General features: G+C 37.8%; 2 protein-coding genes across 2 annotated transcripts; both read left to right on the top strand.

Annotated features, from left to right (window-relative positions):
- The first annotated feature begins 51436 nt into the window (after window positions 1-51436).
- On the top strand, window positions 51437-91406 carry LOC149065858 (uncharacterized). The gene is made up of 3 exons (XM_089253315.1): window positions 51437-52534; window positions 91016-91213; window positions 91350-91406. Exons 1-3 carry the CDS (start codon window positions 51437-51439, stop codon window positions 91404-91406), a joined length of 1353 nt encoding a protein of 450 aa, XP_089109441.1.
- Window positions 91407-112200: 20794 nt separating this feature from the next.
- LOC149065857 (uncharacterized) lies at window positions 112201-114345 on the top strand. Its single transcript, XM_089253314.1, has one exon. The coding sequence runs from the start codon at window positions 112201-112203 to the stop codon at window positions 114343-114345; it is 2145 nt and encodes a 714-aa protein (XP_089109440.1).
- The last annotated feature ends 29834 nt before the right edge of the window (window positions 114346-144179 follow it).

Below are 144179 nucleotides of genomic sequence, written 5' to 3'. Positions count from 1 at the left end.
TCATGTGATGATCTTGACAGCCTTAAGAATCATATTAACCACGATCTAATATTAATTCAAAAATGGTTCTATGCTAATGATTTAAAATTAAATTTACAGAAGACAAAATACGTTAATTTCAATCTTATGCAATCTGATTTACATCTTAATCTAAAATTTCATACCCTCGCTTGTGATTTTCAACCTCATTGTCATTGCGATGTAATTCTAGAGGAAAAGAGTATTAAATACTTGGGTTTAAATGTAGACAGCAATTTAAAATGGAAATCCCATGTTCATGAACTACTTAAAAAACTTCGTTTTGTTTTATATAATTTTTATTATATAAGTAAGAAAGTTTCCGCTAATTTCTTAAAAAACCTTTACTATGCTTGGTTTTATTCACTTATAAATTATGGTGTAATTATATGTTGTGGTGATTATAAAACTAATTTATTGCCTTTATTTTCAATACAAAAGAGAGTTTTCAAAATTTTGAATCGGGGTCAGCCTCATTCTTCTACAATTTTTAGAAATCTTTATCTACTTCCTTTACGCCATAATGCTCTTTATCGTATTATTCTGTTCTTAAACCGTAATAAAGGCTTATGCAGTTTAAAAGATAATGTTTCTGAGCGAAGACCTCATATGATTTACCGTATTCCTACTTTTACGAAAGAAATTTTTCGTAAACATTTTTATTACTTAGCTCCGAAATTATATAATTCACTACCACTTGAAATACAAAATATACCCACACACACGCGGCATTTAAAAAATCATTATTCAAATTATTAATTTCAATAGACGATGTAGACTCTTATTTTGACCTTTAGGAGGAGCAATAAAATTTATTCAATTTAGCTTTGCCACTTTAATTATGTGTATTTTTTCAATTAAAAAAAATTGCTTTGTCTGTGTTTGTCTATGTATGTGCGAGTTTCATTTTTTTTCTTCATATAATTTTTATCTATAATGTTTTGTTTTATTTTACATTTCTCGCCATGCATTAAGAACTTTGTCTTTTTGTGTTGTGTATGTTTTTCCGTTCTTGATTTTTTTTCTATCTTTACGTATTTTTTTATTTGACTGATAATTTTGTCTCTTTTATGTTGTATATCTGTCTCTTTTTTTGTTTTATGTTTCTGTTCATGTCGTATGTTTTATATATTTTATTCATTAATTATCATGTAAATTTTTAATCATCCGTACAGGCATCACAGCCTCTGGATGATAAATATGGTTTGTTTTGTTTAAACTAATCTAAATCTCTGTATGTTGTAAATGAATAAATTGATTTGATTTGATTTGAAATTTATACATGTATAGTATCATTTTATCAGGGTACGATCATAAAATTTGTTATCATTATATCGAGGTCCGAGTATATTCACCACATATATTAGATTCATTTTAAATTTTTTTCATATTTATCAAATTTACCAACGACGCTTGGGTATTATGCATATTTGCCAGTAAAAGTGATAAATTTGTCAAATTGTCAAGGGGGAAATGATTCCCCCTTGTAACATTTATACCCCCTTAGCGGTTAGATTTTTAGAAATCCCGTCATAGTGATTCTCTGTATCATAAAATATAAACAGACCAAATTTCATGAATACAGCTTCAGTGGTTTCCGCTCGGTGTGATTTTTCTATGTAAACTTTGGACCCCCGTATCAAGGGGTCAAATTTTGAAAAACCCCTTCATAGCTGGTCTTCAGTTTGCGACAAATTATCAAGACGATTGGTAAGTATGCATAAGAACCAGTTATTATGTATAATAGCCATATATATCACATTTATAGATATCATATATGTTATTATATTATTATTATTTATGATATTATATATAGTTTATTAGATATATCACATTTACTGTAACATATGAGCTCTGTGAAGAAAAACGCACAGATGTGCTATTTGCGAGTAAGGGATTTTATGATAGACGTTGCATTGAATTTTCTTCACCAACATTTTGACCCTTCAGTGCATGTATTACATATATAATGTTAAATTTGAAAATCATATTGAAATTATATTGTTATTAATATTTGGTTTTTAATTTATGTAAAACAATAGTTTTGCTGAAAACAGAGTGTACGTCTGTATCGATCTGTTATACTGATTAAGAATAAACATATCAATTTTTATTTCTGAGTTGTTTCGTTTCATCCTTTCTTTTATTTCTTATTTCAGCTGCTTCTAATTATTTTTGTTTAATTTCCATTCCGCTCCATTCTTTGTATTCTATTTTCTTTTACCCTTCATTCTTATCCGTTATTTTAATCCTTCTTTCACTTTATCTACTTTTTTACTCTTGTTTTATTATTTCTTGCTTTCTTTTATCTTTGCTTTCATTTGTTTTCAAATTTTTTGCTATTTGTTCATTCTATTTCATTCCCATTTTATCTTTATTTAACTCTTTTTTACTTTCTTTTTATCTTTATTTAATTCTTTTTCACTTCCTTTTTTTTTATTTAATTCTTTTTCACTTCATTGTATATTTTTTTAACCCTTCTCTTTGGTCCTTCCCCATTTCAGTTTATTCTTCCTTGCTTTATTTATTATTCTTTCATTTCTTCCGTTTTTTCTCTTTTTCCCAATTTCTTTTGTTCTTATTTCATCATTTTATTCCCTGAACCCTTGCGTCTATTTTACGTTCACTCTTTCTCTCTCTCTCTGTCTCTTGCTCTTCCTTCTCTTCCATTTTTAATTCTATTTCATTCTTCTCTTTCTTTTTTAGTTTTTTCTCTTCCCCATTCCTTTTTATTTTCATTCCATCATCCCATTTCACTCTTTCTTTTTTTATCTTTCATTTTCCACCATTTCCCTCTGTTTTATTTTATCATAGTTTCCTTTCTTCATTATTTTTCCTCTTTCTGTTTCTTTTTCCTAATTTTTTTTCTAATTTGTGACCCATTGTTCTTAGTGACCCATTTGTTTCAAATTTACCGTAGTTCTCTTGTAAAACAAACAAGAAAAACTCTAATGAAATGATTAAATGAGGTAAGTCAAGCCATTAACTTCTAGTTACAGTTAAAAGTCTAATTTAAGAGTCCTGTTTGCAGCGACACATGTCGCCAGCGTTTCCATCTTCATTATTTCCTGCGGTGACATCTTAATGTGTCTCCTAACACATGAACTTTTGAAACGTTGAGCAATGGTTGTTAAACACCCCTATTAACAATGGAGATTACCAGTAACAGAATCGACTATCTCGCTCTTATTTTCTGTGGATTACACCCGTGATAATGATCGCGAAGGTATATCTTAGAGCTAATGAGCAGCAATAATTCTCCAGAAATATCTTACTGTTAGCGTCAAGTAGAAGAACCGAGGTCTAAATATAGGGTTGATGTTGAAGAATGTCAGAGTCACTATGCGATAATGTATTTTTTTTTATAAGACCGCAATTGTAATCAATTAAAGAAAAAAAACAAAAATTAATGAAAAAATACCTATTTTTGCTTATACCGACTGCTTTAAATACAGCTTTTTTCTTTATCCATTGGTGAATGGAACAAACTCCCCGGATCTATTTTCAACTCCCCCCACTACTACTAGACTTTTGTTCAATATCAAACAATATCTTTGTCACTTTCAATCGCACCATCTTGTATAATAGGCCTCATGGCCAACAATATTGTATAAATAAATCTGAGATTACGCATTTCTTCAATATAAAAATCATTTGAGATCTAGTAATTTTTCTGTAGGGGGGGGGGGAGATTTTCCTTATCCTTATACAAATACAAATAAAAATGTAACACCACAACAGACAAAATGCCCAACGAGGTGGCTGATAAAAAGATGCCCATAAAAATATGGATGTCATATATTTAAAAAATACAGCAACCCAATTAAAAATGCAATTAGCACAAATTATAAACAATATATACACAATATATATACTCGTATATTCGTTACAGTAAATGAGATAAATGCAGTTATTATATGTAATAACCGGTTATTATGTATACTTATGAAGCATTTTGGTACGTTTTATAAATTTCCCAAAATTAATCACTTTTACCGGTGGTTATGCATAGTATCCATGAATGAATGAACGCCAGAACTTTGCCACTGGACTTATCCCGTTGCCGAGATCTCTTCCAGCCCAGCTTCGTGGCAGAGTCTGGAACACTTTATTTAGTGTCAAAAAAAAACATACAAACTTTTTTACAACATATTTTCCCCGGACAATTGGGTACTGTCGCGATTAACAAATTTTTTGGTGATTACAGTCGAGATGGGTCGTCATAGTTAAGATGAATGTACAGCGGATTAGGATGGAGGTATGTTTTAAAAGCAATTGATCGCCCCCCCCCCCCTCATGCTATCTCATCTGTTATCATGCACTTGCCATATTATATGCACAGGATACAAAAAGAAAAAGAAATGAGAATCTTATTGTGAAATAATATATATATCGGAGCGAGTCATCTCGCTTAACACCTTATTGGTGAGCAAATGGGTTTGATAACTTGCGACTAGAAGCCAGCATCAGCTTTATTGGGTTGAGTTCACTCGCTCCGGCGTGCATAGTACGCAAGCGTCGTTGGTAAATTTAATAAATACTAAAAAATTATCACTTTTACCGGTGATTATGCATAATATCTAACGTCGCGTCGTCTGGTAAACATGATAAATCTTACTATATGATATCCTATACATTATAATTCATACATGTATTGTATCGTATCATTATATCGGGGGTACACTCGGCTAAATTTATTATCATTATATCGGGGTCCGACTATATTCAACACACATATTAGACACATCTATAATTTTTTCATATTTATCAAATTCACCAAATTACACTAGGGTATTATGCATAATCACAGATAAAGGTGATAAATTTCAAGTACTTATAAAATTTATCAATCAGACAATTGATTATTATGCATAATAACCAATTTATCACATTTACCGTAACATATTCATATGACTGCATAATTTTAATTTGCGCTGCTGACCTATACTTTTCTTTGAAATCGAAATAATACCCTTTGTCATTTCCAATCTATAAATAGACTCCACATAAAGTTTTTTGAGATGAAAGACATTCTCAAAGGACAAAACCGAACGTGTACGAGTATAAATAGCATGCGTATGCGTGCATTAATCCTTTTCTTCTCCATTTAAAAATTCTTTCGGGATTTTATTTATTTTCAGATGAGACATTAGAGATTCCAATAAAATAAAAGTATACTGTATACAGAAAATGCAGATACATACAAATCGAGAAGGTTTTTTCCATTTCGTACGCTATTTATATAGTGGAATGTATCTGTTCTTAAGCCTTGTCTTTTGATTGTCAGGGGATTTGAACTTTCTTTGTGATTGATCTTTCCTGCTGATAAATCGGATTTGCAAAAAAGCATTAGTATTTAGCGTATAATCGTATGATTTTAAATTTCAAATAAAACCCCTTTCAAGCGTTTCTAAAAGCTGTTTTATTAGATATTTTATGTATTTTTAGGCCTTCATAAAATACAATCGCAAGAAAGCTATTTCTATTCTTGAGTTTTTTGTGAAATCATCGGAATTTCACGTTTTGATCTTGGACAGAGTTTTTTCACATCTTTTTAGGTCCTCAAATTTATCTGGATGTGAACCCACACCGAATTGGGGTACGGCATCCTCTGCCAGGTCATTTTTCGGGATAATTTTATAACTTACCTTATTTATTTGGGCATCTTTTTATGGGAATCTTTTTCTCAGCCACCTCGTTGGGCATTTTGCCTGTTGTGGCGTTGTATTTGTATTTGTATTTATTGATGAATAGTTGAGCGTTGAGCGTATTCTTTGGATAGTATGCGAAAAAATTTCAGTACCGAACCGACTAGTGGTAATAACTGTAAAATACTTTGAACTGCTCAATTTATGTTGTGCTGACGACGAGAAATTTAATGTTTGAGGACTAGGATAAATTCAATTAAGAAAATAGAAAGTAAGAACAAAAAAGCCTAAGGACTCATAGATCAGCAGTTTCCAAATACTCTTAGTCGTGGACTCCTCCAGAAATCCCGATATTTGATACGGACCCCCCTCCCACCCCTGAAAATCCTGATGTCAGCCATGGACCCCTATTTATAACAGCAGAAACAACATCCATCTTTCAACAACGAGAATGTTCTCGAATAATGGAGGGCATTCTATTCAGTACTAGTAAATGTGATGCGATACCAATGCCATCTACTGGACTAGAAAAAAATTAAACAACGCTTCTATCGAGAGATGTTAACAGAAGTAATTTTTTTTTTAATCATAATATAACTGCTGCATTCTACCAACGTTGCAGTGATCCTGTTGCGTGTTGATTTAACCAAAACTTTCCTTTTTCTCAGTATTTTTTTTTTAATATTGCATTAATTTGCTTATAATTCTACAATTGAGCCGTGGACCCCTGGGGGTCCAAGGCACTCCCATTTGACAACCGCTGACGTGGTGACATGTGCGTGAAATGTAGAGGTTTTAATATTGTTCAAACGAAGAAATACTGTTTAGTTACGACATGTGCAAAATAAAATATTACATCTTATATTTTCAGTCAACAAAGAATAATAATAATAACTTCGACGGGTGAAATGCAAATTCTCTCCGATTCTGCAAAGTTTCATGCAAGGCGCAGTAATCAACATGAAATCTCAAGAAATATTCCCTCCAACGCGTTATTTTATTCACTTCTTTTCCTTGGGGATAAAAGTTTAATCTCAAAGGAAGGGGAGAAAAAGAATTTTCGAGAAAGTTCTTTTATCACAACATGCAAAGCTGACATAACCTTGTACCATGTCCAATCTCCCATTTTACGAGTTTATTCAAAGAGCTACCTCTTTCCCCATGTGTATTTTATTTTTTCCTGAAAAAGGAGTTACTATGTACGCGCATATTCAAACCATCGTAAGTACTAGCAGCCGCGTGTTCAGATGTTCGGATTTCTTTTGAGTGGGTGGGTGCGGGAGACCTTTTATATATATATTTCCATAATGTATAATCAAATGCATCACACGGGAAGAGATAGAATATGTATGCATGAGCAATGATAGAAAGAGACGAAGTCAAGTGTATTTCACTTGATTCTGTTATACCCGCGTGGAAAATATGGCTATAAATATTCTGCGCGTAGATACTGTTAATGAAGTTGGTATCCTGCTTATATGCGGTAGAACCCGTCATAAAGGGAAGCATCAACGAGAAGAGGCATCATGATATTTCATTCTACAGAAATATGATACAAGGTACCATCATTTTTTTGATTCGCAAAGCTCGAGTATGGAAACCTCTGCCCGGTGAGATTGTGAGGATGCATCAGTTCAATGCCGCTTTGCAAAATTATGATCTGTCTCCACACCTTTGACGCTATGCTTTTTTCAACTTTATTTCATGAAGAATTATTTTCGAACAAGCCTTTATGCTGTTGTAATTTTAACTTCCCATTGTATTGTTTAACGTAATTTTAGTTTTATGTACCTCTTTTTAATAGTTTTAAAAGAGATGTTTTTGTTTTGTTTTTTTATTGATATTATTTTATTTTACTTGTGTAGTTTTTACATTTTTTTATCATTATCTTCTTTTTATATGGGAAATGTGCAATACAGGTATCTTGGAAGTTTGATTTTTCGGGAATCTATGAATGATTTTATAAGGGGCCGTTTAAATATTACTTCATCATCGATGGGAGGGAGTAACATTTCCCTCCCACCCATTCATAAGTTCCCTACAGAGCCACTTTAGTGATCTCTAAACGTTTCGCGGATCCAAGTGATCTGGAAATGTGTCCGGGCCGCTTAAGTGCTCTGGCACTGTGCCACGCATCACTCAAGTGATCCGCAATTATATGCCGCGGATCACAATAATCTGAGAATGTGCCGCGGGTAACCTGAGTGATGTAGAACCACACTGGGGGCCACTTTAGTGCTCTAAAACTAAGTCTCACGTTACTCAAGGGATCTCTAAATGTGTCACGGATCGCTTAAGTGTTCTGTAACTGTGTCCCGGGTCATTTAAGTGATCTGAAAATGTGCAACGGGTTGCTTAAATGGTCTGGAATTGTACCACGGAACACTTAAGCGATCTGTAAATGTGCCGCTTAGTTCATTTTTGCAAAATTAGGTTTGAGGAGGGCAGGCCGCATAAGATAACCCCCAGGGCCATATTTGGTCCGCGGGCCAAAGGTTTTTATGCGATTTATCATTAAATGGCTTAGAGGGTGGGTCGCAATGAATTTATGAAAGATAAATTTTGAGTTCACAGAAATTGATTATAACATAAAGGTATTGTTTTCCGAAATTTCAAATTTATGTACAAAAAAAAATATTTTTTGGCATTAAAAAAATAAATTTTTGATCGTGGAAAGGGGGCTCGAGCCCCCTTATGTACGTCTCTGATCCCACCAATATGCGTTAGGATTCAGAGGGCAGAGCTGATGAAGAAATTTTGCTGACAAGGGGGGAGGGGGTCAAAAATCGCAAAAGATTTGCTTACGTAATACTTGAACGGCCCCTAAGAGCGAGTCTAACTGTATCTCCTATCAAAAATTCATCTCTGTGTTTAATATTTTTCGAAATGAAATCTATTTTTTCTATACATTGAATGGGTGTACATGAATGCGTGTACAAATTCAATATATTGAATTTTCAGGTTTCTTATTGGATTACTATCAATCGTTCTAAAAATTAAAGAGATTTGTGTGCGTAAATAAATATTCCCCCGGAGTTGTACTCTCTACAGCGCGTGAATAAATTGTAGTTAGTTAATGGATGAAGATTAATTTCATCCTCGAAGACCCAAACCTCTGATAGCACCAAAATCTGAATATATTTCAATGGTCGATTCAATAAAACAAAGAGTTGGACAAAATTCGCCCTAACACTTGGTATGTTAAAATGAACTACATTTATTGTGAAAATTTTGTGATTGAAATCATTATGTATGAGCAAAAACTTCCTAACTGACTACCTCCTAAACTACCTCCAGGTAGCTGAGATTATGATAATTAAAATTAGGGCGCATTCCCCCCCAAAAAAAGGGGAAATTAAATTTATAAAAATAACTATCCAACAGCACCCGGAAGAAAATTTGGTATATATAAGATTCTAATTTAAATTAAATATAGATGTAGCCAAATTTGTAAATATAACAGAAGTGGAAGGACGATTTCGGAAACAGACTAATATATATTAATTGTGTTATATTTAAAATGTAAACATGAATTATTTGTGTTATTTACATCAACGATGTATAGAACAAAGAAACATACACAAAGTCGGAGTGTACATTCTATTACTAGGGTGTTTATTGATGAGTGTCATTTAGATCATCAAGATGACTGATTTTGCGCACCCAAGAGTCCTCCAATTCTTTAAATATACTTTTCCATTTCTCGTCCAACAAAATTTAAAACCTTTTTCAGTTTCAGCTTTTTTAGCAAAATAAAATAATTGTTTAACAAACGGTGCCAGGTGCTCGTTGAAGTAAATTGTGTGGGGTCTCGGTCGATCATTTATTTGAGATGCAGAAGTTCCAGATTTACGGGCGATGATATATATATATATCGCATATATCACGGGATTTTTGTGTCTTGAACTGCATGATGTGATACTCTTGATATTATCTTTTCTTGATGTTGGTACACGGTGAATTATGTTAACGTCAGATTCGAAGACAAAAACATCAAGTGTTTGCGGGATTGTTGTCTTAATTTCATCCAAATTTTCATTTCCAGTTTCTGGAAGACGAATAATTATAATGTTTGATCGTCTCAAGTATTGTTGGAGATCGACGATATATCAATTTGAAGGTTTTTCATTCGAGGTTTTAGAGCAGCGTTCTTCACTTCTAATGACGGCTGATTGTTGCTGTAATCTTGTATTTTTGATATCGTTGATTTTAAATAATTATTTTCAGTGAGGTTACTTCCAGGGATTGAGTTGAAAATTTTTGTGTCATGAGACTAATGAGTGCCTAAATGTGCTTTTTAATAGATGGAAGAGATACATGAAATGAGTTTGGTAGATTTATGTGACAGAGGACCCATCGTTTTACTCACAGTATCGCAGGTGTTCAGCTTACAGGTAGGAATCGGTTCCATGACAGTTTCTTGATCGAAAAGGTTAACGATAGATGATTCATTTAGCGTTTCGACATCACTGATATCACCCTCTGGCATACTGGTTAAAATGTTCCTTTTTTCACTAGATACACATTTAACACATACCCAGTTGGCTTTACGAATTTAGGCAATTTTTCGGAAAGTTTTCTCATTATAACCAGCGCAATAAAAGTGACAGCACGCTCCACATTTAGCACAGACAATTTTTCATCCTCAGTTAAGATGTTCTCTCCGAATTTAACACATTGACCTGAATTTGAATTCATGTTTTCTGTACACAAACAATTAAAGCACTTGTTACATTTATTAAATTTAATTCACTTTATACTTAAAAGGTTTCGTTAAAATTGCGAAAAAAAGATACCAACTTAAAAAATATGTTTAGGTAAACAAGATGTCATAGAGCGAGGAAGCTCGGCAGCCTCCTTCTCCCGTTGCCACCGATCGAATGAGAAAATTATATCATAACTTCTAATAATGTGTTACAATCCTATCTGAGAGACTCAACGCCCTTCAGGAAAGAGAAGCAGTCATCGAAAGGAATCATTGTCGTAATTGATAATTCCGGTATAATTTTATCCAAAATGTCTCATGATATCCTAAAATACCACGGCCGCGCATTCGAAAACTGCTGTGATAGGAGCTTATTGGCTGTAATTGGAAAAAAAAAAGATATATATTTTTTTTTTGCTTCTATGAATAGTGATGAGAGAAGGCATGACATTTGTAACAGACAATTCCAATTGTCGTGAAACGAAAATCGCAAAGCAAGTTGGTTTTTCTCACGATATTTTGATCAATCGCTTATTTGATTTATCGTCGACTTAATTAAAATTTACAGCTTGATGTCGGTGTAGCTTAGGTGAAGGTCTTTGAAACGAGATTCTTTTTTTAACAAGCTGCTATTAGTTGAGCTCAAACAACAGTTTCATCTTCGAAGGAGAAGCCATTAATTGCTCGACAACAATTCAATCGTTACACACAGGCATTCTTTTGATTTATTTTTGCTATTACCAAGAAATAATCACTTTGTAAAGCGTTTGATGCTCCGTTCTGGACGACGCTTTTCTCCTTCTTCTACTTCAGCCATAAAAATAAATTGAGTCAGTAATAGCTTTCCCTAGCTATTGCTACACAATGTGAGCATTTGAAAAATGCACATCAAGAAATGATTGTCAGTACTTCTGTTTCATTTTATAGGATGACATATGTTGATTCTGGCCACTAGCAAGTCACAACAGATACTTTTTGACACTCTTCACGAAAATTTGTACTTCTTTTTTTTCATTTACAGTATCCATTTAGGTTAGTAAGTATTAGAAAATCAGTGAGTCCAACTGTGTGTTTCTTTGGCATTTCAATACGTCTTTGTGCTGTCGTATGAATATCGTGATAGCTACACATAGTGAAAGCTTGATGTTCAAACTCACGGCTACGCAGTAGTGGTCAGCTGAAGTTTGTTTGCTGTGGAGGCACAAATGTGACCATGGCAGACCTATAAAACAATTATACATTTATTCAATGTAGTGCTTACTTCAGCCACCTCGTTGGGCATTTTACCTGTTGTATTTGTATAATTTGTCCCTTTTACACTTTCAATTTGACGCTTATTTGCTACTTTTAATTTGATATCAATTGGTTACTTTCAATTTGACATCAATTTTTCATTTTCAATTCGACATCAATTTTTCATTTCAATTTGACATCAATTTTTCATTTTCAATTCGACATCAATTTTTCATTTCAATTTGACATCAATTTTTCATTTTCAATTTGACATCAATTTTTCATTTTCAATTTGACGGCGATTGGAGACTCAATTTAACACCAATTCGTCACCTTCAATTGGATGGCGCCAATACGCCTCTTTCAATTTGACACCGATTTGACACATTCAATTTAAAGTTAATTTGCCATCCCGATTGTCTTAATTACAGAAGATGAAGGAATCGTCGAGAAAGAATCCAGTCCTTATTTTTTCGCGATGCAGCTCACAAGGAACCGTGCACTAGGTGAGTTGAGATTGTGAGTGTCATTGAGAGAGCAGAGTTATGAAGCAACGCCCGTCACACGAGTCCGGGGCTTTACCTTTTGTTGGTACATCGAAGAATTTTGTTTCGAGCCACCCAAAAAATGGAATGGTTCGATTTTTATTCGTCTCTGTTTTCACTCCATTTGCACGCTAATAACTTTGACAGCTGTCGATCTTAACATGTCGGTTGATGACCCTATCCTGGACACCTATGAATTAAACAGAGCTCTGGAAAAGATCAAGGTCGATAAAGCAGCAGGATCGGATTTGATCATCAAGGAATTTCTCCATAATTTGAGTGACTTTTCCAGAAATAAAATCGTGCAAGCATTCTACAAAATGTTTTAATCGAGATTTCCGAAGCCTGACAGAAATACGACAAAATTATTCAACCAATATTTAAAAAGGGTGACGGATCTATTTCGGAAAATATTATGCCGATCTCTTTAGTTTCATCAGCCCTCAAATTATTTACATCATTATATACTTATTTATCTACTTTCGTTTAATAAAATGGCTTGATTTATACAGTATTATCTCGGAAAAACAGACAGGCTTCCGTACAAGTTATTCTTTCCAAAATCAAATCATGGTGAGGATACCAAACCTCGTGAGAGATTCTATGTCCTTCCTACGTTTATTTTAAAAAGCCTTTTCTCTCCCATAAAACGATAGCATCCTCTGGTCCATCCTTAAGAAAAAAGGTTCAAGGTTAAATTTGAACACCTTGTACTGAAAAGCTAAGATTAAAATCCGTGAATGACTAACTGAGAGTTTACCAATTAAAACAGTCTCTTTTTTCTATTTATTTGTAAGACCTCACACTAAAACTTAATGAATCCCCAATTTCTTCTATTCAGATAGGAAATGATATTTTTGCTACTGTTTTTTTTACGCGGATAACACAGCAATAATTGGGGATACACCTGTAAATCAACAGTCAAAAATAGACACCTTACACCAATTTTTCCTAATGAATAGATCTGAATGAAGTAAAAGCCGGATTATGGTATTCAGGCGGTCGGGTAAGTTGAAACGCTTTGAAAAAGTTTACTTCGGTCACACGACATTTTATACGTTGTATAATAGAATTTGCCTTATTCTTTGACGACTTTTTACGTATTATACGTTATCTCGAACTATACTTACGTATTTGGGAGTCCCTTTTAGCTGTTCCATTGAAAAATCCACCTGGTGAAAAATTATTTCCTTGCTAAAACACTAATATCGCACTCAACTCTGCCTTCTCTGTTTTAATTAAAGCGAAAATTATTTTGTCCATACCAATAGCGCTGAAGCTTTTTAATTGTCTAAGTTTTTCGAAATTTGCATATGCTGCTCCAATTTGAGCGGTGAGCCATTTTGATAGCCAAGAGGTGATTTTTTCTCTTTTACGATAGGAAACTTCTCGCTTTATCTGCACGTATATCAACCTGTTTAGTTAGGATCGAACTTAGTCAGACTCGCTTATAGGTTTTATTGAAGGAATTGTTACTAAAATCTTGGCTCCAAATTTTTTAAATGAATGAAAATCGGTACCCTAAGCAACGCTACATGAGATGCCTCCAAAAAGCTTTCGTTTCCCAAGACTGAAATTTTGACTGACTTCCCCCCCCCCCCCTGAAAACGGCATGATCTCAGTGGTATGGAAGATTTTCGCGGATACGAGGATACTGGTTTTAATTATTTGAAATATTCTATACATTCGAGAGCAATAAAACAACAGATCCCGTTCATCGTCAGAACCCTCATTGACTGAAACTACCAGTTTGATGAGTCGAAATTAGCAAGCTCAACTTCTCGATGCGCTTATTATATCTAAAAAACATATCTCTGCACGCAGACCTACCTTATTTGCAACTACTGCTATACCGCTTTCGATTTTATTTGATTTTGAGGACTTGAAGGAATCCAGTGCTTATATTTTCGCAGTGCAGCTCACAAGGAAAGGTGCACCAGATGAGTTAAGATAGTGAGTGTTTTATTGAAAACAGAGCTATGAAGCAACGTTCGTCACACGAGTCCGTGGCTTTACCTATTGTTGGTACATCGAAGAAGTTTGTTTCAAGCCACACAAATTTTGCAAACTACACATTCTATGACACCAACCGCAATAATGCCAGAAATCAAAATACGTGTGTTTGTGTGAAGATGCCAAAAATCAATACTGTAATGCTCGCATTTGATAAAATAGCGCTAAATGATAGATATTTACTTAAAAAAAACTATCCCCCGTATATTCAACAAGAAAAAGTCCGGAACTTTGTTTAATTTTTTCAATCACTCAATGTATTTAATTTTTTCAAGAAAACAATTTTATACAAGAAACGAGGGTGGGGGGGAAATTGCCAAGAAGTCGACTTGGCTCATACTGACAACCACAGCATTATAGAGTAGATATTTACAGAACATTCAGTATAATTATAACAAATAATAATGAAATGTATAATAAATGAAAGGAGAGGGGAAGAACAGAAAATACTGCGCATATAGTTAACGGTGGCAGTTGTTGTGGGAACAATATCTCAATATGTTATATGAATTCTTAATATACATTTTTACAAGAATAGAAAAAAAAGTATTTTGTTGATACTTTCTTCTCGAAACCTACTTTATTCATATCAGAGACTTTTAAAATCGCAAAAAGTAGAAAAAACACAATTGTTTAACTTATGAAGAAAATAAGCAAAAAATTCGTGTCTTGTCATTTGCAGGAAGAGCCGGAAACAATTCTTATTTCTTAATTTTTTTTTTTTGTCTCTAAAGTTTGTTTATTTTGAAAACAAAAACGAAAAAATGACTGGAAGAAAGAATTTTCTTGTATTCGAATAGAAAATAACGCTCTGAGTCATTTTGTGTCATACCTTTTTTTTTTTTGTTTCTGCTCTTCTATAAACATATATTTATTCTGTAAAAAAATTGTTATTATTAAAACATTACCCTTCAAAAAAAACCAAGACGGAATTTTCGCCGCCTGAGATGTTCTTGCTTGGGTTTATGACTTATTTTCTCCTAAAATCCTTCATATAAGAAAAGCAAAGTAGTTGAAGACATCTGAGTGTTATTCGGCCATTGGCGATACCCCGAGATCGTCTATTTCTCATGGAAGACGAAAGAATATTTCTTTTGTTTCAAAGGAATGGAGGACAATTGCTCTTTTGCTAGGGCAAAAAGGTTTTCGAAAGGTGGTCCCTAGATCCCAGGGTCCGGCAGAGGTTGCAATGCGATCCTCGGAATGTATTTCAGAACAAAGTAGAAACCATAAGAAAACTCCTTAAAATGTATTCACCCATCTCTGGAGCAACAGTGACAGCTCAGGTGGCCCTTGGTACTCTCTGTCATACACCAACGGAAATCATCGGAAGAGTGCTTATGGAAAATAACTGTATTGCATTTACAATTGCATCGACACCCGTCAAACTTGTACTTTTAGGATGCGGAAGAGGAACTTGAGACTCCGGGTACTTATCTTACTTGTTTTTTTTTTTTTTTCTTTTGTAGTATTTGATCCATTTGACACGCATGACGCCATGTCCAGATTTGGTTTACTGCTCTGTTTCAAACTGGACCTGTCTGTACATCGTTCAAATATGCTGAGTGTGTTTAGTAATTGGAAAGCTTCTCATATATTGAGTTATTTAAAATATCTCGATAAAGTTATGATGGATGTCTCGTTCCATTATGTTAAAATATCATTGGTTTCTTTACAGTGCCGCATGCACTTATGGCAAGGTATATCTTTAAGAAAAATTCCATGCTCAGAAATTAGTCGAGTACTGACAGGTTTCTCACTCAGTTCTGGCAAATACCTCGTTCCATTATGGAAAATGTCTCATAGAGTTATGGTAAGTGTCTCGTTTAGTTGTAGCAAATATCTCGTTCCGACAAGTGTATCATTCAGTTATAACGAGATATATTGTTCGGTCATGGCAAATTTCAAAGTTCGTTAGTAGAAAAAGTCTCGTTTAATTTTGACAAGTGTCTTATTCAGTTATGGCAAGTACACTCGGACCCGCTTAATTGGATATCAACGCTTCCAAAACAAAATATCCGATTAAGCGGGGAACAATTCAATTGTTATATCACAACGTTAGTATAGTTTGCATATTGAAAACTGATGGATGATAAATATTAATAAAGTTTCTCGAATATAAATCAGACATCAAAACTGAAATGAAATTTATATTTAATTATAATGATCACGATGCCTACGATTTTTACTTTAGGAATTAGGAACTTTACATTAGGAAAGTTGGCGCCCTCTATTGGTTCGGCAGCAAACAAAAATAATATAATTAAATCTTTTCGTATTGAAGCGGGGCCTTCGTAATGTTCGTATTTTTCCTCTTAAGCCAGGTTTTCCTAGGAGCAGGCTTTCTGCTGCGCGTCCAGCGTGAAAACTGTGATTGGTCAAAAAAACCTGAATTTCAGGTTTTTAACCAATCAGCATTTTCACGCTGCACACTGCGCAGAAATTTCACTCCTAGGAAAATCCGGCTTTAGGAAAAAAATCACGAAGGTCCCGATTGAAGACAACTTGAATACGTGTAAGCCAGTACCTTTACATAAAAGTGTGCGTACGTGCGTGCGTGCGTGCGTGTGTATTTTAATAAATATTAACTTAGTAACACATTTTGATTAGCACATACAATCAAGAAGGAGTATGAAAAATTTGAAATAAATCAATGGTTAAATAGTATATTAATTATATTTCTATTAGAACATATAGTTTTTCACCATATTAAAGGTATCATCTTCCCATAAGCGGGAAAAAGTTGAAATTACCATATAAAGCCGGAAACGTCAACACTGTCTCTTATCGGAGAAAAATTAGTGCCGGTGGATTTTATCCATTTCAGCGGGATATCAGTTTATCCGTCATCCGATTAAGCGGGGCCGACTGTATCTCGTTCATTTCTGATAAGTGTTTCGTTTAGTAGTTAAAGCAAGAAATCTCATTCAGTTATTAGAAAAGTAGTAGAGTTATGATGTCTCATTTTAGTTTTCGCTATAATAAATGCATCGTTCCTCTATGACAGGCATCTTGTTTGGTTATAGTAAGTGTCACGTTTATTTTATGCAACAATGCCTACACATATAGTCTATTCGTCGGTGATAAAAAAAAATGACTATCACAATACGCAGTAGTTAATGAAAACTTTTACATAACCTTTGAAAGTGTTATAGGCGCTACTACTGCTAAACCTCACATGCAACTCGTCCAGATTCCTCGGCGGAATTTCTAACAAATTAGCACATGTTGTGAACTTAACGTGAAGTTTGTTACTAAGCTTGTTATGTGTAGTGCTCTGCGTGCTGTCATCAATTTTTCTAACTATGAGTGCAGTGCAATGATCGAATAATTGTACCGTTGTAGAGATCAACAGGCGAGACATTTTAAAGGGGAGATCTGCTTTCATTCGCTCCTCAAAGTTGGAGACCGCAGAAAACCAACTTCAGCCGACCACCACTGTGGCGATGGTGGGGGTAGTGTTATAGACAGAACCCTCTAGTACAATGGTTCTCAACCTTTAGAAGCCCGCGGTCCGGTAAATTTCTTTTGTGTAAGTGAAAGGCCCAGTCATACACAAAACTAACGAGAAATTAATGGGAAAAATTAAACTGCGAATTACTCACGGCCCGGTGTGCTTAATGCTAGTGCCCGGCGGAACACTGATCTAGCAGTATTTCTCTAAGAGAACGAAATATGTCGATGACGATTCCAAAATCGATCCTATGTTTTTCGGATTCTTCTTAAAAGATGTCAAAAAATCCTCCCTATGAAAATGTTTTCACGTAAAATGAAACTTTAGCTTGCATATAGGGTAACGAAGAAACTCGCGAAGGAAATTTTCCATATTTTGACATTTTTTTTTTCTGTGAAATTTCCATTTCGTTTCACTTTTGTTTCGGGAAGTACCGGAACCAAAATTTGTTTTACTCCCTTGGAGATTTCATACTTTTTCTATAATTCAAACGGGAAAAGTCCAAAGAGTATGAAAAGAAGCTTCTTGAGAAAAACAATCAACGATAAAATCCCCTTGAATTAATACGAACCGTTCAAGTTTAAGAAAACTTCTTCGGAACATCGTGGCTGTTTGGGTTGACATTAAAATCCAAGTGTCATTCAAATTCCTTCACTAAATCTCGCGAGAGTATTTAACGACGCGTTTGTGACCATTCAATTCTTCGATACACATTCGGTTAGGCATGTATCAAGGATTATTAGGATGGTGATGGGCAAACTACGGTCCTCTTAGAGGTTATATCCGAGTCATCGCAGATTTCAAATTAATAGTATAGAAATTTTCAATTCCAGTATTTTGAAAGACTCCATTTAACGGAGTCTTCTATTTTTGAATATGGAATATACGCAGAAAACACAACCATTCGTAGTAGAGGTATAGTTCCAATTTAAAAAAATGCTCAAAATGTGCTCTGGAATCACTCTGTGTCAGATTAAGAGTGAAAATGCAGTGTGTCAAAAAATTCGAACCCCACCGTCACCATAGTGGTTGGCGGCTGAAGTTGGTTTTCTGTGGTTCTCAACTTCAAGGCGCGAATGCGAGCCGATCTCTCCACAGAGAGCAACAGATCTACAAACAGTACAAATGTAATTCAATCATAACACATCACTCACTTCACTTCTGAAATATAGATGGCAACACTGAAAAATCAAACACGACACTACATACGCACTCAAAGACTGTTAGGTATACACACACACAGTTACACATCCGGCACAACTCACTAGATAGTAAATCACTCATACATGGTGATAGGCATGAGTTGTACTCGGTGTGAAAGAAAGAAAGAAAGTGTGTCAAAAACGAAAATCTAAATTTTTAGACACTCTACCTCCCCCCCCCCCCCGTTCTCTAATATACAATCAGAAAGTTCACATCATCTGCGAATTTGCTAGTAATCCCATCGATACCCCGATCGAGTTTATCGATAAAAAGTGAAAAAGTATGGGGCCAAGGACACTTCCCTGAGGAACTCCACTTGTGACGACTGTCCAACCAGAGAATTCCCCGTTCACCATAACTCTTTGCGACCTATCTCTTAACCACAATTCTATCCAATTCAGCAAGTTGCCCCCAATTCCAATCTCGTGTAAACGCTTCAAGAGTTTTCCATGTTGGACCCGATCGAATGCCTTCTGGAAATCAAGGTAAACAACATCTGCATTTTTGCTCTTACCCAAAACCATAGTCACGTGATCATAGAAGCAAAGGAAGTTAGTTACACATGACTTCCCCTTCCTGAACCCATGCTGATTATCCGACAGTACATTATTCTCGGCCATCCACTTCACAAACTGCCTTTTGATGATAATTTCCAAAATTTTTGAAAGGGAGCTCGTGAAACTCACTGGACGATAATTTGACACCGCTTCTCTACTACCCTTCTTAAATATCGGAACAACGTTAGCAAGTTTCCAATCTCTTGGGACGATAGCCTCAGCAACACTACTGTTGTATATTTGTGCGACTGGCCCCAACAATTCATTAGCACATTCCCTGAGAACCCTGGGATAGATATCATCTGGTCCTGGTGCTTTGCTTGCACATACATTTCTTAGAAGATTTAGGACCTCCACGTCTTCTACTTGAATATCGTTGAGGGTTTTATTATCCCATGCAACACCCGTATATCGAATATCACTATCTCCATAAAAAACCGACGCGAAAAAGTCGTTGAAAGCACTACACATGCCTACATTGCTCTCTACCTTAGAGCCTTCTATCGAGAGGGGGCCAACTGTCCCCTTACATCCATTATTGACGTATCGAAAAAGTGATTTTGGGTCAGAGCCAATGTTATCTGCCAACCTAGATTCAACTTCCTTTTTACTATCCCTTATCGCTTTCTTCAACAGTCTTCTTTTATCAGTAAACAATGATAGGTCACCTCGTCCACTTTTATACTCTCTGAATGCTCTTTTCTGTTCAAGATAAAGGTTCCGCACGCTATCCGTGTGTCAGCCCGTTCGGGTTTTGAGACCATTCTCGTAAGTACGTAAGCGAATACCGTTCCCTGATTTCAATTGCGTTGTGTTTATAAAGTATAACCCAGGCAAAGTTTACACAAAGTAGTCATACACGAGATGCTGGAAGTTAATTAGTTTATTTACACTGTAGTTAATTGAATCAATGCAAATTGTATTTCTCATATTACCATCCTTATTAAAAGAAATTAATACAACTTAATTCAAAAATACTTAACAAAATCTTCGGTTGGGCCCCCAAAACAATTAAGCTCTTGGGCCTGAACATTATATGACCAGTGATTTTCCATTACACCTCAGTTCACCCCCAAAACAAATAATTAAAAGTACCTACACTATATGTCACATATGAGAGAGAGAATATAATCCATGCATCACTCATCAAGTTGCAGAGAGACCCTTCTCCAGTCTTTAGCTCCTTAGCACTCATCGCAGCCAGGAAACCGATTCCTGTGATTACAACTCTCGTCTTCACAAGTCATCTATTTTTCGGTCTAGTTCGTTACTGCATTTCTCTCTAACTCCAACTCCAATTCCCCCGTATCCAGATTTTCTCATCCCTTTAAGATTTAATTTGGACGTCCCAGTCCCTTGGAAAACTCCACCCATTTAATTTGATTTGATATTTTACCCCTCATCTCTAAATTTCTATTCGTTTCTTGAAGGTTTATTCATAAGATTGGCCATTGCCGATCCATCCCTAATTTCTTTGTCCAAGCGACTCTCTCTTCAGGACCCCGAGAACCCCAACGGCCATGGCCTAACCTTTAACTTACATTGAAGTTTCCCATGACTAACATTCGGCATTTTAGATCCTCCGTTATACTTTAATTGCACCCCCTAAATAAAAGGGATTCTACTTTTACTTAAATGGCCGTCATCTATTCTCAATCTTGAAATTTGTCTATTCATTCGTTGGTCCCCTTCATTTTCTACGATTCCCCGCTTTTTCTCCACTCCTCGGACGATCCCTTTTGCCTAGGGCACCCCTGAAGTACAACCGACCAGATGCTTTGTGACGGTAACTAAAAGATTCCCTAATGAATGGCGATTGCCCCATCTACTTACATCGGCCTGTGATTGTATTTCTTTTAATTGGGACTATGTTCTCGCCGCTTGGACAAAGCTTCTTCCATCGACATGACGCCACTTACTTTAAACCCTCAAGAAACATGTCTACTATCCATAGACAACCATTCTTATTTACGTTCCTATTATTCAATTATTTGTTTGCTGTACTATAGTAGATCGGTTACTGTCGCCTGCTATCGGTGCCTGACCTACAGCTCAATATAGTTAAATCCAAAAACAAATTTAAATACTCCAAACTATCAATTTTAAATATATCTGAAAATAATAATTTTAAATATTCCCTCTATTCTCTATTTCTATTTTAACTAGCACAAGCTAGTTAACACGTGTACCATAGAGGGTGCGATGTACAAACACGCTTTTTTTCGAACAAAGGGTATGACGTCGTGCAAAACAAAGGACAGCTTCGTACTAAATTCTTCCCATTGACTTACCATCCCTACTGATTCCAACCGGTCTTTGAAAACTTCCGCTAACCTTCCTCTCAAAACATCAAAGTTAGTTCTCCGAAAACAAGGAACCAGTCTTTTGTTATCAACCTTACCCGAGGAAAAGTTACAGTGAAATCTGACGATACGATGATCACTGGAAGAAAACTTTTCCCCCACCGAAACATGTTCAACTAGATCCTCAGAACTAGTAAGAATTAACTCCAAAATAGCAGTACAACTAGTGGCTTCTGATACATGCTGATACAAAACATTTTCATGCACCAACTTAAGAAAGTCTCTTTCATACTGATTTCCAGAAGAAAGGTTCTCCCAATCAATACCTGGGTAATAGAAATCCCCTAGCATGAGAACCCTCTCCCGCTTACAAATGTAAGAAATTTCATCATGCAATTTGGCGATGTAGTTTTGATCCCTATTCGGTGGATTGTAACAAACCCCAATAATAAGTTCAACCCATATGGTTTCAATATCACTTCTCTGCACGTTACACTCTCAAACGATTCAAACAGGCATAACTCGTTGCGACCTATCTCTTAACCACGATTCTATCCAATTCAGCAAGTTGCCCCCAATTCCAATCTCGTGTAAACGCTTCAAGAGTTTACCATGTTGGACACGATCGAATGCCTTCTGGAAGTCAAGGTAAACAACATCTACATTTTTGCCCTTACCCAAAGCCTTCGTCACGTGATCATAGAAGCAAAGAAGGTTAGTTACACATGACTTCCCCTTCCTGAACCCATGCTGATTATCCAACAATACATTATTCTCGTCTATCCACTTCACAAACTGATCTGATCGATAATTTGATACTCAGCATGCCTAGGCGTTGTACGGACTGTATTTCATCGCATGGGAGACATACAATGTATTAACCATCATACCAACCATGTAATAGTAAGTTTTTGTAAAGGACATATTTTTTACAATTGCTCCAGGGAGCAAAAATCGTAGTTTTTATGAATGGTATCATACATACACCATCGTTTTTGTTCTTTATCTTTTGTTTAATAAATGGACTTTATGAATAAGTAACGTTTGTTTTGTTTCTGAACCTTTATTTGCCGGAGCTGGCATTATCCTCAATTTATGGACATGAGTGTAGAATTTGTATAGGGTGTATCGAAGTTTTGATTGCATGTGTTTTCCATTTTAGGTTGTTATCTATATGTACACCAAGATACTTTAATGGAGATACTTGTTCTAAAGTTGAGCATGTGCACGAAAAGTTACATGGGCAGTTTTGGCTATGAAAAATAATATTGAATCTAATTTCTGTATTGTTATGCTAAGAAATAGCTCATAAATTTTGTTTTCGATACATTAATTTCAAGATTATTTGCAGAAAACCAATTGCGAACTTTAATTAAGTCATGATTTATAGTGTTCGTTAAAGATTGATGATCTACTGCTGAATAAAGTAATGCAGTATCATCAGCGAATGTTATAATTTTAGCAAATAAATCAAGGTTACAGAAATCATTGATAAATATAGTAAAAAGTAGTGGCCCTAATGTAGATCCTTGAGAAATTCCTTTCTTCATGGACATCGGAGTACTAATTATATACTTATTTATTTTTTGCAAAGTTGTAAAGGATTGTCCCTCATTTGAAATGAAACCATGGCAGTTAAACTATATACAACATATTCCACCACTTCATTGCTAATCATAAAAATTCCAAGATATACGGAAGACTGGATGTTGTGAAGATATTTATTATTTGAGATGTTAATTTTTTAAGGAAGGAAAAAAACTCATCTCTGCCTCTATCGGGAGTCGAACCCGGGTCCCTCGATTGCCGGACGAGTGCTCTGACCTTTAAGCTACAGAGGAGATAGAGATTTTCCTTCGCTAGAGCGTATATGTGCCGAACGGAACCGTGCAATAGACGGTTAACCGATCAGCTAATAGCTCACGGACGACGAGCCACCAGATGGCTATATATATGACATCATGTCATATTATGTCATTTTATGACATATCATGTCATAAAAATTCCAATTGTGAATACGACTGTCTGGTCCACCAATTTTTTTTTTTTGTTTTTGTTTTTGCCCGCACCTAAAAAGTTTGCTTCTCACTGTATTAAGACGTATTGATCGACGTGTACCCAATAAATTTGATATCTATATCGGAAAAATATACTTCTAGTGAATATTTGGAGTCAAAGATATTGAGCTGAAGGGGCATAAGATTCAAGAATTAAATTGTCTAACGTGATCATATCCAAGAGATCCGTATGATTTCTCCAGGGACTTTGTTAATGAAAGTAGACATCCATGCCCGAACCCAGATCTTCACAGCGAAAGGTTAACCCCCTAACCACTCGACTGTAAGGTGGCAATGATGTTAGTACTGTGTAAAAACGTTTCTCTCACATCTAGCAGCTGCAGCCTTGAGTTGGGACGCAAAGTAATTCAAAATTATCTCTATTATTCAGAGTTGTCAGAGTCAGCCGAGAATATCAAATCAGTCTCTGGACAGCCCTGCATCATTTGATTGCAAGTGGTTTTATCTGTCTATCTGGGCAGCTCAGACAAATTTCTGCTCAGCCTTGAAGATCAGACAAAATTCTGTGCATCCGATAACATTACATCAATCACTAAACAGCATAAAACATCTTGACAATCTCTGAACAGCTACAGGATCACATCGATGTTGTCACACCAGGAAAAGAAGTTGCATCAGTATTTCAACAGCCGAGTAGATTATGTCAATCTTTAGACAACGGAGAAAATCAAATTGATTTTTGGAATCCATCAAGACCCACATAACCAAAGCGTAAAGTTTCTCAGATATTAATAATTGTGGTAGCTTTGAATTTGAAGGCACAATCTGACATCACAGAGGCGTACGCAGGGTCAAATTTTTTTGTGCGGGGGGGTTTGCAAGAAATTTTTCAGAGCAGTTTTGAGGGTTACTGAACGTCAAAAGCATTTTAAACTAACATAAATTGATTGAGATTGTATATAACGATACTTTCTTTCGATATTTTAACCTTTTTACTAAAAATTTAATCCTTGACGTAGGGGGAAGGCACGAGTATGTTATCCCCCACCTCCCCGACCTTATGCCCCTGCCTAGCATCCCAAACATTACCTAATGACTAATATGATATTTAGCGCAGTGCATTTATAAAAGCGAGCTTATCTCTCGTTCGTTCTCTTTCATATTATCCCAACCACACAACCATCAGAATAATAGAGATAACAGCTCGGAGGCGGAAGAGAAAGCCAAAGGTCTCGCTTGTGCATGCACATGCGCAGTATATTTCATGGTTAACTTATTGATAACGAACCGATGCTATATATCTAAAATGAATGGTACCCGAAAATGCAGCACCGCTAAAATCTATGGGTTTTGAATTACATTAATCATGTAAAGAGCACCTATTGGGGACAAGTTCCATTAGTAACAATGGGTTGGGTGTATTTATGAGCATCCGCAGATACCCCAGTGTTACTGAGTGGGTGTTGCTTATTCCTTGTTTATTCGAAAGAACCAATCGTTTTTATTATAGTTTCTTTAACAAAAATCCTTGGCAGTGTTGAGGAATCAAGAATCACACAGGAGAGGGAGAAAACGAATTCAAATCTTTCCTCTATGAAAATGCCGAATTAATGATAGGAAAGGTAATACAGTACAGTCGACGCCGCTTAATGTGATCACATCAGAACTCGCGAGGTTTCTTATAACAATAACCCATTGCAAACGGTATCTGAAATACATCCCGCTCGCAAATACGATGGCAATACGTCCCGTCTCGGCGAACGGGACGTATCGTCATCCTACTTGAGGTGAAAATGGGGCGAACTCGTTGCAAAATTATCAACCATTCCGCTTATTTTCCCCCTTCAAGCCAAGAAATCCTGCATCTTTTTATTCAGTCACACTGTGAGGAGTTAGAATGGAACCGTCTAGTGTGTATCACGAATTACTATACCTTCTTCAATGTACAGTACGTTCAATACACTCGAGAAAGTGTTTCGGACAAAAATTGTGAATCTGAACAGCTGAAGGAACTGACCAAGAACTGAAGAGAAAAGTACATTTTTTCTTTTTAAATCATACATTTGCTTCACTATAGGAAGGCCATTGCAAAAGCAGTTTTACGCGTATATGAATCACATCGAATACTACAGCCCGATTACGACATGCATACGAAGTACGGAAATGTTTATAAACAAGGGAGAGCAGAGAACACTTTATAGTTTATTGCATTGTTTTGCAGGCTGATAATGAGAACTTACCAGAAAAAAAAATAAGTTTGATTATAAAGTTGTTTGATTAAATTCCTTTCAGCGTCAAAATGCGCAAAAAGTTTTTTCGACGAAAAAAAATGATAGCATATACCGAAGTCCGATGACTTGAAACGAATATTTTCCCATGTTATGGTATTTGTTCGTTCCGTTCTTTGCGAAAGTGATAACATATCCCGAATTATACCATTATCCGCGTTATAACAGTAAGCGGCGTCGACTGTAATTACTTTTATATCTTAAATTAATCATTAATAAGCTCTAATTTCTTCAGAATCAGTTGCCTAGTACGATCCTTCACAAAAAACGTGTGAGACAATACAAATAGCGATCTTTTTTTATTGATATTATTATCATAATTTTTCTATTACCGTATATCCTCTTCGATCCAGTGATACACATATGTATACCTAACGCAAAGGGTCCAAAAGATATCGACCCTAATTAATTAATTTTAATCTGAAACCACTTTAAATATGATTCTTTAATTATTATTGAGAATTGAATCTTCATGTTATTATGCTTTTCCGTATGTATTTCTCAGTATCGTATTTTTAATCATTGTTTCACTCGTTTTTGTTTATTTTGTACTTTGTTGTATTCACCTTTTTTGTTTTGAATTTCTCTTCTCTTGTCCATCTCTGTAATTGGGCAATCCTTGCCTGTTGAGATGTGAATAAATAAATACATTTATTTCAATAATTCTGAAATTACTTTCTCAATATATCTTCAAATCATTCCTTTTAATAATTATGCAATTATCCATTTATTAATTGTGAAATAATTCTTTATTGATTTATAAGTTGTTTTTTTCACTAGTTCTAAAATTACTTCCCTCGAAAATTCTTAATTTTCATAAATTTATTCTGGAATTATTTCGTTCATAAATTCCTGAAAATTATTTCGTTCATTAATTCCTGAATAATTTCAAAAACAAATACAAATACAACGCCACAACAGGCAAAACGCCCAACGAGGTGGCTGATAAAAAGATGCCCATAAAAATATGGATGTCATATATTTCAAAAATACAGCAACCCAATTAAAAATGCAATTAACAAAAATTATAAACAAATATATACACATGACAAAATATTATACAATACCCATAAAGAATACTTATGGTTTTCATATTCTAAGCATGAATAGCTTCTCGATTTACCCCAACATGTTTATCGTATTTCTTTTAAAACGCGTCAATTGTGTTACAATTTACTACCTATGGGGGTAAGCTATTCCATTTATTGACAACTCTATTAGAGAAAAATTCCCTGCGACACCATAACCTTGCATTGTCCCTCACCAATCGATACTGATGTCCCCTTGTAAAAGCAGTCGATTGGCGGTATACTAAAACTTCATGGTCCATCCTATCCATCCCATTGAAAATGTTGAACACTTCGATCTCCTTGACACCTGCGTTCATCAAATGTGAACATATTGAAAAAATGAAGTCTCTCTTCATAACTCAAGTCCTGTGTGACAATAAGGACACGCGTAGCTCTTCTCTGCACCCCTTCAACCAAGTCTAAGTCCCTCTGTAGGTATGGTCTCCAAAACCTTACAGCATACTCCAGTCCAGGACGAACTAAGCCTCGAAAAAGCGGAAGAATGACTTTAGGAGAACGCGAAGAGACTTTTTTTGAAAATAAGACCAAGCATTCTATTTGCTTTTTTGACCACCGCTGAACAATGTTCAGAAAACCTAAGCCGCTCGTCAATGAGAATTCCCAAATCGGTGACCCTATTTGCATCCGGGATAGTGACACCATTCAACTCGTAAGAGAACCGTGGGTTGTTCGAACCAAAATGAGCGACCATGCACTTATCTACACTAAACGTCATGCTCCATGCATTTGCCCATGCTGCAATCCTGTTTAAGTTGGTCTGGAGCAACTCCCTATCGCTTTCATTCCAGATTATCCCCATTAGCTTCACATCATCTGCGAATTTGCTAGTAATCCCATCGATACCCTGATCGAGTTTATCGATAAAAAGTGAAAAAGTGCGGGCCAAGGACACTTCCTTGAGGAACTCCACTTGTGACGTCTGTCCAACCAGAGAATTCCTCGTTCACCATAACTCGTTGCGACCTATGTCTTAACCACGATTCTATCCAATTCAGCAAGTTGCCCCCCATTCCAATCTCGTGTAAACGCTTCAAGAGTTTGCCATGTTGGACCCGATCGAATGCCTTCTGGAAATCAAGGTAAACAACATCTACATTTTTGCTCTTACCCAAAGCCTTAGTCACATGATCATAGAAGCAAAGGAGGTTAGTTACACATGACTTCCCCTTCCTGAATCCATGCTGATTATCCGACAATAAATTCGTTCATTATTATTTATTGTCCTAAATTATTTCCAAAATTATTTCATTATTTCCACAATTATTTCATTATTTTCCTCGTCAATCCTGGAATTATTTCTTTTATTAATTCTAGAATTATTTCCTTCATAAATGCTAGAATTATTCGTTTTTCAATGTTTTCAACTATTTTCTAAAACTGGTCGGGGGGCCATGCAAACAGCTCCGAGGGCCCAATGTGGCCCACGGGCCATACGTTAAAGACCCCTGCCCTAAAGCTTTAGTCACCTGACCGAAAAAAGCAAAGCACAGGTTGTTATACACGACATTCCTTTTCTTGAAACCCAAGCTTGTTTTCTGCCAATTCATTATCACCCTCCATCTACTTCACTAGTTGCCGTTTAATGAAAATTTCCCGTATTTTCGACAGGAATCTCGTTAAACTTACGGGACGATAATTAGAGACTGTTTGTCCACTACCCTTTTAGAAAATCGGGACCGCTATAATAACTAAAATCAGCATCCATTATGTATAGAACACACACACACACACACATATGCAAACGAGTTTCCAAGACTAATTATAAATCTTTTTGATATAAGATTTTCAATTGAGAAGCTTCTAAAAATAAACCCAAAACTCATTAATTATTTCGTTGGAAACAAAAAATAGATCACTTTATCATGTCCCCTTTCAATGAGAATTTTTGTATTGAATATCACTAAACACATTTATTACCAAAATGTGTCACATTTTTTTCGATGAATTTTTTATCAAAGAAAAATTAAAAACTAATCATTTGTCTTTATTTTATTGCCCGAATGTCATTGAATTTTCTTTTATTTTTTCATTCTCATCATTTTTATCTCGCTAATGATATCTTTGAGTTCATTAGAACCATTTAAAACTCCATTACATGCATTCACGATAAACACTTATTTGTGAAGATGGCATTTGTGCCCATTTGGGATCTTCTAAATTATTTTCGGTATACGTAATAGCTATAATAGAAGAAATGGTATGGGAGATTGTGTAGTGAAAAAGAATCATTACTCACTTAATATAATTCATGATAAAATGCCATAAAACTTGGATGCGTTTTAACGTTTATCATTAGACGGGGCTCCTATCTATCTCATAAATGGCATCGTATGAATAGGGTGAGCATAAACTTAGTTGGCTTGTACGGAGCATTAGATTCAGAAGCAAGAGAATTGGTTCATGAATTGAAAAAACAAAACTTGACGTTGTGCTTGGGATGAACGACACATTTGTTATAATTGAACGAAATATTTGTCACAATTGAACGAGATACTTGCCGTAACTGATTTAGAAACCAAACCTTTTCATAACTGAATGACTGCTAAATCTCCCCCAAAAAAAAGATTCGTTAAAATCAGATCCATTCAGTTGCGATTCATCATATTTACTAATTCTGCTAGTGATGATTGTGTATATATTGTCTACAACTTTTGTTAATTGCATTTTTAATTGGGTTGCTATATTTTTGAAATATATGACATCCATATTTTTATGGGCATCTTTTTCTCAGCCACCTCGTTGGGCATTTTGCCTGTTGTGGCATTGTATTTGTATTTGTATCATCAGCAGAACAAGAAACAAGTTCAACTCTAACGACATAAATGTGTCAGGGGATACACTTCACTCACAACACACATCCGTCATGTACCGATTCGTTAGAAATCAAACCAAGTAAATATGTACGAGATACATGTACGGTTAAGTAGTAATTTATAAAGGTCATTATTTGATTTTTACGGGTCTCTCTGAACTTTTATTCACATTTTATGGCTCTTCTTTCATTTTTCCTTTCGTTCCCTGTGACCCTTTAATCATCGCCCATGGCTTTCCTAATAGGATTTTTTCCACCTGATTTTTCACCCGAAGCACCCCTCCCCTCCTAGAATATCCCATGGCTTCAAGGAGGGCCATTGGACACTATCAAGACGTAGATATAAGATTAACTACACTGCGCATGCTATTGTCTCTGGTCCCCTTTTTACCAACTACCGGATTTGTCATTTGTTGCGGACTATCACTGTGACATATACGCTTCTTGTCAGAGATTCAACTGTTGATGACAGATGCATAAAGGTCAACACCTGCCGACTTTTTTTATGTGCACTCTGTACAAATGCCTTTTGCCAACTTTAATTAGCGATCTCAAACCTTAGGTGACGAATAATATCCGTAGTCAACAGACAAATTAACGAGATATCGGGCCAATTTCATTGCATTCGTTCGATGACGAACTCTTAGTCATCTCTCACTACTGCACAGGAAGAGAAGCTTTATACCATTTCCCAGAATTTTTCCGGGACCAAATACCGATTTTTCCGGTCGGCATATGACCTTAGAGGAGAGAAAGAGGTTTTTATTATTATATATATTTTATATCTCTCTTTTATTCCTCCTCTAAGCTTACGGCCGACGAATGAACGCACTAATGGGCCATAAACAGAAACTCAGCCTCACCTGTCACCAAGTAAAACTCCGTTCCACTAGTTTTCTTCCAGTTGCGTGGTTATGAACAACTTTTATTATTTATCCGATTTTTCCTCCCTTGCGGAAAAATATATATCGCTTACACCCTTCTCTCTGACAATTTATGTGGAAGTTCTTCGTCGGAAAACGAGAAAACATTTTTCTTGTCCATACATTCATCAACGAGCTTGTCGAGAAATAATCACGTGTGAACGTCTTACAGTAAAAATACGTGGTCGAAATATGTTATACAAGTATAAGTGACCGAAAGTCATTGTTTCTTGCAAAAACATCCATTAATTGGATGAAAAGCGTCCACCATTTTATTAAATTCCCCAGATACACCCGTATTTTGAAATATTCAAACGAAATAACCAATGTTCTTATAGGAAATTAGATCCACGTAGATCACTCAAAATACAAAAACTCGAAACACCAAACAGCCGTTTCAAGGTTTATGTAACCCCTTCTACAGTGGAAAATGGATGTGATACATCGCAGCCTTTCACTGGAATAAAAGCACGTGGTCGGGTAGAAAGCCGACGCGTGAACTGTGATGCTGATCGCAGATAATAGTATTCATGATTGATACGATTACGATAGAAACGATTTTGTGAGTGATCTATGTTCGATCTAATTCTATACACTCTGTTCAAAAATGGTATTTTATTTCCTTAAAAAAAAAACGTTTTTCATATCACTTTTTTCTGTCCACCAGGTCTGATACTCGAACGTCAAGACGAGTTCACATTAGAAGTGTATAATTGTGTCCTTGAAAGTTTTCTAACAAGACCTATCCACTAATACCATTAGTTTCTGAATGCATCTTGTACTTCTGGAGTTGAAACACCAAATGACTGCCACGAATACAGTGCCGCAGATCTGGTACCCATACCCGAATACATATTCTCAACAGGCTATCGTGGAAAGCGATATACTTCAACAAATTTTTTGGTCAGCGCATGTTAACATGAAATTTAAGCCACTGGCGTTAAATAAGGGAGGGGGGGGGGTGTCCTAAAGTAACTATTGGAGTGAAAATATGAAGAAAACAATATATTCTCAGCACCCACATAATATAGTTAGAGAAGGGAAAAATGGCATTATTTTCCCTTTCGTAATTGCCTATGACTGAAAAGATAGGAATTTCCCTCATGATGTTTGGTCACGGGGTACCATATAATTCATGGCTTCTGAAGTTGGATCACGCGCATATATTTCCTGAAAAAGTGGGTTGTGAGGGTGAATTCATATAAAAAAATCGTTTGTCTTGACATGTACTATCGCTCATTTTACTGGTGCAGTTCTGGCACCACCTTTTCTGTGTATCCCTTTCTAGCCCAGTACTAACAAGGGGAGGGGTTTCGTTGTAGATATTATTTTTTAACATCAGACAGTTCAGCCGGAGATCGGTCGCTTGCACTGGAAGATAGGCGTGGCAACCAAATTGCATTGCTTCCCCTTCGTTATCTACGTTCAAATTGCACTCGAAATCCCCCCCCCCCCACTCTCCACTACGAGTACCAATTTTTCTTTTTCTTCTCCGCATTATTTTTCTTCAGTATATATATTTTTTTATACAGTACATTATGCAGTACACGTTTACCTTTAGTATATATTTTTGCATATTTTCTGAGGTTGATCACTGAATTCACCAACTGCTATGCGTTTTTTACTGTTGGGAACGATTTGCCTTTTCAAAATCATGCCAACTCGTGATTACGGTGTGTATCAAAATTAGCAAACTTCAAAATTATCGCCGAATTTTCATCCAAATACATCTTTGCTCCATTTCCAACCATCTTTTCATACTCTGTATATAATTTGCAATTTTAATATACTACTAATTAACGCACTTTTTCACCGTACATACACCCCGAGATCGTCCACCCCTATAGGGATAGAGCGTAAACCATCCCAAGATGGTCTCTCTGGACGGCCGGCGATCATTTCTGTCTTTCTGTACACAAACCCTTTTATTACAAGAAGGTAAAGCCTAAAACACAGAATACAGTGACTACGTGGAAGGCCACGACTGTACTACTTCCAACACCATGCACTATAAATAAGGTTTTGTGTTTTGTGTATTATCTATAAAGAGATCCACGTTAATCTGATGAAGCTCCTCCCCTCCCCTTTTCCCTTGTGCAACAAACGCATCTGAATAGAAGGGAGTTCAGTGCAATTGACCCTCCGATTTGGATGGACAAGTTTCGTGGGGAGTGCAACTGGCTTTCGTCTGTTCAGCCTTGTATTTAATGAAGACACGCATAATCCTTGAAGTCAGGGCTGAACTCCCTGAAGTCAAAAAAGAAATACCTAACGCAAGAAAATGCAACCCCCACGTTTGTGTGTGTAGGCCCTACACTGTGGGGTCTAAAAAAATATATAATACGCTAATATATATATATATGTGTGTGTGTGTGTAGGATTTTTATTTTTAGTTCTTTTGTTGTCGGTAGATGGCGCTGCGGCAAGTGAATAAGTAGTATTGTAAAAATTCGTTTTGGCAACAGAGAGTTTGCCGGGAGAAGTCGGCGGGAAAAGCCGCGTTTTTTGTTATATCTGTGTGTAATCGCCTTGTATGATTTGTGCGCGTAATAAATGTTTCGAAAATGGAGGCTGTGTGTTTTTCTCTGTGAAGAGCCCACAGAGAAATTGGGGGCTCGTCCGGGATCGATTTGAATTCGTCGGATTTGGGTGTGAGGGCGAATCGTCTTGATTCGAGTTTCCTCTTCACATCGCACTGGTTCAAGTGAGCCACCCAGGCTCGGATGTTCGACGATCGCAAGAAGTCTTCGTGGGAGCCAGCCCGACTCAATTTGAATTCGGCGCATTTGAATACGATGGCGAGGCGTCTTGATTCGTGTTTCGTTGGTGGAGCGTGCTGATCCAGATGAGCCACCCAGGCTCGGAGGTTCGACGATTGCAAGAAGGTTTCGTCTTCGTGGGAGTCAGCCTGACTCAAGATTTCGCGATCAGTTTCGTCTTTTCAAGACTGTACTGAAAATTTCGCGATTGTTTTCATGTTCGCGAGACCGTGCTGAATATTTCGCGACCGGTTTCATGTTCGCAAGACTGCACTGAAAATTTCGCGATTGGTTTCATTTTCGCGAGACTGTGTTGAGAATTTCGCGATCAGTTTCGTCTTCTCAAGACTGTGCTGGAGATTTCGCGATCTGTTTCGTCTTCGCCGTCAACACTCGAAAAGTGCGCGTCCGTGATAAATGTGGATCGCGATAAGTGTTTCTGACCGAAAGTACATTGCAGTGTCATTTACGTCCTTTTACACGAGGTCGCCATGTCTTATTTGGCAGAGGGCATCGAAGAGGACTTGAAGGTGCTCGCGAGTGACTTAGGGTTGGACACGCCCCCTAATTTCAAAATCATAGATCTCAAGAACGCCATTCTGGAAAGCTAAGAATATGATGAGGAGTTTTGCAAAGAGTTGCTGAAAACTATCATAGGTGATAGAAAGGAAGAGCAGAAGAGAAGCAATAGAAGAGCAGCGGGGGAAAGATGAGATCGAAGAGCAACGGAGGAGAGACGCGATGGAAGAACAACGTATGAGACTGGAAACAGAGAAATTTAAAATCGAGGTAGAATCCCGATCAGGCGGAAGAGCTCAGTTTGAAAATGTTAAAAGTTCAGGCAGAGAGTTTCAAAACCTGATGCAAAGATTCGATATGAGTGACGATATAACACTTTACCTTGTGCTCTTTGAGCGGCAAGCTCGCCGGGTATCACTACCAAAGGAGGAATGGGTCACTCATCTACTAGGGCTATTACCTCATGAAATAAACCAACTGATTGCACGAGAGCCCGAGGAGAATGTGGAGAACTACGACCTTGTAAAAGAACTGTTGATGAAAAGATTCAAATTGACGGCGGAAAAGTTTCGTCAGCTGTTTGTCTCGCATCAAGAAGCAGACCAGTACTTGGCGAGATTTTCATCATGAACTATGCGCATATTTTGATGGCTGGACATCCGCTTTAAAAGTAACAACATGCGATCAGTTAAGGGATTTGATCATCACGGATCAAATTAAAAAGCGAAGCCCACTTGATATCCGAGATTATCATTTAGACGAATGGAGTAATTTTGTGTCTCCTACCGAACTGGCAGAAAAGCTTGATGATTACGTAAGTGTTGAGAGACCTTTCAAAACATCACATGCTGGTGAGTGGGAACGACAAAAATTCCCGAAAGCAACATTCCAAAATTTCCAGGATAAATTCTGCAAAATCAAGGACGTCAAGAATAAAGCAGGAGGAGGATGGAAGTTTGGAAATAGTCAAACCGAAAGGAACAATAGTCAGATGAGATGTTATGGGTGTGGTAATGTGGGCCACTTGAAGTTCCAGTGTCCTGAGTTATTCAAAAACAACAATTGCTCATCATCGTTCAACAAGGACAGAGAGAGGCAGAAAACGTCACTCACATTACCGAACACAGTGACAGTACCGAAGTTGGAGAGGTTCCTACTGAACAGATGAAATTCAAAAATTTGACAGTCTGTGCACTCGTCGACACGGGCAATGCAGTATGCCTGTTTCGTGAGGATGTATACACAGACAAGCTGTTGGCGTTCCGGAATTGACGCGTAAGCCCATACTACTATCTGGAATTGGGGCGGGACAGGTGTGGACTAAAGTATCCTTTGAACAGCAAGTTAAGTTGGATGGAAATAGCTTTACCCTTACGTGGCATGTTGTACCCACAACACAACTGAACTTTCAAGCAGTGATCGGAGCTGGAATCCGAAAACAGGCTTCACTGTGCTTCGCCTAAAGTGAAGTCACTTTTCGTAAAGAGGAGAGAGGACATAGGCTCATGCAGATATCTGAATTGAATCAAGACCAACTTGAACTAGGTCACATTTGTAATAGAGAAGTGAGGGAGAAGTTAAACAAGACTGTTTTGTCTTACAGGCCGGAAAAGACTGAAAAAACGAATGTCTCTATGAGAATTATTCTCAATGATGAAACACCTGTATAACGGAGAGCTCGACGCCTATCATTTCCTGAGAGACAAACAGTGAACAAACAGATCCATAAATGGCTGGAAGAAGGAATTATCAAACCAAGTTCTTCTGACTATGCCAGCCCAGTGGTATTGGTGAAGAAAAAAGACAACACAACTACGTTGCGCGTTGATTATAGAAAATTGAACAGGAAGCTCGTCAAAGACAGATTTCCTCTGCCGTTGATAGAAGATGTTTTAGATAAGTTGCAGGGTGCAAAATTGTACACCACACTGGATCTTAAAAACGGGGTTTTCCATGTAGATGTTGATGAAGACTGTAGAAAGTGCACGTCCTTCGTGGTCCCAGACGGTCAGTTTGAGTTTAATAAGATCCCATTAGGGTTAAGCACCAGCCCAAGTGTCTTTCACCGGTATGTTTTCAGTATTTTCAGGGACCTCATGAACAAATGTGTTGTTGTTATTTATATGGACGACTTGATCATTCCCTCGGCTGATGAAAGGGATGGCTTGGATAAGTTAGAAACTGTTCTGAGAGTGGCGTCAAAATATGGCTTCTAGATCAAATTAAAAAAATGTCAATTTTTGAAACGACACGTAGAGTTCCTTGGCCGTATCGTAGAAAATGGGTCGATACGCCCGTCTCCGGAAAAGACACTAGCAGTGAAAAAATTTCCTGTCCCAACGAGCATGAAGCAAACACAGAGGCTTTTAGGACTTGCGGGATATTTCAGAAAGTTTTTCCCAGGATACGCCAAGATTGCCAAACCACTAAGTGATTTGTTGAGAAAAGACAATTCATTTGATTTTGGTCCCGAACAAGAAGAAGCATTCACGAAGCTCAAAACACTACTTACCGAAAGTCCAGTGCTAAGTATTTTTCAACAAGGGCGGAGAATAGTTTCATAGTACTAGCAATTATCGAAGCCTTGAAAAACTTCCGAGTATATCTGTTGGGTACTAGATTCAAAATTGTCACTGACTGTTCAGCATTTCAGAAGACCATGGACAAGAAAGATCTTGTTACAAGAATCGCTAGATAGGCTCTTCTTCTAGAAGAATTCGATTATGAAATTACTCACAGGCCCGGTCAGAGGATGCAGCATGTCGACGCCTTAAGTAGACACCCAGTCATGATAGTTAGGAATGACACCTTGTCGGCAAAACTGAAGAATGCCCAATTAGAAGATGAACAGATTTGTGCCCTTAGAGCACTGCTTACTGACAATGAACTGAAGAATTCTTTGTAAGGAACGGCATTCTCTACAAATTTATGAATGGTCGTGAACTCATTGGGGCTCCAAAAGACATGCAGATGGAGCTGATAAAATTAGCCCATTAAAAGCGTCACTTTTCCTTATCTAAGACGGAAGAGGTTGTCAAGCAAGAGTTCCATATTCCTAACTTGAGCAAGCTGACAGAAAGAGTTATTCTCAGTTGTGTTCCATGCATATTGGCAAACAAAAAACGTGGGAAAAAGTAAGGGTTTTTGAACGCAATCCCAAACGCAGATGTACCACTAGGAACTTATCACGTTGATTTCATAGGTCCCTTACCTTCAACGAATAAGAATTACCAGCATATAGGCCTACTAACTGTTGTAGATGCGTTCACGAAATTCACCTGGTTGTATCCGGTTAACTCTACGTTGGCAGAGGACGCCTTGGAGAAGCTGAAGCTTCAGCAGAAGACTTTTGGCGTCCGTACCGGATTATAACTGACAGAGGCTCAGCATTCGCTTCGAAAGCTTTCAGTGATTATTGTGCTGAAGAGGGCATCATGCATTTGCAGATTGCCACAGGTGTTCCTCGTGGGAACGGACAGGTCGAAAAAATCCACCGTTCTCTAATACCAGTCCTAACCAAGTTGACTCTCGACGATGCAACAAAGTGGTTCAAGCACGTTGATAAGTTGCAGAGGGTCTTGAACAGCACGACTAGTCGAAGTACGAAATACACGCCATTTGAACTTTTAACTGGTGTGAAAATGAGAAATAAAGAAGATATTGTACTAAGAGATCTCCTGATGCAAGAGGCTGTAGAGATGAATTCCACGAACAAAGAAATTTCATTAGAGAAGAACCGAAGAAAAATATTCACAAGATTCAGGCTGAAAATAGGCGTACTTACAACAAAAAGATGAAAAAGGCACCCAAATACCAAGTTGGTGGGATATGGTATCAAAGGACTCAGTTCGGCCCCGGACTAAAGTTGAGACACAAATTCTTTGGTGCATATGAAATGACAAAAGTGAATGCTAAGGACAGATATGAGGTCAAGAAAGTCGGAGATTATTCAGGTGCTATCACCACTGCTACCACTGCTGATCTCATGAAACGTTATTAGAAATGCATACGAATAAAATGTTCTGAATTTTCATGGTTATACAAATTTTGTGTTTTGAATTTTTATGGTTATATGAATACTATGTTTTGAATTTTTTATGCTGATACAAATTTTATGCTCTGAATTTTTCGTGCTTATACGAATATTGTGTTCATTTAAAATGTCAGTGAACCACAGGATGGTCGAGCTCTGTAGGATTTTCATTTTAGTTCTTTTTGTAGTCGGTAGATGTCGCTGCGGCACGCAAGTGAATAAGTAGTATTGTAAAGATTAGTTTTGGCAACAGAGAGTTTACCGGGAGAAGTCGGTGGGAAAGGCCGCGTTTTTTGTTATATCTGTGTGTGATCGTCTTGTATGTTTTGTGCGCGTAATAAATGTTTTGAAAATGAAGGCCGTGTGTTTTTCTCTGCGAAGAGCCCACATATATACGGCGTATACCGCTTCAGGAACATAAAGTAGAACCAACTTTCTGGAAATGCAGCTTATTCTGACCTGGTAGCAAATTTAAGACTTTTCCCCGTCATAACGATTCCCTTTGGATGTGTAGTTATTTTCGTAATGACGGTCACGGGTACGGTCGAAATTCTCCAAGACACCAACCCTCCTATTCTCGAGATGGAAATGTCATCAGCTCATTTGTAATTACTATGCATAGACTTTTCATTATACAACGCTATGAAATGTTTATCAGAGATGCTAATGACGGATTCAAGTACTACTTAAAACTATTCTAGGACGAATTTCTTCGCTCTGAAATTGATCAGGTATTCAGAGATAACTACCTCTTTTTGAGTATACATTTGGTTTCGAAAAAGAAACTTCGATTCTCTCTCAGCAAAATTGATTTGTAGGTTAGTGATTCCCAACGTGGGTGTTAACGCCCCCTGGGGGGTGACGGAATGTTCCGGGGGGGCGGTAGAAGCTACGGGTATAACATAGGATCCTATGGGTTAGATTGCGTTGGGGGGGGGCGATGGGAGGAAAAAATTTCTGAAGAAGGGGGCGATGGGACACAAAAGGTAGGGAAACTGTGATGTAGATCAACATAAAACGAACGTGATTCTCAAAAATGTATCCTTGCTTGGGAAACGAACTGGGGAAAGTTTGGTTCTCTGTGACATAATCCTGCAAAAATATTACTAACCCTGTCCTATCTCGAACCGTTTTTCCTAGTTATGGTGGATGATCGATTATGGGGGAAAAATGCGCCAAGTTTAAAAAAACCCAAATTTATATGAATGAAGTTTCTGCAAAAACCTACCCGCAAACTAAGCAATTCAAGTTCATATGGTATGAAGTGAAGGAGACTGTTATACCTTAGAACATTATTTTTCAAACTTTTTTCCCAAGCCAACTTTACAAAATTCATTTTTATTATCTTATACCAGCGGTTCTCAACAGGGGCTCCGCGGAGCCTTTAAAGGTCCTTGGGCACTTCCCAGGGGATCACTTCCTATGGGCAAAATGCCCATCGAGGAGGCTAAGAAAAGTTGCCCATAACAAATATGGATGTGATATATTTCAAAATTACAGCAACCCAATTATATTTACACGATAAAATATAACAATGCCTATAAAGAATAGTTACATTGATATAATGTTATTTTATCATACGCGCAAGCTGTTTTTATTGCATAATTTAGAAAGTTTGCAAAAAAATTGAGTATCAGAGATATGTGACATTTTATACTAACATAGGCTAACATTTCTCAGCCACCTCGTTGGACATTTTGCCTGTTGGGGCGTTGTATTTGTATTTGATACCATATGTAATCAAAATATCTGTAAAAATTTCGAAATTTAGTAAAACTTATTTTTTGTGGGCACCACAGTGACAAAAAAATTCGTCCGTAAAAGAGGGTTCACCGCAGATCAGAGGATTGAAAAGCATGGTCTTTACAAAAGGATAAATTATTATTTGGTTGTAAAAGTGGGGTGACCACATCTGAATTGTGTCGGTTAACGATGGGAATAATAGGACAGAATTCTAAATTCTTCCCATTGACTTACCACCTCGTCTGATTCCAACCGGTCTTTGAAAACTTCTGCTAACCTTCCTCTCAACACATCAAAGTTAGTTATCCGAAAGCAAGGAACTTTTGTTATCAACCTTACTCGAAGAAAAATTACAGTGAAATCTGACGATACGATGATCACTGAAAGAAAACTCTTCCCCCACCGAAACGTGTTCAACAAGATCCTCAGAACTAGTAAGAACTAAATCCAAAATAGCATTACAACTAGTGGCTTCTGATACAAATAAAAATACAAAGCCACAACAGGCAAAATGCCCAACGAGGTGGCTGATAAAAAGATGCCCATAAAAATATGGATGTCATATATTTCAAAAATACAGCAACCCAATTAAAAATGCAATTAACATACATACTGATACAAAATATTTTCGAGCACCAACTTAAGTCTCTTTCATACTGATCTCCAGAAGAAAAGTTCTCTCAATCAATACCTGGGTAATTGAAATTCCCAAGTATGATAACCCTCTTACGCTTACACATGTAGGAAATTTCATCATGAAATTTGGCGATGTAGTTTGGATCCCTATTCAGTGGATTGTAACAAACCCCAACAATAAGTTTATGATGTCTTTTGATTTCAAGTTCAACCCATATAGTTTCAATATCACTTGTCTGCACGTTACACTCTCTGGCCTTCAAACATGATTTTACGTATATCAACACTCGACCCCCTTTCCTATCAGAATTTTTCCCAAAAACGTATCGTATTCTGAGATGTGTAAGAAAGATTCATCCCCATCGTTGCCCAAGCTTCTTTAATGGCTATAAGACCCACGCCTTCCAAAACTATCATAGTTTCTCGAAAATCTTTCTTATTACCCAAGCTCCTGGCATTAATTAGCACACGTTTTAATTTGCCCTGTGGTTTAATTTCAATCGAAAATTCATCCATGTCAGAGTTGGGTAATTCCCGTCAATACTGTTATGATTATCATTATCTAACTCACATTCCCGTCTACGTGGTCTGGGAGTAAAAACCTGGCCTAAGTCTATAGGAAACCTCTCAGATGCCCTGCCTATTCAGGTGAATCCCATCCCAACGAAGCCACATATCGGTAAATACGGGAAACTCCAAGAACGTGACCCCAAGTGAGAAGCAAATGTCCTTCAGGCCTAAATTGAAATGGTAGATCCTATCCCTTGCCAGTACTGGAATCACTGCCACATCTAAAACCCCCTCCTGAATGAATAATAGTAAGTTTCGGTGCTCTGACTCACTTATATTCTCTCCTACCTGATTCGTTCTCACCGACAGCATTACTGGGAAATGCAAGTTTCGGCGATGAAAAATGTCTCGAACGTTGCTGATCTTCCCCCCAGGAAGACAACAGCGCTCGAAACTCCGAAAATCCCTGCAAGCTCAGTTCCCTAACCATAGAATTACCGATGATTAAGCCCCTATCTCTATCCCCCTCTAACTCATCCACGAAGCACGCAATCGTCCTCTAAACTGTCATTGTTCGTGGATATTGTTTCTTCATCAACAGGTGGCTCGAGGACAAGTTGCTCCGTTATAACCTCTGAAACCCTAACTGTTCCCCGTAACGCTTCGACCTCGAGTTCCAACCTTGCCCTATCCAAACACCCCTCAATCTTCAAACTATCAGCTACTATTCCCCTAGATCAGGGAAACTCCTCGTCGCAAGCTCTACACAATACTAGTCAAGGTCGAGGCATACTAACACTATTCTTAAAAACTGGATGATAATACTTAAAAATAGGAAAATGAGAAAAAATAAAAAATGAAATTAAAATAACTTAAAATGCATTACAATGCGGAATATACGTAAAAGATTGTACGAAAAAATTAAGTGAAAAAAAATGCTCAATACCAAATCATGAAGAAGAAAATAGCCTATATATGTATATAAATCAACACATTCCCCCACCCCCTCTCTAAAAAAAGTATTAAGCTACAAAGTATAATTTATACTTAGGGGCCGTTCAAGTATTACGTAAGCAAATTTTAGCCATTTTTGACCCGCCCCCCCCCCACTTTGTCCGCAAAACGCTGACCCCCCTCCCCCCCCCTTGGTCAGCAAAATTTGGTTATCAGCCACTGAATCCTAACACATATTGGTGGGATCAGAGACGTACGCGGGGGGGGGGATGACACGTGCCCTCCCCCGTCGATCAAAAATTTATTTTTTTTAATTTAAATTTCGGAAGAAAATACTTTTATATGTTATTATAATGCCTTTCTGTTAATTTCAATGTTATTTGAAAGCTATGAGCTCGAAATTTATCTTTAATAAATTCGATACACCCTCTAAGCCATATAATGATAAATCGCATAAAGGCTCTTGGCCCGCGGACCAAATATGGCCCTGGAGGTTATCTGATGCGGCCTGCCCTCCTGAAACCTAATTTTGTAAAAATGAAATAAGCGGCACATTTAAGAATCACTTAAGTGACCCGTGGTACAATTCCAGAGCATTTAAGCGGCCCGTGGCACATTGTCAGATCACTTAAATGACCCGGGACACAGTTCCAGAATACTTAAGCGATCCGTGACACATTTAGAGATCCCTCGAGTAACACGTGACGTAATTTTAGAGCACTTAAGTGGCCCCCAGTGCGGTTCTACATTGCTCAAGTTAACCGCGGCACATTCTCAGATTATTTAAGTGATCACTTGGATCCGCGAAACATTCAGAGATCACTAAAGTGGTTGTGTAGGACACTTATCAATAGGGGGGTGGGAGGAAAGTTACTTCGAGTGTCCACAAACTATCGAAAGGTTTTTCTCGTTTTTGGGGCACCGAGTAAGATGCCATTAAGAATATTTCATATTTTCATAAAGGGTGGTTGATGACGTAAGCGTTATCCAACCCCCCCCTTTCCCTTTGTCATCAAAAGTCAGCAAATCGGAAACCCCCTCCCCCCATCGATGCTGACGTAATACTTGAATGGCCCCTTATGGAAAAAGTATACACTGTTCGCTAACACTAACGTCCAAAAAAAACCAACGAATTTATATCAAAGAAGCGGGAAAAACACAAACTTGGTGAAAGTGTAATGTAAATAAAATGAGAGCGGGGAAAAAATTAAGTCGATCGAAAATACACAATGAAAATTTAAAAAATTGAGAGCAATAAAAAAGCGCTTATCTCGCATATCCAATAATGCGCAGTCCAAAAGAAACCCAAAGAAAGACATAAAATGGCGCACCGACGTGAAAGATAATCCTTCGGTAATCCCTCGGCAATGGTTCCGGAAAAAACTACTGCTATCGGTCGGCGAGCGGAGCACGATAAAAGCACGTCCGATCCCCACCGTTGTCAAGACGAGACAGTAGACTCTCGACTATCTGGCTCGGGATTATCCGTACTATCCGTCCTAGTTAAATAATAAACATTTTCCGTGATCAAAATTAGTAATAATTTACCTTTCTACGGCATTTCATGTTTTATCAATTTGTGTACTCATTTATCAATGAACAGTACAATAAATATGAATAATTTTGTAAGATTAAGTTTATATTAGTATTTTGTTTACTTTAAATGTTTACGTATTCATATACTGTACAGTTTACATGATTTTATATTCCCTGCAATTGAATTAGACATTATCAAATTATTTAACTGAAAATGCGTACAATATTTTTATTCTTGAACTTCCTTTTCTGTATAATTTTCTAAAATTTATAATACCATAGGCGTATTGTAACCCCGGAGGGGGGGGGGAGAAGATTAGTGTCGAGATTATGGTGTATTTTTGTAGTAAAAACGAAACGCTGCGGAACAATAAAAAAAACTGAATCCCCACCTTCCTCAGGAATTATTGCTTACGTTATTGTTCAGAAAAGTACAAAACAAACATTCATAAAGTATTGGCCCGTACTTAGAGGTTAGAGAATATGAATAAGAGCTGGTTTTGGTATAAAAAAGTATGTTTTTAATGCTATGGGTGGGGTAGGAGGGTAGGAAGCGCTCATTTACAGAACTCCGGTCTATCCGGCTAGCCCTTCCGTCACATTAGGCTGGGTGCTCAAGAGCCTACTGTGTTTTTAATATAAATCATGAAATAAAAAATATAAAAATTAAGGCCACAAATATTATTATTAATATAAAATACACAAAAGTAACAATGATGGAGGTAGGAACGTATTTATACACAGATGAAATGCTTAATATAATTCTACACTATACTTGTAGAAAGGAAAATTGAATGTTTTTAAATCTTTAGTTCTGTCAGTTCCTTTGATGCTAGGTGATTACATTATGGATGCAACACCCGTTATGTCAACATTTCTTATATCTGACACTGAAAATAAAATGATTTCTCACTCCTGGTGCTCCTAAGAAAATTCACTTTGTAAAAGTTTATGTTGGACGCATCCCACACTGTAAACTTTGTTTTTTCCAACAAATTTGACCAGGAAATGACAAAATGTGGATACAAGAGAAGAAATGGGAAAGACTGAATTTTTTTTTTGTAGGAGAGATGTATACAGCTTAGATTTAATATGTAAATTGTATTTAAACGCAAAAAAAAGTATTAAAAATTAGTGTAAGTTGAGTATGAAAAGGTCAACTAGGAAAATTTCAAGTTTTATACTGTTCCACACTAACGATGTTCAACTTTCTCATGTGTGAAGTGTGTTTTTCAACACAGGTGAAAAATATCAATAATTATATTCGAAGTGTTTGATATCATTAAGCACTTGGCATGGTTCATCAGGGGATATTGCATAGATTAAAAATATTAAATATCGTTCGCTGAACATACAATGTTGAGAAGAAACACAGCAAAAAATAAGCGCACAATTTTGTTACTAAGGCCGGTATTACACTATAAAAGTTTTGTAAAAGCTCTTTGATACAACTCGAAAAATTCAACCAATAAGATCACCGGTTGCATTTACTCGAATGTAACCGATGCACTTATTGGTTGTATTTTTCGAGTTTGATAAAAGAACTTTTATCAAAATTTTACAGTGTAATACCGGCCTAAAGCATGTCTACTTGCAAAATTTGTCATAGTCGCAGAAAAATACCTGAAACAACATTCAGTTGTTGGGTTATGCGTTTCCAATCTCTTGCACTCCAAAAACATCAGCTAGAATGCTGTACTGTTACAAATATTTCAAATATTCCAAGGTTTACTATAGTGAAGATACAACAGTTTCCCCTATTACGTAACAAGGCCCCTCTATTGAGTGCTGGATTGAACCCGTCATTTAGTTTCCGGAAATGCGTAACAATCTGTATGCATATCTAGTATCAGAGCCACCCTTACCAGACGCGTGGCGCGGTGCGAGAATAATTTCGGGGCTCTTTAGCCCAATTTTATATATTGTGTGAGGGGAGGAGAATTTGGCATCCAAAGAGATTCATGAGCATTATCCCAGAACATGTAGGAATGCTGAAAAATATCTATCAATGAAAATTCAGAACTATTGAAAAAAAATCCTAGAACTGATGAAAATTCAGAAATAAAATGTAAGAAAAAATCGCAGAAGTTTTTATGAAAATTCAAAATTAATGAGAAGCAAAAATCCCGTAATTGAGATTAAAATTCAGAAAATATCTCAGAATTGAAGAGCATTCAGAATTATCGAAAGAAATGATTCCAGGATTGATTGAAATTCAGAATTAGAGGAAGAAATAATCCCATAATTGATGAAAAAAATAAATCCCTAATTGATGAAAAAAATAAATCCATAATTGATGAGAAACATAGTATTCAAAAACTCATGAAAACTTATGAATCCGAGGCAATCCATGCTTACTACAAAAAAAATGTTTACTTTTTTATGTATGTATATTTCTTCACTTCTTTTATCGTATATGCGGGGCTCCCAAATTACGGGGCCCGATGTGACCACACCAGTCGACCACCCTTAAGAGTACCTCTGTTTTGTATTGAGTGTGAAGTTAGTACTGCATTTTCAAATTGTGTATAAGGTGTCATGATCAAATATTTGTAGCCTAACGTTGTAGGGCCTTTGCTGTCTGAGGTGAGAATTTTTCAGCGATCGAAATGCATCTTTATCGATCCAAAGAAAGCGAATTGGAGATAAAAGTTTTAACGAGTCAAACTGAAAACTTTATAAACTTGCGCAAATATTTTCGAACGCCAGTATCCCCCTTTCGGTTTTATTGTAAAATATTTTCTTTTCAAATTTTCCTGATATGCATTCGAGACCACACACGGAATATTTATCTTTTACAATAGTACCATTAGTTAGCGTATTGCGTGTCTCGCCAGACACCAAACTTGTTTCTCTTTGCATGGTGATGCTTACACATACATGTATTTTTTATCAACCTTGTTATGTAAAATTGGAATTCCTCCTGGTAAAACATTCTTAAAGCGAGTCTTTCTATTCGGGAAAAGAATTCTTCTTTAAATTTCACACGAAAAACGTGATAATTTGTCGTGGAGAATGAAAGCGTTTGTCATGTAAATCCAACGACCTTCCATTCATCAGACCTTCTGGTGCTGGTTCACAAGATGACAACAGTGGGATTCTCTTGCCTTTTTTCTATGAGTACGTTCAGCAAACAATTCATGTTGGATGAAAGAAGCTCTAGAAATGAATATTACAATAATTTCTCATATTCACTTGAGATGAGAAATATAAATTCCTCCAAGACGTTCGCACATGTTGATAAAGGGAAAGAAACCCAACATTATATAAGACTAATAAAAATGTTTGTACAGTCGAATCCCGTTATAGCGAACTCCAAGAGACCGAAGAAATCACTTCGTTATAACGTAATTTCCAGTTTTTTACATTCACAAAAAAATCGTTGTAGCATAATTTGATTCTAAGGAAAAAAAATACTTATTTACGTTCTAGATAGTAAAAAGAATGAAGTTGAATTTTAAAAATAACACAAAGCAACTCAAATCAATTAAGCATTGAAGTTTTTTTGCATAAGTGTTACTTAACATTTTAGAGGCAAATAATCCATAATAAATTATATATATATATATGTATATGTACATTATATAATACTTTTTTTTTTTTTTTGCAGAAGTATTGCGGATGCCGAGGAAACAACAAATTCCTCGTTCTGATAAATATCGTTTTAGAGTTCCAACTAAAGAAACTAGCTAAGGCTTCAGATGCTGTAGGTACCAAAGCATTCTCTAGTGAAAGCTCTTCTTCGTCACTGCTGTCAGCAAGCGATTGTTCATTGCTTTCCTATATCATACGAACGATATCATCTGTTAACGGTCCCGAAGTGAAGACGTTATCGTCACAGAAAAGAAGTCGTCCAGCGTCCATTCGGAATAGACGTTTCTTTTGCGATGTGCTCCCACATAGGCTGCAAATCGGTGGATGCACTTTCATCAGCTTTATTCAGTGTTTCACAGAATTCTGCTGCGATTAAATTTGCTTTCTTCTACCCATTACAAATGACTTTTTGAGCGATATCCTTCCAGAATCCAGCTATCATTTCCATAGCTTACTTGACGTCAGGCCTCGCTATGATTTTTTTATTATCAAGCTGGTGAATAATACATCTCAGTAGTTGCGTACGGTACTTTCCTTTCACCACCTTAATTATGCATCGATCAAATGGTTACAAAACAGACGTGCAGTTAAGAGGCAGTTAGATGCGAATGCACTCTAATTTTGAAGATTCAATGTGTGCCGTGCAATTGGTGATAAGAAGTAGGATCTCTTTCTATTTTTTCGCTACATTTTTCCATAAAACTTAACTAGCACCTCATTAAAAATTCTTGTAGTTATCCTGTAGTCCTTGATTTGCAATTACAAGTCAGCGATTTCACGTTCTTCAGACACCATGGATTCACAAATTTTCCAATCACTATAACTTTTCTTTTCTTCGGTTCTCTTCATGTTGCAGCAAAACAAAGCAGTTAGGGGCAGCACCTACTAGAGAAAACAAGGCCTTCAGACACGAAGCCCGTGACGTCACCGAAGCCATTGGATAAAACAGGCCGACGCATACGCAATCGTAACCCTTTTTGTAGCATATCCAATGGCTATAGGTGAGGATGGCCTACTTTATTGCCGTCACAAGCTGCGTGTGGAAACTTTTTCTCTAGTAGGTGTTGTTAAGGGTCGCTTGGAGTTTTTATCACCAATACACTTGTCTTTTTTAAATGTTTGTTTGGTAACAGTTGAAAAAAGATTCCGGCTTTGTCTGCGCTGAATACATCGGAAGGATCATGACATTCCTTTCGCTATTTCACCAGCTTTCCATTCATTCACATTTTCCATATCAACTGAATTTGCTTCTCCGCAAATCTGTTTTGCTACCACACCATACCGATCTTTGAAACGATTTTTGCCGACATTCACTTTAAAGTTTCCGTATCCAAAACCTTTTCTCCTATGAGTGGACTGGTAACTGCCACATTTCGGGAACAAATGTCCTGAAACCAGGGAAAGACAGCTGCATCCACATCTTGTAAATTCGAAAATTAGATCTTCTTCCTAGGAGATCCTATAATTACTCTTTGAATTTGCAATATTTCAATTTCGTCCAATTTTTTCAAAAACGTTGAAAGAGGAGATGGAGATTGACTCTCTTGTTTTCGAGTTTGTTATAACGGATTTTTCATTTCGTTATACCGGAATCGCACAATACATTGTTGCTATGTAAATTGATTTGAAGGACTGGAAAAGTTTTCGTTACAACGAGATTTTCGCTATAACGGTATTCGACTGTATTTCTTCTTTTCTTCTCAAAACTTATTTTACTTTAATTTAACTTTCATGACAAAATATATACGTGCAGTGCACTCATCTCGTGCGGCCAAAAATTACAAAAATTATTTAATTATTGACTGTTTATCAATCAGTCAATGAAACTAATTGACTGATATTGATTAATGAGTAATTAAATGAAGGTGATATTTTCATATGATTTCTTCCATATTGATCACGTGACGGAGTTTCGCCAACGCTAGGCGTTAAAAGCAACTACGCAGATTACGCGCGCCAAGCTAGGCTCATTCAAGTATTACGTCAGCATCGAAGGGGGGAAGGGGGTTTCGGATTTGCTGACTTTTGATGACAAGGGGGGGGGGGTTTGAAGGTTGCTCACGTCATCAACAACCCTTTTTGAAGATATGAAATATTCTAAGCTGCTGACAAGAGGGGAGGGGGGGGTCAGTGTTTTGCTGACTTTAGCTGACAAGGGGGGGGGGGTCAAAAATTGCTAAAAATCTGCTTACGTAATAGTTGAATGGTCCCCTATCGGAAGAAGAAAAAATATACAGTTGTTGCATGTCAGTGTATATAATATTGATGTCTTTTCGTGTTGTGAATTTTTGTAAATAAATTCATGTGATTGTTGTGTGACAAGTCGTCTTATAATTAGAGTGGAGTCAGATATGCGTTATCGACAGCCAGTCAGTATCCCATAATCAAAGTTACAAAATCGTTTGGGAATTATGCATAATCACCCCTATAAGCGATAAATGTAGTAGGATTTATCAAATTTACGAACATGATTAGTGACTACGCAAAATAACTTGTGAATATGTACGATCGCTTATCCAGTAGATCATTTAAAACGTAACATAACGGCCACAACAAGCAAACTGTCCAACGAGCTGACAGAAAAAAATATTCATAAAAAAATGGATGTCAAATGAAAAATTAAGAAACCCAAAAAAAATATATATAAATAAAACCCCGTTTTCATGAAGAAACAATAATTAGGAGGAAATTATGAAATACACTACCCATAAAAATGTCTTACTTCGATTTCTTCATCTAAGTATGACTAGCCTCCCGATTTATCTCAATTTGGCTATCATATTTCTTTTCACACGTGTCAGTTGTGGTAGAATTTACGATACCCGAGGGCCTTAGGGCTCTTTATTGTTTGTAATTTGTGTTAATTGCATTTTTAATTGGGTTGCTGTATTTTTGAAACATATGACAACCATATTTTTATGGGCATCTTTTTATCAGCCACCTCGTTGGGCATTTTGCCTGTTGTGGCGTTGTATTTGTATGTTGTATGTATGTATGTATGTAAGCTATTCCATTTGTTCATAACCCTTTATAATCCGGAGGGCACTGGAACGGAGATTTATAAAGGCCAAAGAGGACAAAAATATAGCTACAGCGCAATACAAGAAAGCAAGGGCGGTATACAAGCGTTCTGTTGAGAAGGCTAAAATCACCAGTTGGACGAAGTTTTGTGCCGAGGAAAGCAGTTCTTACGGTGGAGCATGTCGTTCAGTATTTAAATGCAAACGTATACCGCCTCAAGTGAGGATAAGTTTCAATGGTATGTTCAACTCAACCATTCTTGAGGCAGCAGAATACCAGATGAATCTTATATATCCGGATACAGTAGAACGAATTGCTCTAGTGCAGAGACGAAGCGACGTATTCGCACATGATTTACCAATTACGACGTCAGAGATAGCTCACATAGTGAATAACCTCAAGAACAGAAGCGCACCAGGCTGTGACAATATCAACATCCCAATTCTGAAGAAACTTTTTGAAGAATATGCTGAAGTCTTTACCTTCGTTTTCAATAAACTGCTAGACATATCGGTGTTTCCTCACCATTTCAAAAAAGGGAGGATTCTTCTTTTTCTGAAAAAGGATCGTGACCCAGAGTCCTTGCGATCATATCGTCCAATATGTCTTCTATCCACAATAGGAAAAGTTTTTGAAAAGGTTCTGGTCCAGCGTATTGTGTATTATTTAGAACAGGCTAATTGGTTAAGTCCTCTCCAGTTTGGTTTCCGCGTTGGAAGATCAGCGGAAAAGGCCATTGAGGCTCTTCTTCGTGTCATCAGACACAAACACGCCCGTGGTCTTCAAACAGCTGTCGTGTCGGTGGACATACGTGGTGCTTTCGACTCCCTACGCCACGAACTCATTATAAACCAGTTACGTCGAACGCCACTTCCGTCGTCTTTGGTAAGTATCGTGGAGAATGTGTTGCGAGACCGTTACATAACAATGACTACTGATGGAGGTGTAGCAACAAAAGAGCAGCGTCAAGGATGCCCACAAGGATCCTGCAGTGGTCCTTTACTGTGGACGCTGGTACTTGATACGCTGTTAAAACTTAACTGGGGTCCTCATGTCTACATACAAACATTCGCAGATGATCTCATATTTGTAATATCAGGGGACGACCACGACAACATAACTCTGACTGCGCAAAATGCATTCATGTCTCTGTCGAAATGGTTGAGTAATAATAAGCTGCAGATGGAAGTGGAGAAAACCACGTTTCTTTGGCTTCATCCCAAGAAGCAGAAGCCGAGGATCGTTATCAATGGATTACGGATTTGACCTTCCAAAGTAATTAAATATCTAGGGGTGTACATAGATGACAAGCTCAGTTTTATGACACATATCGCTAAGCAAGTAGACAAGGTACACGGTACCCTCCAACTCCTTCGTAGAGTAGCCGGACCAAAATGGGGGCTCCAGCAGAATTTTAGGAATATTTTATACAGATCAGTTGTGCAGCGCCAGCTTTCCTTTGGATGCGCCTTTTGGTTTCGGTATCCTACGCAAACACAAAGGAGAATTCTGGACATAGCCCAGCGCCCGTTCCTGTTGTATGTATCCGGGGCCTACTCCACCACTGCAAATGAAGTCTTATATGTTGCCACAGGGAATCCGCGGCTGAGCAGTTATATTGAATATGAAGCCCGCAAGACCAGCATTCTTCATTTGGATGAAGACGTTGTCATTAGTACTCAATCACTGCAAGCGCAGGCTTTTGAAAAGCAACACAAGCTATGGCTCATGCATCCCAGCGTGGACATTGACGCAAATCAGGTCGTGCTGTCTGGTGCTGAATGCATTAAGCTGGCTCCTGGAACAGTAAAGATCTATACAGACGGCTCGAAGTCTTCTGACGGTACAGGGTGCGCTTATGTAGTTATAAAAGAAGATGGATCCATCGAGAAACAATGGAGCAGGCGGCTCGCAAAAAAAAACAGTGTTTTTCAAGCTGAAATATATGCGATTCTGAATGCCGTTTCAAGGGCACACGCCTTATCGAAACCAGTGCCGATCCTCTCAGACAGCGCTTCGGGCCTGTTATCAATCATAAACCCACGTTCTGTGCATCATAATGTACGGGAGATTCGCCGAATTTTATGCGCCAACACGAGGATCCGATTGGCCTGGGTTAAAGCCCACGCAGGCATCTTTGGCAATGAAATAGCCGACAAACTTGCCAAGGAGGCCACAAAACAACCGTCTCAAGACGACCACCTTTGGCCAAGGAGTTTGGTCCATCGGGTGCTTAAAGAGGACGTGTTGCAGGAGTGGCAGACCAATTGGAATACATGTGCAGCAAAGGACGCATACAAGATACAACGACGAGTTCAATGGTGTTTGAACGTATGGCTTAGAGAGAAAACAATCGCTATCACCGAGCATGGCCCTTTTCCGGTGTATCTTCTGCGTTTTAAACGTTCTAGTAACAGCGTATGCATCTGCGGTTCAAATGGTTCCCTATGGCACTATATAACCACGTGTCCCCAGACGAGAGACTTCCACTTTGGCCAACTGCCAGAGTCGAGAATGCTTGCTTGGAAAATGAGAATTCTAGACAGCCCTCTGAACTTTCAACGTTTGCAGAGGTTGATTCGATTCCTGGACCGCAACCTACATCTACTCCACAATAAGACACGAGCTGCGGGATCAAGGGGTCGGCATTCGCGCTCGGGGGACCCGTCTTACGAGCCAACAAGAGAGGTAACACGGTTACCTATTAAAAAGTATAATTTACGGCCAAGAAGACATGCATCGGTTGTTTCACCGACATCTAATAATCGATACAATTTACGCCCAAGAAGACAAGTGTCAACTGTTTCATCCTTCTCCGGCGGATGTGAATGAAATGGAGATGCCGGACATATAGACGTCAATTTATATCTTATTACAGCTTGATTGCCGAGATTGTTATATTCTAGATTGGATAAACTCACTTCCAGATTCTATCACATACAAGACAAAAGTTATTCTTTGATTATTTATATAAGGACTATTACGATTACGGACTGATTATCTGTGGATGATGCTATATGATCACAATTTGTACGATTATTTATTCCAGATTATTTATTGTATATATGTATATCATTGTTATTTTCACATAAATTAATAAATTTCCGGATACACCCATCCCCCGGGAAAGCTTCGATATCTCTCTGAGATGGGAAGCGGAGTGTGTCCGGTCCTTCAATGTTCAATCCGGATACTTCAGCCGAATTTTTTTCCAACCGGGAACTGTTGATGTTGTTTCTTTACCCAAATTCTGTTTCGGTCTTTCCTCATACATAGGTCACTTTCTTTCTTTTTTTACCACTCATTGTCGGTGTCCATTGCGATTTTTGAGCTTCTGGTATGAATGCGAATGGTGAGGAAGTCACAGAGATTTGCTCAAAAAAGAGAACTTTTCTCTATTTCATTTTTCTTTACTGTATTTAGTGTTTTTAGAGCTATTTTTCAACGTTCTATTTTTTTCGGAGGGAATTTCTGAACATGCTTAAAACGTCAATGATGTGGTAGGTACAAGCTGCAAATGGAAACTTGATGCTTCGTGTTTACATGATGAAATTGAACATTTAAAAATCTAGAACGTGGAGCATCAGCACGAATATTGTGGGAAAAACATGAAATCAGAAAATCTACCGTTTATACGATCTTCAGAAACAAAAATAATATTTTCCAGGGTTTTTTATCGGATCCGAGCAATGACTACAAAAACAGTTAAAAGAATAAGGAGATTTTTTTCTATGGAAAACAAATAACGGTATGTAAATTAAATGTGGTTACAATTAAATTATCTGTCAGTATACGCATTTTATGTATTTGCTCTATTTTTTTTTTTCAAAAGAATTTATGAATAAGAGTTTTCAAAGAGGGATATTACTGCTTTGAATATGAAAACTTGGGAAACAAACAAAAGTGGATTCATAATCCGGAATCACATAGGTCCCAAGGAGTCTAGATTTGAGAGGTCCTCTGTATAACTAAAATCCTTCATATTCTCTGAAGAGGACACCCATAGTGTATCGGAATGTGTCAAGCAATTCGGGTTTTTTCGTTTTTTTCTTGTGTTGTATTCCAATCTCTCGACCAGTTTTGGGATAATGTCAGGTTCTATTTGAAATCAATCATCAATGATTGATGTGAACGCAATTAGTCAATCATCTCCTAGGACTCAGAACTTTTGAATTCGTGAGTTTGGCATCATCGTAGGAACATGAAATTTCTGATCACTGTGTTGTAATTTACCTTATTTTGACACTTTTCTCGTAACGTGTTTCTCGTGATTTGAAAATTGATTAGATAAACTTTAATATCCTCCTGATAATATTGCACATGCACGCGTTAACTTAATTAAATTAACGAATGTGATACAACGCGTTTATCCGATACATTGGCCCGAAAATGATCGAATCAAGTTTTATGTTAACAAGTTGGTCGGGTTTTGTAAATTGGATCAATGTTTTGCATCCTATTGGAGATCATCTGATGGTTGAAATTATCATCGCAGGTACACAATGAAGTCATTTAAAGTCTCGGCATTTATTCGTGTGCTTTTGTTTGTTCCCAGGTCAAAGCTGGTTTGATTGAATTTGTTCCGTCGAAACATTTTAATTAAATCATAGAGTTCATTGAACTTATTTACCTATCCAGAGCGATTGCAGCTAACGAGAAACAGCGAAATTAAAATGAATGATTTGCATTTTGCCTGTTGTGGCCTTGTACTTGTATTACAAATTTGTTTTCTAAAACTATCATCCATTAAATCATTGGTTCTCAAGCATTTGTCACAAGTGGCTTCTTTGTCTTGTCAACGTTAATTCTTAGTTCCCAAGAATAGGCTGACAAAGAATCTTCAAAGCAGCAAACAAGTTCCAATTATGGAAGATTATATAAACTTTGAGTAAGAATACCAAGAAATCACCAACGAATAAGGCAAATATACGCATATTTGCCCCGCGACGCACACTTTGAGAATCAATTTTTTTTTCCCAGCATGACTTCTTAACCGCTTACATCCCCTTTAGAGACAAAGTGGAAGTCATGTTCTAGTTTGGTGGTGGTGGTGGTGGTGAGAACCACTGCATCAGATAGATAAAACCAGACGATACGATACAATAGAATGCATCTGAATTTCTTTTTATTTTAGTTCGAGGAGCATATTTTCAAATTTTCATAAATATGGGGAAATTTCTCACCAAATAACTCGAAAGAATAAATGCTTATTATGGCAGATTGAAAATCCGTGAATGTTGAGAATGAAAGGTTTTTCAGTTTCATTGGTCGATTTCTGTGTCCATGAGCAGGTGTATGTGTGGCGTGTTTACGGCTGTTAAACGCGCGCGCACGTGTGTGTGTATGTGGTGACTATTCATTTGAAGTAGTGAATGCACCCCCGATTCGAAGCGATTCGAAAGTTATTTTAAAATATAGGTTTTTCCACAGTGTCCGAGAGCCTCCAGAAATCCACAAGTTTTGCCCAATGGGTCCCCGAACTGTATAATAAGTAAGAAATGTATGAATTCCAGTAAAACTTTATGAAGCATGAAGGCTTGATTCGGTTCGAAGAGCTTTTGGATTGTTGGTAATTTTCTTAGAGTTATTTAAAGCTATCTACCCTCACTAGAAATTGCATCTTGTCGACACACACTTTTGAGATCTGCGTATTATACACAGCGAAGGGGCCCACAATCTCCTTCGTTCATAAAAAAGAAAGGGGTGGTTCTTCAGGTAAGAGAACAATGGCCAAATATTAACTTGAGAGAAATGGGTGAGCATATTTACTTCTAAAATATGGTATCCATAGTAATTGTGTGTGAATGTTCCATGAAGCAGTGCCTGAGGAGGAGTATATAAAGAGAACAAGCGGAAATTAGATAATATAAAATATAACATAATAAGAACTCCAATAGTAATAGATAGTTCCAAAATACAATGCCATACTTTATCCTTAAGGCAAAACTTTTTGTACAGAGGAGTTATAAAATTTTCGCAATTAAATTAAAAATATTTAACGAAAATATTTGGTTTACATTGGATGAACGCAGGTGTCGAGGAGATATGATCGAAGTGTTCAAAATTTTCAAAGGGATGCATAGGATGGACCATGAACTTTTAGTACACCGCCAATCGACTGCTTTTACAAGGGGACACCAGTATCGATTGGTGAGGGACAATGCAAGGTTATGGTGTCGCAGGGAATTTTTCTCCAATAGGGTTGTTAATAAATGGAATAGCTTACCCCTGGAGGTAATAAATTGTAACACAACTGACACGTTTAAAAAGAAATACGATAAGCATGTTGGGGTAAATCGAGAAGCTATCCATTCTTAGAATAAGACAACCATAAGTATTCTTTATGGGTATTGTATAATATTTTATCATGTGTATATATTGTTTATAATTTGTGTTAATTGCATTTTTAATTGGGTTGCTGTTTTTTTTTTAAATATATGACATCCATATTTTTATGGGCATCTTTTTATCAGCCACCTCGTTGGGCATTTTGCCTGTTGTGGCGTTGTATTTGTATTTGTATTTGTAAAATCAGAATAGACTACAAACAGATATAATCGAGTTTATCAAGGAACAAAACAGGATAAAACCTTGCATAAAAATATCTTTTCATACATTGCCCCTAAGATATTAAACATTTTCCACACTTAAAATCAACTTAATAATAATAAAAACATTAATCATATAATATTTGACTTGGTTAGAAATATACATTACAAAACCATTTTGATGAATGTATTGTAAGAGTATATAAAAACAATGTTGTGAACAGAGTTCAACAATAATAATAAAGAGACATGATGCATGATATTGATTGATTGACTATTGAGATTCATAATAAGTAACTCAACTCTGAACCTTTATTCAACAATATACAAACGAAACTACATTGAAACATATCTAATGAATATAATAATGCTGTTGCTTAAAAATATTAACTAAACTAATTTTTTTAGGCCCGCTGGATGGACCATAAAGTGTTTGCTTATTTTGTGCGTATGTATTTACGTATTATATATTAGAGTTTGTGTTATACGCTTACATTTGTGTATTTTTTGTATTTGGTGTGTTATATACCTGCATTTGTATGCTTTTTTTGTGCAATAAACAAATAAAAATTTATTTATATCGGTACTTATGTCATTTCTGCATGTTATGTTATTCCGGCAGCGTAGCTTTTTTTTTCATTTTTCTTGATTTTCCACAAATATTTTCTTCAAAATTGACAGCTCCATCTATGAATGACACTGATAAGACACTCCATATAAATATGCTGTTGATACACATTAGAAAAAAACCGAAACATTAAAAGTAGGACATTGGAAGAAAATAAGTGCTGGAATCGGAATAGTAAACTTTGGAATATTTGAAGGCTTTCAAAAACTCACTTAGATAATAAATCCCTATTTTAAAATATACATTTACGTTCTTATGCATTCTGTTTTCCAAGAGATAATTCAAAGCATTTTTCTTTTACATCTACTTAATCATATGGTTCTTTCGGGTCGAAGGATTTATGCTTCCCTGCTTATACTATCTACCAGAGGGAGAGCTGATTTTTTCGGTAAGAAAGGATCTATGTTCTTTCACCTCAAAAGATTCTTCTATTTTCATTTTCAGAGTGAATAAATAGCTTAAATTCTCTTTTTTTTTAATAGAAAACTTTAAGAGACCAAGTCTAAACGCAGAAGCCGGAAGTCTATCAGTTAAAAAAAAGCTGGCATTTTCTTCATGTTCCTTTTTTCTAAGAATATTCTCAGATTCCATAGATCGGTTTTGCTCTCTTTAATTCGTGACCTAATATTTAAGTCACGAATATTAATTCGTCTTCATGACGCAATATTTTATAAGATTATTCAGCGATTGGAAACAAATTGAATAAAAAGAGGAACGGGAAGAGGAAAAAATGGTAGAGTATCTACCCATTTTATATAAGCCTGACGTTCCATTATTGGAACGGGGGGTATAGACAGATCTGCACGGGGCAACTCAGCACATTAGGAATTTGAGGACACTTGTGCAAAACATAGGCCCTTGCCTTTTTTCTATCTGTTTTTCTTCTCCCGTGTCCCTTTTAGTTTCTCTTCCTTCTGTATCTATAGGGGTGGCCAACCTTTTCCCAAGCCATGCTACAATCAAGATTATTTTCGATGCTCCTGCCACTCTACGAATTTCAACACGTACGTAATACGCCCTGTTTTGGGACACGAACAACATTATCTTCGTTCTTGCAAAATATCGTTCTGCTTTTCCCTCATTTTAGTAAAAATGTTCAGCTTGTCACTTTTTTGAGTTCTAAATAATTTTTGTTTTTCAGCCATAAATTTGTTTACCGCAAATCAGATTATGTATACAGGGTGATGCGGAAAAAATGGGAAAAACTTTAAGAAGTGATGGTATACACCAATACAAACAATTATTATCAAAGAATGCATGGTCTAACATGAAAAGCAAAAGTGCTAGCTCGTTTCGAACGGCCGCTCCGCAAACGTTAAAACGGCATTCCTGTTGAAATTTATCGGAAGAAAAAGAACACCATGCATGAAAATGTAACCTGCGAAAGAAGAAGAAACTATATGCAAATCTGCGTTATAGCGAATACCAGGCGTGGACGCCAGCCCTGTGAAGTTATTCCAGCGTGCAACCGTTCTAACTGTTGTAAAGTACGGGATGGGGTCCACGCCTTTTATTCACTGTGACGCAGATTTGCATGCGGTTTTTTCTTCTTCCCCAGGTTACATTTTCATGCATCGTGTTCTTTTTCTCGCGATAAATTTTCTCATCTTTTGAATCACCCTGTATGCATGTATATCAGTAGACGTTCATCTTACCTACTCCATATTGAGTATATACATCGGAAGGGGAGGGGGCGAAACTTGAGAAACTGGGATGCTTGATTTCCCTTTCCAATAAACTTTGCAAGAGGGATTACCCCCCTCCACCCCACAAGAATTCATGGATATTCAATGCAATTACACAATGCATGTCCCCCCTCCAATGCAGATGATCTAGAATCTCGTACTTGTGAGACGTCCAACAACGTCTAAAGATGAAAAACCAAATAGAAACTTATTGAATAGAAAGTAACACACAAACATAATTATTATTTTAATGTTACCACGTAATTATCATTTAATAGTGCCTATCATACTAAATATAGGTTTGGCAGCCAACAAGACATAAGAGAAGTATTGTTTAAAAGTTGGAGAGAATTACTTTTTGATTGAAAAATGGAATAGAGTTTCTTTAATTTTTTGAAAAGCGTTTGTGTGTCACTTCTGGCACGCGCGCCACGGGTTAGCCACCCCTGTTCTATACCATAAATTTGTTTGAAGTTATAAGGTGGCTGTATCCACATGAAATTGCGTCACTGAATTCGTCTTTCATGAATATATGTGATTGAGAGAGAGAAAAATTATGGTTTTCGTCATTTTTTCATTTCATTAGATATGAAGGACCGAATTTATCAGCAATCATATTGGCATTATATTATTTTGCCTTATCAAAAGCAAAATAATCGAAACTTCCCGCTCGTTTTGAAACTTTTAACAAAAATCGCCATCGCACTGTTATCTCAACTTTATTTTTTGGTCAAAACATTCAATATTCTATTGGTAAAAAAAAAGTTGAACCTGAACTTTAACAACATGCATATAGCCCCATACACATTCTATCCACTTAAGGATGGGAATAAAAGAAGGTAGAGATAGAAAGAAATAAAAATAAATTTAAGAAAGAGCTTGGGTGTGCGTGAATGGGTGTCCCAGATATCACGTGTGAGGAAATGACGTGCGTATCTGTCGCTGAACCATTGGAACAGTTATCACACAGAAGTTATTTATATCATGCCGGTGGAAGCCGTCATATGTAGTCTGAATTGTCACGTGAGCCTGTTTCCTGGGGACAGATAGAATAGTATTATTTTGTGAATAGGGAATTAGTACTGCCAAAATGGGGTTGCAGGGATGTTGCAACTGCATTTCCAAAATTCTAACCTCCGGTATGAATTGATCCACAGGATATGATAAATTCCTATTAAAGAAATTAATTAACAAATGTTCGAAAAGAAAAAGTGAAAAAGATTAATAAATAACAAATACAACGCCACAACCGGCTAAATGCCCAACGAGGTGACTGAGAAAAAAGATGACCCTAACAAATATGGATGTCATATATTTCAAAAATACAGCAACCCAATTAAAAACACAATCACAAAAATTATAAACAATATATACACATGGATACAATGCCCATAACAAAGATTAAATGAAGAATAACGACAATAAAATGAAAAAATGTAAGAAGAAAACCGATGCTAAGACTATGTAAGGAAGACAAAGAATAATGGAAAGATAGTGTCTCTTAGGCCGGTATTACACTATAAAAGTTTGGTAAAAGTCCTTTTATAAAACTTGAAAAATGCAGCCAATAAAGTCAAAGATTGCATTTTCTAGAATGTAGCCAATAACCTTATTGGTTATATTTTTCAAGTTTTATAAAAGGGATTTTATCAAACTTTTACAGAGTGTAATACCGGCCTTATCAGAATACAAATTCAAAATTTATATGTTCTATGAAATATTTCGCATTGTATTCAAATATCGTTGCCATACTTAGATAAGAAGGAAACTTTAATATAATTCACATCATAGACTCTGCAATAAAAAAAAGAGGGTAGATAACGGAAAAATGTGAAGCTATTTTCCTGTACCGTATTTTTTGATAAGGGGTTTTCAAACTGGTCGCCGCGGTGCCCTGGTACACCTCCAACCTTTGTTGGGGCACCGCGGAGTGGTGACCATGACAAAGGTTTTTCGAAAATATGCTTTGTTAAACAGTCTGGGGAGCCGACAGAGCTCGTGGATAAGTATTGAATAGGAAAAAGGAACGCGAGGAGTGGAAAAAGTTTGGGAACCCCTGGTCTAATGCGAATAATCCATGGTTTATACGTAAAAAACACCAAAATTTCTCTGTGTGCACCGTTGCATCTCATCTGTAGCTTTATTCAGAGGTTACAATAGAAGCGAATATTTTGAAAATTTATTTGGAAAAAACAATTTTTTAATATTGTTAGGAAAATTATAGTGAATGATCATTATTTATTTTGTGAATAATCATTATTCATCTTTCTCACCTGTAAATAACCATTAATGCAGTTTTCTGCGATTATCGCCAAGTTGGCACGTTTGGCCAAACGTTAGTGATGTATTAATGCCAAAGGAAAAGTATAAAGATGTCACACGAATCGTCGAGAATATTCTAGAAGGTCCCTTTTGCCTATATAAGTGGCGTCACTAAAACGGACCTAGGTACAGTTGTATTCGGAAGACGAGATCTTATTTGTCGATCGCATTCTACTCGTAGGTCGTACAAAGTCAAATCTCTGTAAATACGTCTAAACAGCTGTTCTGTGAAATAAATCTGTGACGTCCTGCATTTTTTTTCATCCTCTGCTCATTACAAGGATTTGTGAGAGAAATATGTAATCCGGAACAATATTTATAAATGGCATATAGATGTGAGTAGAAAACTTGAAATTTCTCTACAAAACCGTGAGAAACTACCCCTTTCATTCCTCGAGATCTGATTGATGAAATTTTTACACGTGGATTATACGCCGAAGCAGTCTATACAAGAATATTTTTCCTCAAAGTATCGAAATTGGCATCTGTGGATTACATGCTACTGCAGAAAATTGAGGTATATTCAAGTTTAATATTGATAATCGAGAGCAGAAAACGACCGTTCACATCAATTAGAACAGGGGCCCGTCACACGTGTGGTCCGCTGGTGACATTTAGGCCTCGGAGCTTCTTGCCCTGGTCCACCGAACATTTTTAAAAAATGGATAAAGCCATTGAAGACAGACGATTAAGAAAAAAATTATAATTTTTCACAACCGCAGGCCAATAAAAAAAAGAAGCACGAAGTCCCAAACAGTTATTGTTGGGGGCAAATTCGGCCTTTTAAGAAAAGGAATATAGAATTATAATCAACATTATAAAATTTACAGAAATTCTGAAAAATACTTCCATGAAAAAATAATTTCGGAATTATTGAAAAATTAATTTCAGAATTTGTGAAAGAAATGATTTCGAAATTAATTTCCAATTCGGAAAATAATTTCGGAAATAATGAAATTATTATTTCGTAACTGGGTTTCGTAATGAAATTTCGAAATCGATGTCCGCATTATTTTGTAAGTGATAAAACTTTCCAGAATTACTAAAAGAAATAATTTCGGAATTAGCGATAAAAGTTATTTCATAATTGAAAAAAAAATCCAACATTATCGAAAGAATTTATTTCAAAATGAAAGTAATACAGGGTGTTTCAAAAAGAATTACCCGATTTGAAATGCGTATACTACGAAAAATATTGAACACACATAGCCACTTAAGATTAATTTTATATCACATGGCTAATCAAAGTTTTTTTACAAACCAAATTAAAGGTTCTCAATATGTCCACCTTGGGATACACGGCATATGTCTATACGGTAGTCAAATTCACCCAAATTTTTGCGAGCATGTTTCCACTGCTGCTGTTATGCGTGTCTTCAGTTCGACTAATGTAGCTGGAAGGGGAGGCACATAAACGAAGTCTTTTATGAACCCCCACAAGAAGAATTCGCTCATTGTGAGTTCCGGCGATCTTGGAGGCCAATGATATTTTACTGAATCGTCAAATCCCTTACGGCTGATCCATCGTTTAGGAATGCGATTGTTCAAAAATTCTCGAACGTCCAAGCTCCAGTGTGGTGATGCCCGCCCTGCTGAAAAATGAAGTCATTCATCCGAATCGGTTTCTAACTGTGGGAAAAGCCAATCTTGACAAACACTGACGTGGTGACCGAAGGAAGAGCGTTAGCGCTACCTATCGGCAACTGCGTAAAACTCGAGATTTTCCTCTTTCTTTGAATACATTATTCGATCAAAATGGATTAAAAGCTGAATAGTTATAATTTTTTAAATCGAATGATTCTTTTTGAAACACCCTGTATTTTCGGAATCACAGAATAATCGGAGTAAATAATTGTGAATTAATTAATTAAAATACAAATATACAAATACAAATACAACGCCACAACAGGCAAAATGCCCAATGAGGTGGCTGAGAAAAAGATGCCCATAAAAATATGGATATCATGTATTTCAAAAATACAGCAACCCCATTAAAAATGCAATTACAAAAATTATAAACAAATATATACACATGACAAAATATTATACAACGCCCATAAAGAATACTTATGGTTGTTTGATTCTAAGTATGGATAGCTTCTCGATTTAACTAAATAATTACACAATAACTAACTAAAATAATTACACAATAACTAACTAAAATAATTACACAATAACTAACTAAAATAATTACACAATAACTAACTAAAATAATTACACAATAACTAACTAAAATAATTATACAATAACTAACTAAAATAATTACACAATAACTAACTAAAATAATTACACAATAACTAACTAAAATAATTACACAATAACTAACTAAAATAATTACACAATAACTAACTAAAATAACTACACAATTAATAAAAAATTAAATAAAGATTAACGATTTCAGAATAAATGAAGTCTTCAATTATTTTGGGCCCCTGTTGACCCATCTGTTAAGATAAAAGCCCTGTAAATATGGACATCTTATAACTATATTTCTCAAGATGGTGGCCCGTGAGCTTCGTGGGAAGTTTCGACTTGGCCCAGAATGGGTGATAAGTTGAAGATCCCTGAATTAGAAATGCTAAGTATAAGGTTTTTTGTAACTGGCTTTTCGAGAGAGATTTCGTATTTAACGAAACGCTGGTCGATTTCGGAATTAAATGAATAGAACTTCTTTATGGCATAGATTTTACGAATTCTCTGATTAGGAAACATTTGTATCTGGTTTGTTCAGGAAACAAATTTAACTGAATACGAGTGTCTCTGTATTATCATTAAGATCACTTAAGATTTCGCGATAAAGTAAAATATCCAGTTAAAAATATTTCTTATTTTTCGAATTAGCGATAAAGTATGCATTTAATGACGAAGAAGTATAAAGCGAAAGACTGCATCACGATTTTTGGATATGTAAGTACGATACGTGTTTTGTCATTGAAATACTTGTGGTCGGTAAGTCCGTATTTTGGCAGAATTTATTATTTCATTCGGGAGAAGAATTTGTTTGTGTAATTTAATGATTTTTTACAAGGCTCCAAATAACAATGAAGATTGAGGAAACGAATACTTTCTGGATATTATGCCGAGGTGAACTCGGGAAGAAAAGTCATCTTGCCTCCATCGGTCCTTACCCAGACCCTCTTGCAAATCGGGCAGGCATGCTACCATTTCACCACCCAGATGATGCATCTCGTATTCCAAGCTCTAACCACGCACCTGTCAAGAGACAAAATCGCTCATCAGAAATTTAACTTGAGCTATAACGATTGGAAAGGTATTAGGCCAGGATTAAACTATAAAAGTTTTAGAAAAAAAAAGTTTCTTTATAAAACTTGAAAAAATGCAACAAATAATCGTTACATTCTAGTGAACGTAACCAATAATAGGCCTATTGTTTGTTTTTTTAAGTTTGTAAAAGATCTTTTATCGAACTTTTATAGTGTAATACAGGAAAATAATATATCTTGAATACAGGAAAATAATATATCTTGAATACAGGAAAATAATATATCTTGAATACAGGAAAATGATATATCTGAAGGCCTTATATCTTGAAAGAAATCATTCGTGTAATAATTACCTGAAAACTGACTCTTTTCTACTTTTCCAATAAAACAATCCTCAATTTAAAAATAGAATCGATCTCATCATAGAATATGCTAAATTGTCGTAACGAATTTAATCTAAAGAAATGTTTTTCATACATATAACTCAATGTAATTATTATACTTAAAAAACGAAAACAAAACGAAATTGGATTCAGGAATGCACAATTTCGGAAAATAACTTGCGTTTCCCTCTTGAAAATGTTTCTATTAAAAAGCCGATTCGGATATTCTCATTTCAAATCAATTTTAATTTGAATGTTATTTCAAGGCATTATGGACGGAGCTTCTTGCTTTTCATAATAATAATAATACTTTTTCCAGGCTATAAATTTATTCAGATTAGCTTTACTTTTTGTTATGAAATACGATAGAAAAAGAAAAATTGTGTTTTGTCTTCATATTTCACCTTATTTTTTGCTTTCAGAAAGCTTTTAAGAGAACATGTCATATGTTGTTTGGAGCCAAAAAACGGGTTCACGAGCAGGAAGGGGTGGAAAAAATTGTAGAAAAAGAAAATAAAAAACACGCTGCTTTATATATATGTTTGCATAAGGTAAAAGCTTTCTGAATGCCTTATGGAAAAATACATCAAGAAGAGTGAGATGAAAAAAATGTCTTTCGTTTTTAAAAAAAAATTGGTTTACAATTCCGTTTCGAGGATAAATTACTATAAGTTTTAACAGCTACATGAGCATTTAAATGTATTTACAGTTATACACAGTTGACCCTCGGTATTCGTGGATTTCATATTTGTGGTCCTCTTCCGAGTTTTCTGCTTAAACACCGTTGCAGTGCTACTTCTTGTATCGGAACAAAATAAAAATTTCACGTGTTAAATGCTTTAAAAACTCTTTCTGAAGTTTCTGCTAGTGCTTATGTCCTCTTATGCCTTCTAACTCCACATCTATCCAGAGCCGGCTTAAGAGCAACCTGGGAGGACCATGGAGGACCATGGTCAAAGCTCGGACCAAGAGATTTGATTTTTCTGATGCTCGACCAGACAAATTTACATGCTTACTCTTGAAAATGTGAACCAGATATTATTTTTGTGAGGCCCCTCTTCTCTTTAGGACTCTAAGTCGTCCTGGGTGACCTGGGTGACCCATGCATTTGGACGGCACTGCATCTATCATTAAGCTGTTTGTTCGGATGTTATATGAACATTTATGGCTCTATACACATTACTCAATAAATGATTGTTCAGGCATTCGAAGAAGATGCAAATGCAGGAAACGTCTTAAAATCATGGATGAATTTCACCGATGCCATTAAGCGTCATTGCTAAAACTGTGGAAGATATAAAGATGGGAATATCTCGTATTCGAAGAACTTTTAGCCACGATGTGTGCCCGAGGACATATCTATTTCTACGGAACCGACCGTAAAGGTTATGAAAGATATTATTACGTTAGCGAATCAGGTAAATGAAGAAGTTTTCAATGAAGTAGGCAGAGAAGGAAATTGGAGAATTAATTAATAGCAATTTAGAAATCGACAAGGGAGGAATTAATCGAACTGACTGCTCCTGAAACCGAAACGATACGACGTGATTATCAAGATTAAGAGACGACAAGTTCATTACGAACAACACGGACCAAGAGTTGCGTAAGTTGAAATCGGCAATGGATTGTTTCCATGACATAGACCCATCTATGGTACGTTTTTCACATGTAAAAAAATTGGAAGAGCATACTCTTTCTTTCTTTCAAACCAATCACTGTCAAGGCTCTATCCACATTAGCCAATTTCATTCCTTGCGGAACCGTGTAGGAAGTTACCCTACTCTAACAAGTTAACTGAAATGAAGAAAAACTGGCTAACAGACATTTTTTCAATTTTTTTTTGGAATTCAAATTTCAAATTTTATTCATAAATACAAAAAATACAGAACAATATAAGCGGGATAAAAATTGCTAAGAAGACGAGACATGGCTCTTAAAAGCAATTACAATTTTTTTGTAATTTTAGACAATAGTTGTAAGGATTTGGTTCAGAATTAGAAAAGATAATAATAAATGAAAAAAGACAAAAAAAAGTGGGGGGGGGGAACTCGGAAAAGACAAAATAAAATAAAAAACTCAGTGGTGGCAATTGTGGTGCAGCGGCAATAGTAATCGGAAAGAAATTGTTTGATCTGTTTTCCCATCATTTGATTCAGACATTTTGTTGAATTTAAAAAACAAAAACGTCCAAAGAAAAATGAACAATAGATTTTAAAAAAATGTTGACAGGATTATGTTACGAAGGTAGTCAGAAAAAATTGAGGTAAACTGTGGAAAATGGAAAATAGCATGATTTTAAGAAAAACTGTTGATGAATCCAAAATTTTTAAAAAGAAATATTGTTGTCTATCATAATATTCCTTCAGAAAGAATCGAGGAGAATCGCTGGACTTCCCTTCTATTTCTGTCGCACAAAGCAGATATGAACGAAATGTGTCTAAAAAAGCAAAAGTTCGTGGTTTGTGTTATTCGCAGATTTTCCGTATTCGCAGTCACACCCGGAATATAACCCCGCGAATACCGAGGGACGACTGTATTTATTATTATCCTCATTAGATTTTGTGCCTATTACTACTTTTGTACATTGTGATTTCATGGTTCTAGCATCAAGATGTGATGAATAGCGAGGTTACAGAGGTTAATGTAAAGGTTGACCTTCGAAGGGGCACGTCGGGTTTTGGAAGGGGGGAGGCACAAAAAAATCTCATCCAGAGGAGTTATGAGTTACTGACCTTCAAAAAAGCATTTTAAATCTACAAAAATTAAATAATAAAGCATATAAAGGTATATTTTTTTTATATTTTAATTTTTTTACAAAATTAGAAAAAAATTATAACTTTTCACCTTTTTGGGGGCAGCACGAACCCCTTTTGCGTAAACCTCTGGTAATGGGAAAAACTATAAAAAAAACATTATATTTTTGAATGTAGTAGTGTCACAAGCAGAGTCCCTCAGGAAAGTATCCTTGAACCCATATCTTTTCGATTTTTATCGATAAGCTCAATCAGGAAATTGATGGGATATTGTTAGCGAATTTGCGGATGACGTTAAATTAATGGGTATAGTCGGGAATAAAAGCGGCACGGAACTGCTCCAGCCTACTTAAATAGGATTACAGCGTGGGTAAATGAATGGAGCATGATCTTCAGTGTTCACAAGTTCATGGTCGCTCATTTTGATTCGAACAACCCACGTTTCATTTACGATCTAAACGGAAGAACTATTCCAAATGCAACTAGGCTCACCGATCTGGGAGTTCTTATTGACGAGCGGCTTAGGTTTTCTTCCGCTGCGGTGGTCGAGTGGTCATAGTGACGGGCTCGCATAGCGAGGATCCGGGTTCGAATCCCACCGTCACCACAGTGGTGGTCGGCTGAAGTTGGTGTCCTGTGGTTCCCAACTTCGCGGTGCAAATGCGAGCCGATCTCCCCATTAAAAAGTCTCGGCACAGACAGCAACAGACCTACATCGATAATACGATTGAATAATCGACGTTTGGGTGTACACAAAATTCCAAAACGAACACGGCTAATCAAGTTTTTGTGTTCAGGTTTAGGCTTGGTTTTGGAAGTGTTTTTAATCAGTTTGCTGTGTAGATTATCAATGAGAGAGCTATGGTAGCCACGATCAACTGCTATTGCTCTAAGGATATTCAGTTCAGCATCGAGTAACGTCGGCGAAGAGCAGATATTAATGGCTCACTTCACGTATGTGTAGAAATGAGGCATACTTTTGTGCCGGAGGATGCGTAGAGAGGTTGTGAGGAGGTAGAGAAACAGCAAACGGTTTGCGAAATACAGTGGTAGAGAAAGTTTGTTTATGGTGAGTGACCAATACGTCCAGGAATGCAATTTGGTTATTGATTTCTTCCTCTATAGTGAATTGAATGCAAGGGTGAATGGAATTGAGAGTATTTAGAATATAGTCAATGTTAGCGTTACGGTCAAGAAGAACGAAGCAACCATCAATATATCTTACTTGATTGATTCGCCTACTTGATTCGTTGATTATGCTTTCTTTGGTACAACGTAGACGGCGTGGAGGTATGATTGAAGTATTTAAGATTTTCAAGGGTATCGATATGATTTATCATGAAATATTGTTACACAATCTTTTAAATGCTTCGACTCGGGAACACCAGTTTCGATTAGTTTGGGATAATTCTAAGTTGTTGTGTCGCAGGGAGGTTTTCTCCAATAGAGTTGTAAATGCATGGCATAGCTTATCTTCTAGTGTCGTGAATTCCCCCACGATAGACACCTGCAAGAGAAAATATGATAAGATGGGTGGGAGTAATTGAGAAGCTATTCACATTTAAAAATGACAACCATATTTCTAATGACAATTTAGTTACCTCTTCCGGCTTATTACTTTTAGGTGTGTGTAGCTGACAACAATAGTTTTATACATGGGCATTTTTCTAGTACTATTTATTTTTATATTCAATTTTTTTTTTTCAGCCACCTTGTTGGGCAATCTGTTTGTTGCTGTTTCTAATTTTGTATTTGTATTTAAATGTGATTTACATGTGTGAGTACACGTGATACGTACAAGGCAGTGGTCCGGAAAATGTGCTCCCAAGAGTTTCATACCGAGCCGAGAATATTCATGTATGATAACATAACGATTAGTAAGAATGAGTCTTTACTCGTCCATTCACACAGCTGCCGTGGAGTGTCGTGAGTATATCACCATCTGAGAAATGGGAGTCATTATTAAAGTAAAGGATAGCTAGATTGATGAAGCTGCTGGCAGATATTGGCCAAGTAAGCCACTGGAAAATTATGGCAGTCGTTATTCACATGTTATTAATGTAATGATAGTCGAGTAACGCCACACTGGTAAATAATATCCACTAGTAAAGTTGATAGTCCATTTTACTAGTGGTAAGTAAGGCCACTGACAAACGATAGCTAAGGCTGAGTAAAGTAGCATGTAGAAATCTGGTAAACGATCGCTGATAAAGGTCATTGGTGAACAGTGACTGAGTAAGGCCACTGGTAAATGATATCTCAGACAAAGTAGTCACGAGTAAACTATGGTCAAGGGGAGATAATCCCGAGTAAGGTATGATCAAGGTGAGGGAATCTCGAATAAATGATCACTGACGGAAATTGCAAGAGGTCCACGGCGCTCAATTGAGAGCCTCTGGTTTACTGTCTCACGACCTATTTGGGTCATATTTAATCTTGTTGTTGTTGCTCCTTGTTTAATTCCATTATTTAGCTCTTTAAGAACTACAATGGTGATTGTAAAGCAATAGATAACTCAAGCAAACGTCAAAGACACTTGTATTATATTATATAAATGTTATGATCAAGTCCTGAACCCTGAAAACTTTAAGACGTTATCTCCACTCACGATATCTTCATCTCAACGCCTGCACTTATTGGCCACACATCCGCCAACTCAACTAAAGTGTTTAATATCGAACACTCTCATCTAAATGCGAATCGACAAGAGGGAGCAAATGCTTGTTGAACGAAGGCTATTGAAACGCGCATAATCACGAGATGATCGATGCAAGATATTTGCATACTTCCCCGAAATAGCTTTCTGGCCCATCAGCTGCAAAGCACGAAACCATCTAAATATATGTTCAAACTTGATATCCAACTTAAAGCTTGTTTGTTCATATTCTACTTGTTTCCAATTGCATACAGAGCACGAACGTGCAACTTACGTGTTTCTAAACACGGGTTTTCGATCTATCATAAGGTTTCAAATAGAAAGCAATATGGCTATGCGTTCGGAAATCTCATAAGAGATGATCGAAACTAAACAGGATGCCACCGCTTCATTTCAACTTTGGATAATTGGGAATTTCTCGCTCTCACTTGTAACTGGAAGGTAAGATAATTTAGTTCTACATTGAATGATAAAAGTTTTCCATTAAATAATCAACTTACTCCATGACGTACACCAGTCTTTACGAGTCATAACAAGCATTACACAGAAACAAACTTTACGCTAGGTTCACACACGTACACACACATCCCGGCATGTACCAATTCGATTAAATACTCGACGTTTGGGTTTACCCAAAATTCAAAACGAACACGGCTATACGCGTTTCAGAACTATATGAAGTTCCTTCATCAGTAGCAGAAACAAAGAAGAAAAAGAAATATTGAAAAAACTCCTTATAGCGGGAGTTACTCGCTGTTGTAGACAAGAGTCAAATTCAAAATGAAACTTGGTTAAAATCTTGGGTTACATCTGTCAGTCTCGTCTTCCTTGATATGTCTGCCAGGATACGATGTTTTCCGATACGACAGAGCAAATACTGCCGGAGGAGGTGTATGCATTATTATTCGAAGCAGCCTGAAACCTAAGCTGGTGAACGTGCATAATGAAAATCCATATGTTGAGATAATATCGGTGGATATAAAAAGCGGGAATAGGAAGTGCAGGCTTATTACGACTTACGTTCCACCAAATAAAGCATGTAATTTAGATAATTGGTCTAAGAGAATTCGAACATTACTGCTCCGTGTGCTTTCCGGTGATTTTGGTCGGGGAATTTAACAGGCGGGGATATGATCTTATAAGCGGGAGATTATCGTCTGAATTGGAGTCACAGTTCATGTCAATGTCAGCAGAACTGGGCCTTGTTCAGTTGGTCGTTTTTCCTACGAAAGGGGAAAACTTCTTAGATCTGTATTCTACCGATTCTTCGGTGCTGTACGACATATATGCCCTTCCATCCTTCTGCAACAGCGATAATCCACCGCACTGCCGATGCATTTCTCATTGCATATTACAACAGGATTAATTGTCAATCAACACTAAACTATTACAGTGCAGATTATCCACGATTATCAACTATTGTAAAACATCTGCAAAACGAAGTACTAGCTGTAACTGTCTCAGTTGCGGAGGCTTTGCCAGCTCTATTCCTGCGGTATCGTGAACATGTTCCCCGTCAAATGAGATTTAGTAAAAAAAGACAAGGTTTTGCGAATGCTAAACAATAGGAAATTGCATGCTTGGCATCAATAAAGAACTATACTTAGTCAAACCACTAAAGAATAATGCAAGGTAATGGCTAGGAACTATGCAAATTACGTCCAAGAGAAAGAGAGTTTACATCTCTTCATCCTCTGTAAGAATCAAGATCGGAACTTTTTCGACCGAGATGCCCACCGCAATTTTCGTGTATCCCGGGACATACCAACGTTATCTGTGAATGGTACCACGATAACGGAATATTATGAGAAAGCAAATGTTTTTGCGACACATTTTCTTGATCATATAATTTTAATTGTTCCAGTTACGATCATCATTAACATGGCCATACGGATGCTCATTCCTTCTTTCTTGATATGTTCAACACTCAAACGATAAAAGCCATTATTGCTTCTCATCCTGGTCGATCATCTCCGGGTCCTGACGAAATACCCAGTTGTTTCTGCAAACGTCTTTTAGACCCGATATGTTCTCTTCTTAGCTTCATCTTCACATCCTTCTATGACTATCGTCGGTGTTAGGCCCGATCTTATTTACTTCGTGCACTTACGATATTACTCAGGCTGTGTCACCCATCTCTCCATTGCAATTCGCTGACGACGTGAAGTTATTCTCTCTAGTAGAAAAAAACTAGAGATTTAAGAATTGCATGCCAAAAACTTTTCCAGTGAAGTTGTCAGCATAAACTCCCTATTTCATCATGAAAAAGTGTATCAATGCCTTTAGGTAAACGCACCGATATTCTGAATATTATCAACTAGGTCAGTGTTTCCCAAAGTGAGCAATAACCCCCCCTGGTGGGCGATGGAATAGTTGAAAGGGGCGATAGAAGTTACGAGTATAGCATACTTTCTGTGTGTGTACGTTCGCTCGACTCTGGAGTTCTGTCCGCAAGTATGGAGCTCCTACAAAATCAAGGACATAAAGATCCTCAAAAAGCCACGGAGGTCGTTTACTAAACGACTAGCAGACATGAGAGGTTGGTCTTATTGCCTGGGGCTTCAATTTCTGGGTTTCCACACGCTGGAATGGCGTAAAATCGTTACAGACCTGAAGATGTGCTTGAAACTAATCCACCAAATTATCGAGAGAACCTTACTTCAAGATCATAGACAGGCAAGTTGACCAACGAAGGCATCGCTTCCAATTAAGAATACTGACGTCCAGAAGAGATTGTCTTTCCACGGTTACAGATGCCGAGTGGCGAGAATATGGAACAGTCTACCATCAAAACTTGTATGCGCCTCGCCTCCTACGCAAGATATGTTTCCGCTATTTCGCGCTGGCTCCGTATGCGAAGTGTTATCCTTTCTAACTATTATTTCTAATTATTTTTATTATTTATTCATTATTATTATTATTATTATCATTATTCCACTGCAAGTGCATTTCATGCCTCCTGCGGGGTTGTTGTAAATAAAAATACCAACCCTATAGTTGGCATGCACCCATTTTGTGACCTGAAGGAATTTTCAATATTTCAGATCCGACAGGTTGATTATTAACTATAAATATTATTAACTAGTTATAACACCCGGCACTGCCCGGGTTTTTTTCAATGAGGCTGTTTGGATCACGTGATACATCATTCTTTCTTTGAGAGACATGCAAACCGTGTCTAAGTTAACCAATATGGCGACTTCCTGCGCGACTTCATGAAATAAACAAATCTAGATTTGAAGAAACACAGAAACGAATATTTTGTTTTTCTTTTTTTAAGGAACGCTAGGTATTTCGATCCCCCTCCCGAACTTCAAGTTATCTATTTCTGTCTGTTTCTGCTTCCAAAAATGCTTAATTAAATCTGTGGAATTTCTTCGATGTACTTTACGGACCCATAATTAATATTAAAGCAACCTAAAGTACATGCATTTATGCAGTTGAATATCAAAAGACGATACGGAGAACTTAATTTTCATGCTTGAGAAGATATAAATAAAATATACACATATATATATATATATATTGATTATAGATTATATTTGATTATATATAGATTTGATTTCATCCATAGAAAAAAACGATCGATCTAAAATTGTAGATTTGTATAGAGAACACACACTCACACAGACAGAAAATCTATTTTATATATATAAAGATTTTAAGAATTTAAAAAAAATTGATTATAGATTAACTTTGTTTAACTTACTTATTTAAGTGAACCTCTATTCCGAAGGAGAGGTTATTGGGCCCAGAGTAGATGGAAGAAATAATGAATTTCAACTCTCTCGCTCCTTCATGTTTTATAGCAGGGGTGACCAGTACCGTAACTAGGCAGGTGCATTCGCACACGGCCCACTCGGAAGGGGGGCCTAAATGCAATTTCTTGCATTTGAATAGCTATTACTGCACTGGAGGTGACCAGCAGCTGGTCCAAGGGCCTCCGACAAAGTAAAAATAAATTATCAAATTAAAATCTCATTTACTAGCAGCGGCGGTTCTGCACATTTTTCTAGTGCAAGCGAGTGATATTTTGGTGATAAAAAATCGCCCCTTTCTTCCAATTGGTGCCCTAAAAATAGCACCCTTTCAGTTGGCGCCTTCCGCGGTCGCGTAGTTCACAGAATTGAAGATCCGGTTGTTAAATCAAATTTGTGATCATTATACGAGCTATTTTCGTTCCAATAGCAGTAAACTACTTACATTCATTCAGTGGCGTACGCAGGATCGATCTCTGGAGGGGGCACAAAAGGCTTGGGATGTCACGAAAATTTCCTTCGAGAGAAATTTTGAGTTACCATCCTTTAAAAAGTATTTAAATGACAAAGAGTATTTTCTTTCCTTATTTTTATTTTTTCACCAAAAGTATTTTTTTTCCTTCTAATTTTTGATCGGCTTGGGGGGGAGGCATGAGCCCCTGTACCCCCTTCCACCCACGTACTCCTCTTCATTCATTATTGTTACGATAAGAGTAGTGATAAGACGTGATATTGTAGTGATAAGACGAAAATACTTTGCTGTCTTATCACCATGCTGCCTTTTCAAACAAACAAGTTTCTCATAAAGCTTGGCGCACATGGGCAATTCTTTTTACTATTTTTTTCTGCCACCTCGTTTAGCGTATTGGCGTATATTTTGCCAAAATAATAATTGAAAAAAAAAATTTGGAACAAATGTGTGTGTGTGTTTGTGTGTGTGTGTTTCATTTGCACAGAGAAATTCAAACTATGAATAGATCTGAGATTTGATGGAATTAGTTTACACAAAAAACTAATTTTCGATACATTACATCTAACTGAGAACGCAACCAGATAAACAATGAATAGGCGTATGGAGGATAAAACGGAATACAAAATGCTCACAGTGTAAAAGTTTAGCGACTAAATTGCCCATGTTTTGACATATTATAAGTACTTAGGGGCCGTTCAAGTATTACGTAAGCAAATTTTTAGCCATTTTTGACCCCCTCCCCCCCACTTGTCAGCAAAAGTCAGCAAAACGCTGACCCCTCCCTCCCCCGTGTCAGCAAAATTTCGTCATCAGCTCTGCCCCTCTGAATCCAACTCATATTTTCATAAAGGGTGGTTGATGACGTAAGCATTATCCAAACCCCCCTCTCCCCTTGTCATCAAAAGTCAGCAAATCGGAAACCCCCTCCTCCCCCCCATCGATGATGACGTAATACTTGAACGGCCCCTTATGGCGTGTGCGAATGTGCGAGTTTACGGGTCTTTCTCATTTTACTGGTGTGGCTAATACATGATGCTGCACCTGACAGTTATGTTGGCCCTTGACAAAAAGAATTTCGCTACCCTTGCTTTATGGTAACCCTTTTTCCAGATACTTTATTGGCAACCCTGAGAATCGCAAAACTGCTTTTATTTTTTTACGTCAGCATTTTTTTTTTCATTTTTTCCCTCCCTCCGGTTTGACGAGTTAAAAAAATATACAATATTACGTACAGCAGACAAAAAAAAAAGGCTTGCACTACGTGGAACACGATGCACTAGGATCGGGAAACACGATGCACTAGGATCATATCCTTAGACTATTATAGATAGGCTTGCTTAGTAATATTAAAAACGAATTCCTTATTCATTATCACGTAATTTTTCGAATAACTTGAAATAATCCGGGACATATTTTTCCGAACAGGACGTCTGGTCACTTTAAAAAAGGATCTTGACACACACACTCTTAATAATCTTATCAAAACGGAGAAGCTTTCTCTTTATAAAGACAAAGGCAATTAATATCTAATGAGCTTATATTGGACATAAAACCGACTTGAAGTTTGTTTTTTTGGGGTTTTTTTCCAGGACGAGTGACATGAAGCCATTGTCGTGAAAAAAAAAAAAATTCTTTGAAAAATGGGATCGAGAGACAAGATTAATTTTTGGTGACACGAAATTTTCTTTATCATATTAATGAAGAGAACAAGGAGTCACGTGTTAGTGCAATGGCGGTGGTGGTGGTGGTGACATGATGAAGTCATTATTTTTTAAAACCGTCTGAATAAAGAGATTTATCTGTGAATAATATATATTACGAAAATCAATATTTCACGTAAATATGCAGCAAAGTAAATACTATTGTCAATGACATGCTTTTCCTCCTTTAACTCAATAGTTCATTTATTCGACACAAAACCTCAATTATTTGACACTTCCACTTCGACTCAAACTCTAAATCTTTTTTAAAAGTCATTGATATCCATCAAATGCGCGCAATTTTCTGTGGACAAAGAGTGTTCAACCTTTAAGAGAGCACCGGCCACTTAAGTGTTCTGGAACAGCGCCACGGATCACTTTTTTGATTTGTCAATGGGCCGCTTGAGTGATCTGGGAATGTGCTGCTGGTCGCTTAAGTGTTCTAAAACTGTTCCGCGATAATCTGTAAATAGACCGTGCGTTACAGCTGCGGCGCAGGTCGCTTAAGTAATCTTTTAAATGTGCCACGAATCACTTTAAGTTTCCTGGAACTGTGTCATGGTGATCTGTAAATAGGCAGCTGAAACTACGGCGTGAGTAGCATAAGTGCTCTGGAACTGCAGCAGGTCACTAAAATGATCTGTAAATATTCTGCGAGTGACCTTATTGATCTGAAAATGCACCACGGGACACTGTGCTCTGGAAATGTGCCGCAAGATACTGGGATCTGGGACTGCACTGCAGGTCACTTACGTGAGCTGAAAATGTGTCACCTAGTTTAGTTTTACAAAATTAGGTTTGAGATCGCGTTCTACATTAGATGACTCCGAGGGCGACGGGTTGAGCATATACTCTGTAGACAGTAAAAACTCAAGGTGCAATCAACACACATAGAATTTTTTTTACATAGAAAATACACAATGAATATTTTGTATGTCTGTTGGGAGGACCTTTTTTTTTTTTAAGGAATCCCATTTATGCGACTTGCGCATTTATACGACGTTTTACCGCGGCCTCTTCAATGACACATAAACGAACTCCCACTTTAGTAGGTCATCATTGGCGGAGTCATTCTTGGCGAAATTGGAAATGGCAGATACAAAGTGAGGGCGAAGACCGGCCTCATATTGCTCACTATATATACACACCCTCGATAATCACTTTTTTCCCCGTTCGAAGAAACTATCCCTTATTAGTCAGGGACAAGTGTTCTTACAAACAACAAGCAAAATTGTTAATTATTTCTTTCTATATGTAGGAGGTGCTACACCAATATGATATGTTCTTCCCAACAGAGATGGTGCTTCTCTCTCTCTCTCTTTAACCTCCGTGGCAGGCTCGCAATGCAAGTTCTGGGGTTCGGTCCCCACATGCGGCACAGTAGTGATCGGCAGAAGTTGGTATACTGCGGTTTTCCAACTTAGAGGTGTGAATGCGAGTTCTGGGTCACCCATTCAAAAAAAGTCTTTTCACAAAGAGCAATCAGGCCAATTGCATTTAAAATTCACGCATAACACTATCAAGGAATAACGTGGCAATTTGGTTACTTCTGACAGATGGCAGCACTTCTCGAACACACTACACGGACAGCCTAGCTCAGCTAATAGCTAAGAGCTATTCAATGGTAGTTCAATGGTGAGAGATTGGTGGTTCGATTCCCCACAGAGGAATGTGAATTTTCTTTCCGAACTGCATATCGATCTCCGCTTGGCTATTCAGGCGTTCGTACTTCGTATGAACAGAGGAGAGTGACATCGTTTCTCACTACACGTTTTACCTAAAAAACAACCATTTCTGTTACACAGCACTTTCTGGGATGCAGTGTAATTCATCAGAAATCTCTTCAGAAGAATGTTTATGAGGTGCTTGTGTGGTCGTAGTGGTAGATTGACCACTTGTTATGCTTGCTTGGTTGCTCATTTGCACCGTATTGAGGGTTCTTGATGAATTTCCTGTGCCCACCGTGTACTACTTCTTTGATAGTGCTTCTGTATGTCAAGCCTAAGAATATTCATAAAGACAGCACATTCTCCGTGGTTTTTTACGCTTAATCGTTATTTAAAAAGTGGCAGGGGACGCATATGAATGTTTCAAAAATTCCAAACTTGTTTGCATCTTAGGCCGGTATTACACAATAAAATTTTCCTAAAAGCCCTTTTATAAAACTTGAAAAACTCAACCAATAAGATTATCGGTTGCATTTGCTCGAATGTAACCTATAAGCTTTATTGGTTGAATATTTTGAGTTATAAGGGGGATTTTATCAAACTTTTACAGAGTAATACCGGCCTTAAAGAACAAGTAGCTGAGCTAAAAAAGACAGTTTCTGCATAATGAGAAAGAAAATCCATTAATTGCTTGCGGAGTTTCGGTAATTACAAGGGACATTCATGTGGGTTTTTTTTTGTACTTTTCGTTAAGTAGGCACTTGATAAAACGTGTGAGTCGCAATATGGCAGACTTCAGGATGAAGTTCTTTCCCTCCGCAGTAACCATAGTCTAAATTGCTGCCCAGTAATAGCCTTTATGTGGCAAATTGCTGTTGCCCAAATTTGAAACGGAAAACCAGAATTTCTGGTGTAACAGAAAGTACATGGAGAAACTCCGTTAGAAAGAAATATGGCATAATTGAATGGTATGATGGTGAACATCAGAACTTTTCCAGAAAGTGAACAAATCACTTAAATGGAAGGAGAAAAAATAATGGAATTATAATTTAATCTCCAGTATATTAAGGGGCTGTGTATTTATACAGTATAAGCTCACATGATGTGCTACTACAACACAATACACATACACAACACATGCTGTTCTTGAATGCAGAGCCGCTATTAGGGGTGTGCAACAGATGCGATCGTAACCGGATCCCGCAGTTATAGTATATTACTGGAGGCTTTGACCAATTCTTAAATTATTTCTTGCATTGATTCTGAATTTTTATCAGTTCTGAAATGATCATTATTTTCGTCAATTCTGAATTTTCATCAATGCTGAAATTATTTCTATCACATGCATTCTTGAATTTTTTCTTTCATTAATTCTAAAATTTCACCGATTCTGAAATTATTTCTTTCATGAATTCTTAATTTTCATTGGCGCTGGAATTATTCCTTTCAATTGTTTTTAATTCATCAATTCTAAAATTTTATTGGTTCCGGAAATTGTTTCTCTCATTCTATTGTTTGAAATTGTTTCTCTTCTCATTAGTGTAAAATTACTTTCAGTGCTGAATTTTCATCAAGCTTTGTATTATACAAATACAAGTACAACGCCACAACAGGCAAAATGCCGAACGAGGTGGCTGAGAAAAAGATGCCCATAAAAATATGGATGTCATATATTTCAAAAATACAGCAACCCAATTGAAAATGCAATTAACACAAATTATAAACAATATATACACATGATAAAATATTATACTATGCCCATAAAGAATACTTATGGTTGTCTTATTCTAAGAATGGATAGCTTCTCGATTTACCCCAACATGTTTATCGTATTTCTTTTTAAACGTGTCAATTGTGTTACAATTTACTACCTCCGGGGGTAAGCTATTCCATTTATTAACAACCCTATTAGAGAAAAATTCCCTGCGAAACCATAACCTCGCATTGTCCCTTACCAATCGATACTGGTGTCCCCTTGTAAAAGCAGTCGATTGGCGGTGTAATAAAAGTTCATGGTCCATCCTATCTATACCATTGAAAATTTTGAACACTTCGATCATATCTCCTCGACACTTGCGTTCATCCAATGTAAACATATTCAAAAAATGAAGTCTCTCTTCATAACTCAAGCTCCGTGTGCTTGAGTTATGAAGCCTCCCGTAGGGGCCGTTCAAGTATTACGTAAGTAAATTTTTAGCCATTTTTATTTCCCCCTCCTTATCAGCAAAAGTCAGCAAAACTCTGACCCTCCCCCCTTGTCGGTAAAATTTCGTCAGCACTGTCCCCTACCTCATAACGCATATTGGTGGGATCAGAAACGTACCCGAGAGGGGGGCATAGGGGACTCGTGCGCCTCCCCTCCCCTCAGATGAAAAAAAAATTATATTTTTTAATGTGAAAACATTTTAAAAAAAAAAATTAAAATTTCGAAAGAAAATACCTTTATATGTTATTATAATCGATTTCTGTTAATTTCAATGCTATTTAAAGGGTAAGAACTCGAAAATTCTCTCTAAGAACTTCATTGCGACCCACCCTTTAAGCCATATATGGTAAGCCCTTGACCCGCGAACCAAATGTGGCCCTGTAGGTTATCTGATGTGGCTTGCCCTCCCCCCCCCATCAAACCCAATTTTGTAAAAATGAACTAAGCGGCATATTTACAGATCGCTTAAATGACCCGTGGCACAATTCCAGGGCATTTAAGTGGCCCATGGCACATTTTAAGGTCATTGAAGTAGGCTCGGGACATATTTAAAGATCACTTAAGTAACCCGCGACACAGTTCCAGAACACTTAAATTATCCGTGGCCCATTTAGACATCTCTTTAGTGACATGCGTCACAATTTTAGAGCACTTAAGCACCCCCCCCCCTCCCGTATGGTTCTAAATTACTCATGTTACCCGCGGAGCATTCCCAGATTACTTAAGTGATCCGTGGCATAATTACGGATCACTTGAGTAATGCGTTGCACAGTTCCAGAGCACTTAAGCGGTCCGGACACATTTCCTGATCACTTGAAGGGTCCGTGAAACATTTAGAGATCGCTGAAGTGGCTCTGTAAGGGATTTATCATTAAGATGAATGTTAGTTCAGTTACCAACAAATTAGCGAAAGATTTTTCTCGTTTTTGGCGCACCGAATAAGATGCCATTAAGAATATTTCATATTTTCATAAAGGGGGGTTGATGACGTAAGCATCATCCAAACCTCCTTCTCCCCCTTGTCATCAAAAGTCAGCAAATCGGAAACCCCCCATCGATGCTGACGAATACTTGTATGACCCCTTAATTTACACTCAGTTGTGTGTTTACAATTTTTGTAAGGACATTTCTCAGCAATCTTTTATGTTTTGAAATAATGGATGCTCGATATTTTCCTTCCCCACAAAATACGTATATAAAATTGGGGCAAGGGGAGGTGGAAGAGGGGGTCCTAAAGTTTTTAGTGCCCCGATATTGTTGAGACGCATGTGGCCCAGCTATAGTTTTCGCACTGGGCCCCGCGTCTTGTTAGGGTGGCCCCACTTTGGAAGATCACAAATAATCATATTCGTGATAAAGAAAGAGTAAATCGAGTTTCATCTCAGTTTATCGGCGAGAATAGGTCGTAACGCATCCAGCAATAATAATAACTAAGTTCTCTCTACTTATTTGATTAGGGGAGCTAGCTTCTGACTGCAGGTCGGGGTTCGAATCTCGATTCGGACACGGATGTCTATTAACACTAACTAATTCCCTGGACAGATCGTAAAGATATCTTGGGAATATGTGATGATCACATTATTTAAAAATATATATATATCAACCCTATCCCCTCTGAAAAATAACAATAGCATAGCTGCCAAGTCTCCCGAATTTTTCGGGAATCTCCCGAATTTTATCTTCATCGCTCGATCTCCCGAAAAGTTCTTAAATCTCCCGAATTTTTACGAAAATCACAAAAATCCCTAATTGTCCCTAAAAATTCCCTACTTCATTAAAAAAATCCCCGCTTATGAAAACAATCCCTAAGAAATTTCTTGTGAGGCATGAAGCCTCTTTTTTTTCCCTTTCGAAATGACGTCACACGTCGTAAATGGGGAAATTCCCTTTTTAAGGAAGTTTTACAAACCCTCTGATGGTAACAAGAAAGTTGTTTGTCTTATCGTGCAGGGAAATGGCTTAGCAGCCAATACTCCTGGATAATAATTGAAGATTATGGTGATGCACATGTGGTCAAAATTTCTTTTGTTGAAGTTACGTACGTGCGATATAACAAAGCATGAATAATGATAAGCAAAAACATATTTAATCAATTTTAAAGATACTTATTCCGATGAATTTCCTTTCATCAAACGTTCCAGAAGAGGGCCGACTTTTCCTTTTTGTACAAGTTGTGTTACGGACATAAACATCGGTCATGGAAAGACTGCCATCATCACTCGTGAAATGAAAAAAAAAAACATCAAGCAAGTGTCACAAAAAGTCAGTGTTCTTCAAAAATTGACGGTGTTTTCCTTCATCTTCCGATGATTTTGGGGTCATTCGCGCACAATGTTTGTTCACAGCGTTTCTGATTGAACACAATATTTATTTTTACATCATTGAAGTTTTGACCTCCAATTTCACTTGTTTTTTGCGTAGGAATTTTATTCCCAAGGGTTTAACTTCCATGTGTGTAAAATCCCTATTTTAATTTGACTTCAGTTTTTGAGTAGGGATTTTATTCCCTACGCTTCAACTGTCATGTTTGGAAAATCCCTATTTTATTTGGAAAAATCCCTATTGTATTTATTAGGGAGTGGTTTTAGCATAAAATACGGGTGTACGCGAAAATCTCCCGAATTTTCATTTTCAAAAGTTGGCAGCTATGCAATAGACTTCCCCAAATATAATAGAAAATCCTCATACACATTTGGAGAGGTTCTTGACCGATAAATAAGATGAAAGTCAACGAACCCCCCCTCCCAACCTATGCCAATGAAATGAAAGTTACGGACCCCTATGCAAAGAGAATCCAGTTGTAATAAAGTAAAATCAATAAGTTAATTATATATCTCCAAGGACTCCCAGCGCGTCAGTGAACCCCTAGTTAAGGACCTCTGATTTAGAGCGAAGAAACGTAAAGGCTAGAGTTTAAAGGCTAGAGTTAGAAATATCAGACACACTGATTCACTTTCATTAAACGAGATTAAACGAAATATTGTTATAAACCCCAATACAATTTTAATGGACACTCAATATACAGGGTGATTGTAACTAAAGTTCCCTTACTCTGAGTAGTTTTTTCTCAAAAACTACTTATCCGAATACAGCCAAATTTTCAGGATATCTTAATGAGACCACGGGAGAAACATTCGTGCAATAAAAAATAGTTCAATTTTCGACTACCATGTGGCAGTCTTTTATTGAATTTCCTTTTTTTTCATGGTCCATATAGCGTATATGCCAAGTTTCAATGGAATACGTCCACCAGAACAAGCGCTACATAGGTCTTGAGTACTTTCATTATACTGGCACTACTCATACCTATGTTGCTCCCGTCAATGTACTGACACTGCTCAGACCTATGAAGCTTCCGTTCTGATAGAGGTATTCCATCGAAACTTGTTGTATACGCTATATATATGAGCGCGGTAGCCCAGGTCGATAAGATACTCGCCTAAAGTACCAAAGGATGTTTAGAGTTGTCGCGAGTTCGATACCCGATTCGTCCTTGTCAGAAAACTTTCCTGACGCAGGGATACAACAAAAATGGCGACTTGACGGCAGCAAAAAATTGCTACCGCTGGGAGTCCCTCATCGAGGGGGTTAACGCACCAACCTCTTGATGAGTATAAAAAACAAGCCTGCCGTTCCGAATCGGCAGTAAATTGTAGGTCCCGGGGTCTAAAATTAGCCCTCGCGTGCAGAAAATAACCGTGGTGCAACAAAAATGATCAAATGTATACGCTATATGGACCATGGGAAAATAATCAATAAGAAAGCATCATTTATTCACCTGATGGGGTCAAAAATTGAACAGTTTTTATTTCCTAAATCTCTCTCCCATGATCTCATTAAGATATCCTGAAATTTTGGCTGTATTTGGATAAGTAGTTTTTTTAGAAAAAATATTCTTCCTTTTTTGATAAAAACTACTCACACAGTACACGGAAACTTTACTTACAATCACCTTGTATAAAAATGGGCGTTCTCTCATATTAAAATCTTAGATGACAAACAGCGATACGGAACATCTATTAAAATGTCATCTTTTTGTGATAAGTTAGAATATTTTGGAAATCTTGGGAAAATTAGTGTTTGATGATGAGAGATCCATTGTGAAAAGTAATCAGAAGATTTAGACGTGGATAGTTCTGAAGTAAGTATTTTGGAATGAATCCAAGCTCCACGTTTGGTAAGTTTCTCAGAAAATAATTTGAATGAGTATAAATTCCCATGAATATTTTAAAATTATTCATAAACTTTTCTTTTATCCATGGATACATGAGCTGAAGTTATACTTTTATCGGATTATACGTATTTCAGTCGAAATAATGCAACCTCACGAAACTTGAGACAAAGAGGAATTTATTTCTAAGAAAACTGATCAAACATCAAAAATCGCTGGTAATAAATTACGGGGCTTTGTTAAGCCAACGATTAGTTTCTCTGGCTCTCTATTCGGGTTTCTTTCAGTTTTCTTTCACTTTTTCGTCTTTTATCCCGTATTTCCCGGAAGCTGCGAACGTTTGGAAAACGACCAACGCCATTTAATCACGTTCTCAGAGAAGGATACGGTTTCTTTATCTTCTAAATGACAATCTTGGAACGATTCCAGATCAAGATATTTCATCTTATCCATCATCAGGTATCATACAATGAATATCCACATACATTATGAAAAAAAATTAAATGTCAATAAAACCATTTAATGAACATTTTTGTCATTAATTTAGTTATGTATAGATTTTCATCTTGATTAGCGGACTACATTGAAAATAACTAATCCACGTATAATGTGTGTTCTAATCAGACAGAACTACTCAAATCTACAGAAAGTCTGAACTTGGGAAGTTCAATTTTACTAACCTTGTATTTACCATTAAATAAATTATCGTTTTAAATACAAAAAGTGATGTATTGGAAATAATATTTGTGGCAATAGGTGTAACTAGCATTTTTACTCAATGTAAGTACGAAAATAAAATTCTTAGGTAGAGAATATTTTTCTCAAATGCTGCTGAAAGTCTAATACAATGATTCCCAAACTGTGCTCGACGGAGCACCAAGTACTCCGCCAAAGACTTCTTTGCGCTCCGTGAAGATATTGGTGCTTGAATAGCGGATCGGTTTTTTTAAACCGCAATATGTTTGAATAAAGCACAAGGCAAATACGAAATGTATTTATTCACGTAAAACACTTGTTTGTGCTTCTTCGAACACAGACTACTTAAACTCCTCTTTCAATTTTTGTGTATATATTCAGAGATGTTTCATTTTTGAAAGCATTTCACCCCACTAGTATGAATGCATTGTTGTATTTTTTCCCAACCACTTTCTGCAATCATTTTGGAGCTCTTTAACTCATATACTGTTCGAAATGTCAATTAATTCATGGACTGCTACTTTTGCGTCTCCAAATCCTTTGCCATGAAGGGCTTTCTTGATTTAGCAAAAGAAATAAAACATTTGTAGGGTATACAAATGCCTGCTTTTGGCACAATGCAAAAAATAAAAGACCTCGTAATCTTGCATCGTGTGGAATCGCCGTATGTGTAATCATTTGCAAAAGATTTTTTGCATTTTAGTAGGGGATTGTTGATTTCCACGGACCTTTCTCTCCGCAGAGAGCAGGCAGACATTCAACATGATACTGCACTTACATAACAATAACTTGAAAAATCTTAATAAATCAAAAATAAGCAGAAAAATACAGTGAGTCCTCGGATAATGAATATAATTTGTTCCGGAATCACATTCGCTAGCCGAAATCTTTATAAGCCGAAACGCGATTTCCTATAGCTTTTGATGGGAAATGGCTTAGTTCGTTCCTGGTACTGCCAAAAATTCTAAGGTTGTTATTTTTTAACACCAAGGGGAGCTATAAAAAGGACAAAACACTGACTGAAGCCTTAAATAAACTGCTTCAAATTGGATAAATCAAAATTTACAGGAAGATGAGATACTGAAGACGTTTATATTCGCACTAAAGCTGGTGTTGACAAAACCCAGTCTAGTTTATAGGTGTCCCCATCCATTTTTGATTTTGTCAGCTCATTTCTGCGTCTGGTGCATGCAGATAGAAAAGATAATCTCCTAGAATGTCCAAACAGGTCAATTTGATGCTAAGTATGTTATCTAAGTGCTTACATGTCTTGCACTTAAAGAACGCGTGCTCTGAAAACATAGGCTTCCTTTTTCAAAATGCATTTAATATTAACTGAGTCTTTCATTTTTCATGAAATGGTTCGAAAACTTTCAGAAAGAGAAGTGGAGATGCATCTGGAAAAAGATTCCGTGGTGGACGGACATTAGTAAATCGGGCTTGAGTGACAGTAATTCTGATGATGATAGGCACTAAAACTCAGCTCCAGACGCGATATCACCGAAATTTTTCTTTAGCCGAATAAATATTTATTAGTCAAGGCAGAAAAATCACAAAAAAAACTTCATTATCCGAAAAATTCCAAACCGAGTCGTTCGTTAGCTAAGGTATCACTGTAACAAGCAGTGATGCACTTGACTTAAATACTCATATTTTCAATGTCTCCATATACATTATTCATAACCAAGTATGTTTGTCATCAACTGAATACCTTCCTACGACCTGGTTCGTAAAATATTTTTGTTTACCTTGCTTATATTCCAAGAAAATACAAAAAGTTTCTGAATTTTCCACCGGGTGGCGTTTTAATGATTCTGATCGTTTGGCACGTACTCATATTGCGCTATACCATTATGCTACTTTCACGATTATATCTGCTATATTTCAGGAGTTATTTAAGATTATGTGAATTTTCCAATGTGTTCTTTATTTCTCTCAAATATTTGTCTTTTCTTGCGCCAGGGCATCCCAGAATCATTCTTATAGCTAGGAAACGATTGTGAGAAGCTATGTATATGTCATTGTATACGAGAGATAGAGCGACGGAAAAAGTGTCTAGGATATATAAGTAATAGTCACTATATAACACATATGCTACACGATGACAACAATCGAAACGCCCCCGGTGGATAATTCTTGTACTTTTTGCCTTTTCTGAACAAATTAACGTTCTTTAAACTAAATTGCAGCTTAAATTTGTGAAATTCTATTCAGTGAATTAACTTTTTTTTTGAAGCTTACTCATACATAATATGTACACTGATCGTCAATTTTTTTAAACAAAAATACCATTTACTATTTCTTTCAACTATCGATGTCTCAGAAAATTTTCTCTAAACGTTACCGAATGACACTGAGGAACTGAGTTTTCTGGATGTTATGCCGAAACGAATATTTAAGAAGAAAAGTGATTTGTGTCTCCTCCGGGTTATCGAACCCGGATCCCCTTGCATACCGGGCAAGTGCGCCAACCAACACACCAGTGTCACACTTTTCAGTACCTTATAACACGCATTATTAGCGTGAAGCAAAAGAACCCGGGTTCGATTTCTGGAGGAGACGAATCACTTTTGCAAATATTCTTTTCGGTATAACATCAAGAAAATTCAATTTCTCAGTATATTTCGGGCCGAAAAAAATATCATCTCTTGTTAACGGATGAATTTCTGTATAAAATTTAGAGTTGCAAATTTAACCAATTGAATTTTTTTGACAGAAATCGCATGAAATATTTGACTTTCACGTTTCTTCAAATCATAATTTTAAAGAAGTAAGACTGTTACAACTTAACTAAAGTTGATAATTTTCCAAATGGAGGAGACGAAATGATCCGAACGAATTTCTTACTTTTGGACATTTTCTACATCTATTCCGAATCACCACCTGGTGGATAATTCTTGGACCTTTGTGCCGTGTCTTGACATATTAATGTTCTTTGAAGAAAATTACAGCTTAAATTCAAATACATATACAACGCCACAATTTGTATTTGTATTTGTACAACAGGCAAAATGCCCAACGAGGTGGCTGAGAAAAAGATGCCCATAAAAATATGGATGTCAGATATTTCAAAAATACAGCAACCCGATTTTTTTTTTTTTTTTTTTTTTTTTTTTTTTTTTTATATTGAACAAACAGCACAATGGACAAAACAGACAAAAAAAAAAAATTAAACAAACACTTTTCGACCCAAAGGGATATAAGAAACCTTCCATGAGTCGTATTGATACATTACATAAAGAATTTCTGGCAACATACATAGATATATTTTACTACAATTGCTGCATTCAAGTCACACCAACTATATTACCTTAAAATGTTGAACTATAGTCTGATATGTCGAAATAGAGATATATTTTCTTACACAACAAAAATATAAACAAATTTTACTCCTTATATCATTTGCAATTTCATTAACTATCGAACGAAACGAACCGCTCCATATCTGCTATTTCCAGTATACGATCCTTTATAGTCTTTTTAAACATATAAAATGATTGCTGTTGTCTAATAATATCATCAAATTCTCTACATATTCTTGGAGCAAGAAAACATATTGATTTTTTGAAAATTGTTTTTTTAGGTAATGGTATTTGATATAAATATTGTGATCTCATAGTTCTTCTTTGTATATTCACTCTGGGATACCAATCAGGATTCTTATAGATGTATACTAAAACTTTATACAGATAAAGTTGCCGTATATTAAATTGGATCAATGATACTTTATTTCGTGCAGAACTGTTAGTTTGTATAATGTCACGTCGCAAACAGTCATAAAGATTATCAATAGTATGGATTGAATTTTTATATGTTCCCCCCCAAACTTGTAGTCCATATAAAATATGTGGGAACACCCATGCAAAAAATACTTCTTTCAAACTTTGGTGTGAGATGATAGCCTTTAATTTATACGTCATTGCTGTGATTGCTCGTAATTTATTAACAACTTGATCAGTATGATCTTTCCATTTTAGGTTAGATGAAATAATGATTCCAAGATATTTATAATGCTGTACTCTTTCAATGTATGAACAGTTACATATAGTATTTGAAAGAAAGTCGTTACATTCATGAAATTTCATTAAATCTGTCTGTGTGCTTAAGTTAGTTAAATTAAAAAGAACCCATTTAGTTTTGCTAGCATTTAGCCTAAGTCGAAGGTTTCGAATTCTTTTATTTATTGCATGGATGTCTTTTTCCAAATTTTTTATCAGTTCTTCAGTTGTTTCAGCGGAGGAAACTAGAACTGTATCATCTGCGAATGAAACAAGTTGACCGGAAATATTGATATTATGAATTTCATTAATGTAAATAGAAAAAAGTGTTGGGCCAAGAACCGATCCCTGAGGTACGCCTGTATCTATTGCCTTTACCTGACTTATCGCATTGCCTACTTTAACTGTCTGTTTCCTATTTGTTATAAAAGATCTGAACCAATCGAGCGGGAGCCCTCTTACTCCAATATTTTTTAGTTTTTCCAATAAGATATCCCAGTTTACTGTATCAAACGCTTTACTGATATCTATAAATACAGCTGCTACTTTTTTGTTATTATTAATTTTATTTTGTATATAATCCATTAATCTAATCATAGCCATTTCAGTATTCCTTTTTTCCCTGAAACCAAATTGATGATGTGAGTAGTAGGCAATGGCGTGTAAATAACTATTAAGTTGTCGTTTTACCCATTTCTCTAATAATTTTGACATAATAGGTAAAATCGAAATTGGTCTGTAATTGTTCATGTCATCTTTATTACCTTTCTTGTATATAGGCGTAACAATCGACTTTTTTAGTTCATTATAAAATATTCCAGTATCTAGAGATTTATTAAAAAATGCAATTCCGCAGCAAATAACTATGATATAATCTGCTTAAATGAAACATGGCTTCAAGACGACATTTCTGACGCGGAACTTTTTGACAATCGATACATTGTGTTTAGGCAAGATAGAAACCTTGTGCTCGCTCATAAACAAACAAACAGGAGGTGGATCTCTTATTGCAGTCAAAAATTCTCTATGTGCGAAAAGGATAATTCATGATGCGGCACCTGAAGAGTGTGTGTTTGTCGAAATTAAAAATGTCAGTTCCCGTGTTATCATCGGTGTAATATACATTCCTCCCGGCTCGTCCGTGGAATTGTATCGGACATGTTTCTCTTTCATTGCCCACAATCGCGAATTCTCTGAATCTGACTGCATAATAGTTGGTGATTTTAATCTTCCGTCTTTAAATTGGGTCAGTGGCGTACCTCAACACAACTGTCTGCGAGACATTGAGCTTGAATTTTTATAATTTTTTAATTATCATGATTTTCAGCAACTGATATCTTCGCCGAATTCTAATGGACATTACTTGGATCTTTGCCTTGCGAAGCTTCTTCGTGTCAATGTCGTAGTGACCACATCTGATGATCCATTAATTAGAGAAGACCTACATCACCCCAGTTTCGAGATTAACATTTTTTGTGTAAAAAATAGTTCTCGGGGTGTGGCTAAAATGTACGTCAGCAGTGAATACAACTTTCGTAAGGCGGACTTCTTCTTATTATATAATCTTCTGGATCAAAGAAACAGGTCTTGACTTCGAGCTCACTATGAAGTAGACGATGCTCTTACTTGCTTCTATAGTTTAATCTTCGTTGCATTTGACTCTGCTGTCCCTCGAAAAAGTGACTCCAAAAAATCTTTTCCTCGTTGGTTCGACACTAATGTAATCAAGACAATACGCAAGAAAAATTCAATTAGAACTAAACTTCTATCTAGTAATGGTCAATTACATCTTAACAATTTTCGTGACCAACGTAGACTCGTTAAATCCCTGATCCGAAGTGCACAAGACGCGTATTATCGCCGCATTGAAGATGATATTCATACGGACCCTTCTACATTTTGGAACTTTATGAAATCTCTACGACGAAAACTTACACCGAGTAACTTCAATTATGAAGGAATGAGTTTTTCGGAGGATGAGGAAATTGCAAACAAATTAGCTGAGTACTTCCAGTCTGTATTCTCTTCTCAGGTTCAAAGTACATCTTGGGAAGACTACAGTAGTGAACATCAGATAGCTAATAGACTTGATATCTTTGACATTGGTGAAATAACTGAAAGTGATGTTATCGGCGCTATACGGCATATGAAATCTGTCAAATCCATAGGCCCAGATGGTATTCCAGCCAACATAATCAAAGCATGCGGAGATATTTTTTCAGAACCTCTCGTAATTATCTTTAATCTCTCCTTGCGTAAAAATGTTTTCCCATCTTCTTGGAAGCTCGCAAATGTCATTCCGATTTTAAATGGCGGTCTAGTATCCGAAGTCACCAACTATATACCCATTTCTATTTTATCCGCAGTATCTAAACTCTTCGAGCACATCATATATTGCAAATTGTACAACCATATCCGTCTAGAATTATCTCCATCTCAACATGGGTTTTTGCCGAATCGCTCTACTGAAACAAATCTTGTTCATCTCACTCACGATCTTATCCGTCGCTCTATCTCTCGTATACAATGACATATACATAGCTTCTCACAATCGTTTCCTAGCTATAAGAATGATTCTGGGATGCCCTGGCGCAAGAAAAGACAAATATTTGAGAGAAATAAAGAACACATTGGAAAATTCACATAATCTTAAATAACTCCTGAAATATAGCAGATATAATCGTGAAAGTAGCATAATGGTATAGCGCAATATGAGTACGTGCCAAACGATCAGAATCATTAAAACGCCACCCGGTGGAAAATTCAGAAACTTTTTGTATTTTCTTGGAATATAAGCAAGGTAAACAAAAATATTTTACGAACCAGGTCGTAGGAAGGTATTCAGTTGATGACAAACATACTTGGTTATGAATAATGTATATGGAGACATTGAAAATATGAGTATTTAAGTCAAGTGCATCACTGCTTGTTACAGTGATACCTTAGCTAACGAACGACTCGGTTTGGAATTTTTCGGATAATGAAGTTTTTTTTGTGATTTTTCTGCCTTGACTAATAAATATTTATTCGGCTAAAGAAAAATTTCGGTGATATCGCGTCTGGAGCTGAGTTTTAGTGCCTATCATCATCAGAATTACTGTCACTCAAGCCCGATTTACTAATGTCCGTCCACCACGGAATCTTTTTCCAGATGCATCTCCACTTCTCTTTCTGAAAGTTTTCGAACCATTTCATGAAAAATGAAAGACTCAGTTAATATTAAATGCATTTTGAAAAAGGAAGCCTATGTTTTCAGAGCACGCGTTCTTTAAGTGCAAGACATGTAAGCACTTAGATAACATACTTAGCATCAAATTGACCTGTTTGGACATTCTAGGAGATTATCTTTTCTATCTGCATGCACCAGACGCAGAAATGAGCTGACAAAATCAAAAATGGATGGGGACACCTATAAACTAGACTGGGTTTTGTCAACACCAGCTTTAGTGCGAATATAAACGTCTTCAGTATCTCATCTTCCTGTAAATTTTGATTTATCCAATTTGAAGCAGTTTATTTAAGGCTTCAGTCAGTGTTTTGTCCTTTTTATAGCTCCCCTTGGTGTTAAAAAATAACAACCTTAGAATTTTTGGCAGTACCAGGAACGAACTAAGCCATTTCCCATCAAAAGCTATAGGAAATCGCGTTTCGGCTTATAAAGATTTCGGCTAGCGAATGTGATTCCGGAACAAATTATATTCATTATCCGAGGACTCACTGTATTTTTCTGCTTATTTTTGATTTATTAAGATTTTTCAAGTTATTGTTATGTAAGTGCAGTATCATGTTGAATGTCTGCCTGCTCTCTGCGGAGAGAAAGGTCCGTGGAAATCAACAATCCCCTACTAAAATGCAAAAAATCTTTTGCAAATGATTACACATACGGCGATTCCACACGATGCAAGATTACGAGGTCTTTTATTTTTTGCATTGTGCCAAAAGCAGGCATTTGCATACCCTACAAATGTTTTATTTCTTTTGCTAAATCAAGAAAGCCCTTCATGGCAAAGGATTTGGAGACGATCTAAGTCAATCGACGCCAGCAAGCAAACAGATGTCATTTACACGGATTTCGCTAAGGCTTTCAACAAAATAAATCACCAGACACTACTTTACAAACTCCGTTCTTTCAATGTGTCCGAGAACACCAGCTACTCAAATTTGAGAACATCCCAAGTTTTATTTCATAACGCAATTTCAACAAAGTATGTCAGTGGATCAGGTGTTCCCCAGGGTTCGAATCTTGGACCATTGCTTTTCTTAATATTCGTGAATGACTGTAAGGTTTTCCCCCATTGGGAAGAAGCATGATGGGAGTAGAAAGCGTGGGTGGGGGAGAAAGTCCCTCGACGAAGAGAAAAGAAGCTTGGTGTGTTTTCGGTTAGTTAGAGAGTGGCTCCTGTGGACTCAGGAGGTAATTTCAAAGGCTCGCTGTAAGCGAGGAGGACGTGTTAATAGTATAATGGTTATTGCTAAAAAGTATGATTAAACCAAATATTATGTATAAAAGTGGCAGAGAGTGCTTATGATTGTGTGTGGCAATTATTCATTGAAAACGAACCCTACATAGTGGTGTCAGCAGTGCGATCAGTAGAACTATACTGAATGGAAACTGACTATTTTGTGCGAAGGTGATCGCAGGAATAAATCATCGTTAAGCGATTGACGAAATAGAAGGATCAGGACTGATCACTTGGCGTAGCTGATCACACATTGGGTGGTCACCAGTGTCTCAAGACATCGGAATATTCATGTGAAAGCTCGACCATCGGCAGAAACGAACGAGCATCAAGACTTTCGCCTATACCGAGGTGAGCGGTCACATTTTTGTTATCAGGCGAAACCGAACTATTTCATACAGTAATTTCATTCGATATTGATTTTTAAAAAAATAGAAGAAAAAATATTAAAAATGGCCGTCTTTGCCAGGGGACGAAAAGAGGACCTGCTGATTTTAGCAGATGAGTTACGGGTGGAAGTCCCCAAAGCCGCAAAGGTTGTGGATTTGAAAGAGCTAATCATGAAAAGCCCTCATTATGAACCAGAATTTGTGAAAGAATTACTAAATAGTATTATCGATGAAAGAACAGAGCGAGAAGCAAGAAACCACGAATTAGAGGTAGAGAGAATAAAACATAATGAAAGACGTGGAACACGTGGAAATAATGATTTTATTGGGTATTTGAATTTAATGAAAGGTGTAATACCAGAGGTGACGGAAAACATAGAGGATTGGCCTTTTTTCTTTCATCAAGCAGAGACTATATTCAAGTTGTATGAGGTCCCGGAGGAATACCATGGGAAAATTATACTATGCATTTTGAAGGGGAAGGCTGGATGCATAAGTATGAGGCAGACAGAACCCGATTTTGATGATTACAACAGAATCAAAGAGATGATTTTGAAGGAATTTCAAATCACTCCCATTGAACATAAAAAGAATCTAGATACAATGAAAAGGAAAACGAAGGAAACGTGTAGTCAATATGCGGTCAGGGTGGAAACAGCTGTAGATTTATACCTCAAGTCGAGGGAAGTTAGCACATTTGAGGATTTGAAACAATTGGTCATCGTTGATAAAATTAAAGAAAGCCTGTCCCCAAACATCAGAACCTATATACAGTTGAAAGAAACAGACGGTTGGTTAGATGCAGTCAAACTCGCGAAAGAAGTAGATAATTACACGAGTGCGACAAATAATAGCGGTTCACATTCAGAAAATTTTTCTGACATAGGATGTTATGATAACCAACAGAATAGATATTTTCGTGAGCATGACCATGGAAAGAAATGTTCTGATCAGAAGCCACTTCGAGAGGAAGGTTGTTTCATTTGTTTGTCAAGATTCCATGTAAAAAGAAACTGTCCTGAAAATAAGAACAGAGTCAGCATGAGTAATAGAAGAGCAGGTAATTTGGATACTAGAGTCAACCAGATAGAAACGGAAAGTGTACCACAAGATACAGAAGCGTTTTCAGTAACAGGAATCGGTATCAGTGACGATATCAGACAGGATTCCGGATATATCCAATCTATCACCGCATTGAAGAGAATGAAAGTTAGCATTGAGGGAAAAATTGTGAATGCATTGATTGATTCAGGTTGCCAAATTTCTGTCTTAAGAGAAGATTTGGTCCCTCGCCACAAGACAGAGTCTAAAGCAAAGACATATTTGAAACCTGCATTCGGAAAGCCTATTTTGGCAGGTTTGAGACACATCAATCTGGCCATTCCCGTAACGGACAAAACAAGTGTAGTCCACCACAGAGCCATCTTGTGCGCTATTACACCCCACATAAGTGAGGAGGCCATATTACATCCACAAATTATCAACTTACTCAAAGGGGAAGTGAAGGTCCAAAAGATCGCAGCTGTGAACAAGAAGCATATAACGAACAACGAAATGCCGGCAAAGCAGGGTGGGAGAGATGGAGTGGATGAGAGGAAAAAACATAAACAGAGCACACCCTCACCCCACAAGAAGAATTTCGAAGAAGCGACCCACTGGTTGCTGAATGGGAGTCAGCAGCGAAGGGTAAGTGAGGATACGGCGGGCTGCGCCCTTCAACAAAGGGGTTGGGGGTTGGTTTTACCAAAGGAAAAAAAAAAGTTTTTTTTGCGAAGGGCCCGTAAAACCTAGAAATATTATATTATAGAATTATATATTCTAGAAACCTTGCGTAAAACTCCTTTTGAGGGACATGTACAAGAGTGCTAAGAAACAAATGACAGAATCTAGCACTCATTTTATTGGGAGGGGATTGTCAAGGATACGAAGGAATTTTGTGTGTGCATGTGAGGCTTGCCAGTTGAGAGGAAAGAACGAAGTCAGACAGAGCTTCAATTACTCCATCAGTAGGGGCAGAACAAAAACTCATACTGTCCGACCATCATCACAACACCTGGAAGCGGACACTCCAGGGACAGACAACGTAAGCGCAGACGTGATGTCACGTTTCCGAACAGAATGAATTGTGTGAACTGAAATAATGAACATTAATGGTTACTTGCGTTTTATTGCAAATTATGTAAATATTTATTGCTATCAGTATCGTGTTATTTGATCATATCCTAGTTTCTATTATCAGTATCAATGCATGTAATCAGATTGTCTTGTAAAATATGTTATGCATATTTCACGCTTAGGAAGGGGGTAATGTAAGGTTTTCCCCCATTGGGAAGGAGCATGATGGGAGTAGAAAGCGTGGGTGGGGGAGAAAGGCCCTCGACGAAGAGAAAAGAAGCTTGGTGTGTTTTCGGTTAGTTAGAGAGTGGCTCCTGTGGACTCAGGAGGTAATTTCAAAGGCTCGCTGTAAGCGAGGAGGACGTGTTAATAGTATAATGGTTATTGTGAAAAAGTATGATTAAACCAAATATTATGTATAAAAGTGGCAGAGAGTGCTTATGATTGTGTGTGGCAATTATTCATTGAAAACGAACCCTACAATGACCTTCCTCGGTGCTTCAGTGCAACAAAGTGTCTGATGTATGCTGATGACGTGCAAATTTATCGCGAAGTTGGGAGTCTGAAAAATTGCATGGCTCTACAAAGAGACCTACAGTCTCTCCATGATTGGTGTGGGGCTAATTTCTTCCAGCTCAATGTTCGAAAATGCCACGTTATCAGCTATACATGAAAATTGTCATCGACCGAATTCGACTACACCATTGATGCTGTCTCGATCAGTCGTGTTTCCGTAATCAAAGACCTTGGGGTTTTCTTTGACTCCAAGCTTGCATTTACCGACCATATACATGAACTTATCAATAAATGCTTAAAACTGCTAGGATTTGTTGTGAGGAGCAGCAATAATTTCAAATAAATCGCAACAATCGTGACACTTTTAAGGACTTATGTGCTCCCGAAGCTAGAGTACTGCACTATTATATGGAGTCCTCACAACAATCTAGACTCATTGATACTAGAAAGAGTCCAGAACAGATTTCTACGTTACATGTTTTACAGGCAATTTCACGTCTACATAAATGACGTAAGTACAACTGAACTGCGACGTTTTTTCCATTTCTAATCATTGGAATGCCCAAGAAGAAGAAGTTACCTTCGCTTTTTGTATAAAATTGTCAATAATATAATTGATGACTGCTACCTTCTTCAACTTATTGATTTTTCTGTGCCAATTGGTAATAGACGAACTTTTCGCCTCCCTAAACCCCGAACAAATATTTTACGACGGTCCCCTATTTTTGAGATGTGCAATATATATAATCAGTGCGATGTGAAACCCGATATGTTCAATTCAATTATAAGAGAATTTCTTAAAAGTTATATGTGAGTATTGAATATACAAGTTATTATGCTTTTCCGTATGTATTTCTATTGTTCCACTCGTTTTTGTTTTTTTGTTGTATTTGCGTTTTTGTATTTTTCTTCTCTTGTCCATCTCTGTAATTGGGCAATCCTTGCATGTTGAGACGTGAATAAATAAATAAAATAAATTAATAAATTAATTAATTAATGAACAAAAATTATAAACAATATATACACGTGATAAAATATCATACAATACAAATACAAATACAACACCACAACAGGCAAAATGCCCAACGAGGTGGCTGATAAAAAGATGCCCATAAAAATATGGATGTCATGTTTCAAAAATACAGCAACCCCATTAAAAATGCAATTAACACAAATTATAAACAATATATACACATAATAAAATATTATACAATGCCCATAAAGAATACTTATGGTTGTCTTATTCTAAGAATGGATAGCTTCTCGATTTATCCCAACATGTTTATCGATTTCTTTTTAAACGTATCAATTGTGTTACAATTTACTACCTCCGGGGGTAAGCTATTCCATTTATCAACAACCCTATTAGAGAAAAATTCCCTGCGAAACCATAACCTCGCATTGTCCCTTACCAATCGATACTGGTGTCCCCTTGTAAAAGCAGTCGATTGGCGGTGTACTAAAAGTTCATGGTCCATCCTATCCATCCCATTGAAAATTTTGAACACTTCGATCATATCTCCTAGACACCTGCGTTCATCCAATGTAAACATATTCAAAAAATGAAGTCTCTCTTCATAACTCAAGCCCTGTGTGCCAATAAGGACACGCGTAGCTTTTCTCTGCACCCCTTCAATCAAGTCTATGTCCCTCTGTAGGTATGGTCTCCAAAACCTTACAGCATACTCCAGTCCAGGACGAACTAAGCCTCGAAAAAGCGGAAGAATGACTTTAGGAGAACGCGAAGAGACCTTTTTGAAAATGAGACCAAGCATTCTATTCGCTTTTTTGACAACCGCTGAACAATGTTCAGAAAACCTAAGTCGCTCGTCAATGAGAATTCCCAAATCGGTGACTCTAGTTGCATCCGGGATAGTGACACCATTCAACTCGTAAGATAACCATGGGTTGTTCGAACCAAAATGAGCGACCAATGTCCATAAAGAATACTTATGGTTGTCTCATTCTAAGTATGGATAGCTTCTCGATTTACCCCAACATGTTTATCGTATTTCTTTTTGAACGTGTCAATTGTGTTACAATTTACTACCTCCGGGGGTAAGCTATTCCATTTATTAACAACCCTATTAGAAAAAAATTCCCTGCGACACCATAACCTTGCATTAGGTGTCCCCTTGTAAAAGCAGTCGATTGGCGGTGTACTAAAAGTTCATGGTCCATCCTATCCATCCCATTGAAAATTTTGAACACTTCGATCATATCTCCTCGACACCTGCGTTCATCCAATGTAAAAATATTCAAAAAATGAAGTCTCCCTCATAACTCAAGCCCTGTGTGGAAATAAGGACAGCGTAGCTCTTCTCTGCACCCCTTCAACCCAGTCTATGTCCCTCTGTAGGTATGGTCTCCAAAACCTCACAGCATAGTCCAATCCCGGACGAACTAAGCCTCGAAAAAGCGAAAGAATGACTTTAGCAGAACGGGAAGAGACTTTTTTGAAAATTAGACAAAGCATTCTGTTCGATTTTTTGACCACCGCTGAACAATGTTCAGAATGACTAAGTCGCTCGTCAATGAGAATTGCTAAATCGGTGACCCTAGTTGCATCCGGGATAGTGACACCATTCAACTCGTAAGAGAACCGTGGGCTGTTCGAACCAAAATGAGTGGCAATGCACTTTTCAACGCTAAACGTCATGCTCCATTCATTTATCCATGATGCAATCCTGTTTAAGTTGGTCTGGAGCAACTCCCTATCGCTTTCATTCACGATTACCCCCATTAGCTTCACATCATCTGCGAATTTGCTAGTAATCCCATCGATACCCTGATCGAGTTTATCTACAAAAAGTGAAAAAAGTATGGGGCCAAGGACACTTCCTTGAGGAACTCCACTTGTGACGTCTGTCCAACCAGAGAATTCCCCGTTCAATATAACTCGTTGCGACTTGTCCTTTAATCACGATTCTATCCAATTCACCAAGTTGCCCCCAATTCCAATCTCGTGTAAACGCTTCAAGAGTTTACCATGTTGGACCCGATCGAATGCCTTCTGGAAATCAAGGTAAACAACATCTACATTTTTGCTCTTACCCAAAGCCTTAGTCACGTCATCATAGAAGCAAAGGAGGTTAGTTACACATGACTTCCCCTTCCTGAACCCATGCTGATTATCCGACAATACATTATTCTCGTCTATCCACTTCACAAACTGCCTTTTGATGATAATTTCCAAAATTTTCGAGAGGGAGCTCGTCAAACTCACTGGGCGATAATTGGCCACAGCTCCTCTACTACCCTTTTTAAATATCGGAACAGCATTAGCAAGTTTCCAATCCCTTGGGACTATACACTCAGCAACACTACTGCGTATCTGTGCGACTGGACCCACCAATTCATTAGCACATTCCCTGAGGACCCTGGGATAGACATCATCTGGTCCTGGTGCTTTGCTTGCACATACATTTCTTAGAAGATTTAGGACCTCCACGTCTTCTACTTGAATATCGTTGAGGGTTTTATTACCCTATGCAACACCCGTATATCGAATATCATTATCTCCATTAAAAACCGACGCGAAAAAGTCATTGAAAGCATTACACATGCTTACTTTGCTCTCTAACCTAGACCTTCTATCGACAGGGGGCCAACCGTCCCCTTACATCCATTATTGATATATCGAAAAAATGATTTTGGGTCAGAGCCAATGTTATCTGCCAACCTAGATTCAACTTCCTTTTTACTATCCCTTATCGCTTTCTTCAACGGTCTTCTTTTATCAGTAAACAATGATAGTCACCTCGTCCACTTTTATACTCTCTGAATGCTCTTTTCTTTTCAAGATAAAGGTTCCGCACGCTATCCGTGAACTATAGAGGGTGCGATATACAAACACGCTTTTTTCGAACAAATTGTATGACGTCGTGCAAAACAGAGGACAGCTTCGTACTAAATTCTTCCCATTGACTTACCATCCCTACTGATTCCAACCGGTTTTTGAAAACTTCCGCTAACCTTCCTCTCAAAACATCAAAGTTAGTTCTCCAGTTTAGTTTATTCGTGAAATTACGTTTAATAAGATGACTTTATTTAAAACTCACACAGAATGTCTACACTAACCGTCAAAATCTTTTAACAAAAATACCATCTATCCTTTCAACCATCGATTTTGAGCAGTAAAACACTGCTCCAAATGACTTTTAACGTTGACAAGTGCGTGGTGACTCATTTTGGTTCGAACAATTCATGTTTCCCTTACGAGTTAAATGGTTGAGTTCGGTGATCCTAGTTGCACCCGGACAACTAGGATCACCGATCTGGATAGTGAGTCTTGGGTTTTCTGAACATTGTTCGGCGGTGGTCGAAAAATCGAGTTGAATGTTCGGTTTAATTCTCAAAAACATCTCTTCGCGTTCTCCTAAACTGATCCTTCCACTTTTCTGGGGCTGATGGGCTGCAGAGAAGAGCTACGCATGCTTTTGATGACACGCAGAGCTTAAGCTATGTAGAGAGAGTAGATTTTTTGAATATGTCCACATCGAGAGAACTCAGGTTTCGATGGGGGGAGGGGGGTATGATCGAAGTGTTCAAAATTTTCAACTGGTTAGACAGTATCGATTATAAGTTATTAATACACCGCCAATAAACTGCTTCGACAAGGGGGACACCAGTATCGATTGGCAAGGGCAACTCCTGGTTATGGTGTGGAAGGGAACTTTTCTGTACTAGGGTTGTGAATTAATGTAGTATCTTACCCACGGGGATCGTGAATTCTAACAATTGGCACGTTTAAAAAGAAATACGATAAGCATGTTGGGGTAAATCGAGAAGCTATCCATACTTAGATTAGACAACTATAATTGTTTTTTTCTTTTTTATGGGCAGTGTATTATATTTTATCACAATTATTTTTTTATGGCTCTTATTAGGTTTTCGATATAGTTCAGATATATACTTGTCATCCATATTTTTTTATGGACATTTTTTTTTCAGCCACCTCGTTGACCATTTTGTCTGTTGTGTCCTTCGCATTTGCATTACCATTAAAAACACTCTAAATTCTCAAAATTTCAATTCCACTGACCCTGCATATTTTAGATGTATTGTGTTGGAACAATATCTCATCGTTATTCGTACCTCATCGTTATCGTAAATTCTCGTCGTTACAAGAAACAGAACATGAAAAAATAATTTAAACTAAAAACACTTTTCTTCTCACAAAATCCAAACATCAAACAAAAATTTGAAAAATACTGAAAATGCCGTAGAAAAGTAGAAGTCACGTATCTTTTTTGAGTTGTGGACTGAAAAATTTCCAGGAATTGGAATCTTTATGAAATGAGTGAAAAACGAGAAAGTTTTGATGCGAAAATTTCAGAAACTCGTCGAATTTCTAGTGAATTTGAAGCCGCTGCCGTGTTTATATAATCCTAATAAAAATGAAATTCAAAGAAACTAGAGAAAATATTTGGGCGTATTTTGAGGGGGAAAATACTATTATAATGCTTATATTACATGTCCTTTGGAAATTCCGGTGAGGGTAAGAAAAAAATTGCGCTGAGCTGAAAATTGAATATCCGAAAGATCATGCACTCATACATATTCGCGTTAACATGAATTTTTCTTTTTATGAAAAGACGTATAATGTAACTAGAAAGGAATGCAAAACAATCTAAGATGTCTATTAAAAAGAGAAGAGCACAAAGCACTACAAAAAAAAGCGATAAAAACAGAAATAGAAACTTACGCAGAAGGGTGCTGAAAGGGGCCCTTGCGAAAGCCAGGCAAAGAAGCCGGAACTCCTCAAGCCGACTGAAAATTAGAAATAAATGCAACATTTCGGTAAAAAAAAAATTCAATTATCGGAAGAAAATACCCTGTATATGCTATATCAACCGATTTATGTTAATTTGAGTGATTTTTTTTTTGAAGGGTGTCAACTCAAAATTGCTGTGGAAGAAAATTTTTGTGCCTCCTTCAAAGGTTGATCCTGCTTACGCCCCGAGAATATAGACATAGGATTCGCATTCTTACTCTAAGAGTATATTTTGGAAGATTATGAGATTGAGAGAGAGAGATCAGGGGTTCCCACGAGTTCAGCGAAAAACGTTGTACTTAATGAAGTAATATGAATATGATGACACACGAATGCAAACAAAAGCACTTATGTCACCCGATAAAATTTATTTTTCCCATTGACAATTGTCGTTTGAAGAATTAGTCAATATTATCACTATAACCTATTTTCAACGAGTATACGTCACATGGAGCAGCAAACCATTTTTTTGTTCAAAGATAGAGTCCGCTCTCCTTTATAGGTTGTGTGTTTTTATCACGAGATGGCACTGTCAATACTTCGAAAACCACAGATGCAGTGTTGGCGCTACTATGTTATTTACGCACAGTTAAAGTGTTTACATAGTACTGCAATGAAGCTATGTAATTTTCGTCAAGCTGCTATGCGTGTTGTAAGGGAAGAAAAGTTGTGTTTGTGTGATGTAATGGTCACTGCGTTTGCCCCGGTAGCAGAAGGTCCGAGGTTCGATTCTCGACGGAGATAACACTTTTCTTTCCAAAGTTTACTTCGGCATAATATCCGGGAAGCGTCTTTCCTAAAATAATTTTCTTTCAAAAGATTCAGAAGTTTTGATTTCATATTCGAATAAAAGGGACCAAGGAAAAAAAATTAATGTTTCTTTGTTATGTAAAATTTTATCCAAGGGTTTTTAAGAAAGATTGAAAAATCAAATCTTATATCGAGAAGCAATCACTGGAAAAAAAAATGAAAGTATTTACTGTTATCAAGTAAGCTATCTCGGCCACCAAGAATCATCTTCGAAGATACAGAGTACAGTATTGTATGAAATTTCCACATTGAAGAGATTGAATCAGATTCATTCAAAAATTTAAAAAAATAATAAATATTTAAAATAATTTTAAATATTTATATTTTTAAAATAATTTCAAATATTTATATTTTTAAAATAATTTCAAATATTTATATTTTTAAAATAATTTCAAATATTTATATTTTTAAAATAATTTCAAATATTTAAAAAGAAAAAATTTAATTTTTTAAATCCGGATGCAACTAGAGTCACCGATTTGGGAATTCTCATTGACGAGCGACTTAGGTTTTCTGAACATTGTTCAGCGGTTGTCAAAAAAGCGAATAGAATGCTTGGTCTCATTTTCAAAAAGGTCTCTTCGCGTTCTCCTAAAGTCATTCTTCCGCTTTTTCGAGGCTTAGTTCGTCCTGGACTGGAGTATGCTGTAAGGTTTTGGAGACCATACCTACAGAGGGACATAGACTTGATTGAAGGGGTGCAGAGAAGAGCTACGCGTGTCCTTATTGGCACACAGGGCTTGAGTTATGAAGAGAGGCTTCATTTTTTGAATATGTTTACATTGGATGAACGCAGGTGTCGAGGAGATATGATCGAAGTGTTCAAAATTTTCAATGGGATGGATAGGATGGACCATGAACTTTTAGTACACCGCCAATCAACTGCTTTTACAAGGGGACACCAGTATCGATTGGTGAGGGACAATGCAGGGTTATGGTGTCGCAGGGAATTTTTCTCTAATAGGGTGGTTAATAAATGGAATAGCTTACCCCCGGAGGTAGTAAATTGTAACACAATTGACGCGTTTAAAAAGAAATACGATAAACATGTTGGGGTAAATCGAGAAGCTATCCATTCTTAGAATAAGACAACCATAAGTATTCTTTATGGGCATTGCATAATATTTTATCATGTGTATATATTGTTTATAATTTGTGTTAATTGCATTTTTTATTGGGTTGCTGTATTTTTGAAGTATATGACATCCATATTTTTATGGGCATCTTTTTCTCAGCCACCTCGTTGGGCATTTTGCCTGTTGTGGCGTTGTATTTGTATTTGTATTTGTATTTAAATTAAATTTAAAAGTATGTAATCAATTGAATATTCGTAATGAACAGAACGGCTTATAATTTTGGTCCCGTCAGTGGCCGTTGTTGACAAGTTTTATTGTATAAAATTGTAAAGTATGGACAAAAGGTAGTTGAAGTTGCTATATCTTCTATCCTCATATGGTGTTTTTAAGGGTATTTATGGCAAATAATTAAAAAAATTCCGTGCAAAATCAGCTTTAAAAAGTAGCCAAAGATGCGGACGAATTCGCTCCGCATCCGCATCGTGGGAATAGCTCCGAATAACCCAATTGTCAAAACTTCTATGTGCGGATGCGGAACCCGCACTTAGGTTTTGACACATGCGGACGACGTCTGGACCCACATGAACATTTCCTAGGTGCGGAGAAATTTCGGATCGTCTGAAAGGCTCAGTATATTCCAATTGTTAAAACTTCTTCCGGACCCGCATCCGCATCCGCTCCGTGTGAAAGGCCTCTAAGTAGCAAGTTATTACATTTGTCACAGTAACCACATACTTTAATCTGGCTTCTGAGAGCCGCCAAGAAGTTATCGAACGACTCAAATTCGTTTTGGGTTCTTCTATTGAAGAGGGCACTCTCATACGTCTCGTTCGTCTGGCCGATTGCGAAAGCTTCGAACTTTTCTACGATCTCGATCCAGTTGGCAGAGGGTGAGGCAGTTTCTCCACCTTCGACGAAATAACGTCAAATTCTTTGCAGGTTCTTCTCCGAATGCGAGACTTGGTAGCTGCAAACCGTGGACAGGCGGCGGCCGTCTGCTAATCGGTTCACTCTGTGCTGCTTCGTTCATGCTGAAGCAATTCGGCTTCTTTCCTGCTCTAAGATGGAGTTACAACACCGCTGTCACCATGTTTAGTGATACGGTGTTACATTGATTACGAACGAGAACATAACAAAAACTTTAATAAACGTCCTGCAGAGACATATGACCATGACAACCGAGCCGACATTCGAATGCCATACTGTTGGCATTCCGTGACTCGTTATAATAATAATTATAATAAATTAATAACATCTTTAATACTCGGAACTAGTGAGAACTGAATCCAAAATAGCAGTAGTCCTAGTAGCTTCTCATGCATACTGATACAAAACATTTTCGAGCACCAACTTAAGAAAGTCTCTTTCATACTGATTTCCAGATGAAAGGTTCTCCCAATCAATACCCGGGTAATTGAAATCCCCTAGTATGAGAACCCTCTTTCGCTTACACATGTAGGAAATTTCATCATAAAATTTGGCGATGTAGTTTTGATCCCTATTCGGTGGATTGTAACAAACCCCAACAATAAGCTTATGACATCTTTTGTTTTCAAGTTCAACCCATGTGGTTTCAATATCACTTCTCTGCACGTTACACTCTCTAGCCTTCAAACATGATTTCACGTATATCAACACTCCACCCCCTTTCCTATCAGATCTATTTCTCAAAAAAGTATCGTATACTGAGATGTGTGAGAAAGATTCACCCCGATCGTTTGCACAAGATTCTGTAATGGTTTTAAGATCCAGGCCCTGCACAATTATCATAATTTCTAAAAAATCTTTCTTATTACCCAAGTTCCTGGCATTAATTAGCACACATTTTAATTTGCCCTGTGATTTAGTGTCAATCGAAAAGCCATTCAAGTCAGAAGTGAGTTTTTCCCCGTCAATACTGTTGCGTTGTAGAGGGTTAAGCCATAGCCCACTAAACAATGAATGTCTAGTCGGCCGTGGTTAAACCCTCCATTAAACAGAGAGGGGGAATTCGTGATCGTATAGCTTTACTAAGGAAAAATCTACTTCAAACACCATTGAAACATTCAATGAGAGTCGGGGGAGAAGGTAGTTTTTACACAACTTTATTATGCCACACAGTTCTAAACAATTTCGAATGCACATTATGATTAGCGAATCGGAATTAAGAGCTCTATGAATTAGCTTAAACTATTTCACATAGCAGGCCTGGTGGTGGATTATCAAGTTGAAGGTATCATGGAGGTGGTGGATTAAATTCTGTGACACGGAGAACAGTTCAGCGGACGATCGCAGGTGTGCCGTATTTCCCGTCATCTCATGGGACCTGATGATGAAGCCATATAGGAAGAGGTCAGTCTTTTCAACAAAGCCTAGCCCGTTAAGATCGTGGTTGAACGGGCAGGCGGTACCACCATCTGCTTCCATCTTGACGGCCAGTCCTATTTCGTTCCTAATCACTATGCTGGGTCCATGTGAGTCGTGTGTTGGCTCTCACTTTCCCATTTCATTTTTTACATTTATTTTAGTTTTAAACCTCTTTTCTTTTCACATGATGCAGATTATCGGAGCTGAGGTGAAACCATCGAGGAGAAATATAAGTAGAGGGAGAAAGCCCATTCTCGCATTCTTCCGACGGGGTACTCAGAGTGCACAACGTGACTTATATTAGCAAAGCTGCCATGTTTGGAGATTATCTTATTCGCTTCGTAATTTGGCGAGTTCGTGATTGGTACACCTTATGGCAGACAGACATTTTGCATTCGGAACTTTTTGTCGTGGCTCGCTGGGCATTTTCAGAAAATGGTTGAAAACTATGAAAGACGATTAATTCTGAAATTAATGAATGAAATAATTCTGAAATTAATAAAAAAAATAATTCGAAAAATTAATGAAAGAAACAATTCTAATAATTACTTAATGAAGGAAATAATTCCAGAACAAATTGATGGAAATTCAGAATTTCCGAAAATTTTTTTTGTTTACTTTTTTTTAAAGTAATTTTTCAAAAGTTAAATTCTTATTCTAATTTGCAATAGAAATTTTTTTAACAATAAAAAAAGATATTTTTCTCCTTTTTGTTACGTACACATCATTGGTTTGATTTTTCAAGTTTTATAAAAGGACTTTTATTAAACTTTTATAGTGTAATCCCGGCCTAAGAGAATTTTTCTCAAGAAAGGAATTGACAAAATTCGTATCGTTTGAAATAATTCGCATAATTCTCTACTTCAACGCCGTAATACTTGAGAACTGCTGGACGACATTGGGAATAAATATGAAGTCATAATATAACCCAGGTTTTATATTAGATTGAGGTCTGGGCTTATAACTGACAATTCCAATAAACCTTGCACTGGTGGATGTGGATGTGGGAATAGGCAGCACTGACCTGTCGAAATAATCAGCGGTAACTCTCTATTGTGCTCCTAATTGGAAGTAGAGGTTCTGAGAATGTTCCGATAGCCCTTAGATTTCTGCCGACCTCACAGAAACTAATACTAATCGTTCCATAGCATCTGAATGCTTTCTATTCTACGAGAAATTGCCTTTCTTGCTGACGGTTATGCTAAACGCAAAATATCTCTATCCATCCAAGTTGTTATGACTTTAGGACTCCCAGTTCACGATTTCACTTCTGAATTTTCACTTTTACACATAATATTATATATATATAAATATATATATGATTCGCTGCGCCCTGTTATCTTTGCAATGTGTTTGTCAGTCACGTCCTTCAGACTTTAAACGCAAGCCACATCCTTCACGGTGTAACGAACGTTGTGAGGCGTAGTGAAAACTATCTGAAATACAAGTTTTCGAATGTGTGAGCATTTGCACTCTTTCAATGATTACGCCATAACAGCCACGTTAAAATACGCAAATATCGTGATCGCTTGCTTCGCAAGACTTTTCAAATAAAGTCTGTATACTTTTGAGAGAGGCTACTTTTAATTTTTGTCAATTCATTTCTTGAGAAAAATCCCGTTCGACTGTTGTGTTTTTTACGCACGGGTTCATGTGTAAAAACTTTGAGATAGAAATATGGACCGGTTGCTTTGTTATTCAAGAAAAACGATTGTATATATACTTTTGTGACAGTTTATAATGTTATAATATTGATCCCGCCAATGATACAAAGAAGCCAAACAGACTAACAAATTATAAGAATTTTGAACGAATATGAAAAAGTTTTTTTTTCAAAATTTTATGAAGCGAACTTTATTTTGCTTCTCCGGGAAAACAGTTTTTTTTCTATATAAAAAGGAATAGATAGATAATTTCTTTTTCAGCAATATAACGGTAAGATATGTCTCAAAGTTATTTTGAAAACGTAATTGCAGTTTCCATGAAGGCAAAATGACATCGTATTTTATTCTCAACGCGCAACTGACAAAATATTTCCCCTCGAAGGGAATAATATCGATTCGGCTTTTTTCTGAAAATGAATCCAATTTTTCGAAATAACAAAAAAAAAGTTTATCGGATTTTAAATTCATTTTCCTCCGAGGAAATAAGAGATTTTTCTCCTAAAAAATAAAACCGATTCTCTATGTGTTATCATTATTCCCGAACCAATGTTCCATGAAAAAAATTTGTGGATTCTTTATGTTTTTCTTTATAACATTAGCGAATGGAAAATTGAATGCTATGCGAAACATAATGATAATAACATTAGATGGATGAAGTGAACCATTTTCGGTTCGGAGGCTGATGCTGATAGTGGCTTTTTATGAATCGTTTCGTGGATTCCGAAATGAAATGGTAGTCATCCGGATTTTATGTCCATTACGATACGTGTTTACTGCTAATGGATTTTGTTGAAGAAAAATGTGTATTGTTCAAAAAATGCATTTCTCTCTATAAATCCTTCTACAAAGTGAAAATGTTCACTCCGGGATGTTCCAAGACACAAAAAAATTTAACTAATTCCAGTTCTTTTATTTCCTAGGAAGTTACTGAATTTTTCTGGGGAAAGTGCTAAGAACCTCAGAATTTTCATAACTACTCAATGTGATTTTTAACCATCCATTTTTAGTGTTTTTCAACCACCTTGCTTAACGATTTAGGTCACAGACGAAATATTTGCAGATTTTCCAAGCTCGATGGAGACATATTTCGAAGGGCAGAGAAGACGCATGGCAATTCTGTAATCCCAGAGAAGGCACGTGTGGATTGTTGAAGCTCATTGTCGATGCTTATATGTTCTGGAAGTTAAAGACGAACATTAGGAGACGTGCATATATGCACGCGATGAAGCCAATCACAGCCGTAAAAGGGGGAGATCACGTGTTAAGCTGTGGAAAGTACAGTTTTAATCTCAGTTCAATATCACTCAAAGTATTGACTTAATTGTTATACAGTAGAATCTCCCGATAGCAGACAGCCATAGGACAGAAATGTTTTTCCTGCTAAAGGGGAGTATCCGTTAGCGGAACACGAAGCTCTATTTCACAGGATTTTAAAAATGTCCGTAAATGGGAGATATACACTGGGAGGGGGTGTCCGTTATATTAGTGGTTCCACTGTATTTTTATTCTTCAGTATTCAAAGTTGATTCAAGTGATTCAAGGGCTTTCGATTAGAAGTTGATACACTGCACAAAATTTTCCCAACCAAAAGCAACACACAGTCCATTCAGGAACTGAATGACTTTTGAATAAGACGTCCAACCAACCAAGAACCGATCAAAGATCTGGCAGTTGCTATGACGCATTTACCGATAGGTGGCCAAAAACTCTGGCAGTTGAGTCCCGCATTTACCGATAGATGGCCAACGACTCTGGCAGTTGAGTCCCGCATTTACCGATAGGTGGCTTCGTTCGGATGGGATCCATCTAAATAAGAGGGGGTTCTGGGAGGTTTACGATAGTCTTAGGTCAGGTTTTTAACTCCCAGACCACGTAGTCGGGAATGCGGGTTAGTTAATGATAATCACAACAGTACTGACGGGGAATTATCCACCTCTGACTTGGATGGCTTCTCGATTGACACTAAATCACCTGGCAAAATAAAATGTGTGCTAATAAATGCCAGGAGCTTGGGTAATAAGAAAGATTTTTTAGAAACTATGATAGTTGTGGAGGGCCTGGATCTTATAGCCATTACAGAATCTTGGGCAAACGATGGGGATGAATCTTTCTTACACATCTCGGGATACGATACTTTTTTGAGAAATAGATCTGATAGGAAAGGGGATGGAGTGTTGATATACGTGAAGTCCTGTTTGAAGGCTAGAGAGTGTAACGTGTAAAGAAATTATATTGAAACTATATGGGTTGAGCTTGAGAACAAAAGACGTCATAAACTTATTGTTCGGGTTTGTTACAATCCACCGAATAGGGATCCAAACTACATCGCCAAATTTCATGATGAAATTTCCTACATGTGCAAGCGTAAGCGGGTTCTCATACTAGGCGATTTCAATTACCCAGGTATTGATTGGGAGAACCTTTCATCTAGAGATCAGTATGAAAGAGACTTTCTTAAGTTGGTGCTCGAAACTTTTTTGTATCAGCATGTATCAGAAGCCACTAGAGGTACTGTTATTTTGGATTTAGTTCTTACTAGTTCTGAGGATCTAGTTGAACATGTTTCGATGGGGAAGAGTTTTCTTCCAGTGATCATCGTATAGTCAGATAACAAAAAACTAGTTCCTTGTTTTCTAAGAACTAACTTTGATGTTTTGAGAGAAAGGTTAGCGGAAGTTTTCAAAGACCGGTTGGAATCAGTAGGGGTGGTAAGTCAATTTGAAGAATTTAGTACAAAGCTGTCCTCTGTTTTGCACGACGTCATACCCTTTGTTCGAAAAAAGCGTCTTTTGTACATTGTACCCTCTATGGTTCACGGATAGCATCCAGAACCTTTATCTTGAAAAGAAAAGAGCATTCACATGGTATAAAAGTGGACGAGGTGACCTATCATTGTTTACTGATAAAAGAAGAGTGTTGAAGAAAGCGATAAGGGATAGTAAAAAGAAAGTTGAATCTAGGTTGGCAGATAACATTGGCTCTGACCTAAAATCACTTTTTCGATACGTCAATAATGGATGTAAGGGGACAGTTGGCCCCCCTTTCGATAGGATGCTTTAGGTTAGAGAGCAATGTAGGCATGTGTAGTTCTTTCAATGACTTTTCCGCGTCGGGTTTAATGGAGATAATGATACTAGATATACGGGTGTTGCATGGGGTAATAAAAACGATATTCAAGTAGAAGACGTGGAGGTCCTAAATCTTCTAAGAAATGTATGTGCAAGCAAAGCACCAGGACCAGATAATATCTATCCCATGGTCCTCAGGGAATGTGCTAATGAATTGGTGGGGCCAGTCGCACAGATATACACGAGTAGTGTTGCTGAGGGTATCGTCCCAAGGGATTGGAAACTTGCTAATGTTGTTCCGATATTTAAGAAGGGTAGTAGAGAAGCTGTGCCCAATTATCGTCAAGTGGGTTTGACGAGCTCCCTCCCGAAAATTATCAACAAAAGGCAGTTTGTGAAGTGGATAGACGAGAATAATTTATTGTCAGATAATCAGCATGGGTTCAGGAAGGGGAAGTCATGTGTAACTAACCTCCTTTGCTTCTATGATCACGTGACTAAGGCTTTGGGTAAGAGCAAAAATGTAGATGTTGTTTACCTTGATTTACAGAATGCATTCGATCCAGTGGCGTAGCCAGGGGGGGAGCAGAGGGAGCAATTGCTCCCCCAATCGACATTTTGCCTACATTGGCGCCTATTTTTCTATGACTTTTGATCTTTAAAAAACTTGAAAAATTTTGACTTTTTCATTCTATACCTTGATTGACTATAATGTGATGAGTAAGGAACAAAATCTACATTTATATTTGTCCCTCTCACAGTTTCACAGTGATTGGGTATGTACTAACCCGTAAGAGAAGAAGGAAAAAAAGAAAGAGTAGTTTTCATTACCATTTTTGACAATTGCTCTCAAGTTCTCTCATCTGGAAGCATGTTCAGATCAGCCTCTGTTCCCCCACCTTTATTAAAGGGCAGAATTTTGCCCGCTTCTAGCTCTAACTTTTTCTATTGCTATTGGTCGTTCTCGGTAGAGCTCCTTGAAATACCTTTCATAGGTATGAGGATCCCCGACAACTTGGACTCGTTCCGGCCCATCACATTGCTGCCACACATGGGCAAGATTCTGGAGCGAATTCTGGTGCAACGTCTCACTTATCACCTCGACAAAGTGAATTTTTTTCACCAGCACCAATATGGCTTTCGCATGGGCCGCTCCACAGAAGAGGCACTCTGTGACCTGCTGGACGCCATCGATGGGGCAAAAAGAAGCAACCGCTATGTGGCACTTGTGTCCCTGGACATAAAAGGAGCATTTAATTCACTGAGATTCCCCATTCTCCGAAAGCTCCTAAAATCAATTCCGGCGCCACGTGAAATAACAGCAACTCTGGAGAATCTCCTGTTGGACAGAGTTATAGGCATGGAGACACAAGGACAGTTCGTCTCTCATCACCAGACCAGAGGCTGCCCGCAGGGATCATGCTCGGGCCCTATGCTATGGAACCTGGTGGCAGATCAACTGCTCAAACGCAATTGGCCGGAAGGAGTGAGAATACAAGCGTATGCAGATGACGTCCTCCTCCTTTTATCGGCCCCGAAAATTAATGGCGTGACGGCTAGAGGGGCGACTGCGATGAAGATAGTCAGTGATTGGTTAACAGAGTACGACTTGGAAATTGCTGCAGACAAGTGCCGGTACATTTGGTTTAGTGAGAAATCCCGTCCCACTATCAAACTGAATGGGGAGCCAATTAGACATTCTGCTACCCTCAAGTGTCTAGGTCTAACCATAGATGGCAAACTAAATTTTTTAGCACACATGAAGGAGCAAAAGGCAAAGGCAATGAGGACCCTACAGCGAATGCGGAATGCAGCGGGACCGCAGTGGGGCCTCAAAACAAAATACCAAAGGATTCTCTATAACCAAGTTGCGGTTAAGATAATTACATATGGAGCAGCCGCATGGGGGTCCTCTATGACGGTTAGAACGCAGCGCATGCTGAATTCCGCACAAAGAGGATTTCTCCTGTACATGACTAGATGTTACCGCACGACGTCTACCATGGCAATGCAGGTGCTGGCAGGTACTCCTCCGTTGGCCTTGATCACGCAATTCCTTGCAAAATCCGCCAGACTCACCAGGCTGGGAAGAAACATCACGTCAGCAGGAATACACCTTGACTCAACCAATTATGAAAGAAATGCGATAGGATGGACCCAACACCCTGCCAGTGAGCCCATCGATGCCCAGATAACAACCGATGAGCAACTCGTGGACCCCAAATGCAAAGCAATCTACACAGACGGCTCCCAAACAGCGGACGGGACGGCAGCAGCCCTTATATGGCTGACTGATGGAATCACTACCAATCAATGGGCCGCGAGGCTGCAGGACGGTTGCAGTGTCTTCCAAGCGGAGCTGTGGGCCCTCAAAATGGCTACAGAGCAAGCCATAAAAACAGAGGACAGAATAAGGATTTTCACGGATAGCAGAGCTAGCCTGGAAGCAATAAGAGACCCGCTCACACGACACCACAATGCCAGACAGATCCGCAACTACCTGACCACCAACAGAAATGTCAGTCTGCACTGGGTGCGAGGTCATTCTGGTATCCATGGCAACGAGTTGGTGGATAAGCTCGCCAAGAAAACCACCAAATCTGCTCAGAGCGCAATGTTAATTAAGCTTCCCCCTTCCCATGCCAAAAGACTTCTGAAAAGTCACTTATTAAAAATGTGGCAGGAGGACTGGGACGAACCTGAACACCCAGGCAGACTGATTCACGATATCCTACCTCGAGTCGGATGGAGGGCTGTGGGATGGTCCCGAGAGAAAGCCATTTTCTTTACTGGTCATGGACCATTCCCCAGCTACCTCGAGAGATTCAAAATATCTAACAACAACAAATGTATGTGCGGAGAAGTCGGCACACCACTCCACTATGCCACCAGCTGCCCTTACACAAAAGTCTTCCACCTGATCAAACCAAGGCAGGAGCTGGTGAAGGAGTGGTTTAGGAGGATGAGCCGGCTCGAAAAAGAATCACGAACTCTTGAGAATCTCGTGCGCTATCTCGAAAAAGAGGGCATTGAAAAACTCCACAGGAGGAGAATAGACATAGGCAACCACACAACTAGACCAGATCAGCCTACGAGAAGATCCAGCAGACTAGCAGCACAGGCAGCAACACGGCGCCATTGAACAATAAGTTAGCGACCAAGTCACGGCCCAAGAGACCCCCGGGACAAACTGTGATCAGGGCTATGAATGGTTGTGCATAAAAAAAAAAAATGAAAAATGTCGGTTTACATAGCGGCGTGAAATCTTTATGTATATAATGTATATATCATGTAAATATTTTTCTTTTGTCTTGCTTTGTAAATATTTTTTCATAAACAATAAAAAACCCGCATTAGCCCCCCCGAAAGGGATTCGGCAGTAAATTGTCCCTAGACGATTTGCCGGGGCTATTGTCGGCGAATTGAATTGAATTGAATTGAATTGAATTGGTATGAGGATATGGCGTACGAAATGTTCATTCTGTTCTGAAGGGTCACCAAGAGCTTTGACTAAGGCGGTTTTTGAAGAAATTAAGCCCGGGAACCTATTGTGGACAGACCACTGAACCTATGAAGTAATGGCTAGGATTCAAGCTCCAAGAAGTATCACCTTTTCTCTGGGCGCCTTATGTAGAGCTTGAGGCATAGGCGGAGATAGACTTGGAAGTCTGGGGGGGGGCCACGATGATGATGATGTCAATTCATCTTGAAATATATACATTAGATCAGTCGACTCCACCTTTGACGCTGGGGGGGAGGGGCACCCCCGTATCTCCGCCCATGGCTTGAGGTTCTAGAAATACCATTGTATGTATGGGGGGGGGGGGACTTAGCTAGATTCATAACGCCTAGAAATGCCTCGTTATCTGCAGGTGCCTTGGCAAGGGCTACTAGCTTGTGTATAGGGTAGTGTCAAAGACTAAGAAAAGGTGGAAAATAGATATGAGCTTTTGAGCCGCAAAAAACCCAAGATTTTGGGGCACAAAAGGGGGTTCTGGAAGAGTCTCTCTTAAAGGTGGGTAAATAAAAAATCTATGATCTTGGGTCAATAACGCTCTAATATGTAGAAACTGGGAGAGGAAGTTAGTCTTCTACATTTGTACGGCAATATATTGCACTACATTATATACGGTGATAGTGCATACAGTTTTATGTTAAAATGTGACTTTTCAGAAACATTGTCTTTTTTATACACTGCTCAAAACAATTAGGGGAGCACATGGTTTTAACAAAATTACGCAAAGATGTATATCGATAAGTAACATAAAATGAATCATCCATAATTTAAAGCCTAGCAGGAAACGGAAGAAGAAAACTTCATATGCAAATCAAAGTTCATGACGTCAAAAACCAGAAAAAGGAGATAAGGGCAGAAATCGGGATGTTGCAGAAACGTCTGTTTTACTGCCGTAACTGTGAAATTCGATTGCGCAGTATTGTTTTTTGAGACAAGGTGACTTGAGAATGTCTCAACAACGTGATTTACCAGAATCCATGGCATGGCGTGTTATAGGCAGACTGGAATCCGGGCAAACACAACGTAGTGTCGCGGACGCTGTTGGAGTCGCCAGAAGTGTTGTTGCAAGGCTGTGGAATCGATTCCAAGAAACAGGAAATGTTAGACGTCGACCAGGGCAAGGTTGGCCACGCGCCACTACAGCAACTGATGACCGGTATATACGGTTAACAGCCCGTCGAAACATAACAGAGAATGCTACGCAGCTGCAAAGACGGTTGCTCTTAGCAACAGGACGAAGGGTGTCCAGCCAAACAGTACGTAATTGGCTTCATGAGGGAGGGCTCTATGCACGTAGGCCAATGGTCTGCATTCCGTTGACCCCACGCCACCGTGCGACCCGAAGAAGATGGGTTGCTGAACATCGAGATTGGGAGCAACATGATTGGAGCCAAGTGCTGTTTACAGACGAGTCCCGATTCAGTCTGGAGTGTGACACCCGGCGTGTTCTGGTATGGAGGGACAGGGGCACTCAAAATAACCCCGCATTCGTTCGTGAAAGGTCACAATACAGACGAGCTGGTTGGATGGTATGGGGTGGAATCAGCATAGGCGGACGTACGGGCCTGCATATCATTCGGAATGGCACTTTGACGGCCCGAAGGTATGCAGACGAGATACTGCGACCTCATGTCATCCCTTACGCTGAAGCCATTGGAGATTCCTTTGTTTTCCAGGATGATAATGCCCGACCGCATAGAGCTCGTCTGGTGGAGAACATGCTTGAAGCTGAAACAATACAGCGTATGGAATGGCCAGCGTGCTCTCCTCACCTGAATCCGGACGACGCATTGCTGCGCGACCAAGGCCGCCTGTTACTGTCCGAGACTTGCAGATTGCACTTCTCGAGGAGTGGAACAGTATTCCCCAAAGTCTGATCGATAACCTCATCGCAAGGCAAACAGGTGTGCAGCAGTCTTAGCTGTTCGAGGAGACCACACGCCCTATTAAAACTCATGCATCATGTCTAAACAGTACTTTTTTTTTATCGTTTGCATGTAACCAAATTGTTGCCCTAAATCATCTTTTCATGTTTTTTCCATATTTTCAAAGAATTAAAGCTTAATTCCAAATGTTTTTACGTCTTTTTTCTGTATTGCGCATTGATACGCGTGTACTATCCATTGTATGCCAATACGTGGCTGTCTCGCACGGTTTTCTTCACTTTTTTGCTTGCTCCCCTAATTGTTTTGAGCAGTGTATATGGTGTAGTTTCTCTTTTCTATGCTCCTTTCATAATTATGCATATATAGCTGTATTGCTTATTGTGGCGCATTGCGTATTGGGCTGTATTGCTTATTGTGGGGTACTGTAAATAGTTGTGCATCGCTGATTATAGTGTATCGCTTGCTTATTGTGCTTCAGTGGTTATAGCGTATTGTGGTGCTTATTGCGATTTATAGTGCTTTATTGCGTAATAAGCTGTATTGCTTATTATGGTGTGTATTGCGTAATGAGCTGTATTGCTTATTATGGTGTGTATTGCGTAATGAGCTGTATTGCTTATTATGGTGTGTATTGCGTAATGAGCTGTATTGCTTATTATGGTGTGTATTGCGTAATGAGCTGTATTGCTTATTATGGTGTGTATTGCGTAATGAGCTGTATTGCTTATTATGGTGTGTATTGCGTAATGAGCTGTATTGCTTATTATGGTGTGTATTGCGTAATGAGCTGTATTGCTTATTATGGTGTGTATTGCGTAATGAGCTGTATTGCTTATTATGGTGTGTATTGCGTAATGAGCTGTATTGCTTATTATGGTGTGTATTGCGTATTGTTATGCATTACGTGTTATAGTGCATCGCATACTGTATTGCTTATAATAATGCAGTACGTATTGTGGTGTATAGCGTTTTGTGCTACATTGCGTGTTGTACGTACATCGTGTACCGTATTGCTTATTATAATGTCGTGCCTACAGCTTATTGTGATGCGTTGCAATATGGTGGATGTGGTTCATTGCGTATTGTTATGCATCAATGCAGTATGCGCATTGTATGGTACATTACGTATTGTGGTGCACCGCTGATTGTGTTGCATTACGTATTGTGGTGCATTACGTATTGTGGTGCACCGCTATTGTGCTGCATTGCGTATTGTGATGCAACGCTGATTGTGGTGCATTGCGTATTGTATGCATTACGTAGTAAATCGTGTTCCATATTGCTTATTCTAATGCCGTGTCTACTACTTATTGTGCTGTAAGCCTCATTGTAGTGCACTGCAATGTGGTGCATTGCGTATTGTTATGCATCACGTATTGTAGTGCATTGCATGCTGTATTGCTTATTGTAATACATTGCGTATTGTGCTGAATTGCTTCTTGTAATGCATCTCGTATTGTAGTTTATTGCTTAATCTAATGCAGTGGTTATTGTTATTGTGCAATACAGCACATTGTGCTGTATTGTTTATTGTAATGCAGTGGGTATTGCTATTGTGCTGTATTACTTATTGTGGTGCACTGCCAATACAATGCTGATTTTAGTGCATCGCATGCTGTATTGCTTACTATAATGCAGTCTGTATTGTGTATTGGGGTAAATTGCTTATTGTGATGTTTCGCTGATTGCAGTGCATTGCTGATTTTGCTGGTTGTTGATTTGTGTTGTTATTCATAACGTACTGTAGTGCATAACGTGCTGTATTGCTTATTGTAATGCAGTTCTTATTGCGTATTGAGGTGCATTGCATATTATTCTGCGTTGCTTGATGCGATACATCGCGTTTGCGTATTGTGGTGGATTGCATATTATACTGTATTGCTTATTGTGGTGCACTGCAAATGGTGGTGCATTACTGATTGTAATGCATTGCGTATTGTAGTGCATCGCGTGCTGTATTGTTTTTTTTAATGAGTGCTTATTTCATATTGGGGTGTATTGCTTACTGCGGCGTACTGCAAATAGTTGTGCATTCCATATTGTAGTGCATCGCGTGCTGTATTGTGCTTATTGCAACGCAGTGCTTATAGCATATTTTTTATTTTGAACAAACAGCACAATGGACAAAACAGACAAAAAAAAGAAAAGAAAAAAATTTAAACAAACACTTTTCGACCCAAAGGGATATAGAAAACCTTCCATGGATCGTATTGATACATTACATAAAGAATTTCTGGCTACATACATAGATATATTTTACTACAATTGCTGCATTCAAGTCACACCAACTATATTACCTTAAAATGTTAAACTATAGTCTGATATGTCGAAATACAGATATATTTTCTTACACAACAAAGATATAAACAAATTTTACTCCTTATATCATTTGCAATTTCATTAAGTATCGAACGAAACGAACCGCTCCATATCTGCTATTTCCAGTATACGATCTTTTATAGCCTTTTTAAACATATAAACTGATTGCTGTTGTCTAATAATATCATCAAATTCTCTACATATTCTTGGAGCAAGAAAACATATTGATTTTTTGAAAATTGTTTTTTTAGGTAATGGTATTTGATATAAATATTGTGATCTCATAATGCTTCTTTGTATATTCACCCTGGGATACCAATCAGGATTCTTATAGATGAATACTAAAACTTTATACAGATAAAGTTGCCGTATATTAAATTGGATTAATGATACTTTATTTTGTGAAGAACTGTTAGTTTGTATAATGTCACGTCGCAAACAGTTATAAAGATTATTTATAGTATAGATTGAATTTTTATATGTTCCCCCCCAAACTTGTAGTCCATATAAAATATGTGGGAACACCCATGCAAAAAACACTTCTTTCAAACTTTGGTGTGAGATGATCGCCTTTAATTTATACGTCATTGCTGTAATTGCTCGTAATTTATTAACAACTTGATCAGCATGATCTTTCCATTTTAGGTTAGATGAAATAATGATTCCAAGATATTTATAATGCTGTACTCTTTCAATGTATGAACAGTTACATATAGTATTTGAAAGAAAGTCGTTACATTCATGAAATTTCATTAAATCTGTCTGTGTGCTTAAGTTAGTTAAATTAAAAAGAACCCATTTAGTTTTGCTAGTATTTAGCCTAAGTCGAAGGTTTCGAATTCTTTTATTTATTGCATGGATGTCTTTTTCCAAATTTTTTATCAATTCTTCAGTTGTTTCAGCGGAGGAAACTAGAACTGTATCATCTGCGAATGAAACAAGTTGACCGGAAATATTGATATTATGAATTTCATTAATGTAAATAGAAAAAAGTGTTGGGCCAAGGACCGATCCCTGAGGTACGCCTGTATCTATTGCCTTTACCTGACTTATCGCATTGCCTACTTTAACGGTCTGTTTCCTATTTGTTATAAAAGATCTGAACCAATCTAGCGGGAGCCCTCTTACTCCTATTTTTTTTAATTTTTTCCAATAAGATATCCCAGTTTACTGTATCAAACGCTTTACTGATATCTATAAATACAGCTGCTACTTTTTTGTTATTATTAATTTTATTTTGTATATAGTCCATTAATCTAATCATAGCCATTTCAGTATTCCTTTTTTGCCTGAAACCAAATTGATGATGTGAGTAGTAGGCAATGGCATGTAAATAACTATTAAGTTGTCGTTTTACCCATTTCTCTAATAATTTTGACATAATAGGCAAAATCGAAATTGGTCTGTAATTGTTCATGTCATCTTTATCATCTTTCTTGTATATAGGCGTAACAATCGACTTTTTTAGTTCATTATAAAATATTACAGTATCTAGAGATTTATTAATCAGATGGGTTATTAGTGATGGGTGGTGACGATAGATAATTTTAATCATTCTTGGTGTCAGACCATCGCTTCCTGCCGGCTTATTAATATTAATTGAGTTAACCAAGCTTTCAGTTTGTGGCAAGTCAATTTCGTGAAGAACAATTGAATTGAGTTGAGAACTTTCTTTGTTTACAAAGTCATTTGTTTGATTGTTTACTTCAGTGTCCCTTACTCGATTTATAAAGTTATCATTAAAATCGTTAGCTAGTTTATTTTGATCGTCACAATTGGGTAATTTCATAATTTTTTTGTTGTTTATAAAATGGTTTATAAATTTCCACTGACTTCTTTTATTTGATCCCAAATTGATAAACTTTTCCCTAAAATAATTATCTTTCTGTTTTTTGATTGCTTTCTTTAAATTAGTATTATATTGTTTATATTTGATTTCATAATCATGTCTGAATGGATTTTTACGATGCTTCATATATAGTTTTTCCTTAATATTTATCATTTTAATTAGGTCATCCGTAATCCATTCATTAAGCTTTGCCCTATTTCTATCTTTAACATATTTTTTTTTATAAATAAGCCTGAATTCAATCTAAGGATGTCAATAAAACGTATATAAGCCTGATTTGTATCGATTTCATCAAAAACCCGCGTGAAATCAACACCCCTAATAAATCGTTCAAATAATTCATAATTTATCCAAGTTTTTTCTATATAATGTGAATTGTTATCGCTATTATATGGTGAACATTTTCTTATGTAACCAATTAGTAGATGATGATCAGTAATTCCCGCATCATATACGCCCATTTTACACTGAAAATTATTTTTTAGCGAACGGTAAAAAACATGGTCAATATCATTATTGTGGTGCATTGCGTATTATTGTGTTTTGTTCGATGCGATACATTGCGTACTGTGGTGCATTGCATATAGTGCTGTATTGCTTATTGTAATGCAGTGCTTACGGTGTATTGTGGTACATATTATGGTACTTTGGCTATTGCGATGCATCGCGTATTGCGCTGTATTGCGTATTGTGGTTCATTCCTTATCATGGTAAACTACTTATTTTGCAGTATTGCTGATGTTGGTGCATTGCCGATGGTGGTACATTGCGTTTTGTGCTGTATTGTGGTGCATTGCATATAGTGGTGGATTGAGAATTGTGCTTCATTGCCGATAGTGGTGATACACCGTATATAGTGAATCACTATTTAATTTGCTGTATTGCTGATATGGTGGGGCATTGCATATAGTGATGCATTACTTATTGTGCTGTATTGCCTATCGTGGTGTATCACGTATGTATTGCGGTGCATCGAGTATTCTGTTGTATTTATGATGGCAGTGCATTGCTTATCGAAATGAGAATGGGAAACTGGCAATGAATAACTATTTCGCAGGCATTTGCAGTGTCTGAGAAATATTTTGCTTTATAATTAGAGAAGATGTGACGAGATGTTAGCGGCATTGGAGGAGTGGGGGTGGGGGGTTGGACGCCGTAGGCATCAGGGGGGCTTTGTCCCCCTAGTATATATATGTATATATATATATATATCATTTTTTATATTTTAATCTAAATTTTTTTCCAACTACCTGTTAGGGTGACTTTCCAGTTGTTTTTGGTGTTTGCATTTCTATAAATACACAAAACATAAAATGGAATTTAAAATTAATTAAAAAAATAAATACATTAATCAATTGAAAGGTAACTAATTTAATTTGAAAAAATAACATCAAGTGAAAACAAAATAAATTTGATTTTTACAAATTGGGAAATTTAAAGTTCTTTCCACTAAGGCATAATTTTAAGTTTGCGCCTTCAGCACGAACAAAAAATGGCGCCATTCACAATTCCCCTACGGACCAAAACCTGGCTACGCCACTGATGCGATCGGGTCCAACATGGTAAACTCTTCAAGCGTTTACACGAGATTGGAATTGGGGGCAGCTTGCTGAATTGGATAGAATCATGGTTAAGAGAAAGGTCTCAACGAGTTATGGTGAACGGGGAATTCTCTGGTTGGACAGGTGACGCAAGTGGAGTTCCTCAAGGAAGTGTCCTTGGCCTCATACTTTTTTCACTTTTTATCGATAAACTCGATCAGGGTATCGATGGGATTACTAGCAAATTCGCAGATGATGTGAAGTTGATGGGAATAATCGGGAATCAAAGCGATAGGGAGTCGTCCAGACCAGTCTAAACAGGATTGCAGCATGGGCAAATGAATGGAGCATGACGTTTAGCGTTGATAAGTGCATGGTCGCTCATTTTGGTTCGAACAACCCACGGTTCTCTTACGAGTTGAATGGTGTCACTATCCCGGATGCAACTAGGGCCACCGATTTGGGAATTCTCATTGACGAGCGGCTTAGGTTTTCTGAACATTGTTCAGCGGTGATCAAAAAAGCGAATAGAATGCTTGGTCTCATTTTCAAAAAAGTCTCTTCGCGTTCTCCTAAAGTAATTCTTCCGCTTTTTCGAGGCTTAGTTCGTCCTGGACTGGAGTATGCTGTAAGGTTTTGGAGACCATACCTACAGAGGGACTTAGACTTGGTTGAAGGGGTGCAGAGAAGAGCTACGCGTGTCCTTATTGGCACACAGGGCTTGAGTTATGAAGAGAGACTTCATTTTTTGAATATGTTCACATTGGATGAACGCAGGTGTCAAGGAGATCGAAGTGTTCAACATTTTCAATGGGATGGATAGGATGGACCATGAACTTTTAGTATACCGCCAATCGACTGCTTTTACAAGGGGACACCAGTATCAATTGTTGAGGGCCAATGCAAGGTTATGGTGTCGCAGGGAATTTTTCTCTAATAGGGTTGTCAATAAATGGAAAAGCTTACCCCCGGAAGTAGTAAATTGTAACACAATTGAAACGTTTAAACAGAGATACGATAAACATGTTGGGGTAAATCGAGAACCTATCCATACTTAGATATTTTTATTATTTATGGGCATTGTATAATATTTTATCACGTGTATATATTTGTTTATAATTTTTATTAATTGCATTTTTAATTGGGTTGCTATATTTTTGAAATATATGACATCCATATTTTTATGGGCACCTTTTTCTCAGCCACCTCGTTGGGCATTTTGCCTGTTGTGGCGTTGTATTTGTATTTGTATTATTTGTTTGAGACAAATCTCTCGCGTGAGCCTATCCAGGAATAAAGCCAACTTAATCGATTGCAATCGATTCAGAAATTTTAATTTCTGTTTTTTTTTTATCTTTCTCTTTTGAAGCGACTTTTCTATTCATGCAATTGATGGTTGAAGAAGGAACTTATCACTTTTCACCCCGAGGGAATAGTCGGAGAAAACTTGCTCTCAAAACGGCTGCGTAATAAAACAAAATCCTTTTTTTTTCAATTGTCTTTTGTGAAAGATAGATGCCACTCACACTCATTCGTTGCAATTACAGTGATGCCTCGATTAACGAAGATAATTCATTCCGGAATCATGTCCTTAGCCGAAAACTTCGTAATCCGAGAGTAATCGTTAGCCGAGTCAGCCACCTCGTTGGGCGGTTTGCCTGTTGTAGCGTTGTATTTGTATTTGTATTTATCATGGGCAGTGAAATCTATCTAAAACGGGCAATGTATGAGACAGAAACATGTCTTCGACGGAATCAAAAAATAGTTCCTTCATTAATTAACGCTTATATGTCTGTGTAAACTTTTATAAAATGGAAACCTGTTTAAAATTGAATATTATTTCAACGTCTTGACGTTCCGTTTCGTACAGGTTTCATTGTATAATACAATCGAAAAAAACGGCGATTCAAAGAATCTGGGTTCGCACCAACAATCACCAACAAAATAGTGATAGAGAAGGCAGTCACGTTATCACTACTCAACAATGTACAATCATTCCACATGGTACAAGTAAACCTGTTTCCAAATAGAGAAATAATAATATAGTGGAAGTTACCGAGCTTAATTCGTTCCGCCATCGTGCTCGTTATTCGAATGAAGCTTCCCCATAGGAAATAAATAAATAAATAATGGAAACTCTGATAATTCGTTCCACAGTCATTCAATTACATAAAAACGATTAATAAAAACGGCATTCAATTAATAATTAAACACAATAATAATACATAATGCAATAAAATAACCATAATATAAAAATAAATAAACATAATAGCCATAATTAAACATAATATACGATAATGTTTACAAATTAACTTACTCTAAATGACGAGAGAGAGGAGGACTATCGTTTAGGACGATTTGTGGACTCGCTGTTGATTGCAAACTTATTCATTTTGCGTGAATTGCAAAAAGAACCTTACAATGACACTTGCTTTTTTGACCTTTCTAGGATTTCTGGAAAATGGAGAATTACAGTGTTCGTTGGACAGATTCATTGGTCGCACACTGCTACAGCTTTATTTTGGGTGGTTCTTTTCTACAGATTTTTGCACAGATTCTCTATTCTAATTTTATGTGAGAGACTTCTCTTTACTTCTCTCTTTCTGAGATGAGATACCGTCCATAAACTCTTGCTGATGCGTGCAAAAGAGATCCATCACTTCATCTACCGTCAAATTCTAGACATTTTGCACCACTAGTTCTTGAATGCCATCTTCATGTACCTCCAGTCCATGGTCTTCCCCAAGCACACAATCTCTTCGACAAATAGTGGCTCCTGTTCGTGAGCTAGCCCCCTCTATGTCCCATTCAATAATGTAATCAGCCCACAGTTCTATCCATAATTTAAAAAGAATTTTAATAAAAACTTCGAGCGCACATACGTATGGCTGCAATACTGCATGTAGGTCTGGGTTCGAATACCGGTTCGGCATGGATGTCTACTAACCTAATACCAACAAATTCCCTGAATGGATCATGCTGATCCCTTGGGAATACGTGAAAATCACGTTATTATTTAAAAAAAAAAAAAAAAATTCGTATCGTAAATATTCACACTCGCACGTGTGTTAATTTTCCGAGTGAAGCACGCTTATCAGAGACTGTATTGGAGAATGTTAGCCACAATTTTTCCATAACACGTGTGTCGGCGAAAGCAAAAAACCATCAGTTCAGTTGTGATAACGTGAAAATATATAAAAAAACGCAAAAATTTTGCTCGTAATGCGAATCAACTGTCGTTAACCGAGTAAAAATTTGTTCAAACTTTCTGCTAGTTATGCGAATTGCTCGTTAACCGAACAACTCGTTAACTGAAGTTCCACTGTAATAATAATAACTAGAACTATGCGTACGCCATCTATACGTCGTTTTAAGAACCAGATAAGAGGTTTGAAAAAATAATGATTCCGGTTTTATGGTAAAGTCTATTCTTAAAATTCAAAACGTTTTCATTGGTATCGGGTTATATTATCTAAAAGAAAAAAAGGAATAAAAAAATACTCTCGAAAAAAAAGAAGGTAAGTAAAATATCGGCAAACAGAATACACTATTTCGTATTTTTCTAATGCACATATGAGAAAAAAATTCTCAACATAAAAGAACGTCCGGTGAAGTTGTTATTTACCATGTATAGGGAATAGAACCCGAGAAGAAAAATATCGAAGAGATATCAGAATGTGCGAGTAAACATCATTCAAACGTGTACTGGATACGAATTCGGAAACAAATGGGAATAAATCGTAGTTTCCCCAAAGGAAAAACTCTTTCCTTAAACGATAAAAGCCTTCGATTTCAGAGCCATACCATCGTTATCCTCTCTTTCTTGTGTTCCCTATGAGATTACTTCAAATATATAGTATACATTTTGCATGTAAAAACTTCTGTAGAATGAGACTTTGCTTCGAAACGAATGAATTTACGTTCCATTTATCGTTATTATTGATACAATGTTCAATTTTATGTGTCACGTGAAGTGAGGTATAGTTTTCGAGTATAAGATCGAGTATACACAGGGGAAGAGCAATGTTGTAGCTGATAAGCTCTCACGACCTACGGTTAACTTGGAGCAAGCTGTGTCCATATCCGCAATTTCTTTCGTCTTGCCGTCACGAAGTCCTAAAGATATGAGGCAAGAGCAGTTGAAAGACATTGAACTCAAGAAAATTATTCAATGTGTTGAGGATGTCAATCATGGGGTCGACTACAAGAATTGGACTGAGCGTGGTTACATCATGAACCAGGGAATACTTTATAGGTATGCACCGGAAGCCAGCGTCGAGGAAGCACAGCTCGTGATACCTTCACATGAGAGAGAGGAAATTATGAGACAACATCACGATGTTCCAACCGCTTGCCATTATGGAATAGAAGGAACCTTTGATCGCATTTCTAAGAGATATTATTGGACTGGTATGCGTTCCTACATCACGGCGTACGTGAAAGATTCCCCAGAATGCTGTCGGTACAAGGCTTCAAATCAAAAACCCTCAGGTCTTTTGCAGACGCCGATACAGAATCAAAGGTTTGAAACGTTAGCAATCGATCTGTTTGGTCCGCTGCCAGAAACTGAGTCTGGAAAGAAATGGATTTTCATTGTTGAAGATTACAGCACACGTTGGGTTGAATTGCTCGCGTTACCCAACGCTACTGCTAAAGAATGTGCGAAAACCCTTATCGCGGAAGTTTTCTTGCGTTACGGTCTGCCGCGACGAATCATAAGTGATAACGGAACCCAGTTTGTGAGCGCCGTCAAGCAACAAGCATGTTTTCTTCTTGACATCAAGCAGGTACTTACTCCGTATTATCACCCTCAAGCGAACCCAGTTGAGAGGAAGAACAGGGATTTGAAACCCCGTTTGGCCATTCTTGTCGGCAATGATCATGTAACATGGGAAGAGAAGTTACCGGCGATCAGATTCGCCATGAATACTGCAAAATGTGACACAACTGGCCACACTCCTGCTTTTCTGCAGTTTGCTCGTGAACTACGCACTCCGGATGATATTCAGCATGATATCAGATCAGTGCTACTGAGTGACAATTTCATCCCAGAAATAACACCATATTTGAGAAGGTTCACTAGGTACATCGAAGAGGTAAAACATCAGGTTGAACAAAAACGGGACAAGCGCAAAGCATATGCTGACAAAGGTCGCAGGCAGGGGCCGCGATACACACCAGGAGACCATGTTTACGTCACTTTACATTCACTTAGCAATAAAAGGAAAAACTGGTCGGCAAAGTTCACACCACAACGAGACGGACCATACCTTGTGCTATCCCAGAGATCACCTACGACGTACGCTATCGCTAATCCAGCCAAGCCAAGCGTCCCTCTTGGCGTATACCATACCTCTTCTCTCACACCATGTGGGAAACCGGATACTGTTTCCTTAGTGCCATTACGGAAAAGGAGTCGACCACCTAAACGTGACCTCCCTCTCACTTCAAGTAGGAAGCCGGGTGCTGTAGCCGTAGTGCCATCACGGAAGAAGGGACGACCACTCAAAGTTGGAACTAACAAGAACACTGCACAACCTCCCACAACGCCTATTGCTGGTTCCTTGCCGGGACGTCCGCGAAACCAGAGGGGGAGTATGTAACAGGCAAGCTGTTAACAAGGATGTACAGTAATACTTTTATTCACGAGACACGTGAGATTTAAGTTGTATCGAGAGACGAAGACATTCTCGAGAGTTCGATTTTAACCTTCATGACGAAGGGTTGTGTGTTTCGCAGGTTAATGCAAAATAAAGGAATGCTTCATGTTCGTCGCTTCGTATACACCTCACCAATCGTCACATATTCCAATTGATTGTAATATTATAACAGAAAAGGGGAAATATTTTATTCTTCCATAAGGAAAGGGTTGGTGAAACATCAAATTCATCAGAATTTTATGCAAGTAAAGGTTTTTTCATAGGTTTAAGAAACGATTCGGATTGCGCAATGTAAAAAGCACTGGCAATCAACCCTCTGTCGATCAGGAGGCAGCTAGAAAATTTCCAAAGACTTTGTAGAAAATTATTGAAGAGAAAGGTTATGCACATCAGCAGGTGTTTAACGCTGACGAAACTACACTATTTTTGAAGAAAATGCCGCAAGGAAGTTAAGCAAGAGAAAAAAAGCGAGCTCCTAGTTTTAAGGCAAGTAGAGATAGACTTACTATGTTGTTTTGCGCAAATGCGAATGGGTAGCACAATAAAGGCCACCATCATGCTCAAATCTGCGAATCCGTGAGCATTGAAGGGAAGGATAAGCCAAAGCTCCCAGTATTTTGGACGAACAATGGACTATGAAAACACTTTTCCTGGATTAGTTTGAACGGTTTTTCGTTCCGGAAGTCAGGAGGTACAGTACCTTTGATAGTGAATACATGCTATTCTCAAAGTTCTTTTGATATTGGGTTGACCGAGGAGGAGTTAATGCAGTTGACTAGTCCTGAAACTGAAGTAGTACCAGATGAAGAAGATCGAGATAAAGAAGTAGAAGTTCACATCACAAGTAACATAGCGGAAGGGAATCGCAAGCTCAAATCAGCAATAGACTATTTTCATAACATAGATCCCTCTATTTTACGTTCTTCACATGTAGAAAAATTAGTAGAGGAAGCCTTGTCAACATACTTCAACATACTTGATGGAAGACACGGCAAACATAAAAATCACAACATTCTTTCAGTAAACATCGCTAACAATCGCTGCACCCTCTTTTCTATTCCTTCTACCTCTGCGTCACCCTGCTCTTTCTCATGATGTTCAATAAACGAGATATACAATAAAAAAAAGCTATGATTTCTGTTATTCGCGGTCACTCCAGGAACGTAGCCCCCGCGAATACGGGAAGCTGACTGTATATGCAAAATTTGGTGACGATTGATCTAAAATTGTAGATTTGTATAGAGAACAAACACACAGAAAATCAATTTTATATACACTGAAGAGCCAAAAAACTGGCCCACCTGCCTAATATCGTGTAGGGCCCCGCGAGCACGCAGAAGTGCCGCAACACGACGTGGCATGGACTCGACTAATGTCTGAAGTAGTGCTGGAGGTAATTGACACCATGAATCCTGCAGGGCTGTCTATAAATCCGTAGGAGTAGGGGGGGGGTGGAGATCTATTCTGAACAGCACATTGCAAGGCATCCCAGATATGTTCAATAATGTTCATGTCTGGGGATTTTGGTGGCCAGCGGATGTGTCTAAAGTCAGAAGAGTGTTCCTGGAGCCACTTTGTAGCAATTCTGGACGTGTGGGGTGTCGCATTGTCCTCCTGAAATTGTCCAAGTCCGTCGGAATGCACAATGGACATTAATGGGTGCAGGTGATCAGACAGGATGCTTTGTCACCTGTCAGAGTCATATCAGGGGTCCCATATCACGCCAACTGCACACGCCCCATACCATCACAGAGCCTCCACCAGCTTGAACAGTCCCCTGTTGACATGTAGGGTCCATGGATTCATGAGGTGGTCTCCATACCCGTACACGTCCATCAGCTCGAAACAATTGGAACCGAGACTCGTCAGACCAGGCAACGTGTTTCCAGTCCTCAACAGTCCAATGTCGGTGTTGTCGGGCCCAGGCGAGGCGTAAAGCTTTGTGTCGTGCAGTCATCAAGGGTACACGAGTGGGCCTTCGGCTCCGAAAGCCCATATCGATGATGTTTCGTCGAATGGTTCGCACGCTGACACTTGTTGATGGCCCAGCATTGAAATCTGCAGCAATTTGCGGAAGGGTTGCACGTCTGTCACGTTTAATGATTCTCGTCAGTCGCAGTTGGTCCCGTTCTTGCATGATCTTTTACCGGCCGTAGCGATGTCGTAGATTTAAATTTTTACCGGATTCCCGATATTCACGGTACACTCATGAAATGGTCGTACGTGAAAATCCAAATTTCATCGCTACCTCGGAGATGCTATGTCCCATCTCTCGTGCGCCGACTATAACACCACGTTCAAACTCCCTTAAATCTCGATAACCTGCCATTGTAGCAGCATTAACCAATCTAACAACTATGCCAGACACTTGTTGTGTTATATAGGCGTTGCCGACCGCAGCGCCGTACTCTGATTGGTTCCATATCTCTTTATTTATATACGCATGCCTGTACCAGTTTTTTTGGTTCTTCAGTTTATATAGATTAAGTATTTTGGGAAATAAGATGGCTTTTCTCTCAGCCCAAGACATCAAGGAAACAGATATTTTTGGATATTATGCCGAGGTGAACTTGGAAAGAAAAGTCATCTGGTCTCCGCCGGACTCGAAACCAGATGCTTTTGCAAATCAGACAAACATGCTACCATATCTGTTTTCTTGATATTTTGGGCTGAGAAAACGGCCGTCTATCTCTCTATCGTCCCAACTGGGAGCAATTTGTTGAAATTAAGAGAGGCTGCTAATGTTTCTACTCCAGTGCCTCACGTCACATTGCGTGAAATAAAGAGGGCAAGGTTGTGTCTCCAGTGATGTAGATGGTAGCATGCTTGCCCGGTTTGCAAGAGAGCCTGGGTTCGAGTCCCGGCGGAGACCAGATGAATTTTCTTTCCGAGTTTATCTCGGCATAATATCCAGAAAATATCTGTGTCCTTGAACAAAATATTTTCTTTGTTTCCTTATCTTCGTATCAACTGCAATGGTAATTTAAATCAAATAATGTGACCACGCTGATGTTCGAGCCGTAAATAAGTTTCCTGTATGTTCAGGCAGAGATATGTTCGCCGATCTCATTTTACTGAGACATATATTTTTCTTACGACTTTTTCCATGTAGTTTTTAAATGAAAATAAAGAAACTCATAATTATTTTGAACCAAAGGAAGATAACTCCGTGATTCATGCCACCCCCCCCCCCTTCCCCCGTCGCATACATTTACTGCCGGGTTTGACGCGTTATCGTCTCTTAAAGAACTAACTTTTGGGAAAGTTTTCATTTTATTTCTCGTAAAAAGTCTAAGAATCATAAAAAGTCAAGTGAGATTCCCATATATACGACATTCTTCTTTTATTTTATTCTTTATGGTTTCATCGAAAAAGTTAAAGGAAGTGGAGGTTTCTTCGTCCAAAGAACAATATGGTGGAGCAGTACATTCTCATTCTTTTATACGTTTCATAACTCGACTAGCTCTTCGAATTTTCTTCCCTATCTATTACTTACCCCGTGATTTTTTTTCTCTTTCTCTTTGGATCGATATTGGCATATTGGCACTGAGTGAAAAGTGCGTGAGATCAATGATTTTCTTTGTTGCAGTTTCGAAACTTTAATGAAAGCATACAAGTCAAAGTTCAAACGCAGACTCTTTCAGCTAGTGAAGACCTATGAGCCTTTGTGAATAGATACTGTCGTTGGAAATTATACACGGATGCCTTTAATTTAAGTGCAGTAGACTGTGCACTAACCGGTCTAATGTGCAGAAGAACGGGCCGGATAACAGAATTACCGGATAGGCCGGAGCTCTACAATTATACATTTCTTACCTCACCCATATGCAATCAAAAACACACATTTTATACAAAAACCCGCTCTTAAGCCCACATTACACTATAAAATATTTCTAAAAACTCTTTGATAAAACTTGAAAAATGCAACCAATAAGCGTATCGGTTACATTTGAGCGTATGTAACCATTATTGGCTTCTTTTTTTCAAGTTTTGTAAAAGATATTTTATTGAACTTTTATAGTGTAATCCCGGTCTTATTCATATTTTCTGACCTCTAAGTATAGGGCAGTAGTTGATAAATGTTTGTTATGGACTTCTGAACTGTACTGTTTTAAAAATTTACTACAGAAAAAGGAAGTCCAAAAGTAAAAAAATATTGCATTTCAAGATAAACTTTTTGACGTGTAACTTAATCCGTGAATTAATTGATTTATGTGAAAATATATATATAACAAACAACTTTGTACGTATGTACAATAAGGAATCTGGAATAAAAATTGTGATCATAGCATCATATCCAATGTACAACAGTGTTTTTCAACGGACCCCGTGTGTGGAGTCACACACACACTTTCATTTACTATTATTACATGAAAGACAAATTATTTAGAATCGCGAAATTGTAATTTATTACGTACTGCAATTTTTTATGGCATGCTAATTATAAAAAAACAACACATTTTTGATTTCATGGAGAGGCAGCGTGGAAATTGACCTTCGGTGGAGGGAGTCCGTGGTGCCTTGGCCACTACATCACTTAGGGATTCTACTACATCAAAAAGGTTAGCAAACACTGCTCTTTCTTTCAAATTTATGACAATTAGAAAATTCACATTTTTACTCATTTTTCACGAAAGTTGGTAAATGTCAGCATTTACCGAAGTGCTTGGTCCGAAATGTAAACGTTTATAAGCGTTTTTTGGACTTTTACCAACTCGCCTTGGTAAAACCTAGGTTTTACCAGTCTTCGGCCTTTTACCCTAACACATGTATTATCACTTTCAAAATGAACAAAACGTAGAGGCCAGGTTCTTACAAAAATTATTTAAACGTATTTTACTGTTCGTTAATAGATGATTACACAAATGTGAAAAGGTAATATTATAATTCATTAATGTTTTATTGCTTTTAAAATATGCCGGATAGTCGAGAGTCTACTGTAACTCGATGCTTGGATTGTGCTGTTGAAACTGGAAAACAGGACGGTCTTCCCCGAGTACCAAAAGTTCCTGATTGTAGAATATAAATTTAAAAACTGTTCTAACGATCACTGTTGTGGACGAGTTACGGACTCGCATCGCGAAAATCCGGGTTCAAACTCCACCGGAGCCACACAGTGGAAGTTGATTTTATTTGGTGCTCAAATTCGAGGTGCGAATGCCAGCCAATGTCTCACTGAAAAAAGTCTCGCCACAGAGAGCAACAGGACTGCAACCGTAAAAATCATTCAGACTGTTTGGTACACACACTCATTTCCGACACATCTCACTCGGTGAAAGGAGTTGTGCAGTTTTAAAGAAAGAAAAAATGGTTTTAGTGACCCAAAGAGTAATGGACCGAAACTGGTGTCATTTCACCAGCATTCGACTTTTTTCTTATTTGGGGATCATTAAATATTGAGGACATAAGGGCGATTTCTTGCTTGCCCAGATGAGTACATTTCATATCTAGTATGACCCTTAGGGCAAAAGCATCATTCAAAATAATCAGTTTCGATTAGTGAATGGTATTTTGTCACAAAATGCCCCTCAAATGAATTGTCGAACTGTATATCATCCTTCCCTTATCACAAATTACAGACCATAATAGTATTACAAGATTCATCGAAAGACTGGCTATTTGGGCTTACGGAAAATTCACCGCCAACAATTCACTGCCAGGAAAATTCACCGCCATGCAATTCACCGCTAGGAAAATTCACCGACTAACAATTCACCGACAACCGTTCGATGCGAATCAGAAAGCGAGGGAGTGAGCGATTGAGTTACTGAGTCAGTGAGCGAGGGATTGAACGAGTGAGCGATTGAGTTACTGAGTCAGTGAGCGAGGGATTAAGCGAGTGAGCGATTGAGTTAATGAGTCAGTGAGTGAGTGAGTGAGCTACTGAGTGAGCGAGTGATCTAGTGAGTAAGTGAGTGAGTGAATGATCTCGTGAGTAAGTGAGCGAGCGAGCTACTGAGTCCATGAGCGAGTGAGTGACCGAGCTACTGAATCCGTGAGTGAGTGAGCTACTGAGTGGATGAGTGATCTAGTGAGTGAGTGACCGAGCTACTGAATCCGTGAGTGAGTGAGCTACTGAGTGGATGAGTGATCTAGTGAGTGGCCGAGCTACTGAATCCGTGAGTGAGTGAGCTATTGAGTGGATGAGTGATCTAGTGAGTGGATGAGTAATCTAGTGAGTGAGTGAGCTACTGAGTGGATGAGTGATCTAGTGAGTGAGTGAGCTACTGAGTGGATGAGTGATCTAGTGAGTGAGCTACTGAGTGGATGAGTGGTCTAGTGAGTGAGTGAGCTACTGAGTGGATGAGTGATCTAGTGAGTGAGTGAGCTACTGAGTGGATGAGTGAGCTACTGAGTGGATGAGTGGTCTAGTGAGTGAGTGAGCTACTGAGTGGATGAGTGATCTAGTGAGTGAGTGAGCTACTGAGTGGATGAGTGACCCAGTGAATAAGTGAGTGAGTGACCTAGTCAGTGATCCTAAAGATATGGCGGAAAGTTTTAGTAATGACTTTATTAGAAGAAATTGAGATGATACGGAAGAAATTGCTGTTGCACAAGAGAATATATTCAATAATTCCATTAACTCTATATTTTACTCAGAATCTTCTAACGAAACGTTAAAAGGAATAATAACAGAGAATTAAAAGATAATAAAGTAAGTGGATAGGCGATGAATTGATTTCCAAAAATGCTTAAAATCATCTCCTGTTATCACTTTGATATTATAAAAAACATTGTTGATCATCAGTAATCATTCATAAAGGATTATTTTTTTATGATGAACTAGCTGTTACCAGCGACTTCATTGGTGTGGATATTCCGCAATCTCAGATTTACTCAGCAATGATTCCCCCATATCACTTTAACACCTCATGATCCACATGAGTGATGAGCTTTCAGAAATCCCGTCTAAGTGCTACATCTATATACTGTATATAAAATAACATGTCCTGACTGATTCATCATCGCCGAGCCAAAACCGCTGAAGCTATAAATATCAAATTTTGTGAATAGTTTTGTTTCACGACGTGAACTGACTAAGAAATGTTTTTCCATATTCGACTCCTAAGGGGGGGTTCAATAATGGAGGGGGTCATACGTTGGAAGCACGATGAGTCGAAACCGCTGAAGCTATAAATATGCCATTAGGTCGATATTGTAATATATACAATATAACATAGAACAATCAGATTTTTTAATCATTTGTGACACTACTAGGTTAAAACTAACTAATTCACTCATTCCCTCCTCTCTCACTGACTCAGTAACTCGATCGCTCACTCCCACGCTAACTGACTCGCATCGAACTGTTGTCGGTGAATTTTCCGGACACGGGTTATTTGTGGAGATGATGATTACCCCAGAAAGAAAATTCATCTCTGCCCCACGGGGTGGTCTCTCGTTTGCCGTACGAGTGCTCTACCAACTAAGCTATGGAATCAAATGTAATATTGAAACCTTGGAGCGTATATATATTTGAAAGGCTCCGTACATGGATGGCGGCAGCAATCAACTAATAGCTCGTGAAATGGCATAGGCCATCAGATGACCACATGTATATAGAAATGCCCTCTCCACTTGTTAATACAAAATTCATCGAAAAACTGGTTATTTGTGGAGATGATTACACAAGGAAGAAAAAAGTTTGTAAAGCATTCGTCTGGCAAAAAAAAAAAGAGACCGGGGTTCGAGTCCCCGTAGGGCAGAGATGAATTTTCTTCCTTGTAATCATCATCTCCACAAATAACCAGTCTTTAAATGGATCTTTTATTAACAAGTGGAGAGAGGACATTTCTATACACATAATGGTATTACCGATACTTTTTGTACGTGGACACCATAGTATCCCGTTAGTACATCACACATTACGAGCTAATCGAGACAAACAATGAATTGTTACATTCTCTACTCATACCGAAAAAAAGGATGCTCCGTGCATTTCATGTCTCTGTTGGAGAATGGTGATTCCAAAGTGTAATGCAAATGCACCCAGGTCATGAATCAAATGCATGAAAAGATACGAAATCCCAGCTGGCTTAATCCACAACATACGCTCATATTATTTTCATGTAAGTTATTCAAATGAAGTTAACTTCATTCGAGTTTTAGAGTTTTACCGTATAGTGAATCCGTTTACGACCAAATAAAAAGGAGAATTTTTACTATATTTGTGGTTTAAATGGGAAACTACTCGATTTTTAGTGTCTATTCATGATTACGCTCATCTTTATTATTCTGAAGAGTCCCTCTGTACTTTTCACGATAATCTCAGAGGAAAAGAAAGCGGCAAAGAAAAACTGTGTCTGCGTGCGTGCGTGTGTGTGTGCAAATTTTACCCTCTAACTTCTCCTTCAACATTACAGGGGGGCGCCAAAATGCATGCTTGCCTCGGCTGACCTAGCGATTAGTTGCAGCACTAGAAATAATCTGTGTGAACACCAATATGATATAGCATACGTCAATACGCACATGTCATTCGTGTTAAACTGAAGAGGTAAAGTGCATCAGAACCTGTACAGTGTTTATAATAAAAGTTCCGTAGTCTCGGTAGTTTTCCTCAAAAACTAACTCATTAGAAGACAGCCAAATTTTCAGGGTATCTTAATAAGACCATATGAGAGGAATTTGTGCAATGGAAAAAATTGTTCACACTTTTTTTTTGACCACCAGGTAAGAAATTGACATTTTTTTTTATTGAATTTTCTTATTCCCATGTTCCATATAGCGTCTATGCCAATTTTCAATGGAATGCGTCCACCAGAACGAGCGCTACATAGGTCTGAGATGGGTAAAATTAAAATGCAATAAAAAGCGCCACTGTTTCACCTGTTGTCAAGAATTGAATAATTTTTAATTTCAAGAACCCCTCTCTCATAGTCTCATTAAGATATCTTGAAAATTTAGCTGTGTTCAGATGAGTAATTTTTGAGAAAAACTATATTCACACACCTTTGGGGGAGATATACTTGGAAGTCTGGGGGGGGCGGGCACGTTCATTATTTCTGGGGGGCACAATGATGATGATGTCAATTTATACACTCATTGCCATAAAAATTTGCGCACCAAGAAATAATTGTGGAATCAAAACGAAAGTTGGCCTGAAGGTACATGTCGGGCAGATATGCAAATGATTAGAAATGCAGCGTGATTGCGCATTGCGTAATGCCACTAGAGGGCGTTGAACTTCGTTCTCCTTGGAGTATAAAACATGTAAGCAGAGCTTGCTGGAGTGTATTTAATCGTTTGCAAAGGAAATGCTGAGGAAGACATGCCGTTACGCCGCCGTCGAAGACCATATGAGCAGTTGTCAGAGTTCGATAGGGGAAGAATCATCGGGATGATGGAAGCTGGGTGGTCAGCTCGGCGAGTAGCTCGTCAACTAGGCCGTTCTGATTTTACTGTGAGGAGGTGTTGGGACCAGTGGACAGAAGAGACGTCATTTACACGGCGACCAGGTTCAGGACACCCTCGACAGACCAGTCGTCGAGAACAGCGTCACATCATCCGAAACGCACGCGTAGAGCCAACTGCCTCATTGGCCGCTATCCAGACACAGGCAGCAGCTTCACTGTGGGCCCCTGTGTCTTCCCGAACCATCGCAAGGCGCCTGGCTGAAGGACATCTGGTATCGCGGCGCCCATTACGTGTGCTGCCAATGACACCCACCCACCAACGCCTCCGTTTGGAGTGGTGTCGAGCACGACGGGATTGGACTGCATCGGAATGGAACCAGGTCGTCTTCAGCGACGAATCGAGATTCAACTTGAGCAGTGATGACAATCGTGTTCGTGTGTGGAGGCCCCGTGGTGAACGCTTCAATCCTGCCTTCGCTTTACAGCGACACACCGCTCCCACAGCTGGTGTCATGGTATGGGGTGCTATTGTTTACGATACACGGTCACCCCTAATATTTATCCATGGCACAATGACAGCCCAGCGGTACGTCCATAACATCCTTCAGCCACATGTGTTGCCACTCATGGCAGGGCTCCCAGGAGCCATTTTTTAACAAGACAATGCTAGGCCACACACAGCAAGGATGTCACAAGACTGCCTCCGCCACATTACCACCCTTCCCTAGCCTACTCTATCCCCAGATTTGTCACCAATCGAGCATATCTGGGATCATTTGGGACGGCAAGTTGGACACCCTACGAGGTTGGTCGAACTAGAGGCGCATTTACAGCAACTGTGGAACGAGATGTCTCAGGACATCATACGGAACTTGTATGCCTCAATGCCCGCTCGTATCGCATCGTGCATTCGCGCTAGAGGGGGGTCCAACAGAGTACTAAAATTTCTGTTCATCTGTACTTTTTTCTGCAATAAATGATCCTTCTTCTTGGATTTTCTAATCACTTACTTATATTAACGTAGTACTTACATGTGTAAAATTTCGTTTCATTTTGACGACTTATTCTGGGTGCGCAAATTTTTATGGCAATGAGTGTATATACATATATACATTAGATCAGTCGACTCCACCTTTGACGCTGGGGGGACAATGCCCCCCCCACCCCCACCCCCCCTTATCTCCGACCATGTCACACACAGAGAGTACGGGAACTTTAATTATAAACACTCTGTACATCTTCAGAATAAAGTGCTAATTTCATTCCACGGAAAGGACAACATAAAAGAAGCCCTTTTTTCTCTTATGAGTCGAGTACTGGTACAACACAGGTCTTTCGCCATTGTGGACATGTCACATCCGTTTTATCCCTTTTCACGAGAAAGTGTGTTGAACTCAAACTGTATGTGCGTACGTAAATATTGTTGTATGCGAATGTGGAAATAAAATGGCTTCATATTTTGAATTCAAAATGAAAGTTTTCATTTCGATAGTTCCCTGTTGTGAATAAAAAAATAAAAACCAACTGAAAAAAGTCCTTGAAGTGACAATCGAGGAGAAATTGAATATATTTTGATCAAAATATATCAATTTCTTATACTGGTAATATGGTATTACAAAAATGGTATGGTAGTACGAAAAACAACTACATATGATAGGCAGCGGTAAAATACCGAGCATCAAGAAACCAATTCATGAATTTTTTTCACGTATGAAAATTTATTATAGTAAAGAATTTATTGCCGTAATATTTATACAAAGGAGATTTTTATATATAGAATAACACCATATTAAAAAAAAAAGGAACATTCCAATGATGAACAACTCGCGTTAAAAAACCAACTCCAGATTGAAATTTTCAAAGTACTTAGCATTCTTGACAAAACTAGCTGTTTCACTAAAGGAGGTTAGTTACACATGCCTTCCCCTTCCTGAACCCATGCTGATTATCCGACAATACATTATTCTCGCATATCAACTTCACAAACTGCCTTTTGATGATAATTTCCAAAATTTTCGAGAGGGAGCTCGTCAAACTCACTGGACGATAATTGGACACAGCTTCACTACTACCCTTCTCAAATATCGGAACAACATTAGCAAGTTTCCAATCCCTTGGGACGATACCCTCAGCAACACTACTCCACTACTCCTGTATATCTGTGTGATTGGACCCAACAATTCATTAGCACATTCCCTGAGATCCCTGGGATAGATATCATCTGGTCCTGGTGCTTTGCTTGCACATACATTTCTTAGAAGATTTAGGGCCTCCACGTCTTCTACTTGAATATCGTTCAGGCTTTTATTACCCCATGCAACACCCTTATATCGAATATCATTATCTCCATTAAAAACCGACGCGAAAACGTCATTGAAAGCACCTACATTGCTCTCTAACCTAGAGCCTCCTATCCAGAGGGAGCCAACGGTCCCCTTCAAACCATTATTGACGTATCGAAAAAATGATTTTGGGTCAGAGCCGATGTTATCTGCCAACCTAGATTCAACTTTCTTTTTACTATCCCTTATCGCTTTCTTCAACACTCTTCTTTTATCAGTAAACAATGATAGGTAACCTCGTCCACTTTTATACCATCTGAATGCTCTTTTCTTTTCAAGATAAAGGTTCCGCACGCTATCCGTGAACCATAGAGGGTGCGATGTACAAACACGCTTTTTTTCGAACAAAGGGTATGACGTCGTGCAAATGACTGATACATGCTGATACAAAACATTTTCAAGCAATAACTTAAGAAAGTCTCTTTCATACTGATCTCTAGATGAAAGGTTCTCCCAATCAATACCTGGGTAATTGAAATCCCCTATTATGAGAACCCTCTTACGCTTACACATGTAGGAAATTTCATCATGCAATTTGGCGATGTAGTTTGGATCCCTATTCGGTGGATTGTAACAAACCCCAACAATAAGTTTATGACGTCTTTTGTTCTCAATCTCAACCCATATAGTTTCAATATCACTTCTCTGCACGTTACACTCTCTAGCCTTCAAGCATGATTTCACGTATATCAACACTCCACCCCCTTTCCTATCAGATCTATTTCTCAAAAAAGTATCGTATCCCGAGATGTGTAAGAAAGATTCATCCCCATCGTTTGCCCGAGATTCTGTAATGGCTATAAGATCCAGGCCCTCCACAACTATCATAGTTTCTAAAAAATCTTTCTTATTACCCAAGCTCCTGGCATTTATTAGCACACATTTTAATTTGCCAGGTGATTTAGTGTCAATCGAGAAGCCATCCAAGTCAGAGGTGGGTAATTCCCCGTCAGTACTGTAGTAGTCTTGGCGTCGCTTGACCGCCGGAAGTGCCAATTTCCGCCACTAGATGGTGCCACCGGAAATGTTCTCGATTATTATTTTTTTTTTTTTATTATTATTTTTTTTTTTCCCCCCGCGCGTTTTTGACCGACTTCCATTTTTTCCGGATCTCCCACCTTTCGAGCCAGACTTCCTGTCGCCTGGAAAATGTTCGATATATTTTCCGGATTTCACACCTCTCGAACCAGACTTCCTATCGCCCGTGTTTATTTTCCTATCATGGTGGCCATTTTTTATCACGTCCCGGATGGCGATCCGTTAAACTTTCCCGCTTTTTCCGGATCTCGCACTCTTAGAGTCTGTCGCTCTTTTTGAGATCTACCGGCGTTAGCTTGACCAAGGGATGTTTTCGTTCTTACGGGTTTCTTTCCGATAATTACTATACGCTCAATCTTATCTGCAGAGACGCTATATATGCCCCCGTCAGCAAGGAAAGACAATCATTCTTAGTTTCAAGCTCGATCGAGATGGATTCCGCTGCTGTTTTCGATGGCTGGGCTGGAAGAGATCTCGGCAACGGGATAAGTCCAGTGGCAAAGTTCTGGCGTTCATTCATTCATGCTGTTTTTGATGAAAACCCATTGCCTAGTGATGTTGACTGGGATCTAGAGGAAGAGGTAGTTCAATATCATTTTAATTTCTTATTTTTACCAATATATCCAATGTATTTTATTTTTTGAACGAGTTTTTATTTAATTTTTCTTTAATGCTTTGATCTTCAAATCGGATTTTCATATTGACGATGTGGAGTGGATTATGGCCGAGAACCTTTTCTCTCAAGAAATTAATTGGACTCAGGTCGAAAAGGTTGGTTCAATTGTTTTAAAATTATTTAATATATCTTTTTTCATTTGTCTCCTTCGATTATTTAATATTGCTTCTTTCCCACAGGACGCCTTAGAACAGATAGGCGGTGGTGATCCGGGCGAGGGAACGTCGAATTCCGTAAGCATTATTTAATTTATTAATTATGTTTTTACTTTTTTTTTCAACGCTCATTCTATTTTTTTTCTTTTATAGACCCGACGTCCATACGTGCTGCAGGAGCAGTCACGCAAGATGAACAAAAGATTCAATGCGGAGCAAATCACATACTCTGCCCGGATACGAACCGAAGCCCTAGTAGATCCATCCACCCGCCTGATAGCTGCCATGTCATTTTTGAGGTCAATGTTGAGGCAGCTGATAGACGAGACAACCAACGGGCTGCACCCTGAGGACCGCATTCGGTAAGTATTTATTGGATATTCAGAGTGGTTTGAATAATTTTTTATTTGAATAATTTCTTGATTTGAATTAATTTGAATAATTGATTATTTTATTTTTTCAGGATTGTCATGGCGTCCGACAACTTTGATCGACCCATTTCGACATCTCTTGTTCCTGTGGCCTCACTCACCATCGAATCACTCCTGGCAGTGATCATGAAAGTGCTCCAGAGCAAAAACACCATACACCTGGACGACCCATCTCTCCGATTTGACGCCATCAAGGTTCCGACTAACACGAGGTGCTGGCAGATGCAAGATCGTCAACATATCGACTGACCGGCTGACAAAGATGTCAGTTATACGCATGCCTGAGGATGGACTGTGTTGCAGTCGTGCCATAGTTGTTGGACACCCATCCTAGACAAGCATCCAAAGCTATCGATGGTAAAAGATGGGCGCAAAAAATTACAGAGAGATATGGCCTTGGCGTTACCTCGAGTGACTGGAGTTTTCGAGGGCCTTTGTGGATTCGATGCTATCACCAAGTTTGCCGAGGTTCCAGACGTCCAAATATTCGTCAAGTCTTCGGAAGAATTTTATCGGGTAATTTATTTTTTATTCACCGATATTATTTTTTAGTCAGGAAGAATTTTTTTTATTTTTTTGTTTAATCACTTTAAATTATTTTTTTATATTTCTTCAAACTGTTTCTTTTTTATGTAGGTGGTGTTCGAGACACCCAAAAAAGACAAAAAAATATTTTTGTTGCTCAACGACGGACACTATGACCTCATCACATCTCCCAAGGGATTCCACGGGTCAATTTATTATTGCTCGGATTGTGACAAGGCCTACGACCATGTCCAGAGACACAAATGCACAGGCCGATGCAACACCTGCTTCAGCGATGCATGCACCCTTGTCACTCCCCAACGCTGCGATGACTGCCACAGGACATGTCGATCGGCTGAATGCTTTGCAAGCCACAAGAGTCTTGGGGGAAAAAACTCCACGTACTGCCAGCAATTCTACGAGTGTTCGACATGCAAGAAATTTCTTGTCGAAAAAGAGCGGCCTCGAGGTATGCACGTCTGCGGGGAAAAGTATTGCAGCAACTGCAAGAATTTTCATCAAGACAAACACCATCTCTGCTCCCTCAAGAAGAAGAAGGTGAAGATCCCCTCCGACAAACTGATCTTCTTCGATTTTGAGACGGATCAGTCAACAGGGGAGCACGTGATCAACTTTGCAGTTACTCAGTACTCGGACGGAACTGAATTCGTCTTTCGAGGGTATAACACCCTCAACGAATTCTGCGCCTGGCTCTTCCGCAAAGAGCATAAGGGGTACACCGCCATCGCACACAACATGAAGGGGTTCGATGGCCAGTTCCTGCTCAAGTAAGTTTTTTTCAATATTTTGAAAATGTTTACATAAATAGCATGTTACTGTTTTATTATGCATGCATTTTATGATAAATTTTATAACACATGTATTTTTTTCTTTACAGATATCTCCTAGAGCAAAATCTCCACAAAACCTTCTATGGTGCCGTGTGGATCCAAAATCATGGCTTTGCGGCTAGACACCATCAACATCCGGGTTATCGACAGCCTTAACTTTCTCCCGACGGCTCTGTCCAAACTGCCGAAAACATTCGGTTTGGAAGAATTGAAGAAGGGTTTCTTTCCCCATCTATTCAACCGACCGGAAAACCAAGACTACAGTGGACCCCTTCCTTCCATGAACTTCTTTAATCCGGAAGCTTTCGCCGTCGAAGCGAAAGCGAAATTCGACGAGTGGTACGAACAGAGGAAAAACGAGAGTTTCGTCTTCCAAGACGAAATGTACGAATACTGCAAGTAAGTTGTTTTCTCCTCCATATTGAGTATATTTTATTCATTATTGTTTTACTTAATTATCGTTTCGATTATTTTTTGCATTGTTTTATTATTTCTGCACTATGTTTAATGTTTTTTTTAGGTCAGACGTCGATATTCTTCGTCGATGCTGCTTGCAGTTTCGTAAGGAGTTCTTGGGATTAACCGGCGTCGACCCATTCCAGTACCTCACCATGGCCTCGGCCTGTATGGCAACATACGGGTCGAAATACATCGACGATGGTGTCGTTGGTATGGTGCCTGTTAACGGATACGTCAATCAAACTAACAGCAGTCGTCTAGGCGTTGAATGGTTAGCGTATCTTAGCCACAAGCATAGCCTGAACATTCACCATTCCAGAAATGGAACAGGAGAAAAGAGAGTGCTTGGTCTCAGCGTGGACACAAACACTGTG

The sequence above is a fragment of the Pholcus phalangioides genome, unplaced genomic scaffold, assembly GCF_987345545.1.
Source record: "Pholcus phalangioides strain wild (caught in Gottingen) unplaced genomic scaffold, Ppha-v1.0 ptg000037l_1, whole genome shotgun sequence".
In the NCBI taxonomy this organism is placed as follows: Eukaryota; Metazoa; Arthropoda; class Arachnida; order Araneae; family Pholcidae; genus Pholcus; species Pholcus phalangioides.
The sequence above is the reverse complement of the archived record's forward strand: the minus strand, read 5'-3'. Positions and strand labels throughout refer to the sequence as shown.

Excerpts from the sequence above, each read along its gene's own strand:
- LOC149065858 (XM_089253315.1), top strand. The coding sequence starts at position 51,437 with ATGACACATATCGCTAAGCAAGTAGACAAGGTACACGGTACCCTCCAA. Across the intron at positions 52,535-91,015 it reads TTAAACGTTCTAGTAACAGC|GTTCAAAGTACATCTTGGGA; the intron begins GTATGCATCTGC and ends TTCTCTTCTCAG. Across the intron at positions 91,214-91,349 it reads ATATTTTTTCAGAACCTCTC|TATCTAAACTCTTCGAGCAC; the intron begins GTAATTATCTTT and ends TTTTATCCGCAG.
- LOC149065857 (XM_089253314.1), top strand. The coding sequence starts at position 112,201 with ATGAGGATCCCCGACAACTTGGACTCGTTCCGGCCCATCACATTGCTG.